Source organism: Homo sapiens, chromosome 6 (assembly GCF_000001405.40).
Source record: "Homo sapiens chromosome 6, GRCh38.p14 Primary Assembly".
NCBI classification, from domain to species: Eukaryota; Metazoa; Chordata; class Mammalia; order Primates; family Hominidae; genus Homo; species Homo sapiens.
In genome coordinates, this window is record NC_000006.12 from 141,374,890 (window position 1) to 141,519,068 (window position 144,179).

At 35.7% G+C, this 144,179-nt stretch overlaps 1 long non-coding RNA gene and 1 pseudogene across 1 annotated transcript, besides 6 other annotated features; one reads left to right on the forward strand and one right to left on the reverse strand.

Annotated features, from left to right (window-relative positions):
* Nucleotides 13,633–14,323: an enhancer, noted in NCBI's record as "OCT4-NANOG-H3K27ac hESC enhancer chr6:141709659-141710349 (GRCh37/hg19 assembly coordinates)". NCBI's record gives its function as "activates a minimal SCP1, AML or CMV promoter by ChIP-STARR-seq in naive and primed H9 embryonic stem cells {active_cell/tissue: H9 hESC(naive and primed)}" and the evidence as "EXISTENCE:reporter gene assay evidence [ECO:0000049][PMID:30033119]".
* LOC105378029 (uncharacterized) lies at nt 28,384–76,117 on the forward strand. The gene is made up of 3 exons (XR_943077.3): nt 28,384–28,600; nt 28,681–29,385; nt 71,120–76,117. It is a non-coding gene; the product is annotated as an uncharacterized LOC105378029 (long non-coding RNA).
* Nucleotides 85,027–85,909: an enhancer, noted in NCBI's record as "OCT4-NANOG hESC enhancer chr6:141781053-141781935 (GRCh37/hg19 assembly coordinates)". NCBI's record gives its function as "activates a minimal SCP1, AML or CMV promoter by ChIP-STARR-seq in naive and primed H9 embryonic stem cells {active_cell/tissue: H9 hESC(naive and primed)}" and the evidence as "EXISTENCE:reporter gene assay evidence [ECO:0000049][PMID:30033119]".
* Nucleotides 91,923–92,633: an enhancer, noted in NCBI's record as "NANOG-H3K27ac hESC enhancer chr6:141787949-141788659 (GRCh37/hg19 assembly coordinates)". NCBI's record gives its function as "activates a minimal SCP1, AML or CMV promoter by ChIP-STARR-seq in primed H9 embryonic stem cells {active_cell/tissue: H9 hESC(primed)}" and the evidence as "EXISTENCE:reporter gene assay evidence [ECO:0000049][PMID:30033119]".
* Nucleotides 96,586–97,185: an enhancer, noted in NCBI's record as "H3K27ac hESC enhancer chr6:141792612-141793211 (GRCh37/hg19 assembly coordinates)". NCBI's record gives its function as "activates a minimal SCP1, AML or CMV promoter by ChIP-STARR-seq in naive H9 embryonic stem cells {active_cell/tissue: H9 hESC(naive)}" and the evidence as "EXISTENCE:reporter gene assay evidence [ECO:0000049][PMID:30033119]".
* Nucleotides 108,733–108,872: an enhancer, noted in NCBI's record as "active region_25175". NCBI's record gives its function as "activates an Ori minimal core promoter by ATAC-STARR-seq in GM12878 lymphoblastoid cells {active_cell/tissue: GM12878}" and the evidence as "EXISTENCE:reporter gene assay evidence [ECO:0000049][PMID:35858748]".
* Nucleotides 111,252–111,523, reverse strand: RN7SKP106 (RN7SK pseudogene 106; annotated as a pseudogene).
* Nucleotides 113,710–113,910: a silencer, noted in NCBI's record as "peak6162 fragment used in MPRA reporter construct". NCBI's record gives its function as "represses an SCP1 promoter by STARR-seq MPRAs in K562 erythroleukemia cells {active_cell/tissue: K562}" and the evidence as "EXISTENCE:reporter gene assay evidence [ECO:0000049][PMID:32103011]".

Below are 144,179 nucleotides of genomic sequence, written 5' to 3' on the forward strand. Positions count from 1 at the left end.
ACCACAGTGCCAGGCCCTTTTAATTACTTTTAAATGCACAACAAAATAGTGTTGACTGTAGTTACCCTGTTGTGCTACCACATACTAGATCTTATTCATTCTATGGAACTATATTTTTGTGCTCTTTAGCCATCCCCACCCCTATCACCACTACCCTTCTCTTTCTCTGGTAACCATCATTCTACTCTTATCTCCATGAGTTCAGTTGTTTAAATTTTTAAGCTCCCACAAACAAATAAGAACATGCAAAGTTTGTCTTTCTGTGCTTGGTTTATTTCACTTAACACAATGACCTCCAATTCCATTCATGTGGTTGCAAAAGACAGGATTTTATTCTTTTCTATGACTGAATAGTACTCCATTGTGTATATGTACCATATTCTCTTTATCCATTTATCTGCTGATGGACACTTAGGTTACTTCCAAATGTTGGCTGTCCTGAATAGTGTTGCAATACACATGGTCATGCGGGCATCTCTTCAGTATAGTGATTTCTTTTCTTTTGGGAATAGATCTAGTATTGGGATTGCTGGATCATATGGTGGTTTGTTATAGCAGCCCCAGCATACTAAGGTATATGTATACCATCACTATATATATAATATATATTTTATATATATATATATCTTTGAATATAATTATCTACTATCACTGAAATATATTGAATTATTACTCCTTTGATCTTTCAATCAAAGTTGATGACATAGTAGTCCAGACAGGGGGAGGGAATCACTTGAAGATATTGTCCTATAAGCAAATATATACGAAAACCACAAAATGAAACAATTTAAACTTAGTGATATTTTTCAGAGGAAAGATGTCATAAATTTTAGTGTATCTTTTACAAATTTGAATGCTGATTAAATCCTAATTTCTACCCAGTGGGACATTCTAATAAAGTCAGCACTCAGGAAAATTTATTAATAAGATAAGCCAACTGAGGGTTAAGTAAAATTATTTAAGTTGCTATATCGGGGAAAAGCTGTATACATTTTATATATCATTTGAGGTAAGGATTCTTTATCATTTTACTTTGTCCATGCTTTTATCATAAAAAATATATTTATTGTATTAAGATTATCTATGTACCATGATGGATGTTTGTCAGTTTACTTCTAAATAAGAAAATACTTTAAATCATATATAGTAATAAGAGAAAAATTATATTGACTAATTTTCAATATAAGAGGTTATATGGCTTGATAAAATTACTAAACATTTAAAAGTATATATTTCAGTGTCATTTTTAAATATGTTTTCTACCTACCTGTACACATCTATCTGCGAAAATCATAATTTCAGCACTACCTTCTGCATCCGAGGTGATAACATCTCTTGAGCCCAGGAGTTTGAGATTGCAGTGATCTAAGATTGCACCACTGCACTCCAGCCTGGGTGACAGAGAAAGATCCTGTCTCACAATAAAACCAAAACCTACAACAAAAATCTAAATATATCTATTTTCTAACACTTACTAACAATTATTGAAATTTAGCTAACACTGACTTGCCAAACATTGTTCTAAAAATTTCATAAGTAACTCATTTAATACTTACATAAATACAATGAAGTAAAAATTATTGAGGTCCGATTTTAGAGGTGAAGAAGTAAGTGGTAGAGTCAGAATTTAATCTGAAGGGATTGGCTTCAGGTTTCATGCTCCTAACAACTTCTTGTTAACTGCTACAAAGAAGTTCCTCAATATACATATATACATGTATATACACACTAATATGTATATTCAGTAACTTAGTAGTTATTCAATATGTTTATTTCATAAACATAATGTATACGTGCATGTATGAATGTATGTATGTGTATGCATGCGTGCTTTTTCTGTGTGCATACATATATTAATATTACATATATATGTGTGTGTGCATGTGTGCATTTCTCCAAGTGACATCCTCTGTATATTATATTTAAATTTCTGCCTGCCTTGTAATAAAATATAAATTAATCTATGTTAATATAAGTTGAATAAGCTACAATCAATTTACTATATTTCACTCCTCATGATCTTAAAAATGCCCAAATAATTCATTCCTAAGTATATGTAAAAGATTATACTATTGCTGTGCAGAAGCTCTTTAGCTTAATTAGATCCCATTTATCAATTTTAGCTTTTGTTGCAATTGCTTTTGGTGATTTCATCATAAAATCTTTGCCCATGCCTATGTCCTGAATGGTATTGCCTAGGTTTTCTCCTATGGATTTTATGGTTTTGGGTTTCCCATTTAAGTCATTAATCCATCTTGAGTGAATTTTTGTACAATTTGTAAGGAAGGGGTCAAGTTTCAGTTTTCTGCATATGGCTAGCCAGTTTTCCCAGCACCATTTATTAAATAGGGAATCCTTTCCCCATTGCTTGTTTTGGTCAGGTTTGTTGAAGATCAGATGGTTGTAGATGTGTGGTATTATTTCTGAGGTCTCTATTCTGTTGCATTGGTCTATATGTCTGTTTTGGTAACAGTACCATGCTGTTTTGGTTACTGTAGCCTTGTAGTATAGTTTGAAGTCAGGTAGTGTGATGTCTCCAGCTTTGTACTTTTTGCTTGGGATTGTCTTGGCTATGTGGGCTCTTTTTTAGTTCCATATGAATTTTAAAATAGATTTTTCTAATTCTGTAAAGAATGTCAATGGTAGTTTGATGGGAATAGTATTGAATACATAAATTACTTTGTGCAGTATGGTCATTTTCACAATATTTATTATTCCTTATGAGGATGGAATGTTTTTCCATTTGTGTCTTCTCTTATTGCTTTGAGCAGTGGTTTGTGGTTCTTTTTGAAGAGGTCCTTCACCTTCCTTGTTAGCTGTATTCCTAGGTATTTTATTCTCTTTGTAGCAATTGTGAATGGGAGCTCATTGATGATTTGGCTCACTGCTTGTCTACTGTTAGTGTATAGGAATGCTTGTGATTTTTGCATATTGATTTTGTATCCTGAGACTGCTGAAGTTGCTTATCAGCTATCAGTGTAAGCTGATAGCTTAAGTTTTGGGCTGAGACAATGGACAATGGGGTTTTTTTTCTTTTTTCTTTTTTTTGGAGTCTCGCTCTATTCTATTACCTAGGCTAGAGTGCAGTGACATGATCTTGGCTCACTGCAACCTCCTCCTCCCGGGTTCAAGAGATTCTCCTGCCTCAGCCTCCTGAGTAGCTGGAATTACAGCATGTGCCACCACAACAGCCTGCTTTTTTTGTTGTTGTTGTTTGTTTGTTTGTTTTTGGTATTTTTTGTAGAGATGGGGTTTCACTATATTGTCCAGGCTGGTTGCAAAAGGGTTTTCTAAATATTTAGAGTCATTTATTTAATTAATTAATTTATTTAGAAATATTTATACCTATGTAGGATCATGTCATCTGCAAACAGAAACAATTTGACTTCTTCTCTGCCTATTCAAATACCTTTTATTTCTTTCTACTATCATCAGAATGAACAGGCAACCTACAGAATGGGAGAAAACGTTTTCAACCTACCCATCTGACAAAGGTCTAATATCCAGAATTTACAAGGAACTTAAATAAATTTACAAGAAAAAAAAACAAGCCCATCAAAAATTGGACAAAGCATATGAATGGACACTTTTCAAAAGAAAACATTTATGTAGCCAAAAAACATATGAAAAAAAGGTCAACATCACTGATCATTAGAGAAATGCAAATCAAAACCACAATAAGATACCATCTCACACCAGTCAGAAAGGCTATTATTAAAAAGTCAAGACACAACAGATGCTGGCAAGGCTGTGGAGAAATAGGAACATTTTTACATTGTTGGTGTAATGTAAATGAGTTCAACCCTTGTGGAAGACAGTGTGGCAATTTCTCAAGGATCTAGAAGCAGAAATACTATTTGACCCAGCAATCCCATTACTGCATATATACTCAAAGGAATATAACTCATTCTGTTATAAACATACATGCACGTGTATGTTTATTTCAGCACTAGAAAATAGAAAAGACATGGAACCAACCCAAATGCCCATCAGTGATAGACTGGATAAAGAAAATGTGGTACATATACACCATGGAATAGTATGCAGCCACAAAAAGGAATGAGATCATGTCCCTTTCCGGGACATGGATGAAGATGGAAGACATCATCCTCAGCAGACTAACACAAGAACAGAAAACCAAATACTGCATGTTCTCACTCATCAGTGGGAGCTGAACAATGAGAACATATGGACACAGGGAAGGGAATAACACACACTGGGGCCTGCTTGCGGGTGGGGGTCAAGTGGAAGGAGAGCATCAGGACTAATAGCTAATGCACGTGGGGCTTAAAACCTAGGTGATGGGTTGATAGGTGCAGCAAACTACCACGGCAGATGAATACGTATGTAACAAACCTGCATGTTCTGCACATGTATCCTAGAACTTTAATCAACAACAATAATAATAATAGAATAAATAAATAAATTTAAAAAGATTATTCTATCTTCTGAGTTTTGCTCTGTTACTAACACTCAAGAAATATTTTATAGTAAAAAGATTATTTACATAATAATGTTTTTATTTGGGAAAAAGAATAGGGTATTTCAGTCAACAAATATCTTATTTTTACACTTAAATATCAAGATTTTTTACTCATTTAAGCCTATCTTTTCTGGACTCAGAATTCTATAGCTGTCCCTCTGTATCAACAGGTTCCACATTCAGAGATTCAACCAACTGTGAATTGAAAATATCTGGGGAAAAAACATGATAAAAAGAAATACAAATACAAAAGCAATACAGTAACAACTATTTACAGAGCATTCCCATTGTATTAGGTATTATAAATAACATAGAGTTCATTTAAAGTAGGTGGGAGGATATATATAGGTTATGTGCTAATACTGTATCATTTTATATGAGACTTGAGCATGCATTAAATTTGGCATCTGTAGGGGGGTTCTGGATGACTCTACTCTGTATTTCTATATAAAATAGTGAAGTTTGTATTATATGTTTTATTTCTACTGAATAAGTAACATATTATGTAAATCTGAACCAATGTTTTTTACTCAATTAAATAATAAAAACTCATATTTATTCTTCATTAGGAAAAAAAATAAATGAAAAATGATTCAACCCAAATTATATGAGCAGAATACTTCACTAATTTTTTACATATGAATTTTAAGAGTTCGACAAAGAAAGAGATGGAGGTAAAAAAGGGAACTAGAAATCCCAACACCAGGACAAACCCAGAGTGTAATAAAGGCAAAAAACAAAACAAAATGAAACACCACCATACTGTTTCTAACAAGGCAAACTTTCTCATTTTCAGTTATTATCCATTGTTAAATGCTAAATGAAACAATAGAATACACATACACTTTTCTTCTCTTCCTTTTCCTTTTTCATCTTTAAAAATGATTATAATAGGCCAGGCATGGCGGCTCACGCCTGTAATCCCAGCACTTTGGGAGGCCAAGGCTGGTGGATCACCCGAGGTCAGGTATTTGAGACCAGCCTGACCAACATGGTAAAATCTGTCTCTACCAAAGATGCAAAAATTAGCTGAGCAGAGTGGCAGGCAGCTGTAATCCCAGCTACTTGGGAGGCTGAGGCAGGAGGATCACTTGAACCCAGGAGGAGGAAGTTACAATGAGCCGAGATTACGCCATTGCACTTCAGCCTGGGCAACAAGGATGAAACTCTGTCTCAAAATAAATAAATAAATAAATAAATAAATAAATAAATAAATAAATAGAGGTTATAATGGTTTTTATCTTGCAGAATTATTGTGACATTAAGTTAAATAATATGCTAAGAAATCTCAATCCCTGTTGTAGGGTGAAAACAAAATAAATGTTAATTTTATTTCATTTTCCTTTATACAAATGAAGAGTTTGAAAGTCTGGATAACATTTCTGTTAGATGCTGTAACACTTGGGATTTGGAAAACACATTGCTCCAGATTATAGTTTAGGCCTCTTTGCCTTAGAAATAAGATGTTCTATAGTTTAACACAGAGGCAGAAAAAATTCGAATATATACATAAAAAAGAACTTGTGCTTAATATGTTTGGTGAATTATTTAACTGCCAAGATTGCAATATTGCTCCATTCAACAAGTAAAAAGAACAGAAAGTGGGCCAAGCGTGGTGGCTCACACCTGTAATTCCAGCACTTTGGGAGGCTGAGGTGGGCAAATCAAGAGGTCATGAGGTCGAGAACATCCTGGCTAACACGGTGAAACCCTGTATCTACTAAAAATACAAAAATCTAGCCGGGCTTGGTGGCAGGTGCCTGTAGTCCAAGCTACTCTGGAGGCTGAGGCAGGAGAATGGCATGAACCCGGGAGGCGGAGCTTGCAGTGAGCCGAGATCGCGCCACTGCACTCCAGCCTGGGCGACAGAGGGAGACTCCGTCTCAAAAAAAAAAAAAAAAAAAAAAAAAAAGCGGAACAGAAAGTGAAAATGAGTCATATTGAACACGGAGCAAAGTCTTTTTGGAATGAGATATAGAGTATCAGAGTGACTTATTAACTCTTAGCTAATACAAAGAAGCAAAGCCACACAAAGCAAAATAAATCCTGTGAAACATTCCCATGTTTAGATTTTTAGATGTTTTACAGATATTATGTACGCATTTTACAGATACTATGTATACATTTTACATAATACCTGTAAAAAGGATTAAGTAGAGTATATTTACTGGAATAATCAAGGAACAACTATTACAAATAATGTAAACTACTCGAAATGTCCTATAATATCTCAAAAAAGGAGACAGGATTGTATAATTTTCAAGTATTTTCCATAGATGCTACTATTGATAATAAATATACTAAACATATGAAAACATGGGCCATGCTTAATTTTTTTACTTCTTAAAATCATTGAATAATGATTTTTTATATGTGTCGGGAATTTAGAAGACTTCCATTAAAGTTAATTTCAATAATATTAGTTTATTATTTCCATATTTTAAGAGAAACTAATTATGTGACCTAAGGTAATAAAAAAGTTTCAAAATTAGATTTATTTTCCATCTGTATGATAGATGCTGAGTCTATTTAACAGTATTTAATGACTAACTGTGATTAAATTTGCAATTTTGATAGAAACTATGTAGAAACTAGCAAAAATAATGAACATGGAAGCATGTGATATGCATCTTAAATTTCTCAATGCAATTTATAGAAGTTGTATTGAAGTACATAGAAATAATTTTATAATGAAAACAAAAAATTGAATAAGAAACACAGAAATTTTCAGAGATTTTCTTTAGCTGTTTGATAGTTTGCATTTGCAGTCTGTGCTGTCATTTGTCAAAGCACCTAAATATACTGAGAAACGTTATAGACTTAATATTTTTAATTTATATAGGAAACTGAAGACCACGTAAAAATATTTTAATAGTAGTAAAGTATTACTAATCCTCAGTGTATATTAATTAAAATAAAGTTAAATTTTTATTAATAATTCTATCTTCTTTTATATTGCTACTCATAGTGTAATAATTACTATATAATAATGTTTACACTGAATAATTACTGTTATGTTTACAATATTTAGTTCAGATAATTTGAACTAAAATTAGAGTGATGATATTAAGACTGAATTTATATATTACATATGTATGTAAAGTGTGTGTGCAGTACATATGGATAGCTAATTAGAAAGATCAACAGTAATAGATATTCAGGTAAATAGAATTGATGGGGTGGTACAAAAGTAGGCAAATAAATGTATTGTAGATCCCAGTTAATGTTAGAGCTGAGGAATTCAAATGATTGAAACCCATGATTTTTCAAATAAGAACACTGAAGTCCAGAAACATAAAGTAACATCTCCAAGATCATGGAAATGAAATTAATATTACATTAATAAAATAAATATACAAATTTTTTTAAATTACAAAAATTTTTATTAACTGAATCCTCTAAAATAGTTTAGAAACATCCTCTGAGATATCCCCAACTGAAAAAGAACTAAAATTAAGGAGTACAGGTTTTTGGCAAAATGATAAAAACAAATTTTATGGCTTGTCTTTATCGCTTGGCGAGTATACCATAAGGAAATTTTCCAATACATGTTTTGAATAATTTGTATTTGCCATAAAAATATGTATTTTTTATTCAGGAATAAAAAATCTGGAATATGAACTTTAAATATTTATAAATATATGTTTTGTCTAGATGTTTTAGTATAAATTAACAAATATCTTATGCAATAATAGTTATTTTAAACACCATAACCAAATATGTCCATATAATCAGAGCTATTTGTCATGTGCACTAAATATGTTCATGTTCAGATTTTACAAAGAGAAACTCAAAATCATAATTTGCTCTATATGAGATATAGAGTTTAAAGAGTCTAATTGATGTCTAAGTGGCATTCAGAAAAGGAGAGAAATAAAATGGGACCTAGACAATATTTGAAGAGATAATGAATGGGATTTCTTTCTCAAAAATGATGAAAGAAGTCAAACTAGATTCAAGAAGCTTTATAAACCTCAAGCAAGATAAATGACTACAAAGCTTACCTACCCTTTTGATAACGATACAGCTAGAAATAAAGATATAATCAAATTTCTATAAATATTCCAATATCCCCACCCTGAAAACTGAGTTCTCAAAAGGAATAATATAGGCCAGGAGACAATGGAATATCTTCATAACACTGTCAAAATATAACTGCCAATTTACAATTATATATGTAGGAAAGATAACTTTCAAAATATAAAAAATTTTTAGACAAAAGTATTAAAAGTGTATTACCCAGAGAATTCTGTAAAATAAACATTAAAGAGTATTTTACGGGGAGAAGGAAAATTTTATGAGGTGGAAATTCTGAGATGCAGGAGAAAATGAAGAAAAATTGAAAGAATAAATATGGAAGTATTTCTATAAAGTAATACCTATAATGTCTTGATGGGTTTGTAATAAATAATCAAAATATATAGTAAAAATTATATATAAATTGGAGTGATATCAATGAAGTAAAATGTTATAAATTCCTGAGTTGTCCATGAATAAATAAAAGTAGCAGTTAACGTTAGATTTTAACATACTATTTTTATTTAAACTTGATAATTAAAAAAAGATGTGTAAGGCTGTGTCCTGTCATTAAGACAAACAACCTGTGTAGGAAATATAAAGTGAAGAATTAATCTATTTTTCCCATAAGGAGTTAGACTGAACTGGTTGGAAGTTCTTAACTACCACAGGTATATATTTGCATGCATGCATTACCTCTTTCATAATCTAATATACAGAGACTTTTAAAAATACATTAAAAAGAATAGCCAGTGTTGATGTGAACTTTAGAAATGTAAATGATTATTATCCAGATACCAAAGCCTCAAATGATAAAGTATTTGTAAACTATGCAAATAATGAACTAGGCTAGATAGCATAGCCAATTAACATAAGCTGAAAAAAGACTGTTTTAGAAGAATTAAAATGTAATTATATGAATTTCACAATGTAGATCAAGGAAAATAACCATTGCGTCCAGGCCAATTGATACTTTGGGTATTGAACAATTCTGAACAATAACCGTGGTATTCTTGGGGGAAGACAGAAGACTTTCAACCTAAGGCAAAAGTGAAAATATAACATTTTATGAATACATTAAAGATATATGAAAATGTATTTACATTAATTACAGGACTCCACAAAGCATTGTGGGAAAAGTTGAGAGTGGAGGAAGTGAGAAATTCTTGGCAGAGTAGGAAAGTACTATGACACCACTAAGTACATCTGTCTCTCTCTCTCTCTCTCTCTCTCTCTCTCTCTCTCTCTAAATATATATATATATATATATATTTTTTCCCCCAGTGGGCTTTGATTTTGGAAGATTGGAGATAAAAGCATATATCCTGTAGATTGTGATGAATATGGATTAAATCCTCCTGTACCATCAAAGTCCCTGTGAGGCTAGCCGAGCTACAGGAAAACATTGGTGAATGACTGATCTGCTTCTTCAGGGATGCCTGTCCTCTTGGCTGGGGGTGAAATTTACTATTTCAGAATAAGTTCATCAATTTACAGAATTAATAGTGGGACACAATAGATTGAAAACATCTGTAATGGCTAACATATGAAACTATATTAATAAAGCTAGTTGTAGACTTTGTTTTTTAGTTAAACCAAAAGCCATCTTGCAACCTTTCCCAATCCTCTCAAGTTCTTCTACCTAGCTAAAGCGATTTATCTCTATTTATCAGAAACTGCTTAATTTCTGGGGAAATAATTCCAGCACCTGGCCTAGGGCTGTCCAGTTCTTGCCAATAAAATGTTAGGGAATGTTTTCTTGAATTCTTCTGTACAAACATTTCCAGCCTAATACAAATAAGGTACAGGAGAAATTCTCTTTCACATATCACACTGTTTTCTGCTATAGAAATGTAATAATTAGAGCTGCTGTAGCCATCTTTCATCCACGAGTGGAAGACCAAAAGGAACACACTGATGTTGACCATGATGCTGTAATAAATAACTGGCATTGCTAATCTGCCAAATAAGTACTGGAAACTGCTTATTGATTCTGCCATTAAACCAAGATAAGAGAGACTTCTTGTCTCAATCCTATGATTTAGGTGGACTTCACTCTGACCTTTCTCAGGACAGCCCCCTAACCCCATAAAAATCCCACAGTTTTTTTGTTCGTTTGTTCTTTCAGTGGTGTTTAGCTAGAGTAGAATTGTTATTGTCTAAAAGTTTATTGGCTTGCTACGTTGCTCTGTTCCATGTTCCTTGGCTAGAAAGAGCAGACTTTTGTTGTAATTTTTTTTTTCACTACCAGCTGATATTTCTAGGTTGCATGCTTCTTTAGCCCCAAGTTTGGGATATATAAGACAGAAAGCCAAGGAAATTCACTGCCATGTTGTTCTTTGTGTCCTAATATTTCTTGAGGGTATGCATTCCTCTCACCATTTTTCAGACTCATCTAGTATTTGTTTTACATTTAATATTCACAGGTTTTATTTGTACTTAGCATCCGTAGGACAGACATAAATGCCCTATGAACACCCTTAGAGTGAAAGAGTTTTCAGGAGGCATCTATTTCTGCAGTATGTAAATTGAACTTTTCACAGGGGCTGTGGTTCTAAATACATATACAATAGGACACGTGGTGTGCAATGGAGTTTGAAATAAATAGAGAAAGGGAGAAGAACAATGACTGGTGGTCAGATATGCAAATACTAATACTATTTGACATGGAATTGAAAGTTGCATGGGAAACCTAGATTTAAACTTCATCCTTTAGGTCTTTATGGGACATTTCACTTAAATTTAAGACAATTATTTTATTTAATGGTGCATTAACTTTATTTATAACTACCAATAGCTATAAATGATATAGAGGCATACTGGCATACTTTAAAGATATTGTGGGTTTAGTTCCAGATGGCCAAAATAAAGTGGATATTGCAATAAAATAAGTCATGTAAATTTTCAGTTTCCCAGTGAATATAAAAGTTACATTTTTACTATGCTGTAGTCTATTGAGTGCCCAATAAAATTATGTCTAAAAATGTACATAGCTTAAAAATATTTTCTTGCTAAAAAATACAAATGATCATCTTAGCCTTCAGTGAATCATAATTTATATGCTGGTGAAATGTCTCGCCTGGATGTTGATGGCTGCTGACTGACCAGGATGATGGTTTCCAAAGCTTGGGGTGACTGGGGAAATTTGTTAAAATATGATTAATAATGAAGTGGGTCACTGAATTAACTCTTTCACAATATTTCTTTTTTTTCTTTTCTTTTTTTTTTTTTTTTGAGATGGAATCTCACTGTGTTGCCCAGGCTGGAATGCAGTGGCTTGATCTCGGCTCACTGCAACCTCCGCCTCCCAGGTTCAAGCGATTCTCGTTCCTCAGCCTCCCCAAATAGCTGGGATTACAGGTGCTCGCCACCACGCCCAGCTAATTTTTTGTATTTTAGTAGAGACAGGTTTTTGACTTGTTGGCCAGGCTGGTCTCTAACTCCTGGCCTCAAGTGATCCACCCACCTCGGCTTCCCAAAGTACTAGGATTACAGGTGTGAGCCACCGCACCCAGCCCACAGAATATTTCTTTGTAATATTTGTTTTTGATAGCACTTTACTCACAGTCTAACTTCTTTCAAAATTGGAGTCAATCCTCTCAAACCCTGCTGCTGCTTTATTAACTAAAGTTATGGAATATTCTAAATCTTTTGTTTTTATTTCAACAATGTTCATAGCATGTATATCATGAGCAGATTCCATCTCAAGATACCACTTTCTTTGTTCAGCCATAAAAAGCAACTCCTCATTCGTTCAAGTTTTATCATGAGATTATACCAGTTTACTCACATCTTCAGTCTCCACTTCTAATTCTAGTTCTCTTGCTGTTTCACCATATCTGCGTCACTTCCTCCACTGAAATCTTTAAACCCCAAAATTCATCCATGAGTATTGAAATCAACTTCTTCCAAACTCCTGTTAATGGTGATATTTTGACCTCCTCCCATGAATCACAAATATTCTTAATGGCATCCAGAATGGTGAATCCCTTCAAGGTTTTCAATTTACTTTACCCAGATCCATCAGATAATCCCTATCTTTAGCAGCTGTAGCCTTACAAAATGAATTTCTTAACTAAAAAGGCCTGAAAGTAAAAATAACTCCATAATCCGTGAGCGGCAGAATGGATGTTGTGGTAGGGGCGTGAAAACAATACCTATCTCCTTGCACATCTCCATCAGAGCTCTTGGGTGACCAGGTGCATTGTCAATGAGCAGTAATATTTTGAAAGGAATCTTCTTTTCTGAGCAGTAGGTCTACACAGAGGGCATAAAATATTAGGTAAACCATGCTGCAAACAAATGTGCTGTCATCAAGGCTTTGTTATACCATTTATAGAGCACAGGGAGAGTAGAATTAGCATAATTCTTGTGGGCCCTAGAATTTTCACAATAGAAAATTAGTATTGTCTTCAACTTAAAGCTGCCAGGTGCATTAGCCCATAATAAATGAGTCAGCCTGTTCTTTGAAGCTGTGAAGTCAAGTATTGATTTCTCTCTAGCTATCAAAGTCCTGGAAGGCATCTTCTTCCAATACAAGGCAGTTTTGTCTACATGGAAAATCACTGTCTAATGTAGCCACCATCATCAATGATCTTAGTTAGATCTTCTGAATAACTTGCTGCAGCTTCTACGTCAGCACTTGCTTCTCGTTTTGTGCTTTTATGTTGTGGAGATGGCTTATTTCCTTAAACCTCATGAACCAACTGCTTCTAGCTTCAAACTTTTTTCTTCTGCAGCTTTCCCCCTATAAACCAAAAGTATCTGAGACAGGTCTCAATCAATTTAGTGGTTTATTTTGCCAGGATTAAGGACATGCCCATGACATAGCCTTAGGAGGTCCTGAGAATATGAGCCAAAGGTGGTCAGTCTACAGCTTGGTTTTATATGGTTTATGAAGACACACGACATTTATCAATATGTGTAAGATATTGGCTGGGCGTGATGACTCACACGTGCTATCCCAGCAATTTGGGAGGCCAAGGCAAGTGGCTCATGAGGTCAAGAGTTCAAGACCAACATGACCAAGATGGAGAAACCCTGTCTCTACTAAAAAAACAAAAAAATTAGCCAGACGTGGTGATGGGTGCCTGTAATCCCAGCTACTCAGGAGGCTGAGGTAGAGAATTGCTTGAACCCGGGAGGCAGAGGTTGCAGTGAACCAAGATCATGCCACTGCACTCCAGCCAGGGTGACAGGGAGAGACTGTCTCAAAAAAAAAAAAAAAAAAAAAAAAAGTTGTACACTGTTTTTCCCAGAAAGGCAGGACAATTTGAAGTGGTGGCTTCCAGGTTATATATGGATTCAGATTTTGTTTTTAATTGGCAGTTGGTTGAAAGAGTTTATCTAAAGACCTGGAATCAACACAACAGAGCGTCTGGGTTAAATTAAGTGTTTGTGGAGACAAAGGTTTTTGTTAGGCAGATGAAGTCGCCAGGTAGCAGGCTCCAGAGAGAGTAGATTGTATTAAGGTCTCTGTTTTAATGTTAATGCTGGTCAGCGTGCCTGAATTCCAAAGGGAGAAGGGCATAAGGAGGCATGTTCCACCAACCCATTCCCATCATTGCATGAACTCAGGTTTCAGGTTAATTTTGGAGAGCCATTGGCTGACAGGAGAGGTCCATTCAGTTGGTTGTGGGTGCTTAGAATTTCATTTTTGGTTTACATCACCAATCTCAGCCTTCATAGAACTGAAGATATTTAGAAACTTGCTCTGCATTAGGCTTTGTTTTAAGGGAATGTTGTGGCTGGTTTGGTCTTCTATTCAGACTATTCAGAGTTTCTCCATATCAGCAATAATGCTGTTTCACCTTCTTAACAATCATATGCTCACTGGAGTAGCACTTTTAATTTTCTTCAAGAACTTTTGCTTTGCATTCACAACTTGTCTAATTGTTTGGCACAAAAGGCCTAGGTTTTGGTTTATCTTCACTTTCTTTATGTCTTCCTGGCTAAGCTTAATTATTTCTAGCTTTTGATTTAAAGTGAGAGGTGTGTGACTCTTTCTATTTCTTGAACACATACAGGCTATTGTAAAGTTATTAATTGGCCTAATTTTAATATTATTATGTCTCAATGAATAGGGAGATCCAAGGAGACGGAGAGACATCAGGGAAGGCTGGTTGGTGGAGCAGCCAAAACACACACACAATTTATCAGTGAAGTTTGCCATCTTATATGAGCACAGTTCATGGCACCCCAAAACAATTACGATAGTAACATCAAAGATCAGTGATCTCAGATCACCATAATGGATGTAATAATAATGAAAAACTTTAAAGTAATATGTTGTCAAAATGTGACACAGAGACATGAAGTGAGCACATGCCATTGGAAAAATGTTGCTGGTAGACTTGCTTAATGGAGGGTTGCCACAGACCTTCAATTTTTAAAAATCATGATGTCTGCGAACATAATATCTGTGAAGCACAAGAAAGCAAACAGCACTTAAAACAAGGTACACCTGTGTATATAAGTATCTGTATAGTGCATATATGTATATTTATATAATTTATGTCTACCTGTCTCTATCTACCTCTCTCTCTCTCTCTCTCTCTCTATCCACCTATCTATCCATCCACATATCTATCTATCTTTTCGGTCCTACTGGTGAGTATTCAACTTTAAAACTGATTTTTAAATTAGTAGGATATACATACTAAATTGTTGAAAAGCAGAAGAATGTTAAACATTTTGGTCCCTTGTCATTCAATCTGGTTATTGCATAATCCAAGAAAGAAATACATTCTAAAGGGAATTTGAAAGAAGAGAGCAATATTACCTCAAAAAAGAAGTACTGACATTTTTGCTAACTCTTAGACTTCAAACATGTTTCTATGCTTAAAGTTTTTGAGTTGTCTCAGAAAATAGCCTTTCAAAGCTTAAAGTTACTGTTCCAGAATCATATTTATTTGCTACATTAGCTCTTTCATAATGCTATACTATCCTTGTCGTAATATTGTTTCTCTCACAAATATTCTTAACATAAGACAGATCATAATGCAATTTAACATGTAAATGTAGCTTAGTAGGGAATAGCTCAGCCTAATTGCTTTCCAAGCCCAATCAAGAAACTTAAGCTAGTAGAGAGCTGACAGTTTCAGAATGCAAAAGATTTGTCTTTACATATTTTAACTAATTAAACTTGTAATTATTCAGAACTTTTCTTCTGTAAGCATTTAAAAAACACTTTTCAAGTCAATTTCCTGAAGTGTAGAGCAGTAAGTGATCATCAGCCACATTTCTCAAAAAGAAAATGTGAGGTAATAGCATGTATTGATGGTTTTCTTTCTGTATTATGTTTATATTAACATAGCTGAAAATTTCCAACAGACATTGTAAATGCTTCAGGGAGTATGCATTCAATTACCTCCCTCACACTTAGAAATTATTTCAAAATGGATGTCACATTTTTAAATGAAACTATTAGAAAAGTATAAATTGTTAATGAATACAGGTGGGAATTCTTGTTAGCATAAGTAACCATAACCTTATTTTGTCACAGGGATGTTTAGGGCAGTTGCTGTTGGTCAAGGTTTATCATGTGTCTGACCCTGATATGAGGCTGTGTTTTTTTTGACTGGAGAAGTTGAATGGAAATATGCTATGTATTAGAACAACATTGATCTCTAAGACTCAGGTTGCTTGGAGATCACAAATTTAGAAACATTTCACAAATTAAGAAGGAGAATGGAGGTTTCTCAAGTACCAATTAAGACAAATTGTAATTTTCTTATAACATGTTTTGTAGCTGATATGGTTTGGCTATGTTCCCACCCAAATCTCATTTTGAACTGTAGTTCCCATAATCCCCACCTGTCATGTAAGGGACCCAGTGGGAGATAATTGAATCATGGGGGTGGTTACCTCCATGCTGTTCTTGTGTTCATGAGTTCCTTCTCATGAGATCTGATGGTTTTATAAGGTGCTTTCCCCAGCCTTCATTTTGCACTTCTCTTTGCTGCCGCCATGTGAAGAAAAACGTGCCTGCTTCCCCTTCTGCCATTATTGTAAGTTTCCTGGGGCTTCTCCAGCCCTGCAGAGCTGTGAGTCAATTAAACCTCTTTCCTTTATAAATTACCCAGTTTTGGGTATGTCTTTACTAGCAGCATGAGAACAGTGGTTATGCTTTTATTTAGGAAGAAGTCTTTATCTGATTCTAAATCATTTATCAGCTATAAGCTCTTGCTCCAATTCAGTGTAATTCACTACTCTCCTCACTATGCTGATCAGTGAAATGTTTCTATGCATGCATAAAATATTTCCCCTTTTAAAATTGGCTGAATAAAAACAATTACCACAATAAATATAGTGGCCTATATTCTAGTAGCAAAGTAAGCAAGTCTTTCAAGCAGAGGAAGCCTTCAGAAGTGGTATTAATTAGTGCTATTTTGACAGAGGCCATAGAAAATAAAAATATTTTCTCACCTACACAGGAGGTTTCTTAGTGTCAGGTACATTAGTGGAACAATTGTAAGTAAATTTTGAATAGTTCTTTTGCTCTAACGTGATGAAATTGCTTTTAATCTTCCATTACAATTGCTTAGTATCTGATTTGCTAGATGAGCTTCAAAAGAAACCTAATAAAGGAAATAGGCACAAAAGGAAAAGTGGTCATGGTGAAGGTTAGATTAGAGATGCAGTTTGCCTAACTCTAATCTTTTGTAGTTAGGGAATGTTTACTTTGAATAACACTGATTGAAAAATTAGAAAATTGCAAACTTACATATATTTAATTTTAAGGGAGGTCACATGTAAATTTCTCTGGTTTTATTTTAGGCAACTATAAGTTACATCTTCATTCTCACTTTTTAAAATAGTAGTCCTATTTAAATCATTATAATTGGAGAGGAAATTATTTTCTTACAAAAGATAACATTAATAGTCCTTGGGATATTGTGTTGCTTTGTATATTACAGATAGTAAACACAAATCCATCCTATTGGAAAGTGAATACAGACATATGAATCCACTGTTATCCTTTCCTAATAATAGTCACTCCATAAAATGTTCTTTGGAATATAATTTAAACTGTTATTCATTTTTTAATTAGTGAGGTCACATCTTTATCCCTTAATAATTAAGTAAAATTATTCTCAAATTACATTAATTAAAATAAGTCCTGACATTGATTAATTCATTCCAGTTGGGTTAAAGACTGCATCCTTATTTAGCATGGCCTTTGAACATTTCCAAAACACAGTGTTTACATGATATTCATACACATTTAATGCATTTTAACTCAATTAGATTTTCAGAAAATTAAGTCTGACTTATTTTTCAGTATTAAGAACATTCTTTATAAGAGAAACAGTTTGTCTTGACATAGATATTTCATATTTTCCATAGCTCTTCTTCTATTATTCTACTGAGATTGCCTTCTTTTCATTTTCCCGCTTCTACTTTTCCTCCTCTTCTCTCTTATTTTCTTCTTCCCTTGCCTTCCTCCCTTCCTCCTTCTCTCTTTCTTCTCTTTCTTTCCCTTCCTCTCCTCCTCCTCTTTCCCTCTTTCATCTTATTCAGTTACCAAAATAAACAAAAAAAACTGTGTTTGTTCTTATTCATACATACATAAACAGTTAAATGTGAGTTACTCCACTAAACTAAACTGAAAAATAGTGTAATGTCATACCTATTTTTCTTAAACTAAAAATATTCAGCATATCTAAACTGTTGTTATTTGACTAATAATGCATGTCAAAGGAAAGATAGAAGGAAGAAAAGGAAGAGGGATTAAGGAAGTGATAAACTTGGTTCATATTAAATGTTTTATTGAACAAATATCTTAATCACCAGCAATGAGAAAGGCACTATGTTAGACGTAGGGGGAAATTTGAAAAGCTAGCTGTTAATCCTAAGAAGTTTGTCCTTTATTAGAATGGAAGACAGTAGATAATAACAATTAAAATTATAAATAACATGTATAAACTTGTAGATAATTGTGATAAATTATAAAGGAAAACTAAAATCTGGAAATTTAGGATGTGAATGCATTATTTTCAAACTATAAGTCCAAATGATATCATAAAAGATGCTTTCTGAGAGTAATTCCATAGGGTTTTCACATCTCTCAAACATCTACTCTGTGCCAGGCATTGCACTAAGCACATCATAGGCATATAATCAACACAACTGTCTGACATTACCTACAGTTCACAAGTAAGTGAATATAATTTGATAGAAATTAGGTTTTTGTTAGCTGATTCAGCAAATAAATGTGCAGATGTTTCAATAAAACAACTTTAAAACAAGACTTTTGACAAAAGATATCTCACACATGAGGGATGATCCTCAATTTATGATGGAGTTACATCCTTATAACCCCTTTGCAAAGTCAAATTTCTGGCCAGTCATTGCCTGACTACTAGTTTACACTGACCCAAGAACAACATTCGGAAGCCAAACTTCAACCCCAAAACAAGAAACAAAAAGCTGAGCGGACAGTTCAGTGTTGACTCGCTGAAGAAAGGAAGACTCTGAAAAATTGATCCTGACATAATGGAAAACAAATCATCAGGGAAGCCACACCTGCAGAGCCCGCTGCCCTGGGGGATACCACAATGGGGCCAGGTTGAGTCGTCTGCCGGCAGGGGAGCAGCAAGATCAGGCAGAGAGGGGCCCTGAGGTGGACCTGGGCCCAGGGCTGTGCCTTGCTTTGCACATGGAGCTGGGGGCGGGGGGAGGGGCTGTGAGGGGCGGGGGTGTGTGGGGAGTGGCGGAGCGGGCCTGGGGCAAGTGGAAGGGGCCGTGCTTTGTGGGGCAGAGGCAGGAAGTGAGAGCAGTGCCTGCTTTGGGGATCCAGCCAGTGGCACGGCCACTGTGCCCACCCTGCTTGCTGTGCTTTTGGAGGAGGCTCTGTGCAGGACCTCCCAGGGCCATGTCCCTGGGGTCTGCCCTGCATTGGGTGACCACCGAGGCCGACACTCCTGATGGCTGGGCTTGGGACCCATGATGCGCACCTGGATGCACCCCCACAGGAAGGGCCACAAGCCAGGCAAGTGGGAACCCCGGGGTGCCTCTGAGCCCCAGGGCCAATGGGGCAAGCTTGTGGTGACATCGCTCCTGCCCAAAACATCGGCCAGGGCCCAGCAAAGACCTGGACCCCCTACCCCAGGCTGCAAGGGGGGCAAGGCCAGGGCTGCACACCCCACAGAGCCAGCGGGAGGCGGGGATAAGTGGGGGCCCTCCCCTTTCTGAGTTGGCAGTGTGGGAGCTCTTTAGGTGCAGCTGCAGCTGCCCTGCCGCCACCAATAACCCAGGCATTTCTGCACTCCAGGAGACGCAGGAAGGTCCTCCTGTACCTGCAGGCTTGAGAGTGTCTGCTCCCGCTGCCTGGCCTCTCCCCGCTCCTGCGCCTGCTCTGATCTTGGAACAGGGTTGGGCTCAGCTCGGTCACTGTCACAGCTCGGCCAGGAGTGCAAACGCTCTGGGCAGTGCTGACATGCTAGCCCCCTGCTGCCTTGGCCCACTCTGGACTTTGGCCACCGTCAAGCGTGGGGGTGGAGGCTGAGTGGGAAGGATGAGGGCAGCTCGGTGCTGGCCTGTAAGTGCCCCTTGGTGCGAGCAGCCTTGGTTTGAGCAGCCTTGGTGCCACGGACAGCAGCAGGAGGCCAACAGGCTCCTGGGCAGAAGGGGCAGGTCCCTGGTGAGGTCCCACCTTCAGGCCAGGGAGGGCCTCAAGGTTGGGGTCCAGGCTAACAGTCATGGGGACCGGAGTGGGAACTTGTGGTGCCTTTTCCGGGCCCATCCATGCTGGCCATGGACCAAACAGCACGCACTTCCTCCCCTCTGAGGCTCATACAAAAACCCCGGGCTCAGCCAAAGCAGGGGACGGAGAGACAACAGGACTACCACCTGCAGAGGAGCTACCCTCTCTGCTGAGAACTGCAGAGATGATGGGATGACCTACCTGCAAAGAGGAGCTTCCCACTCCAGGGTCTCCTCTCTGCTAAGAGCTAAACACTCATCGAGACACCCTGGCTGCAGAAAGAGGGTCCCCTCTGAGCTGTTCTGTCCCTCAATAAAGCTCTCCTTCGTCTTGCTCATCCTCCACTTGTCTACATACCTCATTCTTCCTGGTTGCAGGACAAGAACTCAAGACCCACCTAATGATAAGGCTAATAAAGCTGTAGCACAAACAAGGCTGAAACATGCTCCTTGTTCACCTCATTGCAAGTGAAGAGAAGTAGAGAAAAGCTGCGGCCCTTCAGGGATCCCAGACCTGGGAGCTTCCCTAGCCAATGCTGTAACTCCCTCTATGGGGCCCTGTGATTCCTAGCACCTCCAAGCTTCTGGGGACCACTGGATTCCTCAGTGCCAGCTGCGGAAGCTGTTTGTGGTGTGCCTGGTCCAGCTGCAGTCTTGCAGAGAGCCGGGCGCCCATGCCAGCACCTGGAGCTGCCCACCCCGCAGCAGCAGCTGGCGTGTCTGACTGCGCAGTGGCTGGACCACAGGCTCCATCACACATCCCTCACCACTCCATGTCTGACTCGCAGTCTCCCTTGGAGGCTTGGGATCCAGGCCTGTAGTGTGAGCTGAGCACAGCCTGCCAGGCTGAGTGGGCAGAATGAGCCCAGTGGATCTGAGCAAAACTTAGGCAAAGGCGCCACCAGCCACAGGTTTCTGGCCAGAAATGCGACACCCCAAAGATCCCATAGCAGTGTGAGAACGAACTAATACACCAGGGTCTAAAGAAAAAAGTTCCAAATGAAATTATAAATATTGTAAAATGCTTTGAGATGATCAAAGCACAACACAGCAAGATTCATGGGATGCAGCTAAATCATGCATAGAAGAAAAATTGATAGCTTTAAATGCCTCCATTAAAAAAAGAGAAAAGGTCTCAATTAATAGATAGCATAAGGTTCCACCTCAAGAAACTAGAAAGAAAAAAAAAGGAGGAGGCTAATTTTAAAAAACCAGCAAAAGGCAGAAGATAAGATAATTAGAGCAGAAATTAAAGAAATACAAACCAGACAGAATTACAAAATCAGGCACGAAAGGGGGACACCACTGTCGACATTAAAAAAAATTGAAAGAATTTTAACGAATTAATATAAACAACTTTATGCCAACAAATTAGGCAACTTAAGTCAAATGGATAAATTTCTAGAAAGACACATTACCAAAAGTGACTGAAGAAGAAATAGGAAACCTAAATGGAAGTATGAGAAAATATAAAATTCATGAGTGATTTAAAAACTTTCCACCAAGAAAATCTTAAATAGAGATAGCTTTATGGTGTTTTCTATCAAATATTTACAGAAATGCATATCATTCCCAATTATATAATGTTTTAGGAATTTTACACTGTTAGAGCTCCAAACATAAAAACTGTTATTACTATTAAGGTAAATGATTTTGTAAACAGGAGGTCACTGATGACTTTTATTTGAAGTGGAGTAGAAGCCAGATTAATGAATTTTAAAACCATGATTCAGTGTATGCAGATAATCCACATTATTTTAAAAAAATCATTTCTTTAGAGAACTGAAGTAAATGGATACAGTCTAACTTTCAGTATTTCTCTCTAGAAACCTGAATTGTCTAAATGGTAACATTTTATTAAGACCAAACGTTTACCTTTTCTTAAAGAGAATTTTGCAATCCAAAAAAAAAATGATTAATATCCCCTGACACAGAAACAAAATATTTTTCATAATAAAATTTTAGATATTGTTCAGAGTAGAAATTGGGTTTTTTTTGCAAAATTACTGAAAATTCACAACTATTGCACAAGTTCCTCTGATTACTTGTCACCACTATTGGCAATCACAAAAGGACGATTTTGTCGTGCAATTCTTGAAGAAATTTATAGGAGTAGTAATTTACTAGTGATTTTCCTCCCACTGTTTTCCCCACAGAGTTATGTGATTATGGAATTCTCTGGTAACTAAAGAAAAATTATGATTATCACCATCTTAAAACTTCGTATCTTCTGTCCTTGAATATAAATTATATTTTCCAAATAAAGCTATCATCATTCATCACTATAAAATTTACATTCAGTAAGCGATGTCAAGATGGCTGTTGCTTTTTTTTAATCCAATGAAAAATAAGTCTGTATAATAAGAATAACCAAAAAGAAAGAAGAAAAGTATTGGCATTTGAAATGTTTTTTGCTGCTCAATGAAATAAATAAATCATTAACATGCTATTACTTAAACTCTTAGAAACTCTTGGTAATCATTGGTTTTTAAAACATCGTTTTTCATTGGAAATTGACTTGGCTTATGTTTCACTGGTGGTGTGATTTTGATATAAAACTTTCTGAATATTGCTCTATGCTAATAAATTCTCTAGAGAAAAGATATCATTTCATCAAATAAATTTTGCAATTTTAGAAACAGCCACATCTTGCCAATCTATTGAGTGTATCTATATATTTAATTACCCTGCACCTGTGTGAAATGATTGTTTAAACAGTTTGTATTCTGAGTGAATTACAGAGTCTGCTGGCCTTATATTGATATTACCTTCATTTATTTATGTACTACACCTACCTAAAACTTTGGCCTCATAATAAGAACGTTAGACACAAAATTCCTACTACATCTACCAAGTGGTACATAAGCCAAGTGTGAAGAAGTAGAGTGTGGGTGTTTAATACACTTTATGTTAGAAATCATCTTATTCTCTATTTATTGGATTGGTAAAAAAGTAATTACAGTTTTGCAATTAAAACAAAACTGGAAAACTGCAATTAGTTTTGCAGCAACCTAATAAAAGCAAATAAAATTGTAATAACGTTATGATTATTTCAACGATCATCAAATGCACAACAAAACTTATTGCATATTTGTATGATCCTGGAAAAAAATCACAAATAATTTACCTTCTCTATGAATATATTTTTTACAAGTAAAGCTATCACAAGAATATTACAAGCCCTGGACAAATTGCTTCTGTTGGTGAAATTTTCTTTACATAGAACTACATCTCCCTGCATTTGGGGGAAATTAAGAGGGAGGAACTGCCAATGATCAATTTCCCTTTTTCACTCCAAATATTTATTATGTTTTATTTATTCTTAGAGTTCATCAAATTATTAGAAATAACGATATGATTCCACTATTCTTCAGAAACTCTTATCTTTTCTCTTTAGTCTTAAAAATGATAGTCTCTTAACCATCAGGATATTGTAATAGATCTGAAAATACTGATGTAGCACCCTGGAAGCCAACTGGGTTTGCTTCATCTTTTGATAACAAATGAAATTTTAGCTCAATCCCAATTCCACATGGACAGACAACCCGGCAGCATCCCTTTTTATGTCTTAGGGAATGCTTGAAGAAATTTGTTGGTTCAAGAGGCACAGTGTGTGGTGTCTCTAGGATCTCATATTTACAGATTGTTGCTGTCTCTTTTCATTCACTTACCATCATCCAAAGCCTTCCTTCCTTTCTTTTTTTTTTTTAGTTGCTCCATATACGAAAGTTTTTTTAAAAAGTCTATGTAGCAGAATTTTACTTATGATATATACAGTGATATGGTGGTGGCAGTGAAGCCAGCTTACATAATAGCTATGATGACAATGCCAAAATGAATATTATACATCTCTATTATTATAAGTCCTTTGGCCACGTTACTGTCATATATTTCTTATAAGCCTGCTTTCTCAGTAGTCCCCAAAAGCCTGTAGGTATGTTGCTCAGAACCACTTTCCAGTTTGTAATCTTTTCCAGATGATTTGACCCCATCAGCACATTCTTACTCATTTCTCATTCAGAGCTTTTAGCTCTTAATTTGTGCAGATGTTTCTGCTTGTCCCTGTTGATTCCTCTTCATAATTTGTCCCCTTGCTCAATATACTGAGCGTCTCGTGTATGAACTGCCTGCAAGGGCTCCTTTTTGTTTGACAGCAAGCTGGCTTTAACCTATGGGAGACACCAGCAGGAAGTCAAAGGTGGAAGAGAAAAAGAGGAGGGACTCTATTCCACTTTCACCCTATTGGGTTACCATGAGCTTACTATGTCCCTTTATATAAGAAAACTGCTCCTGTAGGTAGCTATATCTATTCTCCTAGGATTGGTTTCAGAGCCCTAAATTTTATACTAAAAATAGCCTAACGAGATTTTCTTTCTGAACCAAAAGAATATTTCTAGGAAAAGATATGTGCATGCAGTAACCATTACATTTTTCTTACTCTGATATACACATCTAAAATGAGTCTTTTGTTTGTTGTGCTATGATAATGATAATTTGAAATAAGGTACAAAAAAGCAAGTGATGATTATGGAGAGCTTTGAAGATTTTGACTCTCTTATGAACTGACAGGGGCGTCAAACATAATAATGTATCTAATTATACCAAGAAACACATAACCCAATATTTGCTAATTACAAGAAACTAAAAGCTCTTAGAGAATCAATTTCCAATAGAAAATTTCCCTCAGTGGCATACTTTTGTCAGCACCTGGCACCTGAAAGACAGGAGTTGAAAAAAAAATGAGATAAGAGGAAGTTTGAAATTAACTAATGTTATTTTGCTTTAATATACGGCTTAGTGCTGATTTTAGTAAGTATATTAGCAAAGAGGCTTGTAGACAGATTAGAGAATTTCTACAGTGTGTTAGCTTTCTGTTCTCCTTAACATTACCACAATTCAGCAGGTTAAATTAATACAAAACTAGTTATATTTTTGTAACTCTAGGACCTTGGCATTTCATATATCCTTTTAACTATTTTGAATTGGTTCACTAGTTTTATACATGAATAAGTTAACCATAACACTTGCATGTATTGATATAATTCAAACTTGGAGCTTGTATAATTCCATTTGTTCTAATATTCAGGTATTAAAAAATCATGCTCATGAGCAATGATATGTAAGAAAAAACAAGACTGAGTTATTGAAAAAATTACACATATTTTCTCTCTACCACTATTGTAAGTACTCCTCTGAACACAATTAGATGGATTAGATGCATGTGAACAAAGAACGCTGGAAGAATATAACAAGCACTCAATGTTTTATGACATCAAAGGCAAAGCTATATCAGTGCTCATTTCCCTACCTCTGGTTTCTCTGCGTTTTGTACTTTAATCCACTACACCTCACCTGCAGGCTCAAGAGAGCCTAACTTCTCAGCTGATAATCATAATAATCAAATAATTAAAATACTATTTATTAATTTATTACCACTTACATGGTGTGCACAATGATTATCTTATCTGAGCCTTAAAACAACCCTTTAATATGAGTTATTAATGTTTTAATAAATATAAAGCAACCCTTTATACTTATCTTTATTTTACTGATGCAATAATAAGACATACAGAGGTTAGTTAATAACCATTTCACTCAGCAAGTGACTTATCCTAGGTTTTGCTGAATTGCAATCAGCCATTTCTGCTGAGTTCCTATTTGGCCCTTGAAGAAACTTCACTGAACCTGGATAAGTAAAAACACATAAAAAATGTCTCCTTTCAACTTCTCTTCCTTTATGGGGTACATTCTAAGAATTGAGTATGATGTTCAGGTCAAGATGATGGACTTCGGAGTTCCGAAGGAAAACTTCAAATCTTAGCTTTATCATTTTCTGGATTTGAAATCATGAGCAAGTTTGTCAAACACTCTTAGTTTTGGATTGCCCTTCTGCAAAATGAGGACAACAAAATCTATCTGATGTTTTAAGGCAAGAGTAAATAAGATTCTGTATGTTAAGAGAATAGAGTATAGCTGGTAAAAAAAAAAAAAAAAAACAAAACAAAAAACAAAACAAAACAAAAAAAAAAAACACCACTGTGTGGTTCTGACCAATTTATCTAGTGAGTAATCCTAAACCCCGTCTAATATTAAAATATTTCTCTGAACTTTCTGATTTTACCACCCTCCAAATCAACCTGGTGGTCTTATTGCTTCATCTCTTTCCCGGGACAGCACAAAGTAACTTGCCTTGTGATGAAAGCTCTTAAGAACAAACACATTTCCCAGCAAAAGTTCGTGTACTTGCAATCTTACTCTCCAAAACTTCACTGCCAGCCACATTTTTCACTGACATGATGGATGGGCTCTAAAAGTTCTTCTGCCCGTTACTTGAATTAGTATTAAACCAGTGATGTCCTCAGGAGGCTCAAGAGTGGATTCTGCACTTTTCTTTCCATCTTGCATTCAGTAACATTGTATTGAGAGCTTGAAGTCAGCCATGGAAGAAGTTTATCATTATAAGAATTGGCAAACACTACAAATGAGGTTTTAGGTTTGTCCTCTTTTGTTTCCTTTAAAAAAATTCAAATAGTTGCTTTATTAGCTCACCCTTGATTAAAACTAGTATGCCCTACAGATCGGTACTACTCAAATTGTGATCCATGGACTAATGCCAGTCACTGAACTATTTCTTTTCTACCTTGGATTAAGTACAATAATTGAGTGTGAGCATTTGGAAACATTTAGAGCATTTTGAAATTGTCATTACATTAATATGCTTAATCGGTTTTTGTAATTAATTTCTATTCAATTTTACAAATGCTTAAGTTTGTAATAGATTGTAAAACAATGCCATTTAATACATTGTATTGTAAAAAAAATGCTCATTCATGCATTGTATACAGTGTATATAGCACTGTGCTTAAGTAGTCCCCCACGCCTTCGCATCTCTATAACCAGATCGCTTTCACCCACTTTTGCCTTGCCATGGAAACTGGAGCTTATCCAATCCCTTGCTTGTTTCCCCTTCTCATGTTTAAGGGCCAAAATGACTGATGTCTGAGCCAACTCAAATTACTGCAGTGGACTTTTGTAAGCTCATTTATTTCTCTGTTCTATGAATTCCCTTTTTACTGGGACTTCATTTTTTATGAGGCCAATAAGAATGTTTCTCTAATGTACAAAACTATCTAAGAATCAAAAGAAAGAGATTGGCATGGATAGAAGGAAGAGAAAGTGCTGTTGGCAAATGTGGCCAGAAGCAATTCTGCAATGAAAGCCTTTGTGGATCTTCAATACTTGCTTGGAAGTTTTGGTGCAAAATGTCTTTATTTTTAAACCCAAGCTTATTTTGAAAGCCATAATTTACTTCAAAAACTTTGGCACTGATTGCCAGCACTTCAAATAACCTACCGAGTATTTTATAGTTTGTATTTTCCCTAGTCTAAATTTATACAAAAAAAATTTCAGTGTTATTTGAAAAGTCAGAAACCAGAAAGGGAGGAAAAATCTTAAGCCAAATACTTGGTATACTTATCTCCCGTACATCCCATCTGACTCTATTACTGTCAATTTTAACTCTTGGCTAAATTAAGTGGATCTGTTTATATTTAGCAACTGCCTAAACAGCAGATCTGTACCCTGTCCTCCCCTTGTCACCTTACACTGACTCCTGACTGCATAACCCTGGTAAAGGAAATGAGTATTTATTTGGACTCCATTATGTGCCACCTAGTTTATATTTAGTACTACGTTTAATATTCACAATTATAAAATAGGAATATTTCTGAAACTGGTCTAATTGCCCCATAGAACTGATGTTTATGGTTTCTTTTGAATAAACATAGAAATTGACCCTCCGAGTCTTGACATTTGAGAGTTACATTTGTCTGAGTTCCTTTCTCAGGAAACCAGCGATCAGGACTCTCAGATAGTATCAAGGAACTGAACTTTACCAGATCACCACATCTGGACAATAAGATGCCACACCTTCACCCATCATGACTGCATAATTGACCACCAGCTTCCTGTTGACAACCTCTCTTCCTTACTCCTTCCTATTTCCCACAAATGGTTACCTTTCTTCCCTGTCATGTAACCCCCAAATTTCAGTCAGTTGAGGAGATGGATTTGAGACTAATCTCCCGTCTCCTCAGCTGCAGCACCAGGTTAAAGCCTTCTTCCCTGGCAATACTCATTGTCTCAGTGATTGGCAAGACCTAGACCAAACCCCTGGCATTTTGGTACGCTGATCTGGAATGCATTGCTTGTGGCTTTGCTGTCTGCTGCAGGCTGGAGGAGCTTAAAAGCCTTTCTAAGTAGCTGCCTGTCCTTTTAGGACTGGATGTAGGTTTCTGCCTCTCTTTTTGGCCCTGGCATTGCTGGCCCCAACCACATTCCTGATTGCCCGGGAAGAACAGCCTTTGAAATTCAACATCTGCTTCTGGGTAGTTGGTGAGTGTCCTCTCTGGGCCCAGACAGCAGGATCTGCTCCTCTCTACTTGGGAAACTTTTAAATACATTTCTGTTTGCAGGTTGAACAAGCCCACCTGACCAAGAGAGGGAAGCACGCTAACTGTTTTCAGTTTGGACACTCTTGGGGGCTTTTTAGTAATTGCATGTGTTTCTGAGCAAGTGAGTGTCTTTTGTGGGTACCAGACAACAGGATTGCTCCTCTCAACTAGGGACAGTCTGAAGAATTTTGGTGTGCAAATTCATCAAGCTCACCCCATGGAAAGAGGAAGCTCCGCTGTTTCAGTTTGGACACTCTTGGGGTTTGTTGGTTGCTGCAGCACTTGGATTGTATTTTGGTGATTGTTTGTGTATGTCAATATAGCCATGGGAAGTAAGAATTTGATAAGCTGATAATCTTATGTAATACTGTTTGGCCTCATATCTTTGAATCTGGATAAGTTTGGCCTCTCCATGTGCCTCGTTTTGCTGCTGAATGGCAAAGCAGGGTGGAGTTTTGTGTATTCAGGCTTTTATGCTGTTGTTCAAAGCAAGGTCAGGCTTGATTAGTACATGATGTTCTTCTGTGGTTTTTTCTGGCTCCAGTCATCCTTGGAGTGTGGAGAGATTTAGCCTTTAAAAATCAAAATGCCACAGAAACTGCTATACCCAAAACTTTGGTTCACAACCTTCATTGGATTGCCTATCAGGTCAAAAGAAGTTTAGCCATGTGAACGTGTTCATAAGCCTGTGAGTTTGTATTGGTATCTCATGGCTAGAGTTCCAAGGTAAAAGTTATTGGATCTTTGTTTGCATGTATGTATATATGTTTAGATGTGTTTACATGTATGTATATTATTTCATATGTTGTGTCTACCAAATTGGCTTATAAATAAAAGAGCACTCCTAAATTAAGTCCAAGCAATTTTCAAGTTCATGCGACTTAAGTAAATCTTTAATAAACAAGTTGACTTTAAAAGTACTGGTAAAATAAAAATTTAAATGTCATTGGAATTGTCAGTATATATTTTTAACTTGGTTTTATATTTGTGTCTGCTAGATATTTTGAGGTGTCAGAGTTTGGCACAGATGATTATAAATCTATAAACCCAGCCAATACAAAAATAATCTTTGTTTCTGTGATTTTTTTTATAAATAGACTAATTTAATGTTGTTGGTTTAATGAATACAGCTTCATCTTCTGAGTTATTAGTGAAAATACCCATGTATTTAACTTTAAAATTCTTACTAAGATGGACACTTACAATTCACAGGTTACAAAATAGTTAACAAGGAAATGACTAGTTTGGTCTAATATCTTAGTTCTCATAAATAATCTAGATAACCTGTTTAAAAAATGAAAGAATTGAGTACATGTAAATGAAACAACTTATAGGTTTACTTTTTGTATAATTTTAAATTTAAAATTATTTTTGATGTTCATTAGGTGTCTGGGTCATTTCTAATTAATAAAAGGTCATGATATTGGGAAATATGCTTCTAAAAATTGTGGAATGTTCTCATCTATAAAATACTAACATCTGATAACTCAAGACTTCTTGCTTACTAGGTTTTCACTAAAATTTAAAGCTACTAACAATAAGATTTCTAGTTAGTGTATAATTCTGTATAAAAAATATGCCAAAAATATGTGTTCTTATTAACAAAAATAATAATTTTGTCTAATTCAGCAGTTATCTAAAGGTTGATTCAAATTATGGACTATGGTAAATTTTTGTCCTAAAATAAAATAATTGGTTATTTTAAAAATTAGGACAAAACAGAAAGTCCAAGCATGTCCAATTTAGTTTTTTTTCCCTGTTTCTCTGTGTCTATCTTCATGCACATACAGAGAAAATAGAAAATTGAAAAAATTTATGTAATAAAATACTCTTGAAAATCCAATAAAAAATTAGAGAAATTTGGCTAATTAATATTGCTCATAGTTAAAGCTATTAGCATTCATGAAGTTAAAATAAAAAATATTATACAAATTACATTTGAAATTTGGCAATCATTTTTTAATATAGTTAAGCATAGAGCCAGATTTAGCATGGAGCCAAATTTCACATAGATGTTTGCATTGCTTTGTTTCACACCGTATCTGCTATTCTGCATGTACTAAAGTACTTACCATTCACATGTCTGAAATATGTTTCTTAATTGCATGAAGTGTATAGTGGTGTTAGTGGACTTACAGACATTAACTTGCATATCAATAAAAAAAAAATCCATCCTGTGTTTTTTTTTTTTAGGCCCTAGGTAACACTAGCCTCCAAGGTAAACTGAGTAGGTGAAAAATTGGGAGTTGATTTACTGTTTATTTGTTTTTGCTTCTAATCTTAATTTATTTGATGTTTGTCCTCCTTTGGATTTTACTTATATATACACATATAAAACCATCTATGTTTTTTAGTTTCTAATGGAAGGCTTATATTTGGTTCTATGATTAGTCATTTCATTTCCTATGCATTTCCAACAATTCATCATTTGCTCTATTTACCTAAAATACCTAAGCTACCTTGCTCAAGCCATTTAAAATCGGATTGACTTTGCTTATCTCTTATATAGAGAGCTGTTAAGTTTCCTGGCATAAAAATAAAGGATTTATAAGTTCTGAACAGAAATAGTTCATTATATATTTTTTATTTAGAAAACTAGGTAACAGTAGAAATGTTTAAGTGGTGTTTATTTCCATGGTAACTCAATTCTATCAATAATTTGGGTTGGCTTAAGATCTTTTCCTTCAAATCATGAAGGAAAACTTTGATGTGGGTACTAAGTTTTAATATTCAGGAAAGATTGTCCTTGTCATTATCGAAATTATATTGATTGGGATTGCTTTCAAACTACTTTAGTTGTGCCTACCATTGTTAAAATTAAGTGACATTCACTTGGATTAAGTAGCAGTTTAAAAAAACATGTTCTAGTGATTTTTGAACCTAAGCTTTTATCAAATATGAGAATATTCTATTGATGTTTGGACCCAAGTCTTCTATCACTGTTGGGTTTTCATATGTGTACTTGAAAACACATGTTGCGCTGGTTTAAAGATTCTAGTGGTAAAAGTTACCTAATCAGCCATCAGTACTATATGTGAAAACCAATCTTGGAAATGTGTGACAATACACTTTTAAAATAGCTGAACAGGAATTATTGTGTGTTTGTTCTTACTTTGCCCTTGTTTTGTTGTGTACTACTGAAGTGAAAGGAGATTATTCGTCCTCATACTGAACTTCCAAAGCTGATATTTGCATTTGCCATTTTTTTATGGAGAGAAGTTAATGATCTTACTTTGATAAGTTTGCCAAAGGACTTATCCCATTTTTATGCTTTTGGTATAGTTCTGTAACTAGAATGCTAGCAATTAGATATATGCAAGAAGTAACCTAACCACTTTAATATAATAGCTTGAAGTGCTGCAACTGGACACCAAATGACAGTATTTTAATTTGTGACATTGTTGGAGAGAATGATAGGAATTTCTGCAGTAAAAATGTCCTATTTACTAATCCTTATGCTGTTAAGTTGCAAGGCTTTGACTCCTAGGTTTGAAAAAGGCATCAACTCCTGATAAATCTTGAACAGTGATGCCAATCAAAGCCTTGTCTTTAGACGTGGGAGAAGATGATAATAAAAATGAACTGCTTTCATGAGACACAAAGCCAGAAATGAAAACTATTCAATCCTTCTAGGCTCAGGAACTATTGTAGAAGAGGTGGGTGCATGAGAATGTAAGGGCCAATTTTGAGGGACAAAATTAGTTCAGAATAATATACCAAGTGCACTGATTTAAGGCCAGCACCTAGACCCATGTGGCAGAATAAGAACATTTTCTTAGAGCATTGATTTTCTCTGCAATAGAAAATTACAAAAATATGAAAGGTTAAGGAGATCTTACTTTATGGTCAAATTACTTTAAAATGTGAGGTGGTGTTTACTTTTCTTTGGATTATACTTAAATAAATGTATTTTTAATGTTTGTCTCAGTATTGTATGTGATTCCTGAAATTCTCATATGTATTAATACATGTTGTAATTATTATGATTATTATGTTAAATTTTTGTATGCCACAGAAATAACCAAATTTCCTTGTCAATTGTGTTTGTCCTAAGACTTTTGTCATCCACAATTCTTTGGCTTTGATTCTTCTCAAAAAGCAACTTATAAGCAGCTATAGTCCAAGACTTGCTTCTTTGGGGGAGTTCATGAAAAGGACTTCTGAATGTGGGTTTCTGATAACTTTGGAGATTGTGCCATTGGACTAAAGAGAAAACTTCCAGGACTTGATTTAAAAGGCCAATGTGTTTATAAAGATTGATAACCCAATATGAACAGAGCAGGAGTTGATTGTGTGGACTGAACTAATGGAGGAAAGAAATAATTTTTATAGCTTTTTTGAAACATTGCTGAGTCTGTTTTGTTTTTCAGAGCCTGGAGGAAATGTTCTTTTGAGTTATTTATAGCCTTTAACAACTGAGGAGAGTACACTCTTTTTAGAAGAATTTTAGGCATATTTCTCTCTTCCTGATTTATCCAGAATTCAGAAACTATTTGTGAATATTCTGAATTCATGGAACTGCAGTTGTTTGCATAAGTTCAATAAAAATCTGTTTTCTTTTATAACAAGACAAAGTTGGAGGAAATGGTTATTTTCCCTAGGCTTTGACTGAAATGGCATGTTTTCAGATATAAGCAGACTGTTTGGAGAAATTGATACTAACTTTATACAGCCAATGAGAACCCCTTAGGACTGGCCTGGCACTTCGTCTACACAGTTCCTTTGCAGGGTTCCTTGTCTGTGGTTAGTGGAGAGCATCACTTTCTGACAGGGCCAAGGAATCTCAAGTTGCTGAGGCCTGAAGAAAAGAGTTCACCCAATTCATACAGGTATCTGCAGGTGCAGATGGATCCTTGCCTGTGCTGAAGATGCCTGTGGAGGTCAAGTCTGATCCTTGGTTCCAGCAAAGCCAATTTAGGAGAGCCTATTTGGACAATGGAGAGCCTATTACTGAACTTTTTGTGGGTAATCAGGCCAAGTACAGTGGGACTGAAGCTTATTTTGCAAGTAGACTGCAAAATAGATCTATCTTTGGTGGAAGTGGGGAACTGGAGAGAGAGAGAGATTATGTTTTAGAAGAAAATTATAGTATAAGATTAACCTCTGATTTGCTTATTGCCCATATTCACCCGTGATGTGTAGAGTTGTCCACACTGCCCCTCCCCAGCTTGAGGCAGACAGAAATATTGATGACCAGATTCTCCATGATTCAGGAATTGATAAATAGAAAGGGGGGCACTGAAACCAGCTCAATTGTCCCATGGTACTAATGTTTATGGTCTCCTTTGAATAAACATAAAAATCAATCCCCAGTCTTGAAACATAAGAAAGTTAAATTTGTCTTATCTGAGTTCCTTTCTCAGGAAACCAACTATCGGTCCTCTCAGATAGTATCAAAGAACTAAAATTTACTAGATCACCACACCTGGACAATAAGATGCAGACCTGTCATCCATCATGACTACCTAATCTAACTACCTGCATCCTGTTGACCAAACTCTCTTCTTTACTCCTCCCTAATTCCTGTTCTCCAACACATGGATTCATTTCTTCTCTGCCATGTAAACCCCCAATTTCAGTTAGTTGTGGAAATGGATTTCAGACTAATCTCCCATCTCCTTGGCTGCAGCACCAGATTAAAGCTGTTGTCTCCAGCAATACTTGTCTCAGTGATTGGCTTTCTGTGTGGTGAGCAGCAGGACTTAGACCAAACCCCTGGTGTTTCAGTAACATTGTTACCTTCAATGTTAGTCAATACATCTTAAACATGGAAAGATCACACAATAAATGACAAAACTAGCATTAAATCAAACTCTTTTGGATTCCACAGACAGTGTATATTCATTCCATAACTTTATACTGCTTGTTAATTATTCAAACCACCTTAATCAGAAATTTCCAGTTTCCAAAAATTGTATTATACTCAGGTTGGCCCTAGGTTTATGAATCGTTTGCTTGTTTGTGTATGTCCTTAGGGTAGCCTTCAGTCCTTTTGTAGAGCCCTAATATGACTAACCCACCAAGAATCCATGCCATCTTGATTCTAATTAGTTTAGTGAACATTTAGGTTCTCCAAAAGCAAATTCTTTGTATAAGGAGATAAAGGAGTGAGCAAAAGTTTCCTCTGTTTGGAGATTGCAGGCAGTGTGGCACCCAAGTAATGAAAATAATAGTTAACAAAAAGTATAGGTACAAAATCAAACCAAAACATCACACAGAAAAACTAATATTGCCTTGACTCTCATAGTTCCAGCTAGACTTTTGAAAGAATAGTATCACTTCATAGCAACTAAAACACTAGCTTTAAAAAATTAAAAGTAACCACTAGGGGCTGAGTACCCTGGCTCACGCCTGTAATCCCAGCATGTGCTTATAATCCTAGCTACTCAGGAGACTGAGGCAGAAATAGTGCCTAAGCCTGGGTTTTCAAGGCCGTGGTAAGCAATGATTGTGCCACTGCACTCCAGCCCGGAGCCAGAATGAGACCCCATTTCTTCAAAAAAAATGAAATAAAAAAATTAATTCAATCAATCAATAAAAATGATCTCCAACAGGATCAAGGTAGATGATAATGAGAAATAAGAAAAATCCACTTACCCTTTTAATTGAAAAAATGCTCAGCATTACTGTATCTAGTTTTTCTTTTTAAATTAATTGGTAGAAAATGTAGTCAGAGGCTCTAAACATATTCTGCAGGGAGCAAAACAATAATCTATATGAAGATTTTTATTGAGATATTATATACATTTAATAAAAGGTACACATCATAAATAATGTATACTATGTTTTCACAAGTGTATACACCTGTATATGCACCCTATAAACCAAGATATATCACTTTTCCTTAGCCACAGGAAGTTTCCTAGTCCCCCTTCCCCAGAAATTTCCACCATTATCAGGAGAGACTACAGGTTTTGTATCTCCCATCATAAATTAGTTTTGCCTGTCCTTGACTATAATATATAGACAGTGAAACTTTAATGTACCTGTCGGGAGCATCAGTATCATGCCCCATTTTATACCAGATAAATATTCATTGTTTATCAAAACATATCTATCCTTGTTACTGAAACACCAGGGGTTCAGTGTAAGTCCGCCTGCTCCTGCACAGAAAACCAATCACTGACACAAGGAAGAAGGCTTTAATCAGGTGCTGCAGCCAAGTAAATGGGAGATCTGTCTCAAATCCATCTCCCTGATTAACTAAAACTAGGGGTTTATATAGCAGAGAAGAAATATAATAATGTGTAAGAAAGCAGAGACTAGGGAGGAACCAGGAAGCAATCATGATGAAAAATGGGTCCGACATCTCATTGTCTAGATGCAGTTATCTGATGAGTTTCAGTTTTTTGATACTTCTTTTGAGAGGCCTGAAAATCTTTCCCTGAGGAAGGAACTCAGATAAAACAAATATAATTTTCAAGCTTTAAGATCAGAATGGTCAGTTTCTGTTTATTGAAAAATAACTATCTATAGGACTATTGGGTTGGGATCATACATCTTCATGTATATGGACATTTAATTTTTCTCTGCTTTGGCATTATGAATGAGGAATCTATAAACATTTTTGTATGTGTCTTTTTGTAGATATCACCTTTTGTTTTTCTTCATTAAGTAAGTAGCTATAGAATTTCTAGGTCATTTGATAAGTGTATGTTTGATGTTATAAAAAAATCTTTGAAACAGTTTTCTATACTCATAAATTTTACAGTGATTTGTTAAAAATATTCAATTGGTTTGCATTCTTTCTAACACACTCTCAATCTTTAGCTTTGGCCCTTCTAGAAAATGTGAAATGCTTTTTCACTGGTTTCCCTGAAGTTTAACGGTGTTGAGCACCTTTTCATGTGTTCATTAACCACTGAATTATGTTGCTTTGTGAAGTGTTTTTTCATGTCTTTTTTCCCCCTTTTTGATTGGATTGTTTTATTTTATTATTAGGTTGTAGGAAGCATTCAGATATTCTGGGTATACAAATGCTCTGTCAGTTATATATATATGTGTATATATATATATATAGAGAGAGAGAGAGAGAGATACGTACATATCTGTCAGAGTATATATAGAAATATAAAATACATATGACAGAATATATATAGAATATATATGACAGAATATATATAGAATATATATATAGAATATATATAGAAATATAAAAATATATATGTGAATATCCAGATATTTATATATAGAGAGATTATGTATATATGACAGTATTTATATATATGCACCTGACATATATATCTGTTTTCTACCCAACAGACATATATATATCTCACAGAAAATGTTCATTTTACATATAGATATAAAATATCTGACACATATGTTTTATATATATAATGGACATTTTCTTATATATGATATATATATTCTTATATATACTTTATATATAAAATATTTGACATGTAATATCTGACAGATATATATATACATGTATACACACACACACACACACACACACACACATATAATGAAAATTTTCTTCTAGTTTCTGAAACTTTTTTCATTTTCCTAATGATGTCCTTTGAGGAGCAGAAATTTTTAACGTTTATCAACCTCAATTTAGCTTTTTTCTTTTGTATCTAATGCTTTGTTTTTTATTGTATAAGAAACTCGTGCCTACTCCAAGTTACTAAGGATATTTGTCTAAGTTTTCATCTTAAATGTTTCTGTGTCTTGTTTTTAGATTCAGGTTTGAATTATTCTTTGTGTATCAAATGAAGTAGTTTTTGAAGTTCACGTCATTTCATACAGATATGCAAGTGATTCCATGGTGTTTATTCAAAATACATTATGTTCATTCCTCTTCTAAATTCCCATTTTGACTTTGTTCAAATATCTATCCATCATATACATGTGTTTTTTCCCTCAACTGTCTATTCTTGTTCCTTGGTCCATTTGACTATTCTTACTCCACTACTACATATTCTTAACCACTGTTTCTTCACAGTACATTTTAAAACAACATGTGTAAGTACAGCAATTTAATTTTTTAAACAGTTTTGAGTATTCATATACATTTTGGAATAAGCTTCTCCAGTACTCCATATTAAGCACACTTAGATATTATTTTCATTTTTGGAATCTAGGTACAGTTTACATTTAGTGTGTTGAATAGACATCAAAGTCACCGAAAATGAGTTTTGACAAATGCATATGTAACCCACAACCCCCTCAAAATACAAAACATTTTAATTACCTCAAAAAGATTGCTAGTCTCTTTCCCAGACTCCTATCTCTAACCCAGGAGGTTATCAATGTTCTGATTTATTTCACCATAGTTTTTTTTTGGTCTAGATATATATATCTAGATATTTATATATCTAGATATATTTTATATATATATCTAGATAGTTATATGCACATAGGATGTACCCTTTTTGTCGGTTTCTGTTGCTCATATTATGTTTTGAAGATTTTTTTTGTGTGTGTTTATGATTTTTTCCTTTTATTGGTGGCTTAGATGTCATTTTATGAATATAACCAAATTTTAAATCAATTCTTCTGTTAATGAATATTGGATTGTTTTCTATCTAATTTTTGACTACTATAGACAAGTTTGGGATTAACATTTAAATAAATTGTATGGAAATATGTTTATTAATTCATTAAGCTTTTCAAGTAATCACTTTCATTCATCAGTTTCTGTTTTTCTCTGGTATTCTGGGCATTGATAAAACTGCAGGGTTATGATACACTGTGGGGTTAGCTAGCTCTAAGGATTTCAAAAGAATTTTTCCAGGAATGGCCTGATGATAAGGCTGGGAGCATGGAAGTTATCTCCTGTCTTTTCTTAGTGTGTTCCAACATCACTCAAAAGTGCAGTGGCAGTAGCAGCTTTGCTTACCAGAAGTCTGGCACTTGCTTAGAGAGGCCAGCACTGGCAAAACTGTGGTTTATTGAATAGATTAATCGCCAAGATGCTGAGTATCATGTCAGGCATTTTGTAATACAACAGGGTTACAAGCATGGAAAAGGCAATTACAGCCTTCAGGAAAATAATATTCTAGAGGCAAGGAAGACTTTACATGGATAATCACCATGCAATGTGACAAGTATAATGATAAATTCTTTACCAGGTAGAGTAGCAGAAAATGAATAAGTATTTCAGTAATAGTGATTGATTCCTAAAATAAGTTTTAAAGTGTAAGTGGGAATTTTCTAGGCTGAAAGTAGTGCCAGTTGCAGGATTCCAAGTAATGAAATCAAAACCACAGAAATGGAGGCTAGAATTAGCATGTTGTGTGCAAACACAATGTATATATTTTTATTTCACTTAACATAATTTCATTAACATTCTTCATATTTTTGCATAATCTGCATAATCAACATGTTTAAGAGCTGCATAATAGTCTACCAAGTTATCATTTAAAACATTTTGAGGATAGTGCATTGCTTCTTTCAAAAGTTATTTCAAGTTTTAGAAATAAAAGATTATTAAAGTTAAATCATATAATGGATATAAAAGATTTACACTTTTAGGATTATGCATTTTATTATATTATTTCTTCTTATTTCTTCTCACTATAAAAGGTTTTGTGTATTTATTCTTTGTAAATATATAACAGGCAGTATTATTCTTACTCAGCAGAGTCTTGGTATTTTAAACTCTAGAGGTCATATCAAATATTTTATCCATAAATACATCATTTTTGTGATCCAGTCACCACTAAAGTGAAAAAGATTGAAGTGAAATTCATATCCTACAAAGCCCTCTTCCAAAAAGTAAATCTTGCTTGTCAAAAAACATGTATTAGTTTTTAACCATAATTTTTCTGTGGTTCAGATACAACAAATAGTTTCATGTGTTTATGTACCCAACTATCCTCCTCCATCTACCCTCTAACTATCCTCTATCAATCTATTTATAGACCATATATACATATTGTGTTGAGGTCTTTAATGAACCAGATTCTCAACTGAAGTTGAAAATATGAACAACCTTATATCCATTGAGCCAATGTGCTCTATAGACGAAGAAATTTAAGGTGAATGAATGTTTTCTAGAGGTGGTGTAGTAACTGGAGGCAAGAGTATTCAAAAACATAGAATAAGTATGCCTATTCCAGCACACTGGAGAGTTTGTGTTTACCACCAATTATTTCTTTTTGTTTGATTACATAACTTCATTGAGACAGTTTAAATTGAATGGCATCTATTTCTTGTGGAATAAGTTCTTTACACAACTAGAAACTTAATTTTGCTTGCATCACCTATAACTAATATACCATATGAAAGATCATTTTTAGATATCTATGTGGGCCATTGAAGTATCAAGTAATTTTACTCACTGCCTTGAGTTTTCTCTGTTATTTGAAGCCCAAACAAAATTAAATTGTACTTTCTCATTTTGGAGAAGAGGATAAGGGAATGGTTGAGATTATCTTTGAAAACTAACAAGTTAATTAGAAAATGAATCGTTTGTATTTATTTATTATTTTTATAAAATCTCTTGTAGATACTAGGATATACATAAAGACAATACAAAGCAAATGAAGTTAGAATATGAAACTTAGAACTTATAAGAAAATGGTAGTAAGGCCACTTAATGCTAAAAACAAAGTGGGCATATAATATTAGTGCTTTGTTTCTCAAAAAAAAATTTTATATTATTTTATATTTTTATTTATTTACTTATTTTGAGGCAGAGTCTCTCTCTGTCACCCAGGCTGGAGTACAGTGGCATGATCTTGCCCCACTGCAACCTCGGCCTTCCAGGTTCAAGCAATTCTCCTGCCTCAGCCTCCTGAGTAGTAGGGATTGTAGGCACGCCCCACCACACTTGACTAATTTTTGTGTTTTTAGTAGAGACAGGGTTTCACCATGTTGGCCAGGCAGGTCTCAAAATCCTCTCCTCAAGCGATCCGCCTGCCTCGGCCTCCCAAAGTGCTGGGATTACAGGCATGAACCACTGCAGCCGGGTTCAAAAAAACATTTTAGGTAAGAAGTGTAATTGACATGCTATGTTATTTCAATCATAAAACAATCAAATGTCTCCTCTTTTCTGAGTGATTAATACAAAAGATTGGCTACTATTAAAGTCTTATTAGCTTAGTTTTCTGGAATTAAATTTCGAATTTAGATTTTATTTTCTCATTCTTTAATGTACCTTTCATTTTAGTATCAGGATATTTATATCACTTATGATTTTAAAATATTAAGGTAGTTCTGGACTTCTATTTGCCTACATGATTCAAAGTTCTTTGTGAAAAAAAATCAACATTTATTGTTAATTATTCTTTTTGTTTGCTTGTTTTGTTTTTAAGACAGGGTCTGGTTCTCTTGCCCTGGCTGGAGTGCAGTGGTGCAACTGACTCACTGCAACACCCACCTCCAGAGCTCAAGTGATCCTTCCACCTCATCCTCCCACCTCAGCCTCCTGAGTAGCTGGGACTTCAGGTGCAAACCACCACACCTGAACAATGTTTGTATTTTTTGAATAGTCAGGGTTTCACCATGTTGCCCAGGCTGATCTCCAACTCCTGAGCTCAAGTGAGCTGGCCGCCTCAAACTCCCAAAGTGCTGAGAATACAGGCATGAGTCACTGTGCCAGACCAAATATTCTTAATTCTAAAAGAAACGTGGTCCCACTCACTCTGTAATATTGCTATATAAAATTTTAACTCTTTGATACCAGAAAACTGATGAGGATTTTATGACAACTAAAAATCATCACCAGGTAAGTCTCCTTTCCCAAAACTACTATAACACTCTACAAATTATTAATAAGTTGAGCAAGTAGCTCTGGATTTGAGGAAATTATCTGTAATTCTTCTCAATAAAAGAAAGTCACAGAGAGTTTTAAGTAAATGTGTACTTCCTATGGATTTTAGTAGTCCACAGTGTTTTCGTTTATTTTTGTGATCATTTGTTTGGTGCCTACATTATGCTTATTTGTGCGTGGTACACAGATGGAAGATGTCCACCCTGACACCAATACTGGAAGATCTTCATTTCAAGTGGTCACAGCCCTCCCTTTTAAGATCTTGCAGCTTAGATAAAATGTACTTTAGAAATGGAGTCTGACATAATTTGGGTCAGCACTGGATCCAATTAACTATGGGCAGAAGGAAGCATCCGAAATGATATGATGCTTTTTTGGAAGTTGGAGCACATTAAAATAAATGAGGACATAGAGTGTGGTAGGGAACTAACTGTTTATCCAGAAGTATTAGTGTTTATATTAGAGTTTATCATTCTATATGCCTTTCACTTTTGACTCATATTTTCAGCAATAATACACATAAAAATAAAATATTTGTATAAACTCAGCTTTTCTTTTAGACCCATTCTGTTAGAACTTTTCTCTCTCAGCAAGTGAAGAAACACAACAGCAAGCCTTTGCTTGGCCTAGCACATGATCCTCCCTACGTGCAGAGTGAAGCAGGGCATTGGATCTGCTAACATCATTCAGAATAATGTTTAAAAATACTCATCATTGGCCGGGCGCGGTGGCTCACGCCTGTAATCCCAGCACTTCGGGAGGCCGAGGCAGGCGGATCATGAGGTCAGGGGATCGAGACTATCCTGGCTAACACGGTGAAACCCCGCCTCTACAAAAAATACAAAAAATTAGCCGGGCGCGGTGGAGGGCGCCTGTAGTCCCAGCTACTAGTGATGCTGAGGCAGGAGAATGGCGTCCCCGGGAGGCGGAGGTTGCAGTGAGCCGAGACAGCGCCACTGCACTCTGGCCTGGGTGAAAGAGTGAGACTCCGTCAAAAAAAAAAAAAGAAAGAAAAAAAACCTCATCGTTTATTTTACCCTATAAGAAAAAGGCATGTGTATGTATACTTGACCACATGCTGTTTTGTAATAATTTTCTCATGTTCTTTTTTCCCTCTTAGTAACTCAGAAGCTTTTGTTTCAAGTGCTACCTTTCATGTATTAACAAATCTTACGTAAAATTCTGAGCCACACTTATTCTTAAAAGAGGAATCAATAATAGTTTATGCTTGCCTATATTACATATTATTATGAATAATGTTCAATCCTGATAGAAAGCAAGATGCTGGTTCCCTCCGTGGTGGAGTAGTGATTGAGAGGGTATATGTATTCTATTATTGATTGATCTGAGTGTTGATTCCCTGGGCATATTTGCTTTTTGAAAATTGCTTGAACTGAATAACTATTATATGCATTTATATAATATTTCCTTGTAAATTTAACTTAAATTTGTCTTTGAATCACTAGCCTGTAAGATATCATGGGATGTTTAATATCATTAAGATTTCATGTGTATATATGCAGTTTGAAATAACAAACAATTTCAATTTTGAAAGAGACAGAATGTTATTTAAGTTGAAATAGAATCATCAAAATACATGACATTCTTATTTCTCAGGGGTGTGTGTGTATGTGTTTGTGTGTGTAACACATTGTCAAGGAGGTGTTTTAGCACAATGTTTTTAAAAATTCATTTTAACTGCCTGTACCTACTTTTTATTTTCTTTCAAAGGCAGGATCCTCCAAAATGTTTTTCATTTCTTGAAAAGTAACTTAGCTTCCACAAGAATAATAAAATAGACAGTATAGCAGGATACCCTACAGCGAACTACCATGGCAACAGATACTTTGGCCGAATCTTTCTAACCGTGGGCAAATCTGCCCAAGGCTGTCAAATCCAGTATCTCCAAATTGCCATTGAAAATATTAATGTTGCAAGAGGAATAACATTCTGTTTTGGTCATACATTTACTTAAGATAAATAACCAGCCATCGTGAATCACGGAGAAATCACGTGACCAAGCATTATATGTATATTGAAGTAAATATTAAATATGAATCATTTATAATTTTATTAAATTACTATATGGTAAAAAATATCGATTAAGTGAATCAGCATGGAGATTTTTATCCAGTTATATTAGTTTACAAAGTTCTGACAGAGCAAAGATTAGAGAATTAAATACTAGGTTGTAATTGACTCTATATGGTAATGTATCTACCAGCATAAAATGTATTTATATACATTGTTTAACTTTAATACTCATCTTCTTCAATTCAGTATACTCAGATATGTCTTCCTGTTGATCGACATCACTTATGTTTCACTGCTCCAGGAAGATTTAGGATAGGTGGCTGGGCAGACTGGAGGGATTTGGTGAAGAGAAACTGAAGAGGGGAAAAGGTAGAAGGAGAGACGAGGGAAAGGTAGGAGGAGAGAGGAGGGAAAGGAAAAGGAAGTGTGATCGTTAATTTTGGGGGTCAACTTGACTGGTTTAGGGAATACCTAGAGAACTGTTAATGCATTAATTACTTCTGGATGTATCTGTGAGAGTGATGGAGTCTGTGGACTGAGTGAAGAAGATCTGCTCTCGATGTGGGCAGGACCATCCAATTGGATGGTGGCCTGGAGAGAACAAAATAGTAAGAAAGGGTTTCAGCTCTCACTGCCATGGAGCTAGGACTCTCTCTTCCTCTTGCTCTTGGGCATGAGAATTCTAGGTTCTCTGGCCTTGGGACTCCTGGACTTACAGCAGAGCCCCCAACTCCCTGCTCCCCCACCCTCCCCAGTTTCTCAGGTCTTCAGCTTCTCTGCTTCTGAGGCTTTGAGATTTGGAGTGAGGCTGGCAACCTGTATCCCAGGGTCTCCAGCTTGCAAACAGCTTGTTGTGAGACTCCAGTCTCCATAATCCTATGAACCAATTCCCCTAATAAATCACTTCACACTTATGTTTGTTTCTATCTATCTATCTATCTATCTATCTATCTATCTATCTATCTATCTATCCATCCATCCATCCATCCATCCATCCATCCATCCACCTACCTACCGTCTATCTGTGCTATTGGTTCTGTCTCTCAGGAGAACCCTAATACCCAAAGTGAGTTAAATTGTAAGAAGGAGAAAGAGGAGATGTGGAAGAGGAGGCAGTTGAGGAAAAGCAGTGAGGAGACTTAGGATGATAAGCACTATATTCCTAGCTTCCCTTATGAATGGGAAAGTCCCCATGGGAGGAAATTCTGACAAATGGAGTTTTAATGAAAACGCTCTGTGAGGACTTGTGATATTTTCCTTTAAATGAAATTTAAAGAGCCTTTTTCTCTTTTCCTGAATCCTAGAATAACTTTGTGAATGGGAGCCACATGCAACAGAGAAGTTACAAGGGGTTGAGAGGACATAGAACTAAGCAACCGTAACAGCAACCCCCATTACCGTTCTTCAAATGTTTCATGTCAGGAAAAAAAATGTCTGTATTGTTTATGCCACAATTTTTAGGTCTTTCTCACAGCCAAACCTATCCTAACTAAACTGAGGCACATTTAACCTCCCATGTGCCAGATATAGAGCTGGAAACTCAGGATACAAAGGTGACTTTTGAAATCTGGAGACTGAGGATTAAATATTAAATCTAGTGGAATGAACAGTGATCAGTGTTGCAGTATTACCTGCAATGTGGAGTGCTGTAAAATGAGGTCTGGTAAAGCTTTGTCAGGAAGATGAGCCTTGAATTGACACTTGTCTTAAGGCAGGCCTCATGTCAGAAAGAATAAACTCATTGAATACACAATTGATCTAAATGTAAGTAGTTCTTACGCCAAAATCATGTAATCTGTATGTGAGAGCAATATAAGACAAGCCGTTAATCTACCTGGTGTAGTAAAGGCCAAATACTGAAACACTTCTTGAACTGATCTAACGGATTTCAATTTGTACTCTGTCCTATGTGCAACAGAGCAATATTTGAAGAGTTTTGAGTATTGGCAATGAATTGATTATGCATTTGTTTTTATATACTCTCCAGAAAGGTGGATTGAAATAATGAGATGGAAAATTGGACACTCAATTAGCTCTGAAATAAGACATGGCAGATGGAAAAGGTTGAACAGAAACTAAAGATGATAATTGTAGAATTAAGAATTTCCTTTTTCTTTCTCTAACTTATTGGAATATGGTTACTGAAGCTTCTCATCGTTACCTGAGTATGGCTTGTCTCTGTTTGATGTTGCTGTCTCTTTTAAAAGCACTAGTTATAGTTATGGACTAAACTCTAGCCTCCCTGCTGTTTCCAAGGAATTAGTTCTTGAGCTTCTTTTTTTACAGTATTATTCCTTTCTGGGTGATTTCTGCCACCTCAAAGATTGCAACCACCATCTATATATTACAGTATTAGAAGTCTTTGAGCATATACATATCAAACATAGTAGAGATATTAATAGACATGATTTATATGTCCATATTTAATATTTGGGCAAAACCAATAATGAAAGCACACTGTACCAGGACAGAGATAACTTAATTGGCTAAGCTATTAAATTGAAAGTGTCTGCATCATAAATGAGTAATTCAGCACACCTGGGTATGTATCAATTAGCTTAAAAAACAGGATGTTGGCAAATTCCCAGAAGACTATTTTGTACTCTTCCACTCACCAGTCACTTTTCCCCACCAGCAAAGATAAACACTATCCTGACTTTTGAAGATATAAGTTTGTCATTCTAGTTTGAATATTTTATGTAAACAAAATAATACAAAATATAATCCTTTGTGTCTAGCACCTTTGAACAATATTTTCTTTGAGAGATTCATTTATATTTTGTGTACTCGTAAGATACATATTATTATTTTTGGATAGTATTCTGCTGAATGAACATACATTTATTATTCAGTCTGTTGTTAATAGGCATTTTGGACTAGCCTAAGTAGTGCCATAAAAAACATTTTAGCAGGCGCATGCTGGACATTTATTTACTTTTTCTTTTTTTTTATTATACTTTAAGTTTTAGGGTACATGTGCACAATGTGCAGGTTTGTTACATATGTATACATGTGCCATGCTGGTATGCTGTACCCATTAACTCTTCATTTAATATTAGGTATATCTCCTAATGCTATCCCTCCCCCCCTCCCCCAACCCCACAACAGGCCCCGGTGTGTGATGTTCCCGTTCCTGTGTCCACGTGTTCTCATTGTTCAGTTCCCACCTATGAGTGAGAACATGAGGTGTTTGGTTTTTTGTCCTTGCGATAGTCTGCTGAGAAATCTGCTGGCCATTGCTTTGGTGATGTACCCAGGAGTGAGTCACAAGTTATGCATGTGTTCAGCATTAGTAAATACTGCCTAAGGGTTTTGTGAATTGTACAAATACTTCTATATACCCCTTCACTTGAAGCCTCTGATACTTTAATTTCTTACCAGTTTGGCATTATCTATTTCATTTCAGCCACTCTGATGGTTGTATATAAATACAGTATGTTACTTTTGATTTGCATTTTTTGATGACTAATGATGAGTTGCATTACTTTATCTTATTAATTTGAAAGAGATCCTTATACATTACAATTAAGAATTCTGTATCATATATATGAATATATAGTGAACAGCACCTCCCACTCTATGGGTTGCCCTTTCACCATGAAGTATACCTTGAGGAACAGAAGTTCTGTGAGTATAATATTGTTCATTTTATGAATTATTTTTCTTTTGGTCAGCAATTGTATGTCTTGCTTAAGAAATATTTGCCTACCTCAGGCTCAACTAGAAAAATCTTCTGTGTTTTTTCTCAATGTTTTACTGTTTCATATGTTAAATCTTGATCTGCATTCTGTCGAAAATTGATTTTCACATAAGCATTGTCACTGTTATTACACTACATGGAGTTGTATATGATTAGGTCTCTTTCTGGGCTCTCTATTCAACTTTATAGTTCATTTCATCTATGCTTTTCTAATTAGTATTACTTTATAATAGATCTTCATATCTGGAAGTGGTCCATTTTTACTTTTTATTTTCGTGATTGCTTTGGGTATTCATGACTTCATATTTCCTGGTACATTTTATTTTCCCCTGGTCAGTTTTCACACACACACACACACACACACACACACACACACACACACACACTGGCAGAGATTTTGAACTGTGTTGAATATATTCATTCATTTTGGGAGAAATTACATCTTTAGAATATTGTGTTTTATCATCAGTGAACATGGCATATTATAATTTTTTGTTCTTTAAAATATCTTCCTAATGTCTAGAGCTTTCAGAACAGTCTTCTCCCATGTGTTTTGCCAGATTTATTTCTAGGAATGTAATGTTTCTTTGACGTTATTATAATTGATTTTATATGTTTAAATGCATTTTCCACTTGCTATTACTTTTCTGGAATATACATATAAAATTGATTTATGTATATTGACCTTCTATCCTTGAACTTTGGTAAATGTACTTCTTAATTCAATTTGTCTGATATTTCTGAATATTTTACATATATTGTATCATTCATAAATAATGCAAGTTTTGTTTCTTTCTTTCTCAATTTTACGTATTTTATTTAATTTTGTTGCTTTATTGCACTGCTTTTAACCACCAATATAATAATAAATAGAAATGAAGATAATTGGCATCTCAATTGCAATTCCAAATTGGATGATGGAGAGGAGATGGAATATTTTATCATTTACTACATTAGATAACAGTGTTCTGCAGATACTCTTTATTAGATTAAGAAAATTCCTTTTGGACTTAGTCTGTACAATTAAAAAATTATAATTTTTTTCAAATATTGTTGCTGTCTTTAATTTTGTCAGTCTACTGAATTGTAGTAGATGATTTTCAATCTATGTTAAACCAAACTGGCGCTGCTGGATCATGCATCACTTTGTGTCATGATGTGTTATCCTTTTTACTTATCACTAAATTCAATGTGCTAATAATATGTTTTAGGAATTTTGTATCTTTGTTCATAAGAAATATTGGCCTACAATTTCACTTTTTAAAATATTGTTTTAGTATTATTGCAACAAAATAATACTTTTCTGATAATATGAGTTAGGAAGATTATACTAAATTTCTGAAAAACATATAACATTGATTTTTCATTCAATATTTATAAAAATTCTCTTATGATACTGTGCTTGGAGCTTTCTTCGCGTGAAAGTTTTACTTGTGGATTATATCATTGCTATATTAAGGGCTATTCAGTTTTTTTTTTATCTTGTATAATTTATGTGTTCAAAAAGTTTTTTCATTTTGAATAACTTGTCAAATTTATCAGCACATAATATTGATAGTGAGATTTTCTTTTTTACTTCTGATGTTGGTCTATTGGTCTTTTTTTTTTTTTTCTCTCTCCTCTTCTATCTCTTGGTCACTGACGCTAGAAATTTAGCAATTTAATATTTTCAAAGAACCAACTTTTAGCTTTGTTAACTATGTCTATTACATGTCTATTTTCCATTTAAATGATTTCTGGCATTTATTTTGATTATTTCTTCCCAGTTTCGTTGAGCTTACTTATTCTTTTTTATTAGCTCCTATAGTGACAGTATAGGTAACTTATTTTCAACTTTTAGTATGTTTTAATATAGGCATTTATGCTATAGTATCTTTTAAGTATTCTAATTAAATCTTACAGGCTTTGATAGATCATATTGTTATTAATAATCACTTCAAATTATTTACTAATTTTCAATATAATATCTTCTTGAACTAATGAGTTACGTTAAGTGTTTCATGCAAATATTCACACACTTATCCATTTTTGTCTTTCAAACAATAGAACCATAATTTAATCCATAGTTTTCAGAGAACCTATACATTAATTTAAAACGTTTGTTATTTTGCAGACATTTATGACCCAATACACAGTAAATCTTAACAGATGTACTATATGCATTTTCTAGTTATTGATTGTAGTGTTCAATATATATGTCACTGGATCAAACTAGTTAATTTTTCTTGTTCAATTCTTATATATAGCTAATGATTTTTTTTGACAGCTGGTCTATCACTTATGGAATGAGGTGTATTAAAATTTCCAGAAATTATCATGGATTTGTCTATTTGTGCTTTTCAGTCAACTTTTTAAAAGTATATATATATAATTGAACCCAAGTTATAAACAGTATATAAATTTACAATTGCATAACTTCCTGTTAATGTATTATTATATTTTTATGCAATGTCTGTCTCCAATAATAGCTCCTGTACTTTTTTCCAATCATTTTAAATGTATCTGAGTTTTTAATGTTTAAAATCTACTTATACATGACTGGCTATAGAGTCTTGTTTATTTTAATCCAATCTGTAATGATTTTTCCCTTTTAATTATAGTATTATGTCCATTTACTTCTAATTTGAATACATAGAGTTAGGTTCACTTTCAATATCTTGTACTTGTTTTATCTTTTCCAAATCTATTTTGTTTCCTTCTTTCCATTTTTTTCTTTCATATGATCAAGTGCCTTTATTATATCTTACTTTCTGTATGCAATGTTTTACTTATGTGTTTTACTAGCTTTATTTTTTTGGTTACGTTGAAATTACAAAACAAACAACTCAAAATTAACAAAGAATATTACCTCATATTAGTCTATCTTTAAATTAGTATATCTTTTATGATGTGTGCAGTTTTTAAAACTTAGAATTATTTAACTTCATTTGCTGAATATATATAAATGCCCTCCAAAATTGTTTCGATTTTCATACCACCAGTGAATCAAAACCCAAGGTTTCCTAGACCCTCCAAAATATAGTATTGTGCAATTTTTTATTTTTTGCCAGCTTAATAATGAAATAAGAGTTTATTATAATTTTTATTTGTGTTTCTCACTGACTTATGAATGTTCTCAACTTTTCATATGATGAATGTTCATGTGTTTTCTCTATTGTGAGTTTCCTTTTTTTAACTATTTCCTTTTATAATTTTTAACATTGTTACAAGATGATAGAACTTATTTATGTACCATTCAAAATATGTAATGTTGAGTCAATGATTATCAAATAACATATGAGATACAGATATTATTCAGTGCCCATCTTATAAAGCATAATATTAGCAATGCTATTGAAACTATGTAAGTTTTTTCCCAATGCCCTTACTCTGCTTAGAGTTAATGGTAATTTTGAATTTTGTCTCTACCATTTCTTTGCTTTAAAAAAAGTATGTATCAAGGTGCGTATCTCTTTGATTGTATCCCTATTCAGAGTTCATTGAGTTTGTTTTGGATATGTAGATGCAGAATTTTCACCAAATGGAAAGTTTTTAGCCATTATTTTTTCAGACATTCTTTTTACTATTTTCTTTCTCTCCTCTCCTTCTGAGACTACCTTACACATATAGTGATATCTTTGATGGTGTCACCCACAGGTCTCTTAAGCTTTGTTAATTTCTTTTAGTCAATCTTTTATGTTACTACGTTTTAGATGGGATACTTTTAACTACTAATATTCAAATTTGTTGATTCTCTTATGCCTGCTCAAATCTACTGCTGAAGAATTCTAGTAAAATTTTTATTTCAGCTATTGTACTTTTCAGTTCCAGAATTTCTATTTGCTTCCTTTTTATTTTTTTTCTCTTGACTAATATTCTAGATTTGTTGGAACATAATTCTCCTTGTTTTATTTAGTTCTTTGTCTGTGTTTTTCCTTAGTATGTTTAGCATTTTTAAAACTGTGGATTAAAGCCTTTATTTAGTAAGCCCAATGTCTGGGGTGCCTCAGGAATGATTTTGGTCAGTTTGTTCTTTTCCTATGAGTGGGCCATACTTTTTGTTTCTCTCCATTACCAATATTTTTATTGTTGTTGAAAATTGGACATTTTGAATTTTACAGTCTAGTAACTCTATAAATCTAAATCTCCCCTTCCCAGAATTTGCTGTTGCTTGTGGATTACAGTTGTCTGTTATTCTGTAACTTTTATAAACCATCTTTGCAAAGACTTTTCATTCCAGTATCTCATTGGTCCTCCAGTAACCTGACAGAAATTTCCTTCAATGCCTGCAGCTAAAAAGAAAAATAAATTAAAAACAACAAAACAAAACACAACAAAATTCTCCTGGTCTTTGCAGATTGGCTCTGAGCTAGAACAAGTTGAGTGAACCTCTGGTTTAGTCCTCATTTTCTGCTCATGCAGGTCCCAAAGATCAGACTTTTCCATGTATGCTTCCAGCCCTAGATATGCACGTGGTCTCCAGGATTCTCCAGTGTATGTGGGAGTCCTTTGAATTTTGATTCCTCCATGTGTCTTCTTCTCCAGCCTCCTGTTTTCCAAGCTTTTTGTCTGTCAGTTGCTTGCACCATTTGCTATCCCTTGCACCTAGTGGTTATGCATAGTATATACCTTTAAATGCTTCTGACCAATGCTGTCCAAAAGGGTGCTCCAGCCTTAGGAGTTGTCTAAGAGAATCCGTCATAGAGCTGCTGTCAAAATGAACAATCACAATTCTTTGAGAACAAAGTCTTTATTGCTCCCTCTGGTACCATCAAGCCACACCAAAAATATGCATCATAAATTCCACAGCCACGATTGAGCTCGGAAGCAGGGGATGATAAATGAGTAAAATGACACACCACTCTGTTACCACAATTTAGCATTTGTTTTCTTCATTAAACACTCCCCTGGTTGTTGTAAGTGTTTGATTAGATTCCCACATTCTGAAAAGGATTATTCTGACAGTTTTTGCCAGGCTAACGGTTGCTGAAACAGAAGAGCAGATCCTTGGAGCTCCAGACTCCACCATTTTCAGTGTGGCCCTCCCATTCCTTTGCTTATCATTGTTCTATTTGTGTGTGTGTGTGTATGTGTGTAAGCATGTATCACTACCTTCCTGTGTAATATTTCCAAGGTACAGATGTATTCTTTTTTACTCAATATTGTGGTTTGTGTGATGGCATCTGGTTTGTTGGTAATTTTTATTTATTGTTCAGTTACATTATATTCCATTGTGTGACTGTTCCACAGTTTATTATTCTGTCCTTCTCTCAACTGGTATTTGTGTTGTTTTCAGTGTTTTGCTATAACAAATTGCTACTATGAATATTCCTATCTTCTGGAGCACTTATTCACTAGCAGTTCTCTAGAGGTTATATCAAGTTGTTGAATTTCTGGGTTATAGTGTATGCACATTTTTTAAATTGCATGATCATCTCATAATGCACTTCAAAATTATTGTGCCAAATATTCTGACTAGCAGTATTTACTTGGGGAGTAGTAGTTATGGGACGACCCCAGATTCTTAGTTATGGAGAGTCTTCTCTGGGATCTGACATACACCCTAGCCACCCTGTATTTTCTCCTATATAATTCATTTACTATCTTCAGAGAAAAGAAATTATTTTTTCAATTGTTCCTTAATAAGCAAAGGCAAATGCCAGACATTCCACAAGTAGTAATGGGATCAATTTCTACTCATAAGGATAGCTATAAATGAAGAAACAAGGAAAAATAGATTCTAAACAATTATATATATGTGTTGCTATATTCCTGACAAATGAGGACCTTAACTTATGAAATAATAAAAATAACCTATTAAGGTTATTTTATTTACTGAACATAAATGGCTTTCATAAAATAGCTATTAGATTTGATACTTTCAACCTGACAACCGTTTACAGCTATAAATATTATTTTTAGTTTAAAATTAGGAAATGTACTATAACAAACCACACGTGTGAGAATTAAGTACCTAGAATCACCTTGGTTATGGTTTACCTAAATTATTTGTTCATTAACAATTGAAATGTATACCCAATGAAAGGGTAATTTCCTAATATTTATTATAAAAGCAATACCTGGTTTATTCATTCACTTAACAAACACTTTTCTTATTTGGCACCTACTTTATGCCAATCAGAGCTCTAGGCACTTGGGAAATGCATTGAGCTGAAATAATGAAATTATTATTTCCTCTGGAGTTTACATTGTAGTTGAGAGATATAGATACTAAGAAATAATATAATAGATTGGGATTAAGTGATATGGAAAATGGATAGTCAGTGGCAGTAAAGAGAGATATTTCAGGGAGTTTCATTATGAAAGTCCACACTGATAAAATGATTTTTGAGCATAAACAAACATCATGAAAAGGACAAGATACGACACGATCTTGTGAAAGATTCTTCAAGGACGTGGAAACAGTAAAGACGTAGTACCTGAAGTGGAAACACACTTGGAATAAGTGAGAAAGAGCAAAGAGGTGAAACAATGAGTAAATTGAGGTCATGGTGAGTAGGCCACATTACTGTGTGGCCTGGGTATTATAAAACTCGTAGATTTTTACACAGCTGGATCACATAATTTTACTTATCAAAAAAGATCACTGTCCGTTCTGTGAATATTAATCCTACTGGGAACAAGGACAGAAATAGTCCAGTTAGGAGCTTACTATTGCTTTCTAATTATTTTCCTTTGTGGTGGTAGACTTGGAGATAATGAGAAATAGTTAGATTTGGAATATTTTCAGAACACAATGCTGAAATGATTGGCTGATGAATTTTATGTGCTGTGTACAAGAGAGAAAGGATTCAGGGAAGGTATCTGAATATTTGGCCTTGAAAGACAGAATAAAAATATTAACTGCGACTTGCTGAGTCTGAAAAGACTTGGAGGGAAGAACTTTAAAAAGAGAGAATCAAGACATTTGCTTTCAGAAGTATTAAGTTTGAGTTGTCTGTTTTACATGTATAGGAAATGTAAATCTGTAGCTGGATATATATTTTTGAGTTTCGAAAAGTTTAGACCTGGAGAAAACGTAGAGTCATAATTTGAAATAAGTTCACAGAATACATTTATATTAAAAGACTTCGCCTTAAACTATGATTGGGATTCAAAGTAGGTTTATGATTTGGGATTTAACTAAACAGCTCCCAATGGCCAAAGTTGTAACAACTTGAGCGGTAATACAGTATTGATTATATCCCAGAATATAAAGTAACTTTGAGATAATATATGTGTTAGTCTGTTTCCATGCTGCTGATAAAGACATAACTGAAACTGGGAACAAAAAGAGGTTTAATTGGATTTACAGTTCCACATGGCTGGAGAGGCCTCAGAATCATGGTGGGAGGCAAAAGGCACTTTTACATGGCAGCAGCAAGAGAAAAATGAGGAAGAAGCAAAAGTGGAAACCCCTGATAAACCCGTCAGATTTCATGAGACTTACTTACTATTACGAGAATAGCAAGGAAAAGACTGGCCTCCGTGATTCAATTACCTCCCTCTAGGTCCCTTCCATAATGAGTGGGTATTCCGGAAGACACAATTCAGTTGAGATTTGAATGGGGACACAACCAAACCATGCCATTCTGCCCGTGGCCTCTCCAAATCTCATTTCAAAACAAATGTGATTTCAAAATCACATTTCAAAACTGATCGTGCCTTCCCAACAGCCTCCCAAAGTCTTAACTCATTTCAGCAATAACCCAAAAGTCCACAGTCCAAAGTCTCATCTGAGACAAGGTAAGTCCCTTCTGCCTATGAGCCTGTAAAATCTAAAAGAAGCTAATTCCTTCCTAGATAAATTGGGGGTACAGGTATTGGGTAAATACAGCCATTCCAAATGGGAGAAATTGGCCAAAACAATGGGGTTACAGGGTTCATGCAAGCCCAAAATCCAGTGGGGCAGTCAAATTTTTAAGCTCCAAAATGATCTCCTTTGACTCCAGGTCTCACATCCAGGTCACGCTGATGCAAGAGGTGGGTTCCCATGGTCTTGGCAGTTCCACCCTGTGACTTTTCAGGGTATAGCTTCCCTCCCAGCATTGAGTGTCTGTGGCTTTTCCAGGTGTATGGTGCAAGCTGTCAGTGGATCTACCATTCTGAGGGATCTGGATGATGGTAGCCCTCTTCTCACAGCTCCACTAGGTTGTCCCCCAGTAACGACTCTGTGTGAGGGGCTCCAACCCCACATTTCCCTTTTGCACTGCCCTGGCACTGGCTCTCCCATAAGCATGCCACCCCACTTCTGAACCAAATTTCTGCCTGGGCATCCAGGCATTCCCATACATCTTCTGAAATCTAGGCAGAGGTTCCCAAACCTCAGTTCTTGACTCCTGTGCACCCACAGGCTCAACACCACATGGAAGCTGCCAAGGTTTGGGGTTCCACCCTCTGAAGCCACAGCCCGAGTTGTACGTTGGCCTCTTCAGCCACAGCTGGAGTGGCTGGGACACCGGGCACCAAGTCCTCAGGCTGCACACAGTACAGGGCCTCTGGGCTTGGCCCACGAAATCACTTTTTCCTTCTGGGCCTCCAGGCCCGTGAGGGGTCTCTGACATAGCCTGGAGACACTTTCCCCATGGTCTTGGGGATTAACATTAGGCTCCTTGCTACTTGTGCAAATGTCTGCAACCAGCTTGAATTTCTCCTCAAAAAAATTGTTTTTTCTTTTCTACTGCATCATCAGGCTGCAAATTTTCCAAACTTTTATGCTCTGTTTCCCTTTTAAAATGGAATGCTTTTAACAGTACCCAAGACACCTCTTGAATATTTTTCTGCTTAGAAATTTCTTCTGCCACATACCCTAAATCGTCTCTCTCAAGTTCTAAGTTCCACAGATCTCTAGGACAGAGGCAAAATGACACCAGTCTCTTTGCTAAAACATAACAAGAGTCACCTTTGCTCCGGTTCCCAACAAGTTCCTCATTTCCATCTGAGACCACCTCAGCCTGGACCTTATTTTTCATATCACTATCAGCATTTTTCTCAAAGTCATTCAACAAATCTCTAGGAGGTTCCAAATTTTCCCACATTTTCCTGTCTTCTTCTGAGCCCTCCAAAGTGTTCCATCTCTGCCTGTTTCCCAGTTCCAAAGTCACTTCCACATTTTCGGGTATCTTTTCAGCAATGCCCCACTCTACTGGTACCAATTTACTATATTAGTCTATTTTCATTCTGCTGATAAAGACATACCCAAAACTGGGAACAAAAAGAGGTTTAATTGGACTTTCAGTTCCACATGGCTGGGGAGGCCTCAGAATCATGGCGGGAAGTGAAAGGCACTTCTTACATGGTGGCAGCAAGAGAAAAATGAGGAAGAAGCAAACACGGAAACCCCTGATAAACCCATCAGATCTCTTGAGACTTATTCACTATCAAGAGAATAGCATGGGAAAGACTGGCCCCCATGATTCAGTTATCTCCCCCTAAGTCCCTCCCATAACAAACAGGAATTCTAGGAGGTAGAATTCAGTTGAGATTTGAATGGGGACACAGCAGTAGATGATTGAACAAACAAATCAGTGGGGGAAATAGACAAATCTGTGTAGAGAAATTCCAAATAAATTATGTAGATACTCTTAAGAAGATGGAACATAACTCACCTTTCATTGTAGGCTGATTTTACATAGTGACATTGTTTCAAACAATACAGAATGGAAAGGCAGAAAGAGAGTAACTTTAGAATAGAGAAAACTGACAAATACTACTTTAGCCAGGTAAGCTTAACATCACCATTGACAAATCATATTTGCCAAAAAGTACCACTGATTTATAGCAATAGTGGCACCTTCATCCCCCAAATCCATAAGCCCAGTCTAGAAATGAGAAATACATCTGAATAACCCAAATGTAGGGGCTCTCTACAAAACACTTTGCAAATATTCCTCAAAACTGTTAAAGTTATCAAAAAAACAAAACGAGTCTAAGAAATTGTCACAGCAAGGACGAGCATAGGGAGGCATGATGACTAAATGTAGTATGGTGACCTGTATGGGATAAGATAAAGGACATTAAGTAGAAACTGATGAAACCTGAAAAAAGTATAAATTTAGACAATACTTTATCAATATTGGCTCATCAATTGAGAGAAATGTAAAATGGCAATGGAAGACATTAATAGTAAGGAAACTGGGTGTGAGATATATGCAAGTTCTTGGTAATATCTTTGTAATTTTTTCCATAACATAAAACTACTCTGAAAAGTTTATTTAAAAAATAAACACTACTCTGGATCCTTCTTTTCTCTTAGTCACAAACATGGGAGAATTCAGTATTTATATATATATGCCATATATATACATATATATATACACACACACATATACATGTATGTGTATATATAGACACACACACATATACATGTATGTGTATATATACACACACACATATACATGTGTGTGTGTATATATACACACACACATATACATGTGTGTGTGTATATATACACACACATATATATGTATGTATATATATACACATATATATGTATGTATATATATACACATATATATGTATGTATATATATACACATATATATATATACACACACACACATATATATATATACACACACACACATACACACACACACACACACACACACACACACACATATATATATATATATATATATATATATATCTGCCTGGGTATCCAGGCATTTCCATACATCTTCCAAAATCTAGGCGGAGGTTCCCAAACCTCAATTCCTAACTTCCGTGCAACCACAGGCACATATAATGCTGTATATATTTGTAAAAGAACAACTTGTAAGTGTTTATCTTTTGTTTACCCTTTCATTATTCATGAGATATTTTTAACTTTCTCCTTTTAAACTCTTGCTGCATTTCAAATTTGTATTCCTATCTCAGTGTATACATGGATGAAGGTGTGTGTATATGTGTTGATAGATTTTTTTTTTCCTTGAGGATTTTGGATTTTGTGCCTTACTTAAAGTACTATAGCTGTTTCATAGGTAGAGAAATATATCCCATACTGGAATTCTAGTAATTTACTGATTTCGTTGTTTTTTACATTGAACTCATTGTTCCAACTAGAACTTACTTTTAAATGTAAAATAGAGAAGAAAGGCATTGTTTTTTCTGTTGCCGACAATGCAGTTGTTGGAAAACCATTCCTTGATTATAAAAATAATTCCATCATTAATTTTAAAAGTCATATTTACAACATACTAAATTGCAATATTTTTCATTAACTAAATTTTTTCTTTGAACTGCACCTGCTCTCTTTCAAGTAAGGCACTAAGTATGCAATTGCTTTTGAAAAATAGGTGAGTTTTTTTAAAGGAATGAATGGTGTTGATATTTGCAGAGATACTGAAATGAAATCTACCAAAGATTGACAAGATATTAGGGAAAATAATTTTTTAAAGACTAGACACTGCTAGTATCTAAAGAAATAGCAGGCTGAACAGCAGGCAATCAAGTTTTTAATTTTAATGGATTGGCTTATACTTTGCCTCCTCCTATAGACTGGTGCTTTTTGAATGAAACTATATCTCCCTTTCCATTTTGTGGGACTTATGTTTAATAATACAAGAACTCAAACATGAGAAAAGGGGGTAAACATACATATACATATGTACATGCAATACATATACATATATATGCAATACATATGTACATGCAATACATATACATATGTATATGCAATACATATGTACATGCAATACATATACATATGTATATGCAATACATATGTATATATATAAAAAATAAATTTGATTAGAAGCATGTTAATCCCAAGAACATATTTTAAATCATCTGCATGTTCCAATATTTACTTGAACTAGTGAATACACACAGTAATTAGGCTACTTTCATCAATCATAATTACAGTTTTATACTTTTAATTTTTAGGATTCATAAATTAAAACTAAAACTTATCAAATTTATGACTATCAGTAATGTCATTGTCCCTTAAGAGTTAACAAAAGAGCTTCTGTACAGTAAAAGAAACTATCATCAGAGTGAACAGGCAACCTACAGAATGGGTGAAAATTTTTGCAATCTACACTTCTGACAAATGTCTAATATCCAGAATTTGCAAGGAACTTAAACATATTTACAAGAAAAAACAGCCCCATCGAAAAGTGGGCAAAGGATATGAACAGACACTTCTTAATGGAAGACATTTATGTGGCCAAAAAACATATGAAAAAAGCTCAAGATCACTGATCATCAGAGAAATGCAAATCAAATCCACAACGAGAGATCATCTCAAGCCAGTCAGAATGGCGATTATTAAAAAGTCAGCACTTTTGGAGGCCGAGGTGGACAGATCACGAGGTCAGGAGATTGAGACCATCCTGGCTAACACGGCGAAACCCCATCTCTACTAAAAACACAAAAAAATTAGCCAGGCGTGGTGGCACACGCCTGTAGTCCCCGCTACTCAGGAGGCTGAGGCAGGAGAATCACTTGAACCCTGGAGGTAGAGGTTGCAGTGAGCCGAGATCGTGCCACTGTACTCCAGCCTGGTTGACAGAGCAGGACTCTGTCTCAAAAAAAAAAAAAAAGTCAGGAAACAATGGATGCTGGCAAGGCTCTGGAGAAATAGGAACACTTTTACACTGTTGGTGGGAATGTAAATTAGTTCAACCATAGTGGAAGACAGTATGGCGATTCCTCAAGGATCTAGAACCAGAAAAACATTTGACCCAGCAATCCCTGAGTATATATCCAGGGGAATACAACTCATTCTACCATAAAGACACATGCACACGTATGTTTATTGCAGCACTGTTTACAATAGCAAAGACGTGGAACCAACCCAAATGTCCATCAATGATAGACTGGATAAAGAAATGTGGTGCATATACACCATGGAATACTATGCCACCATAAAAAGGAATGAGATCATGTCCTTTGCAGACACATGGATGAAGCTGGAAGCCATCACCCTCAGCAAACAAACACAGGAACAGAAAACCAAACACCGCATATTCTCGGTCATAAGTGGGAGCTGAACATTGAGAACACACGTGGACACAGAGAGGGAAACACACACCAGGGCCTGTTGGGGGATGGGGAGTGGGGGATGAGGGGAGGGAACTTAGAGGATGGGTCAATAGGTGCAGCAAACCACCATGGCACACATACACCTATGTAACAAACCTGCACGTTCTGCACATGTATCCCGTTTTGTTTGTTTTGTTTTTTGTTTGTTTTGTTTTTTTAAAGAAGAAATAAAGAAAAAAAGAGTTAACAAATATTCTGCGAATAATTTTGGAAGAATCTTAAAGGTAAACCTTGTTTAATTTTCTATGCCAGAATTTATCTGTCTTCCCTTTGTTTTAACATAATTCTTCCAACATTTCTTTTAACAAAATGAAAGATGATAGAATTGTTACATACAAATCTGCTTAAAGTGCTACATTAATTAGGCTTAGCTATTTCATCCATCAATGTTGGGAATTTATATATAAGAAAATATTTCCAAATGTCTTTTCATGTGAAGCATAGAAGATTAGCTACATGCCTGAAAGACACATAGGCTAAAAATCCTGTGGATATAACAATATTATATAGGAATGTCCTGTACTATATATTGATCATCATCATAGTTAGGTCATTCAGGATACTCTATGAATATATAGTTAAAAGGTAGAAGTAATAGGTATTTGATATTTTGATATAGTACTATTATTTTGGATGTGTCTCTGTAGTGACCAAATCTTTTCACATTTATCAACAAAATCCTCTTTTATCTTAAGTTGGAAAAGGAAAGCAAGTACGTACATTAAGAAAATAACATGCACTCAATTTCTTTTTAAGTTGGATTCTTCACAGAACTTTGAATAGAGTACTAAATTAAAGTACTCATTGGAGGAATGCTTTCTCTTATATATCACCAGGATCATTTAATAGAGGAATAATATACATGTAACACATTCAAATAAAAGGAAAAAATATGCAATTCATAAAAAATATATCTAAAACTCAACTGCCTAAACTCAAGTGTGTTTTCTAAGATCATTATATTAAAGTTTCATTGAATTAAAATTAAAGCTGAATCTTAGCTTCTGATTGGTAAGTAACTCTCAGGGATATGTTTTCTTGAATTATTGATTTGTTTATCACACATTGTCTCTCTCTAATCCTCATTATTTCTTTATGATAAAAAGCAATCTATATATTAAAAAATAAACTAAGGGAATACGCATTGAAAAGGCTCATCAGTGAGTCTTTTGTCTTGAATAATTAATCTAGTAATGTTTGATCAGGATGGGCTAAATTATGCCACAGTAAGAAACTCTCCCAAAATCTTAGTAGTTTAACACAACAATATTTCTTGTTTGTCCTTGATGTCCAAAGCAGGTTAAAAATGATGCTTATTCAAGCAACTTATTCAAGTTACTCAAGGACAAATATTAATGGAGCCTCCAGTTTCACATAAGCATCCACAGTATTTTGTTTAAGATGAAAGAAAAAATGATGAATCTTATACCAGCTTTGAAATCTTTCAACCAAAATTGAGATACAACACCTTTGCTCATACTATATTGAGCAAAATAAGAGATGCCATGACAAAAACTTCAAGCAGGCAGTTAAATGTAATCCTACCATATGCTTCAAAGTGGAAGAACCAGAAATATTTGGTAAATAATCATAAATAAGTAGCAGAGTCTCCATTTCTGGGTTCCAAGTATTCACTGTACTCTCTATTCCTCAAACAGAATCAGTCGTATCTTTCCACGTTAAGAAAACTCAAGTTTTGTCCAATCACCAAATCAAGCCAAAGTCCATTAATCCTTGGTGATCTGTGGCAGTGACTTTTCTTGATTAACTAAGGCAACAAACAAAATGAATAAACCTTCATTTTCAATTACCAATAATCACACCCTGGAGAAACCTCATTGATTACGATACTGCCAATGTACAAAGTGGTATGCAGCCTTTTCAGATTGGCTTCTTTCACTTAGCAATATTCATTTAATGTTCCCCATGTCTTTTTGTGGTTAAATAGCTCATTTGTTTTGATCATGCAATTATATTACAACATATTAATGTATCACAGTTGGTTTATCCATTCCCCTACTTAAGGACATCTTGATTGCTTCCAAGTTTGGGGAATTAAGAATAAAGTTGCTATAAACAGTCATTGCTGGGTTTTGTGTAGAGATAAATGTTCAACACATTTAAGAAATAGCAAGGAGCATGACTGGTGGATCACATGATAAGAGTGCATTTACTTTTGTAAGAAACTGCCAGACTGTCTTCCAAAAACGTTGCACCGTTTTGCATCGCCAGTAGCAATTAATGAGAATTCCAGCTGCTCCCCAGCATTTGGGATATTCAGTGTTTTTTCTTTTTTTTTTTTTTTTTTTTTTACCATTCTAATAGATATATAATGGTATCTCATTGTTACTTTATTTTGCAATTCCCATAATGACATATGATGTTGAGTATTTTTTCATATGCTTATTTATCATCTGCATATCTTCTTGGGTGAGGTGCCTGTTGGGGTCTTTTGACCATTTTTTTAATTGGGTTATTTGTTTCCTTTTTGTTGAGTATTAAGGTTCTTTGTGTATTTTGAATATCAATTCTTTATCAAATATGTATTTTCAGATATTTTCTCGCAGTTTGACTTGTCTTTCAGAATGATTTCTAGTTGTGTGTGTGGTAGGCAGAATAATGGACCCCCCAAAATGTCCATCCTCTAATCTCTGTAACCAGTAACTGTGTTACCTCATATGGTAACCCTGTAGACACCTGACTTTAGCATAGAGAGACCCATTTCAGGTTTCTAATTCCAGAATTATTAGGTAATAAATAATAAGCCTGTATTTTTTTAAACCACTTAGTTTATGGTAATTTGTTATGGCAGCAGTAGAAAACAAATATAGTATGTGAAACTAGAATTGAAAGGTGTGATAAGAAAATATTTTTAGCTTGTCAAAAAACTCAGTTCTAGGAGTTAAAAAAAAGAAGTCTGTAAACCAGATAATCTGCTGAAAATTGATTTACATGCTTATGAATATGCATGGTAGTTAAACACAGGTACAAAGAATTTTAAATAGTAGCTAGGGATCAGATACAGTTTCAAATGTTATAAGTGATATTGAAATAGTAGATAACTGAAAAAATAACCTAAAACTATGACAGACAGTGCCTTAAGTTTTTTTTTTACTTTTGGGTGAAATATTTAAGGTAATTTTTGTAAATAACATAGACGAGGGTCTTTCTTCCATCTTTGTAAACACATAAGTAAAATTTTGACATTTTATGTTTTTAATGTATATTTAACATGTGTGTGTTTTTTAAAACAGAATAGTGAAAATATTTAATTAATTTGAATAATAGAACAAATAAAAAGATAAATATGGCCCAATTATTTAAGCAATTTGTCTTCTATCTTACACAAATTACACTTAACAATTAATCAAATGGACATGTGGCAACAGATTAAGACTGCAAAATGTATTATTTAACTCTTGGAATAAACCAGAGTTTTACCTACACTTATAGAAGAAATAAATTCGGGAAGATTTTTCACATCTAAGAAGCTTAGAACATAGCAGGAACTCAATAAATGCTTACTAAATCAATGTGTTCTCATCTGGAGTGGTAGATACTAAGTGTAGGCCAAAATCTCTTCTGCTTACTAAACCATATGCCTAATCTTTTGTTAATCATAGAAAAAAATCCTGCTTATACATTTTATATTCAATCGATTTTATGGATTAAACACTTGTACGCCTTGCATTTCATTTCAAGCAAAAATAGCGATGAGTATTATTTTCTTGAAAATTTTCATAATAAATAGCAAAAGGTTAATTTCTTTATAAAAGTACATAACTATGGCTGAGTATGTAGAAAATATAGATAATTTCAAATTTAATGACATAAATCAAGGGTCCCCATCCTCTGGTCCATGAGCCATTAGGAACCCAGCCACACAGCAGAAAGTGAGTGGTGGGCAAGTGAGCAAAGCTTCATCTGTATTTACAGGGGCTCGTCATCACTGGCATTACCACCTGAGCTCTGCCTCCTGTCCAATCAGCAGTGGCATTAGATTCTCATAGGAACGCAAACTCTATTGTGAAATGCCCATCCAAGGAATCTAGGTTGCACGTGCCTTATGAGAATCTAATGCCCGATGATCTGTCACTGTCTCCCATCATCTGTAGATAGGATCATCTAGTTGCAGGAAAACAAGCTCAGAGCTGCCACTGAAACTACATTATGGTGAGTTGTATAATTATTTCATTATATATTAAAGTGTAATAATAATAGAAATAAAGTACACAATATATGTAATACGCTTGAATCATCCTGAAACTATTTCCCCCAACCCAGAGTCCATGGAAAAATTGTTTTTCAGGAAATTGGTCCCTGGTGCCAAAAAGATTGGGGACCACTGATGTAAATCACCCATAATCCCAGCAATACAATATTGTACCAAGTCATCATCCCTCATTTTTTTAATCTTATTTTATTTTATTTTATTAATTTTTTAAAAAATAAATGATTTTCTACTTTGGTAGTAAAGCTGGGGGAAACTCAGCTTCTTCCCATTTAATTTGCATATGGATATTACTATTGCCATTGATTTCTTTTTTTTTCAAATCCATTTTAGAATAAATGAAATGGATTTATACTGTATCCTGTGGATAATGAAAGCCATGACATTCAGGATGAAGAATGTTTTCCTAATAGTCTTTCAGCTCCCATTTCTGTTTGAATTAGTTCAGTTTACAAATGATGGCTCTAACTCCCACATACTGTCCTTGTTAGCACTGTGTGGCCACCAATGCATAAATCTGCTTCTTTCCTTGACATCCTCAAAATTAGTGACCTTCCCAAGAAAACTCATGTAAATTCTTTTGATGTGTTGCACAATTTATTATAGTGATTTTTAAAACAATAAAACCTAATACAAATAAATCTAAAATTAAACATAAAAATTTCTATAAGATGTGATTAATTAAATTCATTAATAATAAATTTAACAGACTACATCTCTATAACCTCATATAACTCCACAATACAGAAATTCATTTTCTAGGCCCTAGCAAGCACTGATCTACTTTCTGCCACTATATAGTAAATTAGCCATTTCTAGATTTGCATATAATGTAATGTCATATATTTAATATAAGTTTAATCATGTATCATGTCCTTTTCTGCTTGGTTTTGCTCAGAATAATCTTTTGGATAGCTATATTTTGCACGTATCCGTCTATATTTGTCATCTATATGTTACAGGTTTATTTATTTTGATTGCTGAATGGTATTCTATTTTATGGATATACCACAATTTGTTTATTCTCCAGTTGATGGACAATTGAGGTGTTTCCTGTTTTCAACTATTATGTTGAAGTTTTTTGTACATTCATGCACAAATCTAGGTGCACACATATATTTATCTTGGGTAAATGCCTAGGATTGGAAATGCTGAGTAATATGGTAACAATATGTTTATCATTGTAAGAATTGTCAAACTGTTTCCAACAGTGCTTTTCTTCTAGAAGTTTTAAGGTTTTGCTTTCATATTTATGTCTAAGTTGCATTTGAAGTCAATTTAAGAATATGCTATGAGGTCACAGTTCAGTTTTATTCATTTTTCATATGGATGTGCAATTGTTCCATTATTTTATTTTGAAAAGACTATCCTTTGTCCCTTTCAATTGGATACTTTCATCAAAATCAATTGATTACATCTGTGTCAGTCTATTTCTTGACTCTACTCAGCACCATTGTGTCTTGATAAGTCTTCTAGAAGCTATTGGTTTTGCTGATTTTTTCCCAAAGATTTTATTGAAATCTTTTGATTTTATTGCTATGATACAGTTTTTTTATTTTCTAAATCATTGATTTTTAGTCTCTACTTATTTACTTTCATTTATTTGTATTTAATTTCCAGTCTTTTTTTTTCTAATTTCTAATTTGAACATCAGTTTGTATAATTTTATCTCACTGCTTCACTAATTCATTATTTTAAGTTATCTTTGTATTTTGGTATAATTCTCCCCATATATAAAATTTGCAGTTAGTGCAGGGAATTGCCATACGTACTTCACCCAGTTTCTCCTACTGTTGGCATCTTATTTTATCAAGGTACATTTGTCAAAATTATAAAACTAATATGGGTATATTGTAGTTAACTATACTCCAGAGTTTATTGATATATTATCAGTTTACCAGGAATTTCCTCTTTCTGTTCCGTGATCCAGACCAGCTTACCACATTACATTTAAATGTCATGTCACCTTAGTCTCCTCTGGTTTGGGATGGTCTATCAGCTTTTCTTCATTTTTTATAACCTTAACAATTTTGAGAAGTTATAGGAAGGTGTTTGTTTGTTTGTTTTTTGTTTTGTTTTTGTATTTGTTTTGTTTTTGTATTTGTTTTTTTGAGACAGAGTCACTCTATGGCTCAGCCTGGAGTGCAGTGGTGCGATCTTGGCTCACTGCAACCTCTGCCTCCTGGGTTCTAGCGATTCTCCTATGTTAGCCTCATGAGTAGCTGGGATTACAGGCACCCGCCACCACACCTGGCTAATTTTTGTATTTTTAGTAGAGACAGGGTTTCACCACGTTGGCCAGGCTGATCTCCATCTGCTATCTCAGGTGGTCCTCTTGCCTCGGCTTCCCAAAGTGCTGGGATTACAGGCATGAGCGACGGCGCCCTGCCAAGGACGGTATTTTGAAATTGTCCTTCAGTTAGGGTCTGTCCGATGTTTTTCTCATGACTGGCCGGCATTATGGGTTTTTAGAAAGGATAGCACAGAGGCAATGTTTCCTTGTTACATTATATCAGGGGTTAAATGACATTCACATGGTATTACTCGTGATGTTAACCTTCATCACTGGGTTCAGGTAATGTTTTCCAGGTTTCTTTACTGGAAAGTTACTGTTTTATGTTTCTATATACTTTGGAAGCTGATAAATAAGTTTAACCCTATTACCCCCTACACACACCTTGGGGATTGATTAAGCTCTACCTCCTGAAGAGGGACCACATAGATACATTATTTGGAATTATTCTGTAAGAAAGATTTTTCTCTTCTCCTATAATTATTTATTCAGTCATATATTTATGTCAGTATAGATTTATTTATTTTAATGTCATACATTGGGTTATAATCTAATCTATGTTATGTATTGTTGCTCAGTTTGGTTTTTCACTTTTGACCAGAGGGAAATTTTTTATGTTGCCTCCTCTGTCCCTTTTCTCCCACCACACTGCTATTGGTATTATTGTTGTTTGAATTCTTCCTTCCTTTCTGGTACTATGAAATGCTCAAGGATTCTCTTATGTTTTTCCTGTTTTAGCCCTAAAATTTGCCATTTTTTCCAAGGATCTCTTAGTTCTTTTGTTGGAGAATATATTTTAGATCCCATCATCTAGGCACAGGAGTGCCATTGCTTCTAGCCTTCTCAGTCATCAGTGAATATATATGTATATTAATCAATGTATACACACATATTCATAACTTTTAGTATCTATCCATCTATGAATGCTTATTAAGCTAAATATAAATACATTAGAGTTCTCCAACTCTAATACAGTACATTGGGATCCACTCTAGACCTCCTTTCTTGCTTATTTGTAACTTTCCCTTCTGACAGTAAGAAACCTGGCTCCCAACAACACTGTTTACTTATTTATTCCACCATAATATACAAGTGCAATGGTTTTATAATTGTTAACCTCTAGCTCTAAGGTACCAAGTACAGTGTTTATTTACATATCCTTTCAGAACTTTAGCCTTACAGTTTCCAGTCTAAACATTTTTCCAAAGTTACATTAGATAAGCTCCTTATATTCTTTGCTGGTTTCTTTTTTCCCCATCTCTGTCAGTGTGGTTATATCAAACACCTGTAGAAGAGTTTGATTCATTTGTTATCCTCTGTGTGCCATCCTAGTATTCGTCAACATTCTGGCTGACTATTTTTCAATTATATATTTTGTAAAATATTGCCTTAATTGTTTTTGAATTGTCTAAGTGTAAAATTTTAAACATATATTAATTGATGCAGTTTTTCCAAAATATGTCGATATCCTAGCACATAAATTCTTGTAGAAAGATATGAGTAGTAAACACAAAAACAAACAAAACAGTTTAAAAAATACGACAGGGATTCCATTCTAGGATGAAAATAAAAATATAGCAAGGTATGTAGACAGAGTAATCTGTCAGGAATGCTCTTTTTGATAGGCTTATCAGGGAAGGCCTTTCTGATAAGAAAACAGTTTAACAGGAATTGAAGGAAGTGATGGTGTGGGCTGCAACGATTTCTGCTAGAGATGTTTTCCATGTAGAGTGAACAGCAAGTGAAATGACTGAAATTGTAGCCAACTTGTAGATGTATTCCAGGAACAGCAAGGAGGCCAGGTCCTATAGGACACTGTAAACCACTGGGGAAGGATAGAAAGAGATGTGAAGACAGCAAACTATCAGAGTGATCAATCAAATCTTATAGCGATTAACAGACAATTATAATGAAATGGATAATTTTTCTAATTTAAATGGATCTATTAAATGATTTCCCATAAGTTTTGTTGTGAAGGCTAAGTGAAGGATGGACTTCAAAGAGTAGTGAGGAATCAACTTTGGCCAATGTTGCTGGTAGGACCACTAAGATGTGGCCTATGATTGGAGAATAGCAATGTCAGTGCAGTGGCAGAATAAATGTCTTAATAAATTAGATTCAAGAGACACTGTAAAAATCAGAAGTGGATGCAGAAAATATGGACAATAGTTTCAAAGAGTTTTGCTCTAATGTGAAATAGAAGAATGGAGAGGTCATTGGAGGGATATGTGAACACAAGGAAATGTTTTATTTTAAGATGAGAGATATTATACTTGGTTTCCATGGTGATAGAAATGATTCAGTACAGAGCAAAATATGTTTGTAGGAGAGAAGGAATAATTTCATAAGTGAGTAAGCAGGAAAGGATAGAATTTTGTGTCCAAGTGGAGGAGTTTACCTTAATTCACTTAAATTAAAAAAAAAAAAAAAACCCAGAAGGGAAAGCAGTGCATTTGGGTGTAGATGAATATTTGTTGTTATGGTAAGTGCATAAGTGGGTGGGAGAAGAATGTACAAATTCTATCCTGAATGTTCCACACAGTGTAATAAGAATAAAGATCATCGGTTGATGCTCATAAGAAGAGACATGGAGCTGGAAGGAAAAAGAAGGCATGACAGAGGCATGAATGGGTGTAGCTAGTGAGTTAACAAGGGAACCCAAATGTAATTATTTGTCAGAACTGAAAATTTGCTTAATGATTGTGGTCATGATTTAATGTGAAGCAAATCAACACGGATTTCTTATTTTCTCTGCTACATTCAACTCCTTGGCTACTGGTATGATGTGTGCAGGGTTTTATTTAAATAGGATTGAGTGTACGGGGCATATATGACAAAGAGAAGAAGGTGTAAACAATTGATTATATAGATATTGTGCTGGGAGTTTTTTTGCTAAAATATAGTATTAAACAATGGAATATAAGCAAGAAGTAAGACTATGAGTGTATGAGGATAAAAATATAATCTTATTAAGAAGTAATAGGGTAGGAAAAATATTACAGTTGAATAACTAGATTAAATCAATTGAAATTTTAGAATGTTGTATCTGGCGCTAAATGTAAGACTGTGGAAGGAGTTCAGATCTAGGATATGATTATTGATATAGTGATTGAGATGGGGTGAAAAACAAGATCATCTGAGTTGGGAAAGTAAAAGAATGAGTAAGATCTTTTATATCAATATTAAATTCCTAAGAGTTGTGACAAATTGTGATGGAGAAAAATGAACCAATTTCTAAAATCCTTGAGAAGTGAGAGTATACTAGGTGGCATATAGAATTCCAAAAGAAAGAGTAGTAAATAATGTAGCTGAATATCATGAGGTGTTTTTTTTTATTGTTTGTTTTTGGAGAGTCATGTAGAAGAGAATAAAGGTCTAACTTCTTGAAGTACTTGAGGTGTGGGAGAGAAATAGTCTGAATGTACTACAAAGGAAGGTGTGTTCTCTGGGGTTAGCCAGAATTCAGTCTAACCCCTAAGGTAAAATTAGTTCCATCATAATTTTATGTTAATAGAAAAAGAGTGCAGTTGGAAGTCTTCATCTCATAATCTAAATATTTTCAGTGTTTAAATAAAGCTCACAAATCACTAAATAAATTGAGTTCTATCCTTCTACTTCATAAATGTATTTTTATTTTGATAAAATGTGTAAAGTATTTTAAAGTGACCAAAAATTAGTAAAAGATCAAAGATGATTGAACTTAATTATCCTTCTGTATGTATATGCTCTGTTGATGGGACAGAAATATTTGCATGAGTGATAAAATGAAAATACTCATCACTCTTGCATTATTACATATTTAATTCAATTTATTTTTCTCATTTTAGCAAAATCATTACTTCCACTATTCTAATATTTTCACACAAGTTGTGTACCTATTAACAAAAATAACTGAAACAATATACTTTCATAAAAGTGTAAACTGACAATGTAAAGCTTTAAAAATAAACTTCATGCCTTCAAAAACTTTTTTCTAAAATATTTGAAATTATTACAATTGAGGACAAAAATAAGAAATCAAAATAACAAATCAAAATTATTTGAGAAGTGCAGATTTTTTAATTTAAAAATTAATTCAACTGAATTGAATATATTTGGCAAAATTCATTTCTAGCAGGCAATAATCATCCAGTTACCTATGGGAAGAGTCAGAATTATGCCTTAAAGATGTTTTTTCTATATGTATTTCACATGTAGAAATCTTATATATAGTATTAAATACTTAATATTGTGAGGAATTCATACCTCCACGTAATTAGAAATCATTTACTCTATTGCGAATGTTTTACTAATTTGTGACTACCTCTATAATCATAATTGAAACAAAAATAAATATAGGAAAATAGATGTTGAGCACTACTTGGAAATAACACTTCCATATGTAAGAATTTATTGCATTCTTGCTGAATGGAAGATCTGAAAGTTAATTAATCTGTCTTTTTCCTTCCTTAAGCATTTCTGCTGTTCAAATTCTCTCTGCATTTCATGACAGCATCTACATTCAAGATTCCCAGAGGCACCATCCACAAAGCTCTACAGCATTTAGATGGAGTTGCAATTTGTTTCTAAGACAGAGGACAAGAAATATGAAGAAGCCTTTCCCTGGAGGCTGATCCACGTGATTCAGGAGAGGAAATGTTTAGAGTTAGAAAGACTCCATACAGTGCCTAGCTCCAGATAAGGCTCATGGTTCTTTCACAGTTATGTGTGAATATGAATGTGGCTTTTATATATGTGGGCTGCTTTTTAAATGAAAGGTAATTTTCTTTTTTATCAGTCTGGGAGACAAAAACCAATGGATGTGTGAAGTATTGGAGTGATGTTAACAGGAGCCCTGAGTGCACTGACTGTCCGCCTTGCAGTCCCACACTGTCGGCCTAGAGACCAGAGGAAGGATCTAGGAGCAGGGAGAGATCTGTGGCTCCTCTTTGTATTCCCTCTAATGAAGGTGTGAAGGTTAGAGGAAAAATACTGTTACCCAGGTCATTGAAAATACCACAGGTAATTTTAATTTCTACTGGATTACTGTAATTTTGTTTTCTTTTTTAGTTTTTAGATTTTTTTATCATTGACTCTTGCTTTTTTATTATTAATAGTCATATTGGCTACATAAAATGTATAACAAACATTACATTATTTAGTATAATCTGTAATAAGCTATGTAAAATGAGAACTACATGTCCCTTAAGAGTTTAAAAGAACTTTGAGTAAAACTGCATTTCTTTGAAAATTTTAAGGAAAAAAAAAAGATATTTTAAAGTTTTACAAAGTGAAGTCCCTCTAATACCAAATTTTCTTTGCAGTCTCTTAGTCAGGATAGAGTTACTGAGCCTCTATTTCAGCATTCTAGATCCAAACAAAAAGTGGCAATCACCTCTTTGATTGATGATTTACTGTATTGGAGGACTTTGAGAATTTATTTTAAAATTAAGTATATCCAAAAGATAATTTTATTTATGAGAACTGTAAATATCTGCAGACATTTTCTCTTTCCTATTCTAAAACTTACTAAAATTTTAGATACAGGAATTCTCTGTTGAAAAAAATATATATATGTATAGATAGATACACACGTATATATATACGAAATGTGAGAAAAAATATATATATATATTCCTTTGATGGTCTTTAATATTTAGTTTAAAAACTTTAAGGAAATCATAAAACTTTTAAATTTCAACTCTCTCTAAGATTATATGGGCAGTTAAGTTTAAATATAGAGCATATATTTCTTCAGTTAAAAGGAAGTGTGTATTTACTGCTGTTCAATTAGAAAAAGCAATTAACACCTGCCTAATCATAAGCTACACTGTTTTTTATGTTTAGATTTTCAAAATAGAGCTTGCCCATAAGGACATCTACCTACTGGGGAACATAGAATTATTTTGAAAAGTTTGTTAAGAATTGGCTGATTACTTGACCTAAGGATTTAATTCAGCATGAATACACAAAAGAAAGAAAATGTATATTTGCTTGTGTTCAAGTCTGAAATTAAGCTTTGGTCTACGGTTAAATTAATACAGCCCTGAGAACACCTTGTCTTAACTTCCTAAAAATTAATTTTGAGAAATAGATTTAATAGTACCAAGGTACATTGTTGTTATAATGAAGAAGGCGAGAATAGTTTTTATTACCTTAATTGACGCGCTTTTATAAAACGTCATTTGCATCTGGATTCTAAAGGGAACGTGAATTATTTTTGCACGATTATGATTTGGAGTAATATTGAAATATTAAAAAAATTCATCCTTTTATTCTTAATTGAATTCCAATGCAGTAACTTCAAAACAATGGAAATAGCATGAGGCCAGAAAGGGGAAAGGGAGTAGTTGACACTTTGCATACCACCAGTAACATGGAATAGGAGGGATGCTACAATTATAGGATGCTACTAAATATGAAAATTTATTCATTAATTCAGCATTTGTACACTGAGCATCTACTATGTGTCAGCTATCAAGTATGTAATGATGAGCGAAGAAAAAAAAACAAAAAACAATAATCAACCCAAAAAGTAATACTGTCATGTAGATTATAGCATTAAGATTATCCAAAACTTAAACATTCTACAAATAGATGTGAAATTAATTACAAGTGTTAAAGTGTTATTACTGCTACAAAAGAAAGGTAATGTTTTGCAAGATCATAGAATAGTCAACTTAACCTTGTAGAAAGATCAAGGAAGTCTTCCCAAGGAATTAAATGATACTTTCATTATCTTTGCTTTACCTGTGAAGAGCTGAAGTACAGTTAAATAACTTGCTAAAGTTTTCACAACTGCTAAGTGATAAAGACAGGACTGGGATCCATGCACTGGTGCCAGAGCCTACAATATTAACCCCTCTAATATACTGTCCGCCACTGAATTCCTTACTATAATGTCAAGAGTTTATTAGGCAAGCTTCATCAGGTTGACTAAGCAATGGTCATCAAGGGAACAGTAAAGAGAGGTTAGGAGAGAGGAATAATTAGAATTATAATAACTCAAATATGCAGCAACCTCACGAATTAGGAAAGGAAAAGAAAAAGAAAAATAAATAAATGTATAACTAGCCTTGAATCTAGTTTATGGAAATAAGTAGTTTTCATCTAACAGTCTGCATAGGAAACTACATAAGCTCAATTCACAGAATGAAGATAAATGATTATTAAAAATAATCCTCATCTATGACAGAATACTTTGTGCCCACTCCCAATCATATCATTTAAAGCTAAATTACCAAAAGCATGTCATTTGTCTTTGAATTTCAGGTTTATTAACTGTATAATGGCAATTGAATTACCTTTCCTGGAATTAAAGGTAAACAGTCTTTTCCCCACATTATTCTGAAATTGATTTTGCTTTGAAGATAACATGTACACTTACATTGTGTTTCTGTTTCATGAAAATCTATTGTTAATGCTAAATATTTTAAAATAATGTTTTCATTCATTAATTCAATGAATACTTAGAAAATTCTATTGAAGATACTGGACAAAATTAAGAGAGGCATAATTTTGGAGCTTACATTCTATAGGAGGAGAAAGAAAATTAACAAGTAGACCAAGCCATGTATAAATACAATTTATGTTTATAATTGAATATGGAACATGCAGAAGCCATTCTCAAATGGATAACTCTAGTCTGGGTGGAAATCAAACATTTCTTGCCCAATGTACCAATGAGACTGTACCATAATAATGTGTAAATATTCCTAATATAAATAATAGTATAAGTAATATTTGCTTCAGTGCTTCAATTTCTTAATCAAATACACTAAAGAATAATTGTGGATCTTTAATTTCTACATTTTACATTTACTTTGCTGAATAATTATTATATTTATAATATTACCAATATTTAATAACCTACTCTACTGTAGTAGGGCTTCTACGGTAGGAAAGCTAAGATTGTAAATCCTATTATAAAGTTTTGTTTTTCCCTTAAGCAAAACAACTCCTATTTTTTTTGTGTAAACTCATTTTTCTACAATAATTGGATGTTTTAAAGAGACATAGTTATTCTTCTGGTATTTTCTATTTTATTTTTTCACTGCAAATTCATCACCTCATTCTGTTGACTGGATCAAATTTATTATTAATGTATCACCTGGGCTGTCAGTAATTTTTAACATGTCAATATTTTCCAGTATTTCTAGTAAGTATGCTTTACCAGAAACATACATATTTTATAGTTTTTCTTTGCTTCTTAAATTTTCCTTTATTTATTTTCAGAAGTCTTTGTCTTTCTTTTCACTGAGAAAGTCAACCATGGTTTATGGGTCAGCTTAATTTTTTACTTAAAGGAGGTCTTTCCTAATTACCTAATTTAAATTGATATCCACTCAGATTGTTCTGTTTTATTGTATCCTAATGTTTTCCTTCATCTGTCACATTTCAAAAGTATTGCTTATGTAAGTCCTCAAAAGTATTGCTTATGTAAGTGTTTTAGCATACACTTTTCCTACCACTTGGAGTCTCATGGTCCCAGTGACTACGTGGGTTTTGTTCACTGATACATGCCCAGTTTTTAGCACAGTGCCTTGTACAGAGTATGAAATATTTTTCCTGTAAAGAAATGAGTGTTGGATGTTACAGTCTGTGATAATAAGGAAAATCCTGCCCTTCATTTGTTACTTTCTCTTGCATAAGAAATACTTCACTATTATTTACCTTAATTCTTATCTCAATTCTAATATGCATGCTGGTTTGTGCCATTGCTAAGCTCTTTTAATTGCAAAAGACAAGAATATTTGTTTTTAACAGAGTAATTTGTTATGATTCCACATCCTCCAACAGTGTCATGGTACAAACATAAAATATAATAGAGAACAATGACCAACTTTTATCTCCTTATTCTAGTTTTTATCTCCTTGTGAATTAATTTTAGAACTCAAAACTTAGATAAAAGTATCTATGGAGATTTCTTCCTTTTCATTTTACTTTACCTAATTTTATTGGCTTGAAAGACCTCATTGTGCTTAATTAATATCAGTGATCAAATCTATTATGTTCACTTTCACTATGTAGGTCTTTAAGGGGTACCAACCACTCAAATAGTCAAAAAGTCCATGTATAACTTTTGACTAACCCAAAGAGTTAACTACTAATAGCCTATTATTGACTGGAAGCCTTACCAATAACATAAACAGTCAATTAACACATATTTTCTATGTGATATGTATTAGATACAGTATTCTTACAATAAAATAAACTAGAGAAAGGAACATATTATTAAGAAAATCATATGAAAGAGAAAATATGTTTACTATTAAGTGGAAGTGGATCATTACAAAAGTCTTCATCTTTGTCATCATTTTGAGTTGGCTGAGGAGGAGAGGAAGAGGAAGGATTGGTTTTGCTGTCCCAGGGGTGGCAGAGGGGGAAGGAAATCTGCATATGAATGCATTCATGCCATTCAAACCTATGTTGTTCAAGAGACCACTGTAAATTAAAAAGGCATCAGATTTTTTCCCCTTGTTTCAATCTTTTCTCCTATGCCTACAAATAAGATGTGATAAATGTTAGACTAAGTGATCTAAATAACATGAGCACTGGCCAAGGATATTACTTATAACATGTGATGAACTTACACACATTTTAAAAATTATTTTGTTTTACTCTGTCTGAGATTTGATTGCCACTTCACCCCACCCCCTCACCTTAAAATGCTTGTACCAAGGGAACTGGAGTCAGGGAACTGAAAAGAGTAAAGTATAGAAGGAAGAAAAGTCACTCTAAGAGTTGTTGTTGTTGTTGTTGTTTGCTTATTTGTTTGCTTAGAGACAGGGTGTTGCTCTGTCACCCAGGCTAGAGTATAGCTGTGGGATCATGACTCACTGCAGTCTTGAATTCCTGGGTGTAATTGATCCTCCCACCTCAGCCTCTTGATTAACTGGGACTACATGCACACATCACCATGCCCAGCAAATTTTTTAAAAATACATTTTTTTGGTAGAGATGAGGTCTTGTTATGTTGCCCAGGCTGGTCTCAAACTGCTGGCTTCAAGCAAACCTCCTTTGTCAGTTTCCCAAAGTACTGGGATTACAGGCATGAGTCACCCTGACTGGCCCTACCTAAGAGTATTTTTTAACACTGATTTCTGCTTTGAGCCACTGGGTCTTGATCCTTCTAAAGACAGTGTAGAATCTACTTGAGAATAGAATGGAATGGAATTCAATGGAATGGAATTCAGTGGAATTCAATGGAATTCAATGGAACAGAATGAATCACATAAATGCAACTGAGAATTTTCTGTCTGAAAAATGGAAGGTGGGGATTTTATAGCCATCAGATCCCATCCCTTGTTCTTTAAAGGTGTGTAAGAGTGTGCATGTGAGCAAGCTTGGCAGGCATCCAGGGAACAAAAGCACAGGAGCCCTAAGAAAGAAAGAAAAACTTAGGCTTTGTGAATCTGTCCCTGTGTGCAGCTGGAGGCCACAGGAACATTCAGGACACAAAGATGAGCTAAGAAGTTGTCATGTGTGGTATAAGATGTCTGGCCAACATTGTGATAGGAAAAGTAATAGATCTAATTATGGTTCATTATTAAGATTCAAGAAAAACGATAAAAAGGGACAAGAAAGAAAAAAAGCACTGATGATACCACTGCTCAGATAAAAATCATTTATAACTGGGACATTTTTTAGAATACCAGACCAGAATTCTTTCAAATTTCAAAGCAATGAGTAACAATAAATAAGTAAGCAACTGTCAAAGACCAAAGGAGGTTGAGGAGAAATGACTAAATATAATGTAATATCCTGTATTAGATCTTGGTCCAGAGAAAGAATTTTTAAAAACTGGTAAAATGTAAATAAAGCCTTTTGTTTAGTTAATAGAAATGTACTAATTGATACAGGGCTGGCAAGCCCTAAAGTGGAGCTTAGCCCAGGAGGGGGTTCTTGGCCTTGCCCAGGAAAGAATTCAAGGGTAAGCCACAGGTAGAAGTAAACAACTTTACTGAAGAGGCAGTGGTACAGCTCTATGATTGCTACTGCAGAGCAGGGCTACCCCATAGGCAGAGAGTAGGAGCTCAGGGCTGTTTTGCAGTCACATTTATACCTACTTTTAATAACATCCAGATTAAAGGGTGGTTTATGCAGAAATTTCTAGGGAAGGGGTAGTAACTCTTGGATCATTTGTCATTGCCAAGGAAAGAGGTGGTAATTCCCAGGTATTGCCATGTAACTGACATGGCACACTGGTGGACATGTCTGATGGAAAGCTTCTTCCACTGCAGCCCTGTTTTAGCTAGTTCTCAATTTGGTCTGGTGTCCAAGCCCTGGCTGTCAGGCCTCTGAGCCCAAGCTAAGCCATTATATCCCCTGTGACCTGCACATACACATCCAGATGGCCGGTTCCTGCCTTAACTGATGACATTCCACCACAAAAGAAGTGAAAATGGCCTGTTCCTGCTTTAACTGATGACATTGTCTTGTGAAATTCCTTCTCCTGGCTCATCCTGGCTCAAAGGCTACCCCACTGAGTACCTTGTGACCCCCACTCCTGCCCACCAGAGAACAACCCGCCTTTTTCCTTTACCTACCCAAATCCTGTAAAACGGCCCCACCCCTATCTCCCTTGGCTGACTATCTTTTCGGACTCAGCCTGCCTGCACCCAGGTGATTAAAAGCTTTATTGCTCACACAAAGCCTGTTTGGTGGTCTCTTCACACGGATGCACATGAAATTTGGTGCCGTGACTCAGATCGGGGGACCTCCCTTGGGAGATCAATCCCCTGTCCTCCTGCTCTTTGCTCCGTGAGAAAGGTCCACCTACAACCTCAGGTCCTCAGACCGACCAGCCCAAGAAACATCTCACCAATTTCAAATCCGGTAAGTGGCCTCATTTTACTCTCTTCTCCAACCTTCGTCACTATCCCTCAACCTCTTTCTCCTTTCAATCTTGGTGCCACACTTCAATCTCCCAATTCTCTTAATTTCAATTCCTTTCATTTTCTGGTAGAGACAAAGGAGACACGTTTTACCTGTGGACCCAAAACTCCAGCGCCGGTCATGGACTAGGGAAGGCAGCCTTCCCTTGGTGTTTAATCATTGCAGGGATGCCTGATTATTTACCCAGGTTTCAGAGGTGTCAGACCACACGGGGATGCCTGCCTTTGTCCTTCACCCTTAGCAGCAAGTTCCACTTTTCTAGGGGAGGTGCAAGTACCCCAATCCCTTCTCTCCATGTCTCCACCCCTTCTCTGCTTTTCTGGGTGAGGGGCAAGAACCCCTCAAACCCCTTCTCCTTCACCCTTAGTGGCAAGTCCTGCTTTTCCAGGAGAAAAGAACACCCAATCCCTTATTTCCGCACCCTGACCTCTTATCTCTGTGCCTCATCCCTTATTTCCATGCCCCGACCTCTTATCTCTGTGCCCCAATCCCTTATTTCTGTGCCCTGACCTCTTATCTCTGTGCCCCAATCCCTTATTTCCATGCCCCGACCCCTTTCTCAATTTTCTGGAAGGTAAGAACCCCTGAACCCCTTCCATGTCTCTACTCTCTCTTTTCTCTAGGCTTGCCTCTTTCACTATGGACAACCTTCCACCCTCCATTCCTCCGTCTCCCTTAGCCTGTGCTCTCAAGAACTTAAAACCTCTTCAACTCACACCGAACCTAAAACGTAAATGCCTTATTTTCTCCTACAATGCCGCTTGACCCCAGTACAAGCTCGACAGTGGTTCCAAATAGCCAGAAAAAGGCACTTTCAATTTTTCCATCCCGCAAGATCTAAATAATTCTTGTCTTGGACTAAAATAGGCAAATGGTCTGAGGTGCCTGATGTCCAGGCACTCTTCTACACATCAGTCTCTCCCTAGTCTCTGTGCCCAATGCAACTCATCCCGAATCTTCCTTCTTTCCCTCCTGCCTGTCCCCTCCGTCTCAACCCCAAGCATCACTGAGTCTTTCTAATCTTCCTTTTCTACAGACCCATCTGACCTCTCCCCTCCTCCCCAGGCCGAGCTAGGTCCCAATTCTTCCTCAGCCTCCACTCCTCCACCCTATAATCCTTTATCACCTCCCCTCCTCACACCTGGTCCAGTTTACAGTTAAGTTCCATGAGTAGCCCTCCACCACCTGCCCAGCAATTTACTCTTAAAAAGGTGGCTGGAGCTAAAGGCATAGTCAAGGCTAATGCTCCTTTTTCTTTATCCCAAATCAGATAGCGTTTAGGCTCTTTTTCATCAAATATAAAAATCCAGCCCGGTTCATGGCTCGTTTCGCAGCAACCCTGAGACGCTTTACAGCCCTAGACCCTAAAATATCAAAAGGCCATCTTATTCTCAATATACATTTTATTACCCAATCTGCTCCCGACATTAAGTAAAAATCCAAAAATTAAATTCCGGCCCTCAAACCCCACAACAGGACTTAATTAACCTCGCCTTCAAGGTGTACAATAATAGAGGCAGCCAAGTAGCAATATATTTCTGAGTTTCAATTCCTTTCCTCCACTGTGAGACAAACCCCAGCCACATCTCCAGCACACAAGAACTTCCAAACGCCTAAACCACAGTGGCCAGGCGTTCCTCCAGAACCACCTTCCCCAGGAGCTTGCTACAAGTGCCAGAAATCTGGCCACCAGGCCAAGGAATGCCTGCAGCCCGGGATTCCTCCTAAGCCGTGTCCCATCTGTGCAGGACCCCACTGGAAATCAGACTGTTCAACTCACCTGGCAGCCACTGGAACTCTGGCCCAAGGCTCTCTGACTCCTTCCCAGATCTTCTCGGCTTAGCGGCTGAAGACTGACGCTGCCCGATTGCCTCGGAAGCCCATAGACTATCACGGACGCCAAGCTTTAGGTAACTCTCACAGTGGAGGGTAAGTCCATCCCCTTCTTAATCAATACTGAGGCTTCCCACTCCATATTACCTTCTTTTCAAGGGCCTGTTTCCCTTGCCTCCATAACTGTTGTGGGTATTGACAGCCAGGCTTCTAAACCTCTTAAAACTCCCCAACTCTGGTGCCAACTTAGGCAATACTCTTTTAAGCCCTCCTTTTAGTTATCCCCACCTGCCCAGTATGATTATTAGGCTGAGACACTTTAACTAAATTATCTGCTTCCCTGGCTATTCCTGGATTACAGCTGCATCTCATTACAGCCCTTCTTCCCAATCCAAAGCCTCCTTTGCATCCTCCTCTTGTATTCCCCCACCTTAACCCACAAGAATAAGATACCTCTACTCCCTCCTTGGTGACCGATCATGCACCCCTTACCATCTCATTAAAACCTAATCATCCTTACCCCACTCAATGCCAATATCCCATCCCACTACATGCTTTGAAAGGATTAAAACCTGTTATCACTCACCTGCTAGAGCATGGCCTTTTAAAGCCTATAAACTCTCCTTACAATTCCCCCATTTTACCTGTCCTAAAACCAGACAAGCCTTACAAGTTAGTTCAGGATCTATGCCTTATCAACTAAATTGTTTTGTCTATCCACCCCATGGTGCCAAACCCATATACTCTCCTATCCTCAATACCTCCCTCCACAATCCATTATTCTGTTCTGGATCTCAAACATGCTTTCTTTACTATTCCTTTGCACCCGTCATCCCAGCCTCTCTTCACTTTCACTTGGACTGACCCTGACACCCATCAAGCTCAGCAAATTACCTAGGCTGTACTGCCACAAATCTTCATAGAAAACCCCCATTACTTCAGTCAAGCCCAAATTTCTTCCTCATCTGTTACCTATCTCAGCATAATTCTCATAAAAACACACGTGCTCACCCTGCCGATCGTGTTCAACTAATCTCTCAAACCCCAACCCCTTCTACAAAACAACAGCTCCTTTCCTTCCTCGGCATGGTTAGATACTTTCGCCTTTGGATACCTAGTTTTGCCATCCTAAAAAAACCATTATATAAGCTCACAAAAGGAAACCTATTTGACCCCATAGATCCTAAATCCTTTCCCCACTCCTCTTTCCGTTCCTTGAAGACAACTTTAGAGACTGCCCCCACTCTAGCTCTCCCTGACTCATCCCAACCCTTTTCATTACACACAGCCGAAGTGCAGGACTGTGCAGTCGGAATTCTTACACAAGGACCAGGATCGCGTCCTGTAGCCTTTTTGTCCAAACAACTTGACCTTACTGTTTTAAGCTGGCCATTATGTCTCCGTGCAGTGGCTGCTGCTGCCCTAATACTTTTAGAGGCCCTTAAAATCACATACTATGCTCAACTCACTCTCTACAGCTCTCATAACTTCCAAAATCTATTTTCTTCCTCACACCTGACACATATACTTTCTGCTCCCTGGCTCCTTCAGCTGCACTCATGCTTTGTTGAGTCTCCTGCAATTACCATTTTTCCTGGCCCAGACTTCAATCCGGCCTCCCACATTATTCCTGATACCACACCTGACCCTCATGACTGCATCTCTCTGATCCACCTGATGTTCACCCCATTTCCCCACATTTCCTTCTTCCCTGTTTCTCACCCTGATCACACTTTGTTTATTGATGACGGTTCCACCAGGCCTAATTACCACACACCAGCAAAGGCAGGCTATGCTGTAGTACAAGCCACTAGCCCGCCTCTTAAAACCTCTCATTTCCTTTCCATCATAGAAATCTATCCTCAAGGAAATAACTTCTCAGTGTTCCATCTGCTATTCTACTACTCCTCAAGGATTATTCAGGCCGCCTCCCTTCCCTACACATCAAGCTCAAGGATTTGCCCCCGCCCAGGACTGGCAAATTAGCTTTACTCAACATGCCCCGAGTCACAAAAACTCAAATACCTCTTAGTCTAAGTAGACACTTTCACTAGATGGGTAGAGGCCTTTCCCACAGGGTCTGAGAAGGCCACCACAGTCATTTCTTCCATTCTGTCAGACATAATTCCTCAGTTTGGCCTTCCCACCTCTATACGGTCTGATAATGGACCAGCCTTTACTAGTCAAATCACCGAAGCAGTTTCTCAGGCTGTAGGTATTCAATGGAACCTTCATATCCCTTACCATCCTCAATCTTCAGGAAAGGTAGAAGGGACTAATGGTCTTTTAAAGACACATCTCACCAAGCTCAGCCTCCAACTTAAAAAGGATTGGATAGTACTTTTACCTCTTGCGCTTCTCAGAATTAGAGCCTGTCCTCGAGATGCTACAGGGTACAGTCCATTTGAACTTTTATATGGACACACTTTCTTGCTTGGCCCCAACCTCATCCCAGACTCCAGCCCTCTAGGCGACTATCTTACAGTCTTCCAACAGGCTAGACAGGAAATTCGCCAGGCTGCTAATCTTCTATTGCCTACTCCAGATCCCCAGCCATATGAAGACACCCTAGCTGGACGATCAGTTCTTGTTAAGAATTGACCCCTCAAACTCTACAACCTCAATGGACCGGACCCTACTTAGTCATCTATAGTACCCCAACTGCTGTCTGCCTGCAGGATCCTCCCCACTGGATTCACCATTCCAGAATAAAGCTCTGTCCATCAGACAGCCAGCCTAATCCCTCCTCTTCCTCCTGGAAGTCGCAAGTACTCTCCCCTACTTCCCTTAAACTCACTCATATTTCTGAAGAACAGTAATAACCCTTATGAGCCTAATACATCCCTTCATTCTGTTAGGTCTATTCGTCCTTACCCTACTTTTTGCAACGGGGCTTTATGACGTCACCCCCACCACTTAGGCTGAGCCCCAAAAAACTTGTCATCCCTACTATTTTCTGTCTAGTCATACTCCTATTCTCCATTCTTAACTACTTATAAATGCCCTACTCTTGTTTACACTGCCGGTTTACACTGTTTCTTCAAGCCATCACAGCTGATATCTCTTGGTGCTATCCCCAAACCACTACTCTTAATTCCCTCTTAGAGTGGGTAGATGATCTTTGCAGGCAGGGCACCCTCCAATACTTCCACCCTGATGAAGTTCTATTCTTCACTTTTATACTCACTCTTATTCTCATTCCCATTCTTATGCCACCCTTTACCTCTCCCCAGCTATCTCCACCACACTATCAACCTTACCCATTCTCTCCTAGACGCTTCTAATCCCTCCTTAGCGAACAACTGCTGGCTTTGCATTTCCCTTTCTTCCAGTGCCTACACAGCTGTCCCTACTTTACAGACAGACTCGGCAACATCTCCTGTCTCCTTACACCTCTGAACTTCCTTTAACAGCCCTCACCTTTACCCTCCTGAAGAACTCATTTACTTTCTAGACAGGTCCAGCAAGACCTCCCCAGACATCTCACATCAGCAAGCTGCCACCCTCCTCCACACTTATTTAAAAAACCTTTATATTAACTCTACTCCCCCCATATTTGGACCTCTCACAACACAAACTACTATTCCTGTGACCGGTCCTTTATCTATCTCTCGGCAAAGACCCACTGGAATTCCCCTAGGTAATATTTCACCTTCTCGATGTTCCTTTACTCTTCATCTCCAAAGCCCAACTACACACATCACTGAAACAATGGGAGCCTTCCAGCTCCATATTACGGACAAGCCCTCTATCGATACTGACAAACGCAAAAACATTAGCAGTAATTATTGTTCAGGAAGACACTTACCCTGTATTTCACTCCATCCTTGGCTACCTTCCCCTTGCGAGTCAGACTCTCCTCCCAGGCCCTCTTCTTGTTTACTTATACCCAGCCCCGAAATAACAGTGAAAGGTTGCTCATAGATACTCAATGTTTTCTCATACACCATGAAAATCGAACCTCCTCCTCTACGCAGTTACCCCATCAGTCCCCATTACAACCTCTGACAGCTGCCGCCCTAGCTGGATCCCTAGGAGTCTGGATACAAGACACCCCTTTCAGCACTCCTTCTCACCTTTTTACTTTACATCTCCAGTTTTGCCTCACACAAGGTCTCTTCTTCCTCTGTGGATCCTCTACCTACATGTGTCTACCTGCTAATTGGACAGGCACATGCACACTAGTTTTCCTTACCCCCAAAATTCAATTTGCAAATGGGACCGAAGAGCTCCCTGTTCCCCTCATGACACCGACATGACAAAAAACAGTTATTCCACTAATTCCCTTGCTGGTGGGTTTAGGACTTTCTGCCTCCACTATTGCTCTCGGTACTGGAATAGCAGGCATTTCAACCTCTGTCACGACCTTCCGTAGCCTGACTAATGACTTCTCTGCTAGCATCACAGACATATCACAAACTTTATCAGTCCTCCAGGCCCAAGTTGACTCTTTAGCTGCAGTTGTCCTCCAAAACCACCGAGGCCTTGACTTACTCACTGCTGAAAAAGGAGGACTCTGTATATTCTTAAATGAAGAGTGTTGTTGTTTTTACCTAAATCAATCTGGCCTGGTGTATGACAACATAAAAAAACTCAAGGATAGAGCCCAAAAACTTGCCAACCAAGCAAGTAATTACGCTGAATCCCCTTGGGCACTCTCTAATTGGATGTCCTGGGTCCTCCCAATTCTTAGTCCTTTAATACCCATTTTTCTCCTTCTATTATCCGGACCTTGTATCTTCCGTTTAGTTTCTCAATTCATTCAAAACCGTATCCAGGCCATCACCAATCATTCTATATGTCAAACGTTTCTTCTAACATCCCCACAATATCACCCCTTACCACAAGATCTCCCTTCAGCTTAATCTCTCCCACTCTAGGTTCCCACGCCGCCCCTAATCCGCTTGAAGCAGCCCTGAGAAACATCGCCCATTATCTCTCCATACCATCCCCCAAAATTTTCGCTGTCCCAGCGCTTTACAACTATTTCGTTTTATTTTTCTTATTAATATAAGAAGACAGGAATGTCAGGCCTCTGAGCCCAAGCTAAGCCATTATATCCCCTGTGACCTGCACATACACATTCAGATGGCCGGTTCCTGCCTTAACTGATGACATTCCACCACAAAAGAAGTGAAAATGGCCTGTTCCTGCCTTAATTGATGACATTGTCTTGTGAAATTCCTTCTCCTGGCTCAAAGGCTCCCCCACTGAGTACCTTGTGATCCCCACTCCTGCCCACCGGAGAACAACCACCCTTTTTCCTTTGCCTACCCAAAGCCTATAAAACGGCCCCACCCCTATCTCCCTTGGCTGACTATCTTTTCGGACTCAGCCTGCCTGCACCCAGGTGATTAAAAGCTTTATTGCTCACACAAAGCCTGTTTGGTGGTCTCTTCACATGGAAGCGCATGAAACTGGCTCTAGCATCAAGTCCCGCTTCCTACCTCAGAATGTTACTTTTAAATTCAACAAATATATCATTGTTATTTTTTTAAAGTTAACATTAGGGAAACTGGGTGAATGGAATATGAAAACTATCTTTGCAAGTTTTCACTAAATCTATAATTATTCCAGATAAAATTTGTTTTGAAAATGACACACAAATATGGATTTTTCTTGCTGTATCATCTTTACACATATATACATAAAATATTTTTTGTATTTACCAATTGTCATGGTGTAAATATCAGAGGAGTGGTGCATACATATTTGTAGACTTACACATGGGTATATATTTCCTGCTGACCTGAGTTTACAAATTTTTTAGCAAAAAATAATCTATATAAATTAACAATTGATTTTTAGGCAAATTTAAAAAGTAAAAAGCTAAATTTAAAATTGTTTCTTTGGCATGATTAGAAACAATTCATATATTTTCATATATTTTCTATCTTGATTAGCCCCCTTTCAATAAAGTAAATGTTTAGAGTCTGAATCACAGGGAGGTATGATTGTTTTTTATCAGGCCTCATATGTTTATCCTAAAAAATCTCAAGTGCTTTTGAAGGGAACACCTGGAGCTAGAGGAAGAACATTAGCACAACATCAGCTAGCAAGATCATAGCTGACCCATATGGTGTTGACTTGTGTCACATACTCTTCCATAAGGCTCACATATACTAACTCATTTCACCTACATAAGAACCATATGAAGTAGTTGCTATTATTATAATCTCTGTTACTGATGAGAAAATCGAATAATAAAAATTTGCCCAACTTCGCATAGCTAACAAGAGGTGGATCTAGGATTTAAAGCAAGCCAGTCTGGCTCTCAAATTACTCCCCAGTTTGGGAGTTTGGCAATATTTATAACCTAAGAAACAGCTCAAATTTGACATGTGGACAATTATAGGAGCTACTGATATTTTTTAATGGATTGCAATATGGAAGGACACAATTGCTTTCCTTTACTTGCTACTTCAGTATTATGTTTGCATATTGAAACATGGTCCTATTGAGGTTGCTCTTTTAAAAGAGGAAGAACTTTAGCTTGCATGAATTAAATAATTAGTTCAGCAATAAAACCCTATTAATATACTTTAAAATATTAAATAGATGATGGATTTATGGAGGATTAATCAGCAAGAATTTGAGTCTGATGTCCTTAGGTGACTTAAGCAATAGGGATTTTGCCTAAGTCAGAAGTACAGGAGCAGCGTTTGACAATACCCTTTAACATTAACTAAACATGTAGGATTGTTAAATTTGAAAATAGTGACACAGGACAAAAGTGTCTCCTCTGAAGTACCTCATCAATTATGGCAAGGTAATACTCAAACATTCTCCAAAACAATTCAGAAGGGAGGTACTGTTATTATATTCCTATTTTTCTTCAAAATAATGAAAAACATAAAATTAATCCTGGGATACAAAAGGCTATGAAAAATTACACTTACAATATTATAGGAATAAACAACAGTAAAATAGGTAACTATCTTAATTTCTGCCAAGCAAGTCTGGCATCTTAATAGTTAAATTTGCCTCCCCTGACAACTTCAATGGAGAGTTTTAAAATATAATTACAGGGTAAGTGAATATTTTTCAAATTCATTAATTTGAGAAATGTATTCAAGCAAATATCTTTTCTGATAATGCACTTCTTATAAAGAGCCCAAACAGAATTCCCTTGAACCTGGGTAGGGTAAGGCTATTACAAACACCACACCTGTATTAGTCTGTTTTCACACTGGTGATAAAGACATACCCAAGACTGGGGAATTTACATAAGAGGTTTAATGGACTTATGGTTCCACATGGCTAGGGAGGCCTCACAATCATGGTGGAAGGTGAAAAGCACTTCTTACATGGCAGTGGCAAGAGAGAGCTTATGCAGGGAAATTCCCGTTTTTAAAACCATCAGATCTTGTGAGACTCATTCATGATCATCATGAGAACAGCACAGGAAAGAGCCACCCCCATAATTCAATCACTTCCCACCAGGTTCCTTCCATGACACATGGGAATTGTGGGAGTTACAATTCAAAATGAGATTTGGGTGGGGACACAGCCAAACCATATCAACAACCTTTCCCAAAATTATCTTGGCAGTTAGTGATCATTTACTCTTACACATGATGTAGTAACATCAGCTTGTCAAGTTTCATAAGAAAACCTATTGAGAGGTTGACTTAAATTCCATTTAACTTATAGCTAATTTGGTGGGAAAATTGCTGTCTTTATAATATTGTCTACTTTATATAAAAATCATAATTTTTATCCATGTATTTATGACTTCTTTAATAATCTTCAGTAATGTTTAATCATTTTCTTAATATAGGGTTGAAAACATTTTGGTATATTCATTTCCATAAACGTTGTGCATTATATTGAGAAGTATACGACTTCTGTTTCAATTTTTTAAATTTAAAATTGTGTTATATGGAAACAATATTGAATATTTCATCTTTTAACTTTGTTTAACTTATTATTTCTAGAAGTTTTTTTTTTTTTTTTTTTTTTTAAGTAGACTTACTATGTGGATAATGAAAGCCATAGTCACCGGCAACGGTTTCTGCCTTCTTTCTTGTGAGAAGAGCCTCAACATATTCCTTAATTCCAAACTCACAGCCTGGCTCCAAATGACTATCTAATACAGAACAATTATTTTTGTCATTGCTCTGCAGAATCCAGGCTTTCAGCCATATCTGCCTGTTCCCAAACTTGGAATTCAGAAGACAAGGCGCTCAGCATGACTCACTGATATATGTTTCACTGCCAGTTAGTGTCAACGGACTATCTTGTGTTCGAACAAGAACATGATATTCTTAATATCTTAAATTTATATGTCTTATAATTGTTTTATGTGTTTTATGAAAACGAAGTTTAATGCATGAGTTTAGAAAACTAAAATGAGCAGAAATGCCCATGAAACTTATCAATTATCATTCGATAATAATCAAATCTTCACAAAGTTCTAAAATCTTTATTAGAATAGGCTAAATTTAACATCATCCCGCAGTGGAAAGAGCTCTGGAATAGGAGACAGATTAATATGTTACTTTAGGAACTGTAGTCTCTGCCTTAGCTAACATTTTTGTGGTTTTTCAGTTTCTCATGTGTAAAATGAAAGTAGAAATGGTCTTACAGGCTCTTCTAGTTATTACACATTTTATTTAAATGCTCTAAACACAAAATATCTGAATATTCTTATTTTAATGGTCCTTCAATTGAATGTCTAAAAAAACAAATTCACTTGACTGGCAGGAAAAGCTTGATTTAGGTGACATTGTTGGAAATGTGTCCTTTCTACCTCTGTAAGTACTGAGGTTTACACTGGTTCTATAGGTCATTAAGTGCTGGCATCTAATAAACTATCTGAAAATAAGAGCTGAATTATTTACTGTTGATTTTATAAATATAATAGAATGAGTCCTTGAAATATATAGACTAGGTGTATATATTTGTGTTGTTATTATTGAAAACATTTATACAACAAGATTCAGGGAGGGCTTCAAGGGTGATTCCTGTTAATCTAAAATAAATAATAACATGATCAGCCTCTGAAAATTAATATTAGTTAATTAGAAACCTGAAAAGATTCATGCACAATGGCCATTATATAGCACTTTATATTTAACTGGATATATAGAATTTCGATTGAGTTTGAAATTATAAAAAAGAAATCACTTTTGAAATTTAGAAATCAAAATCCAATGTTAGTAATTAGTTAAAATTATCAACAATTTCTTGAGCCAACATGCTTGGGGAATTGCAAGAAAATGCAAAGGAGAAGAAATATCCCTTACCAAAGTCAAAGATTAGGAAAATGAAAGACACAGTTATTTTATTTTTGTCTTTTTGTAATTTACACCTCTAACATTAGATTGAAAAGCTGCATTACAGACACCTGCTTCAGTAGAGTCATTGTTTCCATGGTGCCACTTTCCATCACCTATTTTTAATAGTTTACACAACAAGATCAAGGGTGTCCCAGCTGTTACTGCCACTGTTGCTTAGCAACCTTTAAATCAGAGTTCAAGAAGACAAAGAATCATGCTTGAAAAATTTCTCAACTGTCTGTTTTATGCACCCACGCCCCTGCTTTCTTCATTTTGCACCATTTTTCACTGTTTATACTCGGATGCTCTGGTTTTTTTCCATTAATTCAATATTCTATATATGAATTCACAACTCCGAGTGCTACTGGAATCAACTAAATATTTTTGTTGATTTTCAAAAGGTAATATATATGTTCAACTACAGGCTACCTCCAATAGAAAATAAACAGATTTAAAATATTTACTTTATTTTATTCATCAGAATGGGAGGTTGTTTCAGGTCTTCATTATCTGCTGCCAGACTATAACATTGCTGTGCCTGAGAGTCTGGTGAAATGACACACAGATCAATGGCCAGAGATTCACTGCCTGCAGAGAATTACAATACCCCCTTGTGCATTCTGAAATCTAAATATTATCATCCACAAAGGACAGAGAAGTCAAAAATCTGTAAGAAAACAGAGAAGTTAGCGAACTTTGAACTTGGAATACCTGACTGAGACAGGTTGATATCAATTAATAAAAACAGAAAATATTTTCTAATATTTCTGTAAACAATGAGAGTTTTTTTCCTCAATAGTAATTGTTCAGAAACCAATGGCCCATCTGTCTAATTAATAGATTAGTAAGCACAAATCAACAATGTGGAACGTACATAAAAATAGAAAAAAATCTTAATTTTGCATTTGATATCTGTAATAAGATAGGAACTCTCAAATCATAACCAAATATTCCTGAATAATCCATATAATAAGAGGAATATAATGATAGGATTCATGGCTGGAGATTTTATTAACCTGTATATGTGTGAGCAACTGTTTACCATACATCTCTCACAGAGTTGATCCAGGTGGGTTTTACCCCTTTGGTTAGAATGAACGTTCTGTTCCATAACATACATGCCCAATGACATGGTCCACACTGACCCAATTATTTAAACTCTTGGATTTTCCTTTGACCCTCTATTAAATAAACACAAACCTATCATATTATTATTTTTTAATTTTCAGGTTTGATCATTACATTATTATTTTCTGGCCCTTTTCTAAATTCTGCTAAATCCTTAGGTATCTGTTTGTTGTTTGCTGTTGTTTCCAAATCACTAAACCTCATTAAATTTATTTAAATTACATACTTTTTGTCCTTCTGATTTCTTTGTTATGTCTCACTTCTGTTATCTTTTGATTCTTATTTTCTCCTGCAAATATAAATACATGTAACTGTTTAATCATTAATTCACTATTTTTGGTCATTTCTTACTGAAAGCTAAGTATGCAATGACAACGGATTTGAGTTAGATACCTGAAAAAGTAACCAGTATGTTGTCCAGGATAAAAGAAGTGCTCCTATGGGTTATGGAGAATACAAAGTACAAGGTCCCTAATAACTGTGTAAATTGTAAAGTGTTTAAATTTACCTGAGACATATAAGATCCTTAGGTAGAAACTGAAGTTTAATCTGTGCTGATATGGCTATTAAGTACTGATGCAGGATTTTTCTCAGCTCCTTCACTGGACTCGTGGCAAGGTTGCCCCGTTCACTTGGTCCACTGTGCTCAGCCCCTTGTGGGAGAGAGTACATGAGCAAGTGAGTGTGGGATCCAGCAAACATAGAAGCAAGTTCTGTGTAGGGCCCACAGTCAGACTAGGCATGTTGCCTTAAGGGGAATGCAGTGGCACCCAGGTGAGGATGCCAATGACCCCAAAGAGACTGGAGAGGTTGTTACAGTGCTCATTTACTTTCCCTGTCCACAGTCCAACAGACGGCAGTATGTTAGCAGCTCTGTTGGCCCCTTGTCTCATCCCATGGGGCAGCTGCCCTCCACTGACAAAGGCAAAGGGTCAGTGTGATAGCCCTATCTGGGTACCCACACTCAGGGGCCCCAAGCTCTTGTCCTGTGTCCAAGAAGGGTAAGGTTATGTGGATCATTAAGCCACATGGATGAAGGCAGATAAATTTATTGAGTGATGAAAATGGCTCTCAGTGGAGAGGGGAGCTGGAGAAACAGGTGAAGGGCAGGTCATCTTCCCCAAAGTTAGGCTGTCTCCTCCTCTACTGACTGAGTCTTGGGTCTTTAAAGGTGCAGGATGAGAAATGCATGCTGATTGGTTTGTGAGTAGGCAAAAAAGGTTAAAGTGAAGGGAACACTGAAAGCTGGGCACAACAATATGGAAAGGGTAAGTCTATGTAAAATAGGTGGAAAGTAAGGATCAGTCAGAGGAAAGTGTGCCAAAAGGGAAGACAGGTTCTTAATCCTGTCTGAGGATTTAGCTTGCAGCTTGGCTTTCAGGCTTTAAACTGTCTTTGGCTTGGAGGTGGAGTTTCACCAGATACATGCCCCTATCTGCCTAGACATTTGTCTGCCTCCTGCCTCTATCATTTCCCCCTCTGAAGAAGTACATCTAACTTCCATTAGAATAGGGACAAAGACCAGTCTTAATGGCTTCCTGTTGACAGGGGTCACTGTTTTGGGAATACAGCAGTCAGATTTCCCTCAGAGGCCCATCTAAGGTTCCCTTGTAAAAGGGAGCCATTGTTTGAACCTCTGGTTTCATGACTGTTTGGAGTATGACTGCCTGAAGGCCAGAAGAGACAAACCAGGTTATTACAAGATATGTATCAAAACAAAACAAGGCAGGGGTAGGGACAGCTCAAAAATCCCGAGACTGCTTTTATGCACAGATAACTGGTGGCTATAGTTAAGCCTACTAAGATTTGGGTGCATAGGACTTGGCTTTGGTTAGCTCCCTTTGTCTTATTTTCCCAAAGAAACCTCTGGGTGATGGGCATCCTGTTTACTTCAATTACCTGGCAAGATTTGCAGAATAATGGCTCAGAACTAGAATATTGATCCAGATTTTTACATTACCTATCCCTTTTGTTTTTCTCCTGAGCTGCAGCTGTAGATCACTGGTTGGTTCACAGGAATAAGCATCATTAGTGTAAAATGTAGGCAAAAACTTAAAAACAAGTAATGAGACTAGAATTTAATGACAAGCATATAAGTTTTGAAACATAATTTTCTCTCTCCAATCCTCAGTTTTGCTAAAAACAAATCATTATAGGAATGTGTTGTTTGTAAAATAAACCTTAGTCTTATGCTTGACCTGATTATTCACATAAAGTGTGGCAAGAATAACTATCTTTCACATAGACTTTTTAAATTGGCTTTGATGGAACTCTGTTCCACAAGGAATCTCAGATAAAGCTGAGCCCACAAGGGCTTGTACCCTCAAATAAATATGAGTTGGGTAAATTCCTCTCTTCTTGAGGTTTCAAGATAACAAGTGGCTCCTGGGCCTGTTAGAAAGTGACATTCTTTACTTACCACAGGCTTGCAACCCTATGCCAAAACTGTGAAGACAAGGTGTGAGGCCAGTTTTCCCCAGGGGTTTTTATTGACTCTGCAAGTCAAGCTTGATTCCTTAAAGGAAAGCACACCTTTCCAGTCAGAGCCTTGGTAAAACTACCAGTTTCTCCAATTGTGTCCTGCTGCAGAGGAAAATAGATTTTTATTGCACTGATGCAAATAACTATATTGCCATAAGTTAAGAATACTCATAAATAGTTTTGAAATTCTGGAGAAGCCAGGCCAAGAGAAACAAATATGCTCCAAATTTTGTTCACAGGAAAATAACTTAATTGTTAAAAACTCTTGATAGTTCAAAAGAAAACTTTCCTTGACTCTGAAAAACAAAACAAGAATCAGCAAGATTTTAAGAAAAAGTTAAAAAAGATTATTTCAGTTTTATATTAGTTCAGTCCATTCCATTAACTCTTGTTCGGGTTGATATTCATGAACATTTTAGCTCTTCATGAGTATTATATGTTTTTCCTCTGTTCCATCATCACAATCTCCAAAGTTATTAGAAACTTGCATTTGAGAGCACCAATCAAAGTCCTATAGCTGATTATAAACTGTCTTTTGAAAAGGATGAAAACAAGACAACAATTGTCTGTGAGTGACATAATGTCTATGGGTGGTGACAATCAAAAACATGATTGACATAGAAATTTGATTATTTCTGTGGTTTACAATAACTTAACACAAGAACCTAAATTATGATTGATACTATATACTAAGACATTAGAATTTTAGAAATTTCATACAATTTTGGAACATACATTAATCTTCTATTATATAACCTAATGAATATTAAACTTTATTTTTATTTTGGCAATCCCATGTAACTAAACATATCAAATAATCCTGTTTTCCTCTCTTTTGGATGCTCCAAGGGACCTCTGTAGAATTCAAAAGTTAGGGGTCAGAGAAGACAATTTTTGAAGATGAATTTTTATTTTGGGAAGGCTACCAAACAGGTTAAAATTTTAAAACACTTGATATTATGAAATAGAAGTCTGCATTACCATAAGTCATTTATTTTAGCCAAAATGTTGACTCAAAAATTTTAAAACAAGGCAAAACTTTTATTCATTAGGAAGAAAGACTTGATTCCAAACAATCTGTCTTTAAAATTACATGAAAATCCTGTTCAAGAGAGAGAAGGCCAAATTTTACTCTTGCATGAGTCTACTATTAATGTCAACCCCATTTTTTAAATGAGACTTTATAGATAATTTTATCCTATCTTAATCAGTTTGACCATGAGGTGAGAGTCTTATAAACCTTTGATAATCCTTTACAAATTTTTGTTAATATGTTCACACACAGAATTTCTTTTACAACATTAATTTTTGCAAAGTTTTCTCAACTTATTTAAACATTTAGCTTTATCTTATCTAATTTAAAACAATCCTCTAACCCTCTAAACTAGACAAAAATTTACATTCCCATGCCTTTTTATAATCTTTATCTAAAAACACATTTTACTTCTCTCACACAACTTGCATGTAGATCTATTTTCAGTAGTCTCAATTACATGTTATAATGGTAATTCTGAGCAATTTTAAATTTTAATGTAAAATCTGATAAGTTATTTCAATTATATACTAGGTGCAGATAAAGTCTGACTCTTTCCAACATAGTTTGGGGTGTGGTTAATTCTATATTTCCCTAAGCCTTACCAAATTGCGAAGCGGGTAAATTGACCAGTTCTGAAAAACTAAAGAAGCAGTTTACAACCTTAAAACATTTAGCAAACCTAGTATCTGACCTGCATAATTTAGATCGCATATGTACATTTCGAAGACATTTGTATCTTACCAGTAATCTTTAGAACTGTTTTTTTGTTTGTTTGTTTGTTTTGACATGGAGTCTCGCTCTGTCGCCCAGGCTGAAGTGCAGTGGCTCAATCTCAGCTCACTGCAAGCTCCGCCTCCCAGGTTCACGCCATTCTCCTGCCTCAGCTTCCAAGTAGCTGGGACTACATCTGCCCACCACCACGCCTGACTAATTTTTTGTATTTTTAGTAGAGACAGGGTTTCACCTTGTTAGCCAGGATGGTCTCTATCTCCTAACCTCGTGATCCGCTCGCCTCGGCCTCCCAAAGTAGAACCATTTTTATTTCTCAAAGATTAAATCACATGAAATAAAAGGCAGTATAGCTCTTATTTTTCCTTCAAAAAAATTTGATCTAAGTGCTTATTTTTCTCTAAGCCAATTAATTAGAGCTCTTTTTTATATACACATCACACACATAACACATATATGACTACAAAGACAGACATAAGAAGATCCAGTAGTTGAAATATTTTTCATTTGCCAATCTCCTAATTGGATTATGGACCTCAGGGTGGAGCCTTTCAAAAAGGAGGGCTAGGAAAACATGCAGTTTCTAGGGCCTAATAAACAGGCATAGCTGGAAGACAAAAACAGATTTTGAGAGGGGTCTATCTGCTTTTAATTCCTAGGGTTCCATGAGGTAAAAAGAGGGGTTTTTTCCCCTCCAAAATGGGGTTCATCGCACCTTCTCTGTTTTTTCCAAGGAATCCTATTCTCTTAGAAGTTATCTTAGGGCCTATTGGGTGTGCACTAAAAGTGAAAAGACAAAATGGAGAAAAATAATTCAGTTGACTATGAAAAAAACCTTTGTCCAAAAAAACAAGGTCCACGAATAAAAAAATATAAAGGTCTTTTAACTATATTAAATACTTATGACTTTGATATTCACTTTTACTTAAGGTGACTTTTAACCATAGTGCTCTTTAAGAAAATTCTTTTAAATCCCTTGTTACCTGACTTTAACCATGCCAAGTAGCCCATATTTCTGGCTTTAGAAATTTACCAAATGCAGCCTCACAGGTGAAACCAGCAAGCCTCAGCTAAGGTTATGACTTAACCACAAGTGTATGAGGTATTTTCAAAGAGGTGATAAGCAGTTTTTAGAAAATCTAGAATCTTTATAGGTAGCTCAGAGAAAGGAAGATTTAAGAAAGGAAACTAGAAGTTCATAGAGGGGAAGAGAATCAGCAAATAGTAAAAGTCACACAGATATTAACCAGAAAGTACTCATTCCCTGGCCGGAATTGAACCCAGGCCGCTATTTTAAAATGGCAGAGACCAAAAGAAACTACCGTTATGTGGTTGCAAGATCAGGCTCTCAAGGACGTAAAACAAGATGGAGCCCTCATCCAGATTTTTCAGAACTGTACAGTGACCCTTACCATTCCTTTTTATAGGTTTGCACAGGGAGAGAGAGGCCAGAAGTCCGATTAGTAAAAAACTTTTACTGTTTTGCTGCTATATCAGGCCTCTGCATTCCCTTCCCCCAAGCTCAATTTTAAGCCAAGCAATTTAAGGTTTGTGAAATTAACTTTTCCCAGTTTGGAGGATGCATCTGAGGAGAGTGTCCTGGTATAGGGACACAATTACTCATCCACAAAGAGAGGACAGAGGAAAAGTCTTTTTTTTTTTTCCCAAAGGAGTCCCAGTGATTCAGAAGTATTGACTGAAGATGATTGGTTATCCATTTGGAAAGAGAGGAAAAGTGGTCTCTCAGTTCCTTTCTCTTCCAAATGAATACATTGGGTATGTGAGGGAGAGAAAGAAATGGCATCCCCCTTCCTTCTTCCATCCTTAAATCCTTGGGTCCCAGTGACATCAGCAGGGTGCTGCCCATGAGTGCCAATGCAGCTTTCATCCACATTAACAGGGAGGCCTAAAGGGTGGAAATGATTGGCACTCACCCACACGCTGCCTGTCCCCACTGCTGTCAGTAAACTCTGAGTTCCCCAGACCTCGTTTATGGCATGGATACTAGTATAACATCTACCCATGAAATGTGTGTGTTGGGAGGCTAATGGGCAGGAATTAGTCATGCTCACCTGCACTGTGCCCCTTCACTTCTGTGGTTGCCTGCCTTTGGATCCCTCAGATCTAGTTTTCCTCTCTAGGGCTTCAACCCAAAGCTTGCAATTGAGTTTTGGAAAAAAGTTGTCTCAGGGGAGTGCATGGATTTCTTTAAATTAAGTCCCAGGTGGCCCTTGCCAAATTTGCAGCCAGCAGACAGGATGGTCACTCCTCCATTGCTTCCCTATCGTAAGCATAGTTCTAAGGTAGAAAAAACAATTCCCCTCGCCTAGGAGAGCTCCCTGCATTTGCAGGGTCATGTGAACCCCTGACAAGGTGGATAAAAGGAAAAAAGAAAAGCTTAAGTGTAGGGGGAGGGGCAGGTGCCTGAGGGAAAAAGCCTCTTGATCTATGCAAATGGGTTCCTTCAACAGGGGAAATATTCTTAATCACTGTATCCCCCTTGCCTCTAACAGCAGATGGGAATCACATTGCTCTGAATTGCATATTTGGTGGCTAAGTCAAATGCTTATTCCACCTAGTAATATCTCTGCAGTTTGCAGCAACACCCTTAACATTATAAAAGAAGAGATAGGAGCCATTTCAAAGCATAAAAGAAGGAATGAAAAATACCACAGAAAAGTCTGGGGGTCTTGGCCAATGCTCTGAAGGGAGTTTGGGGACAGAGCCAGTCTAGGGGCCTTCCAGCAACCCTGAGGAGTGGCCTTGGCCAGATGTCTTCAGTTGCCCCAGGACTTTATTCTGGTTCAACACAGTGGCTAGACCTCTGTGAAGAGAAACAAAAAAACATTTCTTTCATCTGAAAGAGAGGTGGCAGGGTCACATCCTGTCCTCTCTAGCTGTGCCATTTGCTCTTAACTGGCCACTCAGAGGTTTGGTGCTTCATCTCCCTTCAGAGGGAAGTTTGAGCACAAGAAGTCTTGGAAAAAAGTGAAGAGTCAGATCCATATTCACTCACCCTTCTGAGTCCTGGATGAGCCCACAGATGATGCAGGATTTTTCTTGGCCCCTTCACCAGACTTGCAGCAGGGGTGTCCCATTTTTTTGGTCCATTGCACTCAGCCCCTTGCAGAAAGGAGCACGTAAGCAAGCAAATGCAGGACCCGGACAGCCACTCCAGGCACCAACACAGGAACAATCGCCATGTGGGGCCCATGCTCAGACAAGGGATGCCACCATGAAGGGAATGTGGTGAAACCCAGGTGAAGGTGCCCATGACCCCAGTGAGACTGGAGGGGGTGTTACAGTGCTCATTTAGTTCTGCCATCTGCAGTCCAACATACAGCAGTGTGTTAGCAGCTCAGTTGGCCCCTTGCCTTCTTAAGAAGGGTGGTTGCCCTCCACCAGTGAGGGCAAAGGGCCAGTGTGACAGCCTTTTCTGGGTACTTACACTTGGTGGATCATGAGCTCTTGTCCAGCATCCAAGAAGAATGAGATCACATGAATGATTGAAGGATGGTGAAGGCAGAGAATTTTACTGAGCAATGAAAATGGCTCTCAGTGGAGAGGGCAGCTGGAGATGGGAGCTGGAGGCAGGCAGGAAGTCTTCCCCAAAGTCTGGCCATCTCCTCCTCTACCAGCTGAGTCTGGGGTCTCTATAGGCACAGGATAGGGAATGTGTGTTAATTGTTTTGTGAGTATGCATAAAGTTAAAGTGAAGACACCCCTCAAATGTGGGCACAACAGGGTAGAAAACCAATTAGGAAAAGGTAAGTATATGTAAAATGGGTGAATGGTGGGGATCAATCAGAGGAAAGCACCTGAAACAGAAAGACAATTTCTCAATCCACTCTGAGGATTTAACTTGTAGCTTGGCTCTCAGTCTTTAAACTGTCTTTGGCTTGATTGGAGGTGGGGTTTCACTGGGTACCAGCCCCTATCTGCTTAGGCATTTGGCTGACTCTTGTTGTTACCAGTACCCTTGCTAAATAGTTATTATGATACAATTTAACACATTCTCCAATTTCTACCTCACTATTATACCTCTGGATACATCGCTCTACCATCTTTTGGTCCTTGATCTGAAAATTATTTCCATTCTTCACTGCTTCATCCATCTTGTTTCTTCCATACTTTCCTTTTAGGTTGGAAACATGCTGCATTAATTTGCTGGGACTGCCATGAAAAAGTACCAGAAGCTGGATGGCTTAAACAACATAAATTTATTTCCTCTCAGTTCAGAAGTCAAAGGCCAAGGTGTCAGCAGGGCTTCTGAGGCCTTCTCACCTTGAATTGTAGATGGCTCTCTTCTTTGTTTTCATACAGTCGTCCCTTTTATCATGTCTTGTGTCCTAATCTCTCTTCTTAAAAGGGCATAAGTAAAATTGAATTAGGGCCTACCCTAATGACCTCCTTTAATCTTTATTTCCTCCTTAAAGAGGAAATATAGTCACATTCTAAGGAACTGGAGGGTAGGACTTCAACATAAGAACTTTAGCGGGAGAAAATTCAACCTATAATACTTATCCATATATCATCCTAAATAAAAACTCTCCATAAAACTTCCCTCCACTCATCTCCAGCAAAGTGAATTCACTGTTCTTTTTTTTCTGAAGGGAGTTGGTAAAATAGTATTCTTTCTGCATCTCTCCATCTGCAGCTTCTATTTAGTTCTCAGTTCACTGGCTTTTACATTCTATGCTGAGAAAATTGATTCAAATATTCCCTAATGATGTTTTCGTTTTTACATATCTTAGTATTAAATGCTACATAGATTATTTTACTGTAGGTCCTAGATTATAAATCTGCTGGCTGTTTTCCCTATAATTATGTACAATGGTGTTTATTTTCTGTAGAGTTCTGCTGTATGTCTCAAGTCTTTTAAGTCTTGCTTTTCAATGTCTTTTTCCCCCATGGTTCAAATTATTACATAATGTGATAAGTGGTATTTATCACAATTCCTAACACTATTTTGTTCATAAACTCACAATTTAATTGCAGTCTCTATGCCAAAATTTCTGTCATAATCTGCAGTAAATTGTATTTGTTGTTTTGCTTGTTTGGGGGTTGTTTGTTCCTATGTGTTTTGGATTTGTTTGTTTTTCTGTTTAGTTTTAATAGATTCCAGAATTTTCTGAGTAATCTATTCATCTATGGCTATAAAAAAGGAAAATTTTCTGATTAAATGGGGCAAAATAAAATGAAATGGTGGGCTGACAGAATACATAAATATTTATTAAATGCCATACACTATCAAGAAATATTCCAAGTGCTAGATATTGAGCAGTGACCAGAGTAGACAAGGTCTCAGTTTTCATGTAATATAATCATAATCTACTAGAGAGAGGGAGACAAATACAGAAAAAAATACAAGTAAATATCTATTATGACAGGTGGAGATAAGAGCTATTAAGAAAAATTAAAAAGCATCAGAAGTATGCGGACTGATGTTGCAGGCCTTATATAAAACAAACAATGCAGAGAAATCAACACGAGAAAGGAATGAGTCATGCAAATATTTGGAGGAATAGCACTGCAAGAAGTGAAAACAAAGAGTATTGCTAATATTGGACTATCAAGGAATAGGAAAACATCATCAGAATGGTTGAAGCACAATGTAGAGTAAAGTAGTGGGTGAGTGCTAAGACATCAGGTCTGAGCAGTCAGTCAAGGTTATATGGGGATTCTATGCCTTTGTAATGACTTTGACTTCCATTTTCTTGTGATGTGAGTGTTTTGAGCAGTGGAATGATGTGATATGAGATATTTTTAAATGATTACTGTAATATTACTTCTGACCATGATGAAATAGCTTTCACCAGACCAATGTTCCCAGCAATGACAACAAAGAAACCTGGATAAAAATGAAAAAAAAAAAAAAAAAAAAAACTAAATATATAAAAGAACTGATGGAACTCACAGAATTTGATGGGTCAAAATTCAAGATAAGGGATTTATAGAGCAGTGAGCTGATATTTTACATCTGCTTCTTCTACAAGAATATTTGTTGATTCTTGAGCAAATCTGTTGCTAAGGCCGATGCCAAAGCCATAGAACCAGAAGAATTATTGGGCATCTTACATGACTGAATGGGCAGTATTGAAGTAAGAGCTGCCAACAAAGCCAGGACCTGGAGATAAACTAAGATCTCAAGAAGATAGAGGAAAGGAGAAGTTAGCCTGGTCCCTGTACTTTGCAGGTTTTTTCACTTGAGCTCAGAAAGGCTGAAGGTAAATGATAGTACAAGTACAAATATAACAGAAGTTATATTAATATCAAACACATTATCCTTGAACGAAGAAGTGATGTAGAAGAACAATTCACTGGTTAATCCACCAGGTAGATTAAACAATTCTAAATTTATATATAAGAACATAGCTTCCAAATGGTTAGATAGACAAATTCATAATCACATTGCAAAACATTATTACACACCTCTCAATGAGTGAAGAAACACACATATAAGATTAAAAATCATGATATTTATATTAAATAAGTTTTTTTGAGATAGAATCTCACTCTGTCACGCAGGCTGGAATGCAGTGGCACCATCTAGGCTCACCACAACCTCCACCTCCCGGGTTCAAGCAATTCTCTACCTCATCCTTCCAAGTAGCTGGATTACAGGTGCCTGCCACCATGCCCAGCTAATTTTTGTATTTTTAGTAGAGATGGGGTTTCACCATCTTGGCCATGCTGGTCTTCAACTCTTGACATCGTGATCCACCTGCCTCGGCCTCCCAAAGTCCTGGGATTGCAGGCGTAAGCCACCATGCCTGGCCTTAAATAATTTTTTTAAAAAGCATAGACCTATAGCAATGTTGATCAAAAAAATAATAAAAACACAAGTTACAAATAACTGACATGAAAAAGAAAACACCATTAAAGATCCAACAGACACAAAAAGATTATAGAAGTTCTGAACATGTTTATGTAAAATTATAAAATTTAATTGATCAGATATCTAGAAAAACACAATTTTATATAATTAACAGAAGAGATACATAAAATCTGAAGTGACATTATGTGTTAAAGAAATTGTATCTTTCAGCCCTCTCAGAATGTAATCTAAAAAAACACTTATTTTTGCTGGAGAATGCTTCCATATTTAAAGATGAAGTGACGGTAATCTTAAATAAACTTCTGAGCTTAATTAGAACAGAAGAAAGGATTTCCCAAGTCAGTAGTTGAAACTGAATACGTTTGTTGGTCAAATGTCATAAAATATATTATTAAAAACGAGGAAGGCACAGACCAATCTTCTTATAAATGCAAAAATCCTAAACAAATAGCAAATCAAACCCAGCCACTTATAAAAATGAAAATACCAAGTCGCATGTATTCCAGGAATATAAATTTTATTTAAAATATTCTAATTTAATCAATATAACCTCCCATTCAAAAGTAAACTTTAAAAATCCCATTCTCCTCTTAATAGCTGCACTTAAAAAGGATTTTGTAAAATTCAACACAAATTCAGTTTAAAACTCTTAGTAATCAGATAATAGAAGGTACTTTAAAAATACTGCAATCAGACATGACTACAGAAAACATATTTCAAACATCATACATAATAATAAACACTTTAAGCATTTTCCTTGAGGTGAAAAATGCAAGAGGATACTTTCTATGACCATTGCCCAGTAACAATGTACTGAAAGTTCTTTTCAGTACAATAGGGCAATTAAAATAAATGAGATATATGAGTTATAAAGGAAGAAGTAATACCAATTTTCACACAGATATGGTTGTAAATATAGAAATTCCTAGGGGTTAACAAATATTAGAATAAGTAAGTGAATTTAGCAGGTTGTTGGATAATTTACATGTTATTGATATAGCGTAAATGAATACAAGGCAAATAAAATTTAAAAATGAATCAATTTATAAAGGTCTTATCAATTATTTAATACCTAGCAATAAATTTAATGAAGATGAATCAATATCTGGATATCTACACTAAAACTGCAAAATATTATTGAGCTAAATTACATAACCTAAAGCAAAGAAGGAGTAAAATGTCCATGGGATTGAAGATTTAATGGTATTAAAATTTCACTCTTCTTAAATCATTGTAAGCCCAACCAAAATTCAATCATATGCAAAGAAATTGATATTAATCCCTACTCTCAACCCTTACAGAAAAAAACAATTCTAAATAAATGGTAGATCCATATGTAAAAAGTTAAAACAGTAAAGATACTAAACAAACATAAGTGAATCTTATTTTGACTTTGGAGTAAGCAAATTTGTTAATCAAGACACAAATATCGATAATAATGAGAAAAAATACAATTTTGGCTATACCTACTCCTTTAGCATGTGACAAGAGCAGCCATATACAAAGAGAAAATGTTTCCTATATATAATTCTGATAAAGGACTCACATCCAGATTTTTTTTTTAAACCCTGCAGAATAATGGGCAATCCTATAGAAATTGGGCCAAAGTCTGGAACAAGCTCTTAAAATAAAGAGAGGTACTATATGACCAATGATGTGTAAAGATGTCTAATTTCAATAGTGATGAGGGAAATGCACATTAAATGACAACTCGGTACTACTAATCACTGTTAATAGCAAAATTTTAAAAGACAAAGTACCAAGTTTAGGCCAGGACATGCCTCAAGTGAGAAGCTCATACATTGCTAATAGACATGTGGCTATGTACACCACTCGAGAAATATTTTGGGCCTTATTCACTAAAGCTAATTTTAAGCATACTTAGCAATTCTACTTCAAGATATATACTTAGGATAAAAACATATATGTTTATCAAAGATGTGTAAAAATGTTCACCCTAGCACTATTCCTAAGAGTTCTAACCTGGGAAAAGTCAAATATACACCAATAAAGAAACTGTTATACAAACGTGGTGTATTGATATATTGGAATACTGTATTGCAATGAGAATGTTAAATTTTTAAAAAACTTTTGGAGGAAATTTAGGGGAAGAAAATAGAGTTTGATTTTGGACATGGTAACATTAATAAATTCACTAGATATCTAAGTAAACATTACGTGTCTTTAGCGAGATTAAGTGTTTCAGGCTGTACTTCAGGAGAAATATTGATAATTAAGTTTTAAATTTGGAAGTCAACACTTTTTGTATGGTGTTAGTCATAAGACTAGACAAAATTAGCTAAAGAATAAGTATAGAAAGAGAGATGGCTTAGGATCCAGCTTGGGGCATTCCTAAAATCACATTCAATAAGATTAGACGAGATAAAGGCAAAGAAGCATTAGAAAATATGGTGAATCAAGAAAGAGTGATGTCCTAAAGGCCTGTGAGTGAAGTATTTCAAGAAGAGGTGAGCACTCAAATGTTTTAAATATATCACTTAAGTAGTTTTTAGGATGAGGACTGAGAATTAAGTTTCAAATCTGGAAATGCAGATAGGTCTCTTGGTGATTTTAACAAAAATCATCTCTGTTGAGTAGTGGGAATAAAACCTGAGTTGGAGAGAGTGCAAGAGAGAATGAGAGAAAAGGAAGTAAAGAAACTGAGTAAGACAACCCTTTTGTTTATTAGCTATAAACAGAAGCTAAGGGGCCGGGGTGCAGTGGCTCATTCCTATAATCCCAGCACTTTGGGAGGCCGAGGCAGGTGGATTACCTGAGGAGTTCGAGACCAGCCTGGCAAACCTGGTGAAACTCCAACTCTACTAAAAATACAAAAATTAGCTGTGCATGGTGGCGGGCGCCTGTAATCCCAGCTACTCGGGAGGCTGAGGCAGGAGAATCACTTGAGCCCTGGAGGCAGAGGTTGTGGTGAGCCGAGATCGTGCCATTGTACTCCAGCCTGGGTGACAGAGTGAGACTCCATCTAAAAAACAAAACAAAACAAACAAAACAAAACAAAAACAGAAGCTAAGAATCAGGGTTGATCTGCGCATATATGGCATAGTTTATTTTTATTTTTTAAGATTGGAAATGTTTACGGGTGATAGAAATGTTCCAGTACACAGGAGCCCTCAGTGATGAAGGAGTGCAGAGGAGAATTACAGGAGCAACATCCTTAATTAGATGAGAGGAAATTGAGAATACATAAGGAAGGTTTTATCTCAGGTAGCATCAGAGACATTTTAACTTATACGACAGGAAGGAAGCTAAATCCATCCATATAGGGATATGGATTCAGGAATTGGATATAGACCAGGTAGACTATGTAGAAGACAAAATTAATTCAACATCCTTATTTGATACTGTTGTTACCCTTCCTTACCTATATTACATGGAGAATTTCAAATTGTTAAATATGTAACATAGTTTAGATCAATCTTTATTACTGTTTATTTTAGCTACATAGATAATTATCCAGTAAGTAGATATGTAGAAAAAATACTTCAACTTATTTGAAAATTATATTTACCCTTATTAGGCAAAATCTCATAAGGTTTTAGATGGCATCCATTGTCAAATTTCTACAATTGCTTATATATGTAATTCTCCTTCCCAAGTCAGTTACGTATCTTATTTTTATGGCCTTGTTGGAATTGGATTTTGTTAACCCAGCAAAGATAGCATCAGTAAGAGATGTGGCCTTGGATGTGGGACTTCAGAGAAAATTTTTTATCTCCTCCCACCATAGAATTACATCTTCTGTGAGCAAAGAAGATAAAAAAGAAACTTTATCAGATGGAGAATAGAGATCATTGGAGGTGAGGGACCTAGTAAATCGTTTGCATATTCCAAGATATCCCCAGTGTGGTTGGCTGATAGTGTATTTTAATCAACACCCTAACCTTTGGGTAACAAATCTTGTTAAGTCATGTACTATGTCAACCTCTGCAATATTTCAGTAACATTTAGAATCAATATGTGGTATTTTATTCCTATTACTACTATTGCAAGAAGAAATTAGTATTTTTTAACCCTGTTTGGAGTCCAACTGAAGTTTTATTTTATTATTTGATGCAATAACTTCAAAATTTGAGTTTGTTTTTCTTTATGTTGTATATTTCAATGTATCCAACACAAACATTTCTCTCCATGGTTCTGTCATTGCTTATATCTTATAAAAATCAGTGTATGGGAGTAGCTACCTTTTCCATAGAGACTTTGCCAATGGGAATATAGTCTTAGGGGATTTGAAATAAAGCTTTTGCTGGATATTTTACCACTGCCAAACACTGTTTTCACATTACCATTCAGATAGTAGTCTCATCGTGATCTGCTGAATGATTCCACACCAACACTTTTACTCAGGGTCTGCTTCTTGCAAGCCACACTCAGGTACTAACTTCTGCATTACTTTATTTATTACTTTAACTTATTTGAATACCATGCACCAGAAAACAATTGTGAATAAAATAAGGGGAAAATTTGCGTGAAGAGGACTTCTTGGAAAAGTTTTTGGGTTGATCAGAAAATCAAGAAAACAGCTAAAGAATCAACCCCTGAGCAAGGAAAAGGAGAGATCTCAGAATCTCAGCAGCAAGAGTTTGACATTCTTCTCCTTTTTAGATTGTCATGAACTGACTCAACTCTAATAGCCTTCTATACACTCCTTGTGTGCAGTACCACAATTTTCAAATTTCTGAAAGACAATATATATTTGACACAGCATCAGCCATATGTTTGTACTTGTAGGAAGCATGTTGTAGACATAAAATAATACTACCAACTTGGAGAATTTACAGAACTCCACCATCCTTCTGTCTTCCTCCTTCATTTCAATTGGTTGTCAGGTCTTATACTATATATTTTAATTATACCATCTAACTACCTTTTAGTTACGTTATCTCTTCTTATAGTCATGGGATGAGAAGTGTCATCCATCTTTTATCATTTCATCTTCCAGTCAAATTTCCACTGGCTTCATTGGCACAACATCTACAAAAGTATGTATAACATCGTGATCTCAAAAACAAACAACACAAATTAAAAATCAAACAAGCAAACATCTCTTGACCTTGCCTGTGGTGCTTTTCAAAAGACTGGGAAGTGGAAAAAGGGGACGTTCTGTGCTGAGGGTAAGAAAAAGCAGAGGTAATGAAGTATGACAGTATGAGATTTATTAGGAGGAAATATGAATATCAAATTATTGGTATTCTACTTAAGACTATGAAGAACAAAAGTGGATAGACAGGGAATCACAGGGGAGAGTGCCTCCTGAAATTTTATAACAAAAGCTGCATGGCACCTTAGCCATTCAAAAAATATATTCAGGTTTGTTATCCATAATAATTGAAGTAGGCCAATAGTTTTCAAAGTTCAGTTCAAAGTTTGGTTCAGTTAATAGTTTACTCTGCTTCATAAAATATAGAATTCCCTTCTCATCATCAGCGACTTCAAACCACAATGCCTTTTTAGGGCCAAGAAATGGAGCTATATAATAAACACTGCACAGATTCTGGAACAGGCTCTCTGGAGACAAAAGACTGAGAAAAATTCAGAAGTACTATCAGAAAATTGTCAGTCACAGGTTTAAATGGATGTGATGAAACTAGTTATGACTTAGTGGCTACTGATGGCTTATCATGCATTTTTTTAATGGAAAATGTCTTTCCTCCAGAACTTTAAAATTTGGAAATATTCATATACTAATATATTTTATGTAATAATATTAGAAGAGGAAGAACCTATATTCACATATTAATTATCATTTTTCTCACAAAGAAATAGAGATAAACCAAGACTAAGACATGGTCCCAAGATCACACAGCAATTAAGATTCAGTCCTTATTTACTATTCATTTCATTCTCTGAAACTGCAATTATATTTGCTTTCAAAGAATGTTCCAGAAAAATATAAGTGTAGAAAAAGAATAATATAGACATTAATTTCACTAAATAATATAAGCATTTTTTTTTTCTTTTTCTATCAGCTGAAAGCAGCCTAGGAGTGTTAATCCTCTTGGTGTTTCTCAACCAGACTCTTTTGCATGATAAAACAATTTTACTCTCATTGGTCTATTCTAGCATTTAAGTTAATTTTCCAACCATCTAAATTCCAAGTGTGCACCATAGAGGTTGAGCTTTTCTATCCATCTGCTACACCAATACCGTCCAGTCTATGCCAATGATTGAAGGGTATAAAAAAAGGGCCGTGTGGTCGTTTCAGTTTTGTTTTGTTTTGCAATGCAGACGCACTTGGAGCAGCAGGTCAATGAATTCTGGGAACTGCATCTTTTTGACACATGAGACCTTTGCAGAATGAATCAAAGTTAAATCCCATGAATAAATGCTAGTGTTTAATAATCATTCCGTTTATGGAAGCTTTATTGTGAATTCATAAAAGCAAGGACAATATTTCCTTGCAAGTCCACAAATCACCATCATAAGCAAGGCAATCGTGAATAAACTGAGCTGGACTGCATAGCCTCTTTGGCAGTTGCTAGTATTTAAATATGGATGGGAGAAGCAAAGACTAGGAGAAGTTGTCCTAAAGCAAGCAAATGACAGCTCCCACAAATAAAGGGAAAAATGTTAAAACAATAAACAAAAGAGAAACAATTACTTGCTCATTACAAACATGTCATATTGCATTCTTTATTTTGATTGTGGAAAATTAGCCATTGACTACCAGGAACAATTGATTTTCCTTCACAGCTGTTTTCTAATTACATCTGAACACTGAAAATTCTAGTGCAGCCATTCAGCTGTACAAAGAGAATTTTCTTTTATTATTTTTGCTATTGCTGCAAGCTCTGCCCAGAAGCATGACTATAGTTAGATGATCTGTACTGTATATATGTGGTGTTTGTATTAAAAGCCATGCTTTTCAGGGATGTTATAAGAACTCAAATATTTTAAATTACATAGGGCAGAACTTGGTGTACAAGCTGTTTTGCCCAGATGCTATTACGTAGCTTTCTCTTTCTTTTTGCCATCAAAACAAGGAAGAAGATAATGAAGATAGCTTAAATCGGTACATCCGTTTCTTAGTCACTGCATAGTCGTCAATTGGATCTATTTTTGTCATTGTGGCTTCTGATGAGTGTTTTGGCACAGTCTTACTGGGAGGGTGGAGGGTGATGGGCAGTTTCCTGTCAGTTAATTCTGTGGGTAAATTCTAAGCAAAGAGCATGGAGATTATTAACAGGCAGGATTCCAAGGTTTCAGAGAAGCAATTGAAATTTTTGGATGCTTCTCTTCAAACGCTTTAGAATTTTCCTCAAAATGATTTCAGTTTTAAAATATGGCCAGAAATATGAAACTTGCCCTTGGGAGTTTTCTAGGACTTGCGGTTAGTGAGTTCTGGAAAAATAGTTAAGATACTTCCTTCAGAGTTTAGGGTCTCTGATTAATCTTTACCATAATTTAGGTGAAATCAGCTCAGCAATGTTAACAATTCAGCAAAAATAAAGTGAAACCTTAAAATGTTTTTTTTCCAATGGAAAAAAAAACACAACATTTCAAGCCTGGGTTATTAAAGCAAAAACTGGGAGCTCTTATTTATTTACTTATTTATTTTAATTTTTTTAATTTATTTTTATTTTTTGTAGAGACAGGGTCTCACTATGTTGCCCAGGCTGGTCTACCACTCCTGGCTTCAAGCGATCATCCTTCCTCGGCCTCCCACAATTCTGGGATTACATACGTGAGCCACCACACCCGGCCAGCTCTTTGTTGCCATTTATTAAATATTTGCCCTCTTTAGAGGTAACTTTAATCAGGTATCTGTTCACTGGATGGCAATTTTTTAAGTCTTTGATCAAAACTCTAACCTCTGTAGTTCCTGTAGTAACGCAGTGTAACTTGAAATTTGCCATTTTACTTGGAAGGCTCAAAGATTCCTCAATGGCCCATCTTATTTTAGTATTTCCTTTGCCAAGATTAAGATTGAGGTGATGATTGTTTAATTAAATTAAATTTGGCTTGAGGCTGTCTCGGTACCGTAGGTCCCTACATAACAAACTACAATTTAACTAAACAAACTGAAAGCCTAATTTAGGAGTATATATTGTAACAAATTGCTAGGTCTCAGCCAGTCACAGCCGACTAGCTTCAGCCAATCACAGGCTGCCAATTGATCAGACCATGTCCAAACAAGTAAAAAATGCTAAGCTGTAACCAACCAGTTTCTGTACCTTACTTTCATTTTCTGTCCATATGTACTGCCTACCTACTTTGCAGAAGTGAGATCTCTGAACCACTCTGCTGGCTCTTGAGAGCTACTGGATTCCCAAATAATTCTCTGCTTCATTAAACTCCTTTAAATTTGTCTAAAGATTTCCTTTTAATACATTTCATCTCATTTTTATTTTTCTAAATTTTGATAACTTTCATTGACTTTTATCATAAAAATCAAGTCTAATACAAAATAAAACAATATAAAAATAAATGTATTGAAATTATATCAATTTTATTTCCTGACATATTTTCTTGATTTATATCATTACAAAAGATAAAAACTATCAGCATGGAGTTTTGAAACCATAAAAAATTTTTTTGAAAGAATGAGGAAAAGCAGCAAGAACTTTGGGTGTGATGGAGGTATGTGGTTAATTTAATAGGACTGATTTTTTTTTTAATTCTGGGATTTTTCTCACATAACCATATAATCTATTTGAAAACCAGATATTTACTAGAAGAGAGTGGCAAATATCCACTACTGAATAGATAAGAGTTTAGACATTAAAACTGAAAGCACTCTTAAGTATTTTACATGTAAAGAGGTTTAAGACACAGAACTAGTGGCCAATAAAACTGCTGAGAGGTGGCAAAATGACAGTCAGAAAAGCTGCTTTCAAGATATTTTTAAGTGAAGGAATCTCAGGAAGCCATTAACAATTATTTTAGTTGCCTACCACACCTAAGAAGATGATTCTCAGGAAGATCTCCAAAATCAATGGGCAAAAACCCATGTCTGCCATTTGTCAAAGCCCACACATTTATCCTCAGCCATGGCATGAGAACAATGGCTTCTGCTCTTCTACAACACCAAGAAATTTTCTCTTATCACTTAGATACAACTGAACCCCAATGGCAATGAAGCTTGTTTCCAGTCTTTATGTCCCTGTGAAATAAGAAACAACTTACAAATTTAGAGATGATAATACAGCAACAATATCTGAAAGAACTACACTTGAACACAAGAATTCAAACCCTAAAAGTAATAAAGTAATACCAATAATGATGTTATTTCACATACAGCTGTTCAATTGGATAATCACTGAATTGTCCTTACCGTTTAATTTATTTTTCTCCAGACTTACTCTATATGAACTATTCAACAATAGCAACAAAATAAATCAATAAATAATAAACAAGAGAGGTGAAGAATAATATCATGTGATTGATTTTTCTCTTCTTGAGAGCTTGTTTGGAAGTTCTAGCAGGGAAGCCCATCTACTCACGTGCCCTTGACTGAAGATGGGTCCTTCTCCATCGCGGATGGTCATCCTCTTTTACCGAGCACACAGCTTTGGAAGGAACGCATATGGAGTGGTGAGGAAGGAAGGGAACACCTGTCTAGTCAACCAGATCTGCTGCACCAACCCTGGCAATCAAATGGTTGATAGATGTTGCTCTTAGATTGCCCTCATATCCATAATTTTTCTCTTCTTCTTCTTCTTCCTTTTACCAAAACAACTACAACAACAACAAAACAAATAACTTTAATTTTGAAATGGCATTATGAGAAAAGGGTTCTGTATCGTGCTAATCCTTTTTTTTTTTTTTTTTTTTTTGAGACAGAGTCTGGCTCTCTCGCCCAGGCTGGAGTGCAGTGGCGTGATCTCGGCTCACTGCAACCTCTGCCTCCTGGGTTCAAATGATTCTCCTGCCTCAGCTTCCTGAGTAGCTGGGATTACAGAAGCTCACTACCACGCTCAGCTAATTTTTGTATTTTTAGTAGAGACGGGGTTTCACCACGTTGGCCAGGCTGTTCTCGAACTCCTGACCTCATGATCCGCCCACCTCAGCCTCCCAAAGTGCTGGGATTACAGCTGAGCCACCACACCCAGCCTGTGCAAATACTTTTTATGAGGAAATCATAGAAAAAGTATCTGTTAGTTGACAGGCAGTATCCATATTACAGTGTTTGGTTTGAGCACTTGAGTTGTTCTGAAGCTAGGTTACCATGAAAATAAATACAGTGATACTTGGAATCAGAGAACACATATGGTCAGCATTTTCCAGATGGCATATTTATGTCAAATGTATAGACATTATAAGAAAAAATATTATAAGTCAATATTAAGAAGACTCTCTAAATATTTAGGTAAATACAATGCACTGTTCCCTCCGCCCAGAAATAGAGTATGATCCTGGCACCTTGCCAAGAAACACATAGAAATATCCTTGTACGTTGTGCTTATAGTAGATAATCTGAAAAGTTTCATCCAAATCTTAAATTCTAGATATGAATAGTTTGTAATAAAGTGTTAGAAGGATCAAGATTAAAAATTATTTGCATATGGTTCCCAACGCCTCTTAGTAATCAGTGGATGATAAGTTCCTTGTAACTTATTTTAATAAAAAGTCTTGAGTACAGAATGTGAGTATATTATAGACTAAATATTTATATTCCTTCCCCCAGATTCATATATTGAAGGCCTAACTGCCAATATGACTGTATTTGTGTATTTGGGGAAGAAGCCTCTACAGATATAATTAAGGTTAAATAAGATCATTAAATTGGGACACTAATCCAATAGAAATAATGTCTTTATAAGAAGAAACACCAGAGAGAAAAATAACTTTCTCCTCTCTCTCACTCTCTCTCTTTCTCTCTCTCTCTAGCTGTCTCTCCAGGAGGACACAAAGAAAAGATCAAGACAGCATGTAGCAAATGTAGCAAGGAGGCATCCAATCATCTGCAACCCAAGGGGCAAACCCTCGCCACACACCAACCCTGCTGGCTCCTTGCTTTTGGACTTCCAGTTTCAGAATTATGAGAAAATACATTTCTGTGTTTAGGCCATCAAGTCTATTGTATTTTGTTCTGACAGCCTGAACAGACTAATACACAGTATAATACAATTGAATTGTTGATTCATCTAAGAAATATATAATTTCTACATGGTTTGTTGCAATTATCTGGGAATAAATATTACCATGACCACTTATTCAGAACTTGATATCTGTATTTATTTCTAAGCATGCATATAATCCCATTACTTGGTAGTCATTTGAATGTATGTTCCACACTTACACCAAAAAGTGATAATAGTATTGACTTCATATAAGAAGTCTTGATAGTCAGTAGTATTGACTTCACATAAGAAAATATTATAAATTAATTCCAATTCCAATTTATGAAGATATTATAAATTTAATATCTCTGAATGTAAATTCTCGGTTGTTCTAGATATAAAAATAAATTATTGATTTATTTTGCTAAGCTACTATAAAACACAATAAAATTTAAAAGCCTCAATTTTGCTGATTGTTTACTATTACAAATCATGCTGGAATGGACATTCTCATATTCTGTTTAGTCTTAATCCTTCCCCCACCAAATCCAATGGAGTCAAGGATTTGGACACAGACACTTTATTTTGAAGTTGATCCCAGGCACCAAAAATGAGAAAAGAAAGAAAGGGAAATAGGTAAGAGAAAAGGGGCAATAAAGTTACGTCTTAACAAGCTTGAGTACCACAGTTAACAACTGAGTCACAATCCCACTGGGGATTGTAAGGAACATACCTTGGGTTAGTTCTACCCCAGTACAAGGAAGCTACAGGATTTAGCCATTGCCTTTTAGCCCCAATTGTTGAGGATTTCCCTTAAGTAGTGTTAACACAGGCACATACTGAGTGTTCCTGTGTCCAGCATTTCTATCTCATTTGTTTTCAGAGAAACGGCTTAAGTGGAGAAGGGTGATGCAGAAACAGGAAGTTACAGTCTAGCAGCAGGTCAGTAGCTGTTTAAAGGAGCAGTAGGTGAACTCATCAGGCCAAAGGGACAGGGAGCATTTACTAAATTTGCACATATGTAAGAGTTTCTCTAGTGTACACATTCAGTAATGATTTCATTACTGAGCTGTCTATGGCTGTTTCTTCAACCTTATAAGATATTGCTACATTGCTCCTCAAGGTTGTGCTGCCCAAAGACAATCCTGCCAAAATAATGAAATGTTCCAGTGGTGTAAAATTTTTATCAGTATATATATAATGGTTATATATATATGTGTGTGTGTGTTTGTGTGTGTATATATATATGGTTAAAATAATATTTTTATCAAATATGTATATACAATTTATGATATAAATTATAAATTATGGTAAAATTATATATTATTATAAACATACATTATAATGTATTATATACATAATTTATATATATATAAAAACCATTTTTGAGGCACTGTTTTTCTTATCAATCCATTAGTTCTTAAACTTTAAATTTTCAGTGTCTTTTCTATATTTTTATTTATTTGTTTTCTGTGCATATTGATTAATTAGATGTGGGGAAGACTAGTTGGGTGTTTTTAAAAATAATAATTCTAAACACATAAGCAAATTGAGAAAAAAATCAGTATTCTTAGACTTTTATAAGTAAGCATATCAGGTAAAGGTTGACCCACAGTTAAACATTTTAGGTCTTTTAGAAAACTCCAAGTAAAAGTTAGATAATTTATCCCTCAGAATTAGATAAGTAATTTTGCCTGTCATGATTATAAATCTGTGCATTGAAATATTTTGACTTTTTATTTGCTAACCCAATGTGACTTGGTCCGCTTTCTAGTGCTATAACAGAATACCATACCTGGGTAATATTTATGAAGAAAAGAAGTTTATTTTGTTCAAGTTTCTGGAGACTGAAAAGTGCAAGAGCATGGTGCTGGCATCTGGCTAGGGCCCTCCTGCTGCATCATCCCATGGCAGATAGGCAGAAATGCAAGAAAGCAGACAAGACAGAGAAGGGGCCAAAATAACTAACCCACTCTCATGATACAGACCTAATTTATTCATGAGGGAAGAGCCCTTATGACCTTATTGAAAGTTCCCACCTTTTCAATGTTGCTGCATTGAGGATTAAGTTTTCAACACACAAACTTTGGGGGATGTACTAAAACCACAGCACAAGGTAACATATGTGTTAACTTACAGTGTACATTATAGAACTCTAACCATACAGGGTTCTTAGGATTTTAAGTAACAAAGTCATTGGACAAAACCACTTCATTTCTACATTTTTAAATAGCCTTACAGAAATCTAGAAAAGATAAATGCTATAATACACCTAAACGTGATAATTTTTAGCCTATTTATTTATTTATTTATTTGAGACAGAGTCTTGCACTGTTGCCTGGGTTGGAGTGCAATGGCATGATCTTGGCTCACTGCAACCTCCGTCTCCTGGGTTCATGCAGTTCTCCTGCCTCAGCCTCCCAAATAGCTGGGATTACAGGCACACACCGCCATACCTAGCTAATTTTTTGTATTTTTAGTAGAGATGAGGTTTCACTATGTTGGCCAGACTGATATCGAACTCGTGACCTTGTGATCTGCCCGCCTTGGCCTCGCAAAGTGCTAGGATTACAGGCATGAGCCACCATGCCCGACCTAGCCTCTTTATTTTTAAACAGTTTTAGATCTACAGAAAAATAGAACAAAGAATTCCAATGTAAACTTAAAAGCTTTCCATAATGTGAACACCTGAGCAGAAAAAACAAACTCAGTTTCTCTTACTATACTCTCACAACATGCTTCTGACACCATATGCAAAGGGCAAAGCAAGCAATCAATTCTACAGCAGGCCCTCGCTGGGTGTCCTCCAACCCAGCTCAATTCCCACACTCTCTACCTGGAGGTGGTGCCAGATCCCATCGGTTGAGGACTCAGTTCCACAAGACAGCCCCTAATTTCTGACAGCAATCATAAGCCCTGGGTTATTTTGCCTCTCCTTCTGACTGACTGTAAATCAGGTTTACCATATCCCCCAACTCGGGTTCAGTTAATTTACTAGAGCACTCACAGAACTCAAGGAAACATTCTCTTACATTTACCAGTTTGTTACAAAACATGTTTTAAAGGATGAAAAAAAATCAGATGAAAAGATACATAGAGCAAGGTCTAGAAGTATCCCTACTGCAGGAACTTCTGTCCCATGGAGGTGGGGTGTGCTACCCTCCAGGAACTTCACCATGTTCAGCTATCCAGGAACCCCCATTAGTCAGCTATCCAAAAGCTCTCGAAACCCTGTCATTTTGGGTATTTATGGAGACTTCATTACATAGGCAAGATTGATTAAATCATTGGCCATTGATGATCAACTTAATTTCATCCCTTCCCTTGTGGGTAGGGTGTGAGGCTGAAAGTCCCAATCCTCTAATCCTGCGTTCAGAGGCGTGTGAACAAGAGCAACTCCATCTTAAATAGGATCTGGGTAAAATGAGGCTGAAACCTAGTGGGCTGTGTTCCCAGATGGTTAAGGCATTGTAAGTCACAGGATGAGATAGGAGGTCAACACAAAATACAGGTCACAAAGACCTTGCTGATAAAACAGTTTGCAGTGAAGGAGCTGGCCAAAACCCACCAAAACCAAAATGGCAACAAGAGTGACCTCTGGTTGTTCTCACTGCTACACCCTCACCAGCGCCATGATGGTTTACAAATGCCATGGCAATGTCAGGAAGTTACCCTATATGGTCTACAAAGGGGAGGCATGAATAATCCACTCCTTGTTTAGGATATTATCAATAAACAACCGTAAAAATGAGCAATCAGCAGCCCTCAGGGCTGCTCTGTCAATAGAGTAGCGATTCTTTTATTCCTTTACTCTCTTAATAAACTTGCTTTCACTTTGCACTGCGGACTCACCCTGAATACTTTCTTGCATGAGATCCAATAACCCTCTCTTGGGGTCTGGATGGGTACCTCTTTTCTGTAACACTGCTTTGTTCTTTCCAGTGAGCAGCCCCCATCCTGAAGCTACTTAAGAGAGATGCCAGCCTAAATCAACATATTAGCATACAAAAAGATACTGGTCACATTAAAGTTTCCAACAATTTTAGTAGTTATATACCAGGAAACAGTACAAAGACCAAGTATATATTTCACAATAGCACAACATATTTCATAGCCATACTACATTTATCAAAAGTAAGAAATTAACATTGGTGCAATAGTATTAACTAAAGTTGGTTCAGAACTTACAAGTTTTCTAATGCCCTTTTTCTTTTCCAAGATTCTGTCCAGGATACCACATTACATTTAGTCATCATGTCTCCTTGGTCTCCTCCAGTCTATCTCAGTTTCTCAGACTTCCTTGTTTATAACTATCTTAAAAGTTTTGTCTATTTTCCATGACTAGTCTAAGGTTACTATGGATTTAGGGGAAAAGTTTCATAGAATTGAAGTTTGGTTTATTTTTTTCTTCCCTCATCTCCTGATAACAGGGATATCTTATCACTCATAATGTTAATTTTGAATATTTGATTAAAATGCTATTTGTTAAAATTTTCACTATAAACTACTGGATTTCCCTTTTCATATGCTATTTGATAAATGCTAGTCTTTAAATCCAACCTAATCTCAAGGGTAGGGAAATTAAGCTCCAACTCCTGGAAGGAGGAGTATCAAAGAATGTATAGACATGTATATAAAATATCACAACACTTATTAAATATTATGAGGAAGATATCTTGAAGCTATTTAACTATCTTCTTTCTTCTTAATAGTTTGTCAACTAATTTAGCATTCATCAGCAGATCTTGCTTGAAGCAATGACTATGATTTCCTAATGACTATTTTCTTTTCCCTTAATTACTTCCACATTTATTATTTGGAATTCTATAAGGAAATTTAGCCATTCTACTTCATTTATTTACTTACGTAATGTCAGTTTGGACTCATGGATACTTATGTTCTTCTTTGTGAGGCAATTCAGTATTGTTACTTTTTATTTTGCTGGCCAAAAGATTCCTGTCCCAGGCCTAGCATCAGCAATTATGCCAAGAAGCTTTACTTATTTATTTATTTTTACTGGAGAATGTTACTTAGAAACTAAGATCTAAGATCTGAGCACAAGAATGTTGCTGTGTGCCAGGCACTCTGAGCAGACAGATTTAGAAAATATATGTGTGCATATGAACACATAGATACATACACATCTATATCTACTTTTCTGTCTGTGCTTATCTACATTAATCTATGGTGTGTGTGTGTATGTGTGTGTGTGTGTGTGTATGTATAAGTGTACCAAAAATAAAATTCTAAGCACCCCTAGCTGACTCAAGCATCCCTCTCTTGGCCCAGCGGATCTCAAAGAAACCTGAAAATCTAGTTCAGGCCATGACAGAAAGAGCATGTCAGACATGTCTCATTATACTCTCCTCCTCAGCAGTTTAGATACAACTGACTAGTGTTATCATTAAATATAAGATCCTAAGACTGTCAAAACAGACTTTTTATAGCAATAAGATACCAAATTCCAACCCAACTCTCATATAGCATCACATGACAAATAACAGGCCCTGAAGGAAATCTAATTATTTTACCCCAAAATATATTTATTTGACATATTCTGAAATGGCCCTGCAAAATTGTCTCTTGTGGGTGAAATTTGCACCCTGTAGAGAATCTCCTTCTCTTACTACGTCTTTTCTTGAGAATCTGACACTATTTGAGGACTGATAAGAGACATTCACCAACTATTTTCTCTGAAGACTGCTACTTGGAAGCTTCATCTACATAACAAGAATCTTGGCTTCCACAACCTTCTTATATAAACTCAAACACTTCTTTATGCTAAATTCAACGTTTTAGTCAGGGCTTAACTCTTTTAAACAAATACCAATCAGGAAATCTTTTAATTCACGTATGATCTGGAAGCCCCACAACTTTGAGACATCCCCCCTTTCCAGGCCAAACCAGTGTGTATACCTTACATGTATTGATTTTGTCTTTGCCTGTGACTTCTATCTCCTTAAAATGTATAAAACCAAACTGTAACCCAACCACCTGGGGCACATTTTCTTAGGAACTCTGGAGGCTGTCATGGGCCATGGGCCATGGTCCTTAACCTTGGCAAAATAAACCTCTAAATTGATTGAGATCTGTTTCAGATATCTTTTAGTTAACATATGTGTTACTATGTTTACAAAATAAAATATATATACTATGTATATATATTTTTGTGTATATATATGTATATGTATATACATATATATGTATACACATAGGCATTCATACATATACATATATGTATGCATATACATATGCATGCATATATGTGTATATACCACACACACACACACACACACACACACACACACACACACACAGACATACATACTTGAATTCCTATCTTTGATTTTTACCCAGCACAATAGGATTTATTCTAACCTTGTCTCATACCTTATTTGTATTTTTTCTGACAATGAAACATTTGGCTCTAATTATACATATGTATACATTTAATCAACTCTAGTATATATAAAATAGTTTCAGAATTGAGTAAAAAAACACCAAATAAAGGATAGTGTTTGTATGTAATTCATTATATATTTATTTCTATAATATTGAATGAAACACTGATTTTCAGTTACTTGTCAGGTCCTTTTTATTTTGCCCCATTCAATGAAGTCTGCCATATATATGAGATACACTTAGATTCATTTACAACATTCTGCTTGCCATCTTGGTATTCCACAATATCATAATTTATTTTTAGTATTTTTCATAAAGTACACTCTTTGTGGTATACAATTCTGTAAGTTTAAAAAAATTATACTCATATATCTGCCATGAAATTGCCATACAGAACTGTTTCATTACCCTACAGTTCTCTTGGGCAGTCCCTTGTGAGTCAAATTCTTAGCTTCCATGCCTTCTTATCAACCACTAATTTGTTTCCCAAACTTAAGTTTTATGTTTTTTAGAATTTTGTATAAATTGAATTCTTTCACATGGAAAAATGCATTTAAGATTCGTCCATATTATTGCTTGTATCAGTTGCGTATTTCTTTTTATTGCCAAGTAGCATTTGTTGTATGTACAGTAGAGTTTCTTTATCCATTCACCTGTTAAAGGACATCTTGTTTGTTTCTTATTGGGCTGATGATTAATAAAGAATAAATCATCTTTAAATATTTGCACAAATGCCTTTTGTGCGTGAACATAACTTTTCAATTCACTGGGAAGTATGTGGGAGTGTGATTATTGATTGTATTAATATTGTATGTTTAAACATTATAATGGATCATAGATTTAACCTTTCTGTATTATTCTTTACTTTAGCAACTTCTTGTAATTATTTCAAAATTATCAGTTATAAGAAAGTAAAAAAAAAAAAAGAAACTTCCAGGTTGACTTAAAAAGTGACTGTGACCTTTTGCCTTCCTACCAAAGCTGAAAGAGTTTTTTTTTTTTTATTTTTTAGCACATTAGAAATATCATTCCATTGTATGTTTGTTTATATGGCTTCACGTAAGACATTGGCTATTTTCTTATTTATGTGTCTTTCTAAGCAATGTGTCTTTCTTTTCTCTGTTTGCCTTTAAAATTTTCTCTGTCTTTGGGTTTAGTTTTGTTTGCTTCTTTGTTCATGTTCTGTCGTTTTGGTTTTCACATGCATCTTCTTTCTTGCTCTACGAGAATATTGGATCTTTTGTTTGGTGTCTGTCACTAATTTAGAACACTGTTAACCATTATTTCTTCGAGTATATTTTCATCCCTCTTTCATCTTTCTTCTGCTTCAAGGGCTCCACTAGGTTTATGTTAGATTATATGATATTAATATTGTTTCACAAATCTTGGAAGTTATTTTATTTTATTTTATTTTTTGAGACGGAGTTTTACTCTTGTTGCCCAGGCTGAAGTGCAATGGTGCGATCTCGGCTCGCTGCAACCTCTGCCTCCCGGGTTCAGGTGATTCTCCTGCCTCAGCCTCCCTAGTAGCTGGGATTATAGGCATGCGCCACCATGCCCGGCTAATTTTGTATTTTTAGTAGAGACGGGGTTTCTCCATGTTGGTCAGGCTCGTCTCAAACTCCTAACATCAGGTGATCCACCTGCCTCGGCCTCCCAAAGTGCTGGGATTACAGGCGTGAGCCACCGCGCCCAGCCGGATGTTCTTTTTTTTAACTTAGTTTTTTCATGCATTACGTTTTTTCCCCACTAGGGGAATTTCTATTAATATCTTCAAACTAGCTGATTCTTCCTAAGTTTTTTTTAGTCTACTGGTGAGTACATATAATACATCCAGTCTTTCTCAATTTATAAAAAATTTCTGTCATTTTAATCTAATCATTCCCTATAGTTTTCATCTCTCTGCTAACAGTACCTATCTGATTTTTCATGTTTCCTGTATTTTCAGCTAGAGCCGTTAATATGCTAATTATAGTTATTTTGAAATGCCTGCCTGAGAGTTCTAAAATCCGTGTTATATCTATCTCATATGTGTAAACTTTTTAAAAAACATTATGTGATTTTTTTTTTTTAGCTCATCAGCTATTGTTAGTGTTAGTGTATATTTTGTGTGGCCCAAGACAATTATTCTTCCATTGTGGCCCAAGGAAGCCAAAAGATTGAACATCCCTGAGTCCTGGAAAGAAGTTAGGCATAGTCTGAAGTTTCATCCTTGCTTAGATTGCTAGGTTTTGTATTTTTGCTTGACTTTGGGTCCTCTCTTTGTGCTGCTCCTCAGGAGAATCTCTTACTACCAGTGTCCCAGCTGTATTCCCATAATATGTTTACTCAACATTTATTGTGGTGGTGATTGTCTCCTTTCAAAAGAAAGGGAGAAGAGATGAAAGCTCTCTGATGTTCTCAACATGGTCTCAGAAATATGGCTTTCAGAAACATTCCTGCTTCTCCCTCCAGATACAATGTTGACTCTAGTAGTTATACCGTTCCCTCCCCCAAGGCGACAGCTTTGTTATTTCCTGTTCCCCAACCCCCAGCTGCAGTAGGTTCTTACAAGTGTCCCCAGGCTATAGTTGCGTTGTCCTTCACTCTAAAGATTAAATATTATGTTTCATAGGGAAAACAGAGAGATGGATTCTGGCCCAATTTTGACAGTGATTTCTCGTCTTATTCTCCAATCAACACCACCAGTCAAGGTTTCTCATGGTTTTTCCCAAATGTTCCTTTGAGCAACTATGGTATCCCTGAAGAAAAAGTCTTGCAACAGGGTGTAAATTCCTCTATGTCTGTGGCTCCCAATTGTTCTTTATCAATGTTTTAGAAATTTCTAGCTGGTCCTTCTTACTGGGTTACATGGTATTAGGTGGTATTGGGGTGAACTAGACAAATGCTAAATAAAGGTCTGTTTCTTTCTGATGATTTCTGCATGTGTGTAAGTTTCAGTTTAGTTGTTTTTCCTGTGATCTCAGTCTCTTCTATTTTCAAGAAGAGTAATTAATTTGCCACGTGCCCTTCCAACTTCCTTTTTTTTTTTTTTTTTGAGACAGAGTCTCGCTCTGTTGCCCAGGCTGGAGTGCAGTGGCGCGATCTCGGCTCACTGCAAGCTCCGCCTCCTGGGTTCATGCCATTCTCCTGTCTCAGCCTCCCGAGTAGCTGGGACCACAGGCGCCCGCCACCACGTCCGGCTAATTTTTTGTATTTTTGGTAGAGCCGGGATTTCACCGTGTTAGCCAGGATGGTCTCGATCTGCTGACCTCGTGATCTGCCCGCCTCGGCCTCCCAAAGTGCTGGGATTACAGGCGTGAGCCACCATGCCTGGTCTCCAATTTCTTGTTGTGGTTGCAGGAGTTAACCTCTTTTCACCTTTCTACATGACTGAGCTGAAAATGGAATACTGAGCACTATCTAAAACTAAGAATAACTAAGGGATTACATTGAGTCCAATTTTATTATTTACCGGTGAGAAAACTGAGACGTTAGTGTTCATATAGAAAAATACAGCTGCTTATTTGGAAAACAATGCCAGAATTAAAATTTTCTGAATCTCAATCTAATATAAATCATAGCAAATAATATTTCTGTTAAGATTTCTGTTAACTTCTGTTAATAACTGAGGTTTGTAAGATAAATAAATGTGGAAATAATTGAGACAAACCTTTCGTTTTGTATTTATATTGCACTTAGATGTGACTTTTGAGAAACATTTGGGATTTTAGTGGGATACCTGACAGACAGTACCAAAGTTTAAAGTGAGTAGTATGTGCCGTTTTATTCCTTGATGTAAAAGAATGCATAGCAGTATATATTTTAGTGACTTTTATTACAAATTATTTCTGAGAAGTATGACTAAAATTTTTAAGAGACTATAAAATCAAATAATTATCTTTATGTCTAATATACATCATTCACAATGAGCTATTACAGCCATTACATTTAGATTTTTATATTATATACCTCTATTGATGTAAATACAAAAGAGTAAAACATTTGTTTTGCCATGATTATACTTTCAGTGATTAAAAACTACTAATGATTATATCTCCCTCTATGTTTAGAGTACAAGAAGTCTCCCAAAGTTTTCTACATAGTTTTTTTACAAGAATTACAGATCTTTATTGTCTATATGAGTCCAATTTCTTTTTTAAAAGTCGATTGTTGGTTTGCTTACAAACAATGCTTATTCACTCTTGCCCTAAATGTTAATGGTTAAGAAGGAATGTGTATTGTTTAAGTAATCTGCAGTGTGGTTTGGAGTAAGGATACTCACATGAATAAATGGGAGTAGACTATATTTTCCAAAATGAGACATATACTGACCACTTATTTTCCACAAAGGTGCCAAGAAAATGAGGAATGTGTAGTCTTTGTAAAAAAATAAAGTGCTGAAAATATTAGACATATGTATCCAAAATAATGAACCTCATTTCATAACTTACACAAAAATTAACTCAAAGTGGATTATGGAAATGAATGTAGGAACTCAGAATATTAAAATTTAGGAGAAAAGAGAGAAGAAAATTGTCCTCGGTTTATGCAAAGATTCTTTACATAGGATACTAAATGTAGACATCAGCAAAATTAAATCTTCTGCTCTTCAAAATACACTGTTAAGAAAGTGCTAAATTAAGTCACACATGAGAGAAAATAGTTGCAAATCATATATCTGATAAAAGATTTCTATTCAAAATATATACAGAACTCTTCAGTAGTAATAACTCTTAAAAAATAAGATGTATAAAATACTTCAATGAACACTTTACTGAGGAAAATATTCAAATGGAAAATAAGCAAATTAAAAAGAGGTCCAACACCACTCATTAGTCATTAGGAATACAGAAATTAAAATTATAGTAAGATAGCTAAGCGCCCAGCAGAATGGCTAAAATTAAAGATTCTAAAGATATAAAGCATGCATGAGAATGAGACATCACTGGAACTCTTATACATTGTTGGTGAGAATGCAAAATGGTAATGTGGGAAGTTTCTTTTACATTTTTTCATACAGTTGCATATTTCCTCATGATGTGACTCAGATAAATGCCTCCCTAGATCCTCACAAAAGAAAACGAAAATAGTAGAGGTTTACAGAAAGATTTGTCCTCAAATGTTAGCGGATACACACATAAAAGCCCCAAACTATGATCAATTCACTCAGTTTAAATGAATTTCTAAAGAATGATTCTAAATGCAAAGCCACACAAAAAAGATAATAGAGTGTATAATTGTTTTATAACATATTTGTAAAAAGACAAACATATAGTGACAGAAACCAGATAATTGTTTGCCATAGACTGGGGTTGCAGGATGGAGCTGACTACAAAGAGGCTCCAATGAACTATTTCAGATGGTGACGATACTCTCAATTATGGTTATAATGCTACATGCACATTGTAATCTTTTGTCAAAACAGTTAAGATTGATGAAACTCTTTATATATTACAGTTAACAAAGGCAATATATGGAGAAGCAATTGTCTTTTAGCAAAAGATATCCACATGCAAAAAAAAAAAAAAAGAATCCAGACACAGAACTTGCACTTTACGTAACAATTAAATCAAAATGGGTCATAGACTTAAATGTACAATGCAAAACTATAAAATTCTTAAAAGATAACATAAGAGAAAATCTAAATAATCTTAGGTATGATGATGACTTTTTCAACACAACACCAAAGACATGGTCTATAAAAGAAATAATTGAGAAATTAGATTTCATTAAAAATTAAAAACTTCTCCTATGAAATACACTGTTGAAAGAATGAGAAAACAAGCCATAGACTGGGAGAAAACATTTGCAAAAGGCACACTGAAAAACATATGTTATCCAAAATATACAAAAAATTCTTAAAGCTCAACAAGAAAGAAAAAGCAGATTTTAAATTTGGGCAAGAAACCTTAACAGACACCTCACCAAAAAAGATACACAGATGGCAAATAAGCCTATTAAAAGATGCTCAATATCCTCTCATTAGAAAAGTAATTACAGATTAAAACAACAATGAGATACCACTACTCATATATTAGAATGGCCAAAATGCAAACAAAAGTATGGCAACAAATGCGAGGGTGGATATGGAACAGGAACCATCCTTCATTGCTGGTGGGAATGAAAGCCATTTTGAAAGACAGTTTGGCATTCTTACAAACTAAACATAATCTGACCATTATCCTTAATTCAAAAGCTAATAAGAAATAACAGATAATCTAAATATGAATTAGAACGAATTTCATTAGCCCATTAAGTTTCAAGATGCTGTATTAGGTATCAATTGCTGCCTAGCAGATTTAGTGTCCCAATTTGCTTTCCCAAAAATTAGTGGCTTAAAACAATACACATTCATTTTCCCAAAGAAGTTTCTGTTTATATCCCAAAGTTTCTGTTCTCACACTGCTAATAAAGTCATATCTGAGACTGGGTAATGTACAAAGAAAAGAGGTTTAATTGACTCACAGTTCCACATGGCTGGGAAGGCCTCACAATCATGGCTGAAAACAAATGAGGAGCTAAGTCACATCTTACATGGTGACAGGCAGGAGAACTTGTGGAGGGGAACTCCCCTTTCTAAAACTATGAGATCTCATGAGACTTATTCACTATCACAAGTACAGCAAAGGAAAGACCCCCCTCCGTGATTCAATTATCTCTCACCAGCTCCCTCCCATGACATGTGGGAATTAAGGGAGCTGCCATGCAGGATGAGATTTTGGTGAAGACACAGCCAAACCATATCATTCCAACCACCCCCTCCCAAATCTCACGTCCTCACATTTCAAAACCAACCACACCTTCCCAAAAGTCCCCCAAAGTCTTAACTCATTCAGCATTAACTCAGAAGTCCACAGTCCCAAGTCTCAACTAAGACAAGACAGGTCCCTTCCACCTATGAGCCTGTAAAATCAAAAGCAAGTTAGTTACTTCCTAGATACAATGGGCATACGGGCATTGAGTAAATAAACCCAATCCAAATGAAAGTATTTTAAAAACAAAAAGGATCCTGAAATTAAAAGAAGCAATCTTCAGGGATAAAGGAATGAATTTATCCACAGTAAGATATAATTTTATAAATATGAGATCTTGGAACTTAGTTTTCTCAGATTTTTTTCCCTTCTTCTGCATGTTCTCTAAGTTCAAAGACAAAAATAATCCAATAGGAAGTATGAAAGCAAGGATGGGCATGGTGGCTCATGCCTGTAATCCTAGCAATTTGGGAGGCTGGGAGGGTGGATCACATGAGGTCACGAGTTTGAGACCAGCCTGGCCAACACGGCAAAACCCCAACTCTACTAAAAATACAAAAGTAGCCAGGTGTGTTAACATATGCCTGTAACCCCAGTTACTCGGGAGGCTGAGGCAGAAAAATCGCTTGAACCCAGGATGCAAGGCTGCAGTGAGCTGAGATGGCACTCTAGCCTGGGAGACAGAGCAAGACTCTATCCTCCCCCTACCCCCCCCAAAAAAAGAAAATCTAAAAGCAATGGCTGAAATATGTAATTTTCTACTTAAATAACACACTGGATAACAAGGAAATATATTTTACTGATGCTTAGTATTGCTTAGTATAAATTGGCCTTAATTTAGAGAAGCAACAGGATGCTGCTAGAGCCTGTCTCAGAGGGGGAGCATAAAACAAATTCAAAATAGGCTTCCTGACCACTGACCCCCTGTTGTCTCCCTCTTCCCTGCATTTCTCAAGCTCTAGAAGAACAGCAAAGGAGAAATTCAAACAGCAGATACATATAATCTCCTTGATGAGAAGTTTACTTTTTGGGGAGCAATAGAAAATGTGGAGGTAGACAATTTCACTATTTTCAACCCTGTATTAAGTTCACGACACAAGCAAAGTTTGTGACTTCAAATCCTATTTCTGGATTCTATTTTCTACTCTAGTGATTGATAATCACCTAGGGATTATAAATGATCACAACAAAGAGAAAAGTAAATATCTGAAAATAAGAAGCCAAAATACTATAAAAATTATTGGTAACATAAAATAAGACAATAAAGTTATAAAGAGGAACCAAAGGGAAATAGTTTCTTATAAAAATAAAATTCTTGTACTGGAAATAAAAACCACAATAGAAGGATTTTATAACAGAATAATATAGCCAAAAGTGGTATTTTTTTGAACTGGATTATTAAGTTTAAAAGCTCTTCCAGAAATCATCAGAAAATACTAAAAATTATGGAAAGAATAAGAATTTGCGGTGTCTGTAAGGTAGAACTAGACATGTAACTGCCTGAAATAGGAGTCCTTGAAGGAGTTTAAATATATATTGAACAGAGGAACTATTTGAAACAGTAAGGATAGAACAGATCCAAATATTTAAAAGACAAAATATATTATATTAGAAAAATCTCATAAAATAAAGACAGAAACTTTCAAAAAGCCACAACCAGACACATAATAGTGAAACTAAACTTCTTCAAAATAATGAAAACAATTCTAATGAAATCAATGTTAGAATTATTAACAACACCAAGGGCAAAAAGACAGTGGAGCAATATTTTCAAAACATAAAATATAAAGAATTATATGATACTTCTAATTTTATGGCAAACTAAACTGAGATTTAAAACAAAGACACAATTAAAGGTACTTTAAAAGCTTTATCATAGAACAAAATTTATTGGAGGAGATCCTATTGAATGGATAAAAATCAACCAAGAGAAATGCTAAAGGAAGCAGGTAAAATAGGGCTTAGTGAACAATTTATTAAAGATTATTGTCATCTAAATACAGAAAGAATAAAGTAGGAAAAATATAACAATTATGTTCATATAATTGTGGACTAATACCAAAATAAACATTAACATTGGGAGATAGATGAGTAAGAGGAAATAAATAAAATCTTAAAGTACTGTCTAGTCTGATTTAAGAGAAAAATGTAGAACTCAATGACTGAAAAATTGCAAGGGAATCGGAACTTAAAGTTTTAGTAGGTTATAAATAACCTCAGAATTAAAAATAGATATGTAATATTTTCAAATCAGCCAAAAAAGCACCTCTTCATAGAATGAGGAAAAAATAACTACAGTGAATATAAAATGAGACATAAATATTAATGTCATCAGAATTACTGGAAATTAAATCAATAATGCAAAAGGTGACAGCTTTGCCTGCCACTTATTGGCCAGAACACTAACACAGAGCCTCACCATGTGGCCTTGGCTTCCTCATAGCATGGCTAACTCCAGTAGATGTGGTTGTTCAGGGCTGTGAAAACAAGCATGCTGACAATCAGATGGGAGCCATATTGCCTTTTATGACCTACCCATGGATGTACCAGTCTTATCGCCACACTAACAAAACTGCGTAAACCTGAGAGAGGAAGCGTAGATCCTAACTTTCAATGGGAGGGATGTCAGAACACTTCATAAAAAGAATTTATGGTGTTGGAGATATTATTGTGGCCATCTTTGAGAACATGCAATCTGCTAGTCTGCCTTCTACCTCAATAATCCACTTGCTCTCATATACTAAATATAGCACTGCCTGCCCACAAAATCCCTAAGTGTTATCCTACTATGACAATAGTTCATCAAAGTCCAGGATTTCCTCAGGTAAATCAGGTCCAACTATAGATGAGGCACTTTAGGTTTTCTATTGTGTGTAGAACTCCTAGAATACAATTTATCTCAATCTGAATTACTTATAAACTAAAGAAACAAGTTATCTGCCCTCCAGCTTCCTCCCCTGGACAGAATGCTATGATGAGATGGGCACAGAATAGCTGATATAGACACTCATTCAAAAAGATAAGGTTCTCAATGGTTATTCGTCCACAGAATTTTCAGAATCCAGCCATGCACATGTTGCCAGATCAGTGTTTAGGGAAAAGTTCTGCCTGGGAGTACAGGGTGGATCTAGGCATTATGTTTCAAGCTCTTGGTTTTGCCCTCTGAAGACTCCTTCTTTTTCCATAGGAAATGGCATGTGTTTGTAACTGGGTATTTCTCTCCACCTGCCTTCTGCCTGTATCCCCTAAAGGAGTGTGAAATGATTTCTTTACTTTTCTATCTCTTCTGCTTTTAATTGAATAACATATACTAATAATCTATTTTTACAAGCTTATAGGCTTTCTGGGTATCAATTTATAATCAATCTAGTAAACAAAATCTACATACACATCCACGAAAACGTTTCACTGAGAGATCCCTTTGAGTCTACTAAGGCATAAAGCATTTCAAGACCTTAAAAACTGTATTAGTTCATTTTCACACTGCTGATATAGACATACTGTGACTGGGAAGAAAAAGAGGTTTTAAGGGACTTACAGTTCCATGTGGCTGGGGAGGCCTCACAATCATGGCAGAAGGCAAGGAGGAGCAAGTCACATCTTACAGGGATGGCAGCGGGCAAAGAAAGAGCTTGTGCAGGGGAACTCTTCTTTATAAAACCATCAGATCTCTTGAGACTTATTCACTATCACAGGAACAGCATGAGAAAGACCCACCCCATGATTCAATTACCTCCCACTGGGTTCCTCCCATGACACATGGAAATTGAAGATGAGATTTGGGTGGGAACATAGCCAAACCATATCAATCCACCCCTGGCCCCTCCCAAATCTCATGTCCTCACATTTCAAAAACCAATCCTGCCTTCCCAACAGTCCCCAAAAGTTTTAACTCATTTCAGCATTAAATCAAAAGTTCACAGTCCAAAGTCTCATCTGAGACAAAGCAAGTCCCTTGTGCCCATGAGCCTGTAAAATCAAAAGCAAGTTAGTTACTTCCTAGATACAATGGGGGTACAGGCATTGGGTAAATACAGCCATTCTAAATGTGAGAAACTGGCCAAAGCAAACAGGCTACAGGCCCCATGCAAGTCCAAAATCCAGCGGGGTAGTCAAATCTGAAAGCATCAAAATGATCTCCTTTGACTCCATGTCTCACATCCAGGTCATGCTGGTGCAAGAGGCGGGCTCCCACAGCCTTGGGCAGCTCCACCCCTGTGGCTTTGCAGGGTATAGTGGTATAGCTCCTCTCCTGGATGCTTCCATGGGCTGGCATTGAGTGTCTGAAGCTTTTCCAGGCACACAGTGCAAGCTGTCAGTGGATCTACTATTCTGGGGTCTGGAGGATGGTGGCCCTCTTCTCACAGCTTCACTAGGCAGTTCCTCAGTAGGGACTCTGTGTGGGAGCTCCAACTCCACATTTTTCTTCTGCATGGCCCTGACAGAAGTTCTCCATGAGGGCCCTGCCCCTGCAGCAAACTACTGCCTGGACATCTGGGCATTTCCATACATCCTCTGAAATCTAGGCAGAGGTTCTCAAACCTCAGTTCTTAACTTCTGTGCACCTGCAGACTCAACCCATGTGGAAGCTGCCAAGGGTTGGGGATTATACCCTCTAAAGCCATAGCCCAAGCTATACCTTGGCCCTTTTAAGTCACAGCTGGAGTGGCTGGGATGCAGGGCACCAAGTCCCTAGACTGCACACAGCATGGGGACCCTGGGACCAGATCACAAAACAATTTTTTCCTCCTAGGCCTCCAAGCCTGTGATGGGAGGGGCTGCAGTGAAGACCACTGACATGCCCTGAAGACGTTTTCCCCTTGTCTTTCAGATTGAATTTCAGCTCCTCATTACTTATAGAAATTTCTGCAACTAACTTGAATTTATCCTCAGAAAATGGTATTTTCTTTTCTATCACATTGTCAGGGCAAACTTTCCAAACTTTTATGTTCTGTTTCCCTTTTAAAACTGAATGCCTTTAACAGCACCCAAGTCACATCTTGAATGTTTTGCTGCTTAGAAATTTCTTTCACAAGATACCCCAAATCATCTCTCTCAAATTTAAATCTCTAGGGCAGGGGCAAAATGCCACCAGTCTCTTTGCTAAAACATAACAACGTTCACCTTTGCTCCAGTTCCCAGCAAGTTCCTCATTTCCATCTGAGACTACCTAAGCCTGGACATTAATGTTCATATCACCATCAGCATTTTTGTCAAAGCCATTCAGCAAGTCTCTAGGAAGTTCCAAGCCTTCGCACATTTTCCTATCTGTCTTCTGAGTCCTCCATACTGTTCCAACCTTTGCCTTTTACCCAGTTCCAAAATTGCTTCCACATTTTCAGGTATCTTTTCAGCAACACCCCACTCCTGGTACCAATTTACTGTATTAGTCTGTTTTCACACTGCTGATATAGATATACCCAAGACTGGGAAGAAAAAGAGGTTGTAATGGACTCACAGTTCCATGTGGCAGGGGAGGCCTCACAATCATAGTGGAAGGCAAGGAGGATCAAGTCACTCTTATATGAATGGCAGCAGGCCAAGAGAGAGCTTGTACAGGGGGACTCCTCTTTATAAAACCATCATATCTCATGAGACTTATTCACTATCAATGAGAACAGCATGAGAAAGGCCCACCCCATGATTCAATTACTTTGCACTGGCTTCATCCCATGACATGTGGGAATTGAAAATGAGATTTTGGTGGGGACACAGGCAAACCATATCACAAACCTTATTTTTTAACAGAGATGTCCACAGACTATGCAATTATATTCTGAATCTATAAACACTGAAGCCTGAAGTATTAACAAATGGTTTTAAATTTGCCTCCTTAGTTACATTTTTACCATGAGACATTTTTTTGACAGTGACCTGGAGTTAAACTATGACACATGGCTATTTCTTACTCTTTGAATCTTCTCTTAAAGCAGTAAGGAATGAGAGAGAGTTTTATTGGCAAACTCAGCAAATCTAGGCTCATTTATATTTATACTAAAATTTTTCTCTCTCATTTTATACCTGGCAGCTAGAAAATGACAAACTGCACACTCAAAATTTTATGTGGAAATTTCCTTAGCTTGATCATCAAGTTAATTAATATATTGTCTATTTTCTATATTACTATAGTTGTCAATTTGATACTGTCTCTTAATATAAAAGATGTCCTTTTCTCTATCAGTAACATTTTCCTCACTTTCCTTTAAGCCCCACCTACAAACTCCCCTGGTCCCTCAGGCTTTTGCTAACACCCTCTTTGACACCCTTTAGGCTTTAACTAATGGTCTCCTCAATATCCTTACAGCTTCTGCCACCAATCAGTATCACACCATCGTAATGTATTTTTGATTGTGTAAAGGCAGCACTTCATTCCTGATACCATGATTTATCTATTTTGGCTATTTATGTGTAACACATTAACCCAAAAGTTATGGTCCTAAAATGACCATTCAATAGAATGCTCACAGACCCCATAAAACACCAATTCAGAATGGGCACAGTTCTTTCTCCTCCTTATTCTGTAATAACAGATTGGCAGTGACTGGCTTGCTAGAGCAAAACTCATGTAGAGACTCCCTTATTTGCATGCCTGAAAGTTGATGGTGGCTGTCACTGGAGATCTCACTCAGCTGTAATGGTCAACCAGCTGGTAATCTATCACCTACTATGGCCTTTCTATGTGGCATGAGCACCCTAACAGGATGACAGCATTGGATTTCTCACATGGCACTTGGGGCTCCAAAGGCAAGTGTTCCAAGTGAATCAGGTGGAAACTCAGTACCTTTTGTGTCCTAATGGTATTACATAAAACAAAACAATCATTCGTTTTGCTGAGAAATGTGAATTTGGACTTTGTTAGGCCGTTTTGTCTCTCTCCATATGGGTTCGTGTGAGGCAGCTTAACAGGGGATAAGATTATCCACTTTCAAGATGTTTCACTCACTTAGCTCAAAAAATGCTACTGGCCACAGCCTGGAAGTTCAGCCAGGGCCTGTGTGTGTGTGTGAGGTGGGGGGGTGTATGTTAAGGGGGGCAGGTGGGGAGATGGGGAGGTTTCATTTTATCTCCACGTGAACCTTTCCACAGTCTACTTGGACTTCCACAGGGCATAGTGATTCAGTTCTAAGAAAAGGTATCTCAATAGAATCAAATGGAAACTATTATATCTTTGATGGTCCAGCTTTAGAAGTTACATAGCATCACTTTTGCCGTATTCATAAACAGACCTACATCCAAGAGGAGGACATATACTTCACCTCACAATGAGAAGAGTATCTAAATTGCACTGAAGGTAATCTATAATGAAAGATACTGTTTTAGCCAACTTTAAAAATGTAATCTGCCAGACAACTCTACTATTCTACCCTTGGAGAAAGAAAAACAAGCCATGTATATTAAATATAACATAGGCAAACATATACATATGTAGATACATATATAAACAATCATGAAATCGAGATTCTTTTACCTTCAATAATTGTTATCTGAATTTTTAGTATTTTCTTAATTACCAGAGAGCCTGAATAGGTGTTTTGTGGCCAGTTTGAGCTTATTGTATCAAACAGGTAAACTTAGGGAAAGACCTTATTAAGCACGAAGTCTTGGAGTTTGTTTTATTCTTGCTGTTGTTTCTTCAGGCTATGTTAGCAATTAAAATTTCAATTTTATTTTTTGAGATAATCAGTAGATTTCACACTCCCACAAAATTTCTTGTATTAATAAGTGAAAATTATCTTAATTATTAGACCTAAGTGGAAATAAATATGCCAATTAACTGATCTCTCTGATTATAAAAGGCTGTTACTAATGTATAATATTGAGAGATAGTCAATTTCATTTCATGTCTTGATTTTAAAACAAAGTCAATCATAAAAAGTTAAACTTAGTCATTCACTTAAAATGAAAACAAAATAAAAAAATTCCAGAATGGAAACGAAAGATGGCACAGCTGGATTTTTTTATCACCCAAAATTACATTTCATGCCAGCAGTCTGTAGAAGAAAATAATTATCAGATTATATTCTGTATATTCTACTGTTAAATAATATAGTATCTATATTAAAAACACATGTAATTTTCCCGATTTGGCCACATAAATATAAATGCTGCTTTTGCATGTTTGGTATTAGAAAACATAAGCATGGAATTTAATGCCACACATAAAGTGTCACTAAACATTAAGTAAACTCTGGATATATTCCAACCTATCATGTAATTTTGAACAGGTATTTATTTTCATGAAGTTAAATTGCTCAATATGTCTACATTATATAAGACTCCTAACATGTTGGCAGATAAATTCATACATATATATATATATATGTATGTATATACACACACACATATATACACACACACACATATATATAAAAAATATTGAAATCCTCATATGGGAAAAGGCTCTTTATATTTAGCTTGCTGATGTAAGATGACTAACAGACAAACTATAAATCAAAGACAAATTAAATATCTACCACATTTCACAGCTCTATTTGCTTTGAAATATTTGCTGAAGGGTTATGCATGGTAGCTCACACCTGTAATGCCTGCACTTTGGAAGGCTGATGTGAGACGATCGCTTGAACCCAGGAATTCAAGACCAGCCTAGGCAACACAGTGAGACCCTGTCTCTACATGAAAAAAAAAAAAAAAAAAAGAAAAGAGAAAGAAAAAATTATGAGCTGGCTGCGGTGGCTTATGCCTGTAATCCCAGTACTTTGGGAGGCTGATGCGGGGGATCACTTATTGTCAGGAGTTCGAGACCAGCCTGGCCAACATGGTGAAACCCTGTCTGTACTAAAAATACAAAAAAATTAGCTGGGCATAGTGGCGCATGTTTGTAGTCCCAGTTACTCAGGAGGCTGAATTAGGAGAATCACTTGAACCCAAGAGGCGGAGTTTGCAGTAATCTGAGAATCATGCTACTTCACTGCAGCCTGGGTGACAGAGTGAAACTTTGTCTCAAAAAGAAAAATGAAAAAGAAAAAAATAGCTATCTGTGGTGTCACACACACAGCTACTCGGGAGGCTGAGGCAAGAGGATCTCTTGAGCCCAAGAAGTCAAGGCTGTAGTCGGCCATGATCATGCTACTGCACTCCAGCCTGGGCAACAGTGCAAGACCCTGTCTCAAAATATATATATATATATATTTGCTGAAACAACTCAAACAGCAACCTTATGAAACATATAATAAGTTGATTGTGTTTTAAATAAGTTCTAGAGACAGGGATCTAGCAGAGATGGCTCTACACTGTCAACTTATCTATGCCCGAACTACATTCCCCAGTATTCCCTTCCCTCTGTGATTCAGGTTAGGCATGGCCACAACAGAAATGTTTGCCAATTCAAGGATGCAAAAAGTACATGAGCACTTCATTTTGAAGGTCTTCATAATGCACTGAGCTCCACTAGAGCTTACACGGGTGGCCAAAATATTCTATCATCCTTTGAGTATGCAGCTACTTTAGCTCCCCTCAACCCTCCTGCTTCAGCTTCTCCAGGTCCTGTACACATGTGGTTAGGCACATGTGCAGCTCCATGGGAATAGGTGCTAGCAACGTTTGCCAGAAACTAGCATTTCTGAGGTTGAAGTCAGTTAAAATCTTACTCCTACATCTTAACTGCTTCCAACACACATCACTGAGCCATTTATTTTACATAAGTTCAGGGCTTCAGTTTGTTCCTCTCTATTCGACTTTTCCTTTGCTTTCCTCCATCATCGGATCAAATATTTTCTGCCTGCCAGTTGTCCTGACCTATAGCAATTTTAGATTCACCAGGAGACACAGTAGTGTAAGTCTTCCCTTGCATTCTTCAACAGCTCCCACATTTTTGTAATTTTATTCCTATAGTAAACACTCTCTTTCATATTACTCTACTAATATACTTCTTTGGTCAAACCCTAATCAATACATCAGTCAAGCTAGTTAAGTTAGGTTTTAGGACACTTATTTCACACATGTTCAGGGCCTGGTTATTGTGTTTTGACAGTCCTTGCATGGGGCATTTTCCATGTTTCTCTACCAGCACATCTTTCTGCAATATTAAATACATCCAGCAGATATTTAAGAAATAGTTGCTGGATGAGCACATAAATATGTGGGAGAGTGAATGAAATATGAATATCTCATCTCTCAAGCATCTTGAAGTATGTATTACCAAAAAGTCAAGTACTATTCTCCAGTTTTATTGGGTCATATGAATTACCTGGGTTTATCTAGAGTGAGGCTTACAGAAATTGTTACATTACAAAAAATTATAAAATTGTGTTATCATTATAAAAAAACTAGCAATTCTATTCGTTGATCATATACCTTCTATGTATAAGCAATAAGATTTAGGGTAACTGTACAGCTAAATAAATGATGCCATGAAATCTCCACATAAACTTACCATGAACTAACATTGCTGATGGTGATATGAATGTCACCTCCCTGAAATCTAAAAGAGCATCAATAACATATATCTCAGAAAAGTTGACATTTGAACTAGGTCTTGAATAACAGGAGATACTTTTTAGGGCACAACGCACATATAGATAGAAGTAGCAATACAAAAGATTGGAGACACAAAATAGTACACAATGTTCACAAAATTGACTGGTGTGATATTACTAAGGATACTCATAATTTGTGCTTTGATAGGTAATTCTGAATCCAATGGAGATAAAAATTGGAAGTAAGAATTTGAGAATGGGGCACCGATTCGAAAGCTTAGTCTTTAATACTACAGAAAGGAGGTGTTTTGTATTATTAGCTAAAGATTCTCATAGTTCATTGAGACCAATATATCCTGTAAAGTGATGTACATCTCGGTTTGAAGATCAATTAAGAGGCAAGCACCATTAATTAAAACTGGTCCATCACTAGCAAATTGAGAATAACAAGTTAGGTTAAGAAATATGAGTGGCTTGTTTGAATAGATTTAAGGGAGAAGTCATATTTATTTCAAAGCTTGAAGTGAATTATAAGAATATAAATATATCTTCACATAAAGTTAATATATAAAAATAAAAAATTATCTGAACTACCTTCTTTAACAGTGAAAGCATAATGTTTTCCCTGAGATTCTATCTTTAGATAACCCTTAGGTCCCAGATTGCTTTTGGTTTTCTAGATTAAGTTCTTAATGTCTCATAGATTTCTACTGAGATTGTAACTATTCTACTCTCCAGGCTAGTCAAAGAAAAATATAGTCAAATTCCTTGGGGATGCGATCTAATCACAGCTGAAACATAGCATTTGAGAAACCATTTCTCATAGACCAATATTAGCTCAATGCACACAAGTTATTATTTCACTGGAAAGATTCTTTCATCGGAGAATCAAGGGTAGTTTTAATTTTAGCACAAGTACTGTAACCTTCTTGAAACATACTTTCAAATATTACTTGAATTACTAACTTACAGCACTGATAGAAAAGGTATTTAACTTGAAGTTTTGCTTATATTGGTACAGAGAAATATTTTAGGGAAATAACTCCTTATCAGAATAAAGCAAAATTATTTTTTACATCAACCCTAATTTAACAGTGGAAATAATTTAACCATGTATACTGATATTATGAAATAAAATTGACATTTGAGAGATTTATTAAAGATCTAAGGGAAAATTTCCAGACACTATGAAGTTGCTAAGCATGAAATCTTGAGAAAAACTTCAGAATAATAAAGAAATTGATTAATTTGTATATTACTTACATGTTCCTAGCTATAAACACACAGTTGGAAAAATACTATGCACAACAGGACCAACAAATCAAGGAATCACTCTAGATAAATTATATACTTAAAGACAGCCTCATGACAAAATAGTAAAGTTTTTGTACAATATCATACAAAAGTAAAGATATTTAGTCATGCCACTATATTATACATATAAGTTCAAAGAGAAAATAAACATTTAGATAATTTGAGGTGACAACTATTGAAGCAAATATTTTATGGTCTGAATGAAGTAATTTTGAAATTCTACTTAGAGGGTAACCTGAAACTCTATTATTAGTGTCATATATCTTCGGTTTTTTTTTTTGGATGCAATTGTGCATACAAAAAGACTAAGGCTTGTAAACCGTTGGTTATTTGCTAATTCAATATTATTTAGTATCTGTAAGCACCATATATTCTTTTACCCAGGACATCTATAAGTAAAAATATATTGTCACGCTCTTCAAAAGATTTCCTGTGTGTTGATTAAAATATCTTGTTTTGGAGTTACTTCTTGTAATTGTTGTATAAAGAAAGATGCCTGAAGAACTCTACTCTGCAGAAAACAGATATAAATTGGACTAAACTTTCCAAAAGAGACTTCTTATTTAACTGAAAAAAAAAAAATTAGAAGTGTTTACTGTGGAAGAGCTGTTACTTCTTTAGGTAAGAATGGTACTAAGATTGCGGCCTTCTTTTGCTACTTAGTCCAGGAAAACCAAAAATCAAAAACTTTAAAAAAATGAAAAGGAAGAAAGAGTTGCTACAAAGTATAATCTATAACACATAGTTTTTAACTAAGAATTATTAGAAAAGAAAAAGAAGAAAATATGAAAGTATTGCCCATATTCAACTTGGTTTTTAAAAAGCAGTTGCTAGAAACGGATTCAGTGTGGGCACATGGTTGGGCTGAGGAAATACTTCAAAGCAACTATTTTAAAATAAAGACAAAATGTTTTTAAAACAAATGAAAATATACTAAGAATTATGAAACACTATTCTAGAGGTGAAAATATAATAACAAAAATTTCACTAAATATGTTAAACAGAAATTTGGGATGGCAGAAGAAAGAATTATTGAATTTGAGAATACATCAACAGTAATTACTCTTAAATCAGAGGGAAACAAAAATTGGATGAAACATAAATGGAGCTCTAGAGAACAATGGAACAATATCAGGAATCCCCACAAATGAGTAATTTTTTCCAGAAAGTAAAAAGAAAGAAAGAAGTAGAAAAAAAAAACTATTGGAAAAACATAATGGCTAAAAAGTTTCAAAATCTGGGTTAAAACTTTAAAAATTCAATAAACTCAATAAAACTCATACAGGGTTAAAACGAAGAAGATTTACAAACAAAAATTTCTTAATGGCTGATTTCTCATCAGAAACAATAGAAAACAGAAGATACTTTTCAGAAGAATGACAAAGTGAAAGTGAAACACACACACCACAAATTGTCAAGTAAGAATATGTATTCAGCAAAATTGACTTTAATAAAGAAAGATAAAATAAAGACAGTTCTAGATTTTAAAATAATGATAAAAGATAAACAGAGAATGTTATGTCTAGGAGAGCTGTCCTACAAGAAATACTAAAGAAAGCTCTCCAGGCTGAAAAGAAATGGCGCTAGATTGTAAAACTCACCTGGACAGGAAGAAATGAAGAAAATTAGAAATAGTAAATATCAGGGTAATTATAAAATATTCACGTTTTCTTTTTCTGTTGATTAATTAAAAACCATATGACTATTTAAAGTAAAAACTACACATACACACACACACACAGAGAGAGACTAGCAGGAAAAAAGGGCAAGGAAATGGAGCTGTGCTGATAAGAACTGCTATATTTTAGCCAATGTAAATCAATATTAACTGAAATAGATTATGATAAATTAAATATATATATTGTAAACTTTGGGGCAACTACTAAAAAGCTCAGGTTTGGAACAAGGCAAGGAAATTTACCTTCACACTGCTATTCACCATTGGAATGGAGGCTCTGCTCCCCTCTAAAAAAAGTAATAAACCAAGAAAAGAAATAAAAATCATGCAGTTGGAAAAAAGAAAGCAAAACTGTCTTTATTCACAGAGAATATCATGGTGTACGTGGAAAACTCTAATTAGTCTATAAGAGAGCCACTGAAATTAGTCAGTAAATTTAGTGAAGACACGGAATACAAATTAATATGCAAACAATTATGTCTCTATATACTATTCTCAAACAATTCAAAAAGGAAATTTTATAAATATTCTATTTACAAAGGTAAGAAAAATACTATTTACAAAAAAGTTAGTGAAAGATGTGCTGTGCATGTACTGTATATTAAAAGCTATAAAACATTGCTAAGAGAAAGTAAGGAACATCTAAACAAATAGACATGTCCTTTTCATGTACTGGAATACTTAATGTTGTTAAGAAGGCAATTCTCCCTAAATTGATATATAAATTTTAAATATTTCATAATAAAATCCTGGATTTTATCTAGAAATTGAAAAATTTTATTATTTATTTTGTATGTATATTATTTATATCTATCTATCTATATACAGCAGCTAAACAATTTTGAAACAGTGGAATGCAGACTTATACTACATGATTTTAAAACATAATATAATACTTTGGGACTCTGTAGCAAACAAGACTGCAGTATTACTGTAAGGAGAACCATATAGATAAACACAACATAGTAAAGGTTCAGATATTTACCAAAACACATATGGACAATTGATTTTCCAAAAAAGATGTCAAGAAAATGTAATAGGAAAAGTATGACATTTTTAATAACTGTAGTAGAACAATTGTTTATACAAATGCAAAAAACAAACAAATAGACTCTCACACCACTATACCTGGTAAAGTATGTTCCTGGCCGACAGACAAAATGGATTCCCCACGGCAAACTGAGCTGCTAGAAGTTAAACCAGAAGCAGATGGTCATGGCGGGGTGAAGGAGCAGTCACTGGACTCTGTGTTCTCGGAAAGGTGTGAAACTATCACAAGACCTCCCTTTACACAATCAAGCCAAATCGATTGCAGTTTTAGGTGTCAAAATAAACTTCCAGAAATACCCCCTTCCATTCCCCAGTTTGAAACACGTGATGGAGACTTCTGATTTCCAGCTTGGAAAACAACAAATAAGAGGTCACCTGGCACAGTCATGAAGGCTCAGCTATATCAACCAATCAGAACTCAGCTGTGCCAACCAATCAAAAGTAAATGTTTCAAGCCTTCATTTGCAGAAACAGACCTGATTGAGATCTTGAACAGGAACTTTTGCCTTAAACCCCAAACCCTCTCTTTGTTCTCTGTAATGAACCTTTGTTTTACACTGAAGACTGCATCTTCCTGACTTGAAAACTGTTTACAGGAATAAAGTCTCTTTCCTTCAAAATTTTCAGACAATTTTGTTCACATATTTAATTATTCACTTATAATAAATAATAGCCCTAAATATAATAATTAAAAACAATAGCCCTAAATATAATATTTAAAGATATAAAACTCCTAGAACAAAACATAATAGAAAAATTTTGTGTTTAAAGCAAAGCTTTCTTAAGCGCAAAAGTTGGAAACAGAAAAGGGAGATGTTGATAAATTGTACTTTGTCAAAATTAAAAATGTGTGAACTTCATAAAAGACCATTAAGAAAATGAAAATTCACATCCTAGATGAAAAATGTTTTCAAAATATAAATCTCATACAGTACATGTATTGAAAAAATATACATAATTCTTACAAATTAATGATAACACCAACAACTAAATAGCAGAGAAATAAATAAACACATAACCAAAGAGGTGCTTAAAGGGCACATAAGCACATTAAAAGATGCTCAAAAACATTAGTCATTGAGGAAATGGAAATTAAAACCATTGAATGACCACTAAAATAACGAAAATAAAGAGCATTAATTTTAGCAGGTATCAAAGAAGATACAGAAAAATTGGACTTCGAAGCATGCCTATTGGAAACCTAAATTGGTCCTGAAACTTTAGAATATATACTGGCATTTATAAAGTGGTTTGGCAGTGTGCATATGTGTGTTTTTGTTTGTTTGTTTAAAGCAAAACATAACATTTACCATAGGACCGGATAATTCCTTTCCAAATAATATATCCAAAAAAATTAAAACATTTGTCCACAGAAAGGCCTATATGTGAATTATCATAGCAGCAGTATTCATAATAGCCTTAACTAGTAATAAACAATGTGTTTTAACTAGTGAATAAGTAACGTAGGATGTATGCGTGTACTCACAAGTTATTTATTTATTTATTCATTTATTTGAGACAGGGTCTCACTCTTTTGTCCAGGCTGTAGTGCAGTGGCAATATCTCTGCTCACTGCAACTTTCTCCTCCCGGCTCAAGCAATCCTCCTGCCTCAGCCTCCCAAGTAGCTGGAACTACAGGCATTCACCAGACCATTTTCGCCATATTACGCAGGGTGGTCTCAAACTCCCAGACTCAAGCAATCTGCTTGCCTTAGCCTCCCAAAATGCTGGGATTACAGGTGTGAGCTATTGCACCTAGCCCTCACACATAATTTTAAACTAAGTATCAATATACACAAAAACAGGGACGACTCTCTAAAAACATAATGTTCAGAAAAATAAGCCAGACACAAAAGATTACATGCTGTACGAATCCAAATCCATTTATGTAACTTTTCTAGAAAAGGAAAAATGTAGCATGCACACACATATACACTCACAAACACACACACACAAGACTACAAGTCCATGGGGATAGGTCTGAGAGCAGCAATTGACTGCCAATAGGCATGGAGAAATTTCGGGGTGATATTGTTCTAAAAATGTTTTTTGGTGATGAATGACTGACTGTGTACATTTATTAAAATCACTGATGTTTACACTTAACATGGTTAAATTTTATGGCGCATAAATTATACTCAAAAAGGTGTTAAAAAGAAAGAACACATTTATCAAAGGAATAATGTAAAATAATGTGAAATTTGATAGATATTGAAAGTATATATTAAAAAGATATTACATGCAGGGTTCCTGAAGCAAAAATTAAATTTGTTTAGGGGACATACTTCAAGTGCTCACACATCAAAAAATAATAAATATTTTTAAAATGACATCTTCTGTCTTATTTAATTAGTATGACGCCCCGATTATTAGTGGAACTTCTCAAAGCCAACATAAGTTTGTAGCCTAAGAACTAGGGGATAATAGTAAATACATATCACCTACCTTACCTTCTAGCTACTTGCATTACTGACATGCATTTATGAGAGTTACCTCTTTTCTGGAATACCAAATAAAGAAGAAAGGCGAAAGAATATTTTACAAATGCAGGTGATAAAATAAATACATCTGCCACTCTTAACATTGTTGAAAAATGAGTTATTTCTCACATGAAAATTTAATTGGTGAAGGAAGCATACTTCATCTTATGCAAGTATTTTAAAGTATTTTTCACAGATATATTTTACAACTTCTTAGACATGTTTCTGTATTTAGAAATACAGAATTTAGAATAGTATGTTGAGCTTTAATATGGCTTGATGCACATTATTTGTTAAATTAAACAGTTCACTAGTGAAACTATCTGGAGCTCCAGAAATATATGGGACTCTTTCCAACAACCTCCACCTCCCAACCAGTGATGCCAAATTCTTATGATCAACCATATCAGATTCTACTACTCATGGATGTTATGAGTCTGCAAATAACAGACACCTCTTTTAAGACCTTTACTACATATCCTTGTTACAATGTATACTCCTTCTGAACTCCCGAGTACCCTAACACTTATCATTGAAATTTATTAAATAACTTCTCCATTAATAGCACATAACTTGTAATTGATTACTTGTAAGACTCTTCTATGAAAAAATGCAGATTATTAGTATATGGAATTTGTGATATTTAATTTGCAGATTCGGGACTTATTTTTGTCATTTTGCTTTATTGATAAAGAATAATAGACATAAATATTCATAAATAATAGTATTTGTTAAGTGTCTACCACGCTTCAGATACAAGCATTTTCTCTGGTACAGGATTGAGTCGCATGGATAAGTGGCCCTGGGATAAATGCACAAGTGAATCTAAAATGTTCTTCATCTGTATGCTTTGTGTCAAAATAACTTTAATAACGAATGAAACATGCATAATAGTTTTACTTGAAAATGTGAAACTACATCTAGTCAAATTGAATCATATTTTATATTTGCATTTGTCCTATCACTGTAAATTTAATTCATTCTTTAATGAAGGACTGAAAAGAAATTAAAAAGGACACAAATATACATATTTCGAAGCTAAGTGAAAATACCATACATATGTTCAATTGTAGTCTTAATTACCCACAAAAGTGAATGATGTAGATTCAATGTCAATCTAATCAAAGTTTTGTAATCTTTAGTGGAAAATTGTGTGGGCAGCTTTCATTATAAGCAGGCATGGCTAGGGTAATG